The 116032-nt window shown below is 40.0% G+C and overlaps 5 protein-coding genes and 1 long non-coding RNA gene across 11 annotated transcripts; 2 read left to right on the plus strand and 4 right to left on the minus strand.

Annotated features, from left to right (window-relative positions):
• Positions 1-6654: 6654 nt before the first annotated feature.
• Positions 6655-34084, minus strand: RTF1 (RTF1 homolog, Paf1/RNA polymerase II complex component). The gene is made up of 18 exons (XM_040067246.2): positions 33893-34084; positions 31169-31279; positions 22744-22891; positions 21013-21217; positions 18809-18923; positions 17107-17218; positions 16144-16279; positions 15374-15551; positions 14393-14475; positions 13954-14041; positions 13762-13869; positions 13063-13140; positions 11728-11849; positions 11318-11375; positions 10663-10740; positions 9475-9570; positions 9085-9196; positions 6655-7462 (listed from the first exon to the last, which is right to left on the minus strand). The coding sequence occupies exons 1-18, from the start codon at positions 33968-33970 to the stop codon at positions 7356-7358; spliced, it is 2013 nt and encodes a 670-aa protein (XP_039923180.1). The 5' UTR covers positions 33971-34084; the 3' UTR covers positions 6655-7355.
• Positions 34085-34169: 85 nt separating this feature from the next.
• NDUFAF1 (NADH:ubiquinone oxidoreductase complex assembly factor 1) lies at positions 34170-41465 on the plus strand. Of its 3 annotated transcripts, none has more exons than XM_040067017.1 (5): positions 34170-34290; positions 35607-36225; positions 37956-38141; positions 39287-39361; positions 41021-41465. In XM_040067017.1, exons 2-5 carry the CDS (start codon positions 35722-35724, stop codon positions 41159-41161), a joined length of 906 nt encoding a protein of 301 aa, XP_039922951.1. In that variant the 5' UTR covers positions 34170-34290; positions 35607-35721; the 3' UTR covers positions 41162-41465. The 3 variants fall into 3 exon arrangements, with proteins under 3 accessions (XP_039922951.1, XP_039922952.1, XP_058276997.1); XM_040067018.2 differs by lacking the exon at positions 34170-34290 and adding an exon at positions 34529-34826; XM_058421014.1 differs by lacking the exon at positions 34170-34290 and having other exon boundaries at positions 34990-36225.
• A 940-nt stretch (positions 41466-42405) lies between these two features.
• On the minus strand, positions 42406-55343 carry NUSAP1 (nucleolar and spindle associated protein 1). 4 transcript variants are annotated; one of them, XM_040067014.2, is made up of 12 exons: positions 55141-55343; positions 53876-53941; positions 52624-52815; positions 51414-51588; positions 49663-49752; positions 48856-48956; positions 48075-48134; positions 47693-47880; positions 45501-45676; positions 44410-44520; positions 43751-43862; positions 42406-43276 (listed from the first exon to the last, which is right to left on the minus strand). In XM_040067014.2, the coding sequence occupies exons 1-12, from the start codon at positions 55231-55233 to the stop codon at positions 43189-43191; spliced, it is 1452 nt and encodes a 483-aa protein (XP_039922948.1). In that variant the 5' UTR covers positions 55234-55343; the 3' UTR covers positions 42406-43188. The 4 variants fall into 4 exon arrangements, with proteins under 4 accessions (XP_039922948.1, XP_039922947.1, XP_039922950.1 ...); XM_040067013.2 differs by having other exon boundaries at positions 45489-45676; positions 55141-55290; XM_040067016.2 differs by lacking the exon at positions 48075-48134 and having other exon boundaries at positions 55141-55290.
• A 129-nt stretch (positions 55344-55472) lies between these two features.
• Positions 55473-60412, plus strand: OIP5 (Opa interacting protein 5). Its single transcript, XM_040067022.2, has 5 exons — positions 55473-55917; positions 56046-56112; positions 57082-57204; positions 57733-57814; positions 59130-60412. Exons 1-5 carry the CDS (start codon positions 55578-55580, stop codon positions 59295-59297), a joined length of 780 nt encoding a protein of 259 aa, XP_039922956.1. The 5' UTR covers positions 55473-55577; the 3' UTR covers positions 59298-60412.
• A 2879-nt stretch (positions 60413-63291) lies between these two features.
• LOC120753976 (uncharacterized) lies at positions 63292-78607 on the minus strand. Its single transcript, XR_005701304.2, has 4 exons — positions 78525-78607; positions 73784-73819; positions 73000-73220; positions 63292-72243 (listed from the first exon to the last, which is right to left on the minus strand). It is a non-coding gene; the product is annotated as an uncharacterized LOC120753976 (long non-coding RNA).
• Positions 78608-81173: 2566 nt separating this feature from the next.
• CHP1 (calcineurin like EF-hand protein 1) lies at positions 81174-100730 on the minus strand. Its single transcript, XM_040067651.2, has 7 exons — positions 100516-100730; positions 94519-94591; positions 87532-87612; positions 86107-86234; positions 85147-85208; positions 84072-84194; positions 81174-82812 (listed from the first exon to the last, which is right to left on the minus strand). Exons 1-7 carry the CDS (start codon positions 100580-100582, stop codon positions 82759-82761), a joined length of 588 nt encoding a protein of 195 aa, XP_039923585.1. The 5' UTR covers positions 100583-100730; the 3' UTR covers positions 81174-82758.
• Positions 100731-116032: the final 15302 nt, after the last annotated feature.

Here is a 116032-nt window from a genome sequence, read left to right on the forward strand (position 1 = left end):
TGAAGGTTAACATGAGATTTAGGATATGAACCTGAGGCTTCCAGCAAAATTTTTTATTTATGGATTTCTTCCCTTTCACTTTTTTTGGGGATCATGGGTTTCTGTAGTGAGCTAGTCTAATTTCTCCAGAATGGTACTTAAAAACCATAGCTCTCATATTGCAGAATTATGTACATTTACTAAAACCAAACAAACGTGCAGAATCCACAATAATTTAGGCACATTCAATTAAGTCAGGGATGTTGCTTGCAAGCGTTTGCATGAGTAACCACTAATTAGTTACTTACATAAATTGAGTATGTATGAGTAACCAACTGACAAATTTCAAAACTTTAATGTTTCTTAAAAATAATTTTAGAAAATTACTTCCCACATGATGGTTTTCTGAAAAATGAATGAAAACAATGTGCTTAACTCAAACTTGGTGCCACACTTGGCAGAGGTGGAAGGCTAGCCATCAGAAAGCAACATATTGTGTCTTTCAGTTGCACAGTATTCCTCCTCAGGGACCAGAGGTTCCTAGTGTTTTCAGGCTATGACCACTCTTTTCCTACTCTTCTTATGGCTCAGTGTTTCTTCTGTTGCTAGGGGACTACAAATGAGTTGAAAGACAGAAGCTCAAAATGGCATCTAAAGGGTTTTAGCGAAGCAGAGAGTCTGCAGCTAGCTTTCAGGAATTAGACATCAACTGTTGTCACAATCAAACACACAAAGAAATTAAATCCAATCTTTTCTAAAGCTTGATATGAGGAAAAGAAAATAATCCCACAAAGAAAACCCATCCATAACTATTACTCTCAATACACTCCCTTGCTTCATACTGCTTAAGGGTATTGAGTCTCAAAGTATCCAGCTCACATTTTGACATCGAATGCCAGCACTTAAGAAAACAATCCTTTTCATTTCAAATAATTACTCTCGAGTGATTTTAAAAAGGTACTCTCTAGTACTGAAGACAGACTGCAAAGTTAATGACACAGAGTACATTCTACACCAAATATGTTCTATGCAACTTAATCACACTCAGGTAAACTATTTGCTCTACAGAAAATACTTTTAACAATCCACAGACTACTGGAATGCAGCATGCAGAATTTAGGAAGATGATTGTTAAATTCCAGGATTTTCCCAAAGAGTGAGTTGCTGCCCACACCAGCAGTGGGCAACATTAACAGAACTGCACTTTACATTTTGCACTCAATTAAAAGACAAAACTTAAGAAACTTATATGCACTGTATATTTAGAGAAGCCAGACCTTAAAGAAATCAATCACTGGCAAATAGCCAAGTCCTGCTTGGCAAGCTGGGTAACTCCTATCAGTTTTCTTAAAGCATCTTCATTATGCAACAGACAAGCTACAGCAAAGTAAACCCAGGCTTCACTTAGAATTTACTCTAAAGAGAGTCATAGTATAATTCAGATTGAAAGGAACCTCAGGAGGTTCCAAAGATTATCCTCCTACACCCAGCAGGATCAGATCCAAGGCCACATTGCTTCGGCTTTATCCAGCTGAAAACCTGCAGCCTGTTCACTGTCCTCATAAAAGGGTTCCACCACCTTTAAGAAAAACCTCTAGTTTCAAATTATACCATTGTCTCTAATCCTCCCAGGACTCACAACTGTAAAAAGTAGACCATTTTCCTGACAACCTCTCCACATTCATTGGAAGGCTGCTATTAGCACCTCCTGAAGTTGCATCTTCTGTTACACCAAAGATCTTGTTTACGGGCAAAGAGGAATCATAACATATATACAAGTAAAGCTAAGAATTTATTGTCAGCATATGGAAATCTTAGTCTATTAGACTGGTTGTAATTACTATAGGAAAAGAATAATAATTTATGTTGTATAGTTTTATACAGAAGTTGCAGTAATAGAGTTAAACTTGTAAGACACATTTCTCCATTTCTCTCTTTTTCAGGGGTTATTTTCACCCTTCTAATGTTACTCTGCATCTCAAAATCAACATCTCCAGACTGCTGGAAAGAATAACTTGAAGCTATCAGCATCTGAAATCCTTTGTTGGGAGGAATATGCTGCTGCTTTCTTCTTCCTCCCTCTAGGATCTACTTGGGGTTCTTTTTATGTTTGCTAACATGCTTTTATTGTCTTTATTTTTCCTTATTGGCCTTCAGATCCAAATATATGATATATGAGCCCTTCACATGTTAGATGTGATTTCTTTGCTCTGTTTCTCCTAAAATTTTGTCCAGTTCTTGTTCTGCCTTAAATAACCAAACCAAGCCAAACAAAAAAACCCAAAACCCACCCACCAACCAACCAACAATAAAATCAGAAAAATCTACCAAAAAACAAACCACACAAAAAAACCTCCACAGCCCAAACAAGGAACCCTCCACCCCCCATATTTGACTTCTGCTGAGTAACCACTCACCAATACAGGACTATGGGGTTTCCAGTTCCACATACGTACCCCATCATTACTCTGCACTCTTCTGTTCTATATGCTTTGTTTCCAGTTCTAAAGGCCTGCTATCATATAACATGCCTGCATTTTTCTCCACATCATTATTTTGGTCATAAATATCTCATTGCTCATAAAATGAGCGATGCTCATTTTACCTGCTTAATACTCTTACATATTTAAAGCTATGATTGCACCACCTAAAGGTAAACGAAGTAAAAGAAATTAACCACAGACACCTGGCCAATTATAGAATATGTTAAAGCAAAGCAAAGTAAAACAAGGATTCAGGCAGGCCAAAGAAAGTCCAGAAGGAGAAGGATGATATTCCTCTTCAGTCCCAAGGCCTTGCAGACTCAGTACTAAGCTTATGGCCTATTACTAACAACCATTATAGAATGGTAATGTATAACATTATATCGTAAACAACCATAATGTAAGTGCTCAGCATGATCTTCTTGGAAGAAGCTGAACAAGCCCTAATCCATGACTATCTTGGTGGCCTTTGACTAAATTTATTTCAGGTGGCTGAAATCTTCCTTGAACTGGGGAACCCAAAAATTATGCACAGTCTATGTGCAGTCTAATACAAAATACATCATCCTAAGTACTAGCAATACTCACCCTGCCTTCTGTTACTGGTAGGTAATTGCAATATATTAGCTATTTCTGAGAAGTTCCTACTTTAATTTACCTTCTTTAACTGCTCATACTCTTAGCTGGATACTACTTCTTCTCAGTAGAAAGAAGTATGCTACATAAAAACAGTCAAGTCTCCAAAGGCTGGAGTTACATGGGCAACACCTACCTGTTATGGCCTGACACAGTTGGGGCACAGGAGCCTTTAACAGATGTCAAGGCATAAAGAACCCCAAGGGAGTATTGAATGGCTGGCTTTCCAAAGAGCTGTAGAGATTTAAGATACTACCACTACAACTCTCCGTGTTTATCAGCCCCACAGTCCAACTAACCAAGGAGAAACCTAAGTTGGTGATGGGGTTTTGTTTGTTTGGGGTTTTTTACCCAGATAATTCCACGCACAATAGACTTAAGAAACTGCTCATTAGAGATTCCTTCAGCTATTGAGTGTGAGAGGTGATCTAAAGTCTGAAGCAATTGATGATGGTTGTAAGGCAAAACCAGTGAGTTTCAGATTAAAAAAAAAAAATTTAAAAAAATCACCTATTTAGTTGGCTACTTATGCATCTCCCTCTAAAAGACTAAGCTACAGTGCTCACATAAGCAAGCAAGACTGCATATGTATCAGTAGCTTAAGTATCTAATTTACAACTCACAAGTACAGCAAAGGAACACCTTGCTAAGCAAATCTCAGTTACAGCTCTCGACTCAAACTTCCAGACCAAGTCTCCCAGCCTGCTCAGTGTAATGTCTAGGGACAATTTTGTTTCAAAGACGGCCCTAGCAAGAACCCCATAGGTGTCCACAACCAGGGAGTCTCAGAAAGAACGTGTGTGTTCAGAAATCCTGCACTGTTCATCCTAAGCCATCATGTCTGAGCGCTGTATTACTCTGCATGTCGAAAAAGGGATGGGGAGGCAGTACTTGCAGGGGAGACAGACAAAACTGGAGAAAGTATGAAACTACTTATAGAACGTTAATTCAAGTCAGAAAGGAGCTCAGGGTGATCACCAATCCACACTCCTTCTCAAAGCTGGGTAAACTACATGTTTGGATCAGGTTACTTGTGTCTTAATCTAGCATTTTCTTGAAAACCTCCTAAATAGACAGAAAAATCTCTCAGGCAACCTACCACACTGTTTAACTGCCCTAAGGGTAATTTTTTTTTTAAATATTACACCTTGGCAGAACTTACCCTGTTTCAAATGATGCCTGTTGTGTCTCATCCACACACTGAGCACCCCTGAGAAGTCTTGCCTCACCTTACTCAGTAGCTTCTTTAAGTTCAGCTATACGTTTTAGCATTTATGATTACAAAAGTAGTCTGGATTTCTATAGGAAAAGCAAAGTCTGTGTTTCAAGCGAGGTGCAAGTGAACTGAGCTTCCAAGAGGCTCCATTTGAATCTAGTGATAAGGACCAACTCCAGATGTTAGAGAGTGATCCAGGAGTCAACAGCTGCTCTTGCAAAGAAAGAAATATTATTATATTTAATACTAATATTTCACAATATTAGTATTAAATATAATAGTCCAGATTGATAAATGAAGTGTCAGTTTCTGAAAAAATAAAATCCAGACAGAAAACCCTTTAGCACCTCAGATCAAGGGATAAACAATCAACCTTATTAAACCAACAAACCAAGTTTATTTATATAAGTCTGTACAATTGTGATGAACTATGCTAGGACACCAATGAAACAAAGTAAACAAATCGCTCCCTCTCTAACAAGTGGGAGGTGTAGTCACTCACCTTTACATGCACTTAAAGGAAAAAAGATTACAGCTTTCATACAATTATGTAACTATTCAAGAGTACTTTCTTCATGTATTATTCTCAATATAAGAGGTTTGCATAATTTACTGACGGTTGCCTTCGCGGAAAAACAGTCTTTTAGCAACACCCAGAGACTTTGAGAGGGTAAGTGGCAGCTTCGTAACTGCAGATAACTAGGACATAGTGCATCACTCAGATTGGCATCCCAAACTCACTGCATCTCCTGTGTTTCAGTTTTCTCTGCTAAAAGTTACTTGCAATACTGTATGGGTCTCATCCACATTTTGGCTGCGTCACAGATAGTCTTGTGTTACCGAATGTAGAAGTTAAATAAAACTAATACCTCAAGGCCAAGCATATTAAAAATACTGTATCTGAGTTAAGTTTACCTTTAGAGACCACTTGTCACTGCATCTCAGAGCTCTGAGGCATTTCTGTGGAAAAAATCAGTTCCTGAACTGTTTGATTTGGCAATTATTTCTGCAAACCCTTAGAGTGATTATTTTTAAATCTGTCTATTGCAACATAAGTTTAAGTTGTTTTTTTTAATCACAAACCACTTTAGCTGTTGGAAAAAACCAAATCATATCAAATGCATATCTACACAGTGAATCACGATGTTTCCTATGAAGTTATGATGGTAGATCCCAAAAATCCAATCTTAAAAAGTTAAAAGTATGTATATGTGACAGCCTACTGTAACTCCAGAGAAGCTGCTAAAATAGGCCATCAAATAAAGTAGTCTATGATTACATATTTCCAGAACAATCCACATTTCCTAGAACTATGGATTATTCAGTAAATAAGTATTGAAATATTTCTCCTTATTTGTTTACAAGGTAGGCTTCACACATTGATTTTCTTTTTATACACAGTTCGTAGAATCAATCTGCACACAATTACATGATGTTTTTTAAAGCTACTGTTAAAAAAAGGAAGAGAAAGTTAAATAAGAACTAGATTAAAGTTTCATTAAGAATCCAACAAGAAAGTATCAAACACAGGTTAAAAGATAACCAGTGTATGATTTCAGAAAAACAGTAATGCTCTGACACAAGAAGAGCATTGCATTTTCCCTCTTTAGAGTCCCTCAGAAACATTCCTATCCAATTCAGTGCTTAAGCTGTTATATGTACTGGCCTGAGTAGGAACACATGTGCTTGCATGCTTACCTGAACGAGGGCCCCTAACCTTTTAGACTTCTAATTCTTTTAATTTAGTTCTTAGTTTCATATATTCAGTTGTATCTTTTTTGGAAAAGTTTTTTGTTAAATGTCACTTTTATTTACATTTGATTTTTTTTTTCTCTTTTTTACACCTGAGTGATAATTTAGCTGTCAATTTGTGTCCAGTCAAGTATTCCATAAAGCCGTACAATTGTTGTGCTCGTGTTGCACTCCACTTGTACCAGTTTATACATGAAAAATGTCCATCACCTACCTCTCATGTTACCCTCTGACCTTTCTATTATGTCCTTCCCCTTCCACAGAATGGGATTTTTATAAAAATTTTTGTTTATTGATAGAAGCCCCATTTAAGTGGTTCAGAAAGCAAGAAACAAAGTGAGCTAGAGCCCAGGGAAGACCTCATTACTCAAAAATGTAATATTGAAAACTTGGAGAAGAAATTAAAACCCAACCAAATGAGCTTCCCAGGGTCACCCCATAAAAAGCTACTTCACCCAGCTACAACTGTAGAGTCTGGATGTGATACAGATGACAAATCCCACATTAAGAGCTGTGTACCTCTTTCTTATCAGTTATGTGTAATTAAAAAAGGGAACATGAAGTTAAATAGCTATATCAGCCAAGCCGTTTTAGTAAGAAGAATCACATTTAATGAGTTTCTTTCTTGCAATTTCAGATGCTCAAGTACAGCTGGTAGAAATTCAAAACAGCCGTAAAGAACTGTGACAGACGGATACAAATAGTACTGCAGCTTAAAAATGATAAAAAACACCTGAAAAAAAGTCACACGACCCTCCCAAAAAAATTTACACTTTGAACCTAGGCCAGTTTTTGAAGATTCCCTTCTCCAAAGCTAGGATGAAGGAGGAAGAAGAAGGAGAAAGTGCAGATGACCTTCCAGCCACAAAGGTCTTGCGCCAATGTTTATTCACTGTGCCTGTGGTGGTATGTAAGGGGAGATCACCAAGTGCTGATTCTGCGACTGCCAAGAGATTCCTATGGAAATCCAGACCTCAGGCTAATACTGAACACAGAGTGGACCAACGAGCTGCATCAACAAAATAAAAACAAAACTCAAACTAAAAGAAATGGGAAAACCCCAAATAGCACAGATCCACATTTGTGAGGAGAGCAGAGGAAAGGGCAAGAAGGGAGGTCTATACAGTAAATAGTTGAATGGTTTATGTTACAGATGACTGGCAGTTTTAAAGAGTCTCTTCCCAGCTCCAGTGCTGCTCCAACCCAGAAGGGAGAACTGAAAAGGGAGGAAGAAAAAGTAGGACATCATCATGGAGCATGCAGGATCAGAAGCAGCAGAGTGGGCATGCTCAAATAAGCCCCCGTCTCTTTTTGTAGTCCTCCAAGTTCAATGATCGCCGAGGGGCACCATCTTTTGCTGGAGGAGCCTTGGAGGTGATGGCCAGTGCCTTAGATTCTGTTGGGGACAAGAAAAGAGTAAGGACCAAACTACAGGCAAACTATAAATTTTTACTTCTTGTTTTTGCCGACAACTTCATCACAAAATCATGTTTGGCTTCTCTAGTATACATCAGGCTAGAACTTCAGTTAATAACACAGACAGTATCAGGGATGCAGCATTTGCAATTTTGACTCTGCGTGTTAATCCGGCTGTTAATCCAGAGACAGACAGTAAGCAGGAAAAGTCAAGTGTTCTCTCTATGTCTACAGCACACATTTTTATCAGTCTCCAGATTCTTCTGCTAAGCAAGAAGACTGCACAAAATAAGATGCCAAAATGGTATTCTGTCTAAGGAAAACTGTGTTTCTCATCCTTTTCTCTTCAGTGTCCTTCAGTGCCTAACCCTCACCTGCTTGCTAACTCACAAGTTCATAACTCTCACTAGCTGTTTCAGGAAGTCTCTTTTTCTTGAACTCCTGCCTCATTCTGTAGTCTCATATCAAGAGTTTCCATCAGGACATAGTTTGGAAAAACAACTTCTCCTGCTCTTGCTTCTTGACAAGGTCTGTTTTTGTGTGTTCTTACAGTACTTCCTAAATTATTGTCCTTCAAGAAACTGCAGATCTATTTCTTCAAGTAATGCAAGAAATACTAAACCTTGTGTGTCAAAATTGTACAGGTATACTTCTCCCGTGCTTCCCTCCCACTGGAAAACAACTTTATAGGACACAAGATAGACCCAAGTTGCACTAGGGAGGTTTAGACTGGATGTCTGGAGAAATTTCTTCACCAAGAGGGTTGTCAACCATTGGAACAGGCTGCTCAGGGAAGAGTCACCATCCTTGGAGGTATTTAAAAGATGTGTAGCTGTGGCACATGGTGACCTGGTTTAGTGGTGAACTTGTGAATGCTGAGTTAATGGTTGGACTTGATAAGGGTCTTTTTCAATCAAAATGATCCTATGATACTCAACTGTTCTCGTCACACATCTCCTGCTGTCAAAGTCTAAATAACAAAGAGGAAGAGCCAGCAAGTTTGTGTCATATCTTCACTCACTGGTCAGTGTTTTCGTTCCCCTAAAATTTAGCTTCAATACCATTTGCAATGCCTAAGTTAGGGAACAGCAACTTGGTAAAGCAGCAGGTTCAAAGTCAAGTAAAAATACCTTATCCCCACAGTATGTGCACAGAGGACAGAACAACACAGACACACATCTTATCTGTTGTCAAAAGTTATTAGACAAATTAACGAAGTAAGTATCAAGGTAGCTACCAAGACTTATTAAATACAACACCCTTCTTTTCTCCAAAGCGTATGCAAGTCACAGATAATACAAACTGGAAGAGTGTATCAAAACCCACTCATTACCCCCTTCTCTCCCTAAGCTTCAAATTAGAGATATGGGGATATACAGGCTTTTAGTCTTACACAATACAGTTGTTGTTCTTTTCTCAATGGATGTCACTGTCATACATCCCCTCCCCCTCAGTTCAAGATACTCTCCAAGATGGTAAACAGAGTCCTTACTCCCATTTTCATAAGCCCACCAATAACTTTGAAAAAATTATTCTGGAAAAAGTAAATTCTACCAAAATGGGCTGGACAATCACATCCGCAAACTCAGATGGAACACCTACCTGAACTGGGAACCTGAAGATCAATCTTTACATCAAAGTCATGTACTTTGAAAAGATCTTCTGAGAGGTCACTAGCTGATTTAGAGTTCACATCTTTATCTTTTCCTTGACCCTGAAATGAAAACTACCAGTAAGTCTCCAAATCTTATCTGGCCGTACAAACAAAGAGAAAATTTTCCCCTCTTCTGTCATAAACATACTTCCTGTAGCTTTCATATTGCTAGAGCCACTTAAATTTCCTTACCCAAGAAGCTATTGCTTTTTTATGATAAAGCTCTACAGGATACCCTTTTCTAGAATTCAAACATGCACACCTGCTAACCCACAAGTTTCACAGAATAAAAGGGCGACAGTGTGAGGAACATAACAGAGACCAAAATGGAAACTTACCTTACTCATGTCCTTTGGAGCATCTGGTAACACACCAGATCCATATTTTGCATTTAGCTGGGCAAGGATGGCAGCTTGGACAGCAGGATCTCTGGACTGCGAAGGCAAAATATTAGGGAAGAATAAAAATAAAAAATTACTACATTTAAATTTGCAAAAGCTAAAACTACATTTTGTTCAAACAGTGTTTATATCCATGAATCTAAAACCATAAGATACTGTATATCAGCGCACCCAACTTTCAGAATCTCAAAAGGCTACTGAAATCATCCTGACATTATCTGACAGTAACAAACTAACAATCATCTTCAGAAAGCTTTTATTTGAAAAAATCAGAAATACACTTCCTGGTTATATGGTTTGTTTCTGTGACTACTCTTAATGCTATTGTAATACCTATTTGGTTTCAGCTTACATTCTGGCTGAAACACTCTACACTAGAGAGAAGAAATCTTTAGGAGACTATTTTCTTTACCTAATAGCTCTTTAGTAAAGGTACTCAGATACGATTCTTTTCTAATAAAGAAGTATTTCAGAAATAATTTCATTCAAGCCCTGTGATAGAATTTCTTTTTTATTTCCTCGCTGGTTTGTGGAGACTGATGAGAGCAAACCTGAGCAGTTTTTTTTTTTACATACCTACACCAGAACCACATACTATCCCAGAACAGACCTCAACAAGGCCAGATTACTTAGAAGGAGAAGGTGATCACCTTGTTATTCCTCAGTTACAGATGGAGGGACTGCAGTAGAAAGTTTTGGCACAGTATCACATGGGAAGTTTGTTGTTGAACTACTTTATCAATCACAGGCCCAAAATGTTTGTTCCCCTATCACCTTTAACTAATGTTAAAGGAAAATTTCAGGTAATTAAAAGTGAAACTCACACCTAAAGCAAACTGTCTTCCCAGAGCTAACTAAATCTGAATAATTCAACACAGATGAACTCACAACAGAGGTCTCCATCATGGTTGCTGTTGCAGTACATTCCCACATCACTTATGTCCTTCACACTTTGCATTAAAAAAGAAGAGGGACCTGGATATCTCACTCCGCTGTATCTCACACTGGCATTCAGGGCATTAATAGCACATGGCACAGTTGGGAATTTTTGTTTCTACACTCTGCATTACATCGGTTTCTATTTTTCAGCAAATTGCCTCAACTGAACTTAAGTATTACACTCACATTAGACACTATTGTGGGCTTGCACTGCCGCCTAGTAAAGGGGTCCATTTGTTGGTTTTTCATGCTGTGACTTTCAGCCTGGAGAAGAAATAGCACATGGTTTTGCAGAGTCTGCTACTTGCACACTTTCAAATCCTCCCACATCCCCCCATCCATGCAATTACTCATCTGCTACATATGACACTGAGATTTGAGAAAAACCAGCAACATTACAGATTAGAAAGTTTTTAACATGCCCATGGTCCTGCACTTCACAGGACAGAACTGTCCTTATTGCATACAACAGAAAACAGGCACACAACTCTCAGGATAGTTAATGTTTAAGCGCCTGTTAACAAGCTAAACTTTTCCTTTATAAAAATGTAACTACAGAGAACTGAATATGTCTTTCACTGTTTTATTATCTGAAATCTCCTTTATGAGGAGCCTTATTTTTTCTTTCCCATATAAAATGCATTAAATCACTATTATAGTGACTAATTGGCTGATAACTCAATTGAGCAAAAGGATAAAGCAATGTGTTTTAAAATCATGTCATTTGCCTATATGAAAGATTTTACAGATAACTTAAAAAATTGGTAACTTTGCCATGCAATTAACCCTCTTTTCATAATTTCATCTCTACTTGTAGAAAAGTTAATTCAGCACTATTTACCACAAGAGCCTTCTCAGACTCAACGATATTCCACTCTCTATTTCTCTGGTTGATGTAACTGCAGAATGAAAAAAAGGATGGGGAAAGGAAAAGAAAGTGACTGTCATTTATCAGTCCTTACACAACAAAACACTTGAAAGCATTCTTGCAGCTTCATCCTGACCACAAATTAATCTTATTGCAACGCAACTGAGTTGAAGAGAGCTTACATTTTTGACAGTCTTAACTGCATGACAGATACAAGAAAGTGAAGATAGACAAGCACTAATAGAGCAATTACAATACACATTAACACACTGTACAGGAAAAAAAGAAACAAAATCCTGCAGTTAATTTGTTAATGCATTAGTTTCTCTTTTTAAAATATTGTTTGATACTATTTAAGAAAATTCTCAATATCTGCTTCTTACCTGATTGCAGAAATATTTTTTGTTCGTTGACGATCCAGGGCCTCTGCTCTCTCTTCAAGTTCATTAAGCTGATCTTGAATCTGCTTGGCCTTATCTTGGTCCCCCAAGTCCTCAGCCATAGCCTTCAACCAAACAGAAACTCATTAGGCACTATTCTCTACCCAGAGTTACTCAGAGAGACAACGGATACATCCATTAATCAATCAGCCAACCCTACTCTAGCAGGGAATGCTCTTCCCTGCGTGGAAAGAGTACAACAAAGAGCTACACTTGCCTTACAGCTCACAGCAAAACCGCATTTCTTATTCTGAAGAACTCTGAAAACTCTTACACTAAGGAGGATGTAGGAACACCAGTCCCAGCATGAGGAGGACAGGTCAGTTGGATAACTTAAGTTGCAAGTTTTATTAAAATTTAACATTCCCTTTTAACACATCAGGAAAAGACCCAAGTTGCCATTTACTTCAGGGAGCAGAGTCCCCCAAAGCACGACAACAGCCTTTTGTGCCACCTGGTGACAACAAAACGCAACTGCACTCCGTGTGATGGGAACCTAAAAATTTACATGCTCGTGTATAGCAAAAGAGTGACCACAAAAATACAGTTAAACCAAGGAACCAAGGAATGTATATTAATACAGACTCTTGGGTTTTACTGTATATGAAGCTTTAAAGTCTCGAGAAAGACAAATTTTGGTTCTATTCATGCAGTCCTATCTTCAGAGATACTTAAGACTGCTTGTTTTCTTCACTTCTTGGCTTTGGCTTTTATGCACTGTTAGGTATACTTGTTCCAGGAAGACTACAGGTAAAAACAGTTCATGGCAAGTAAATCTCTGGCCTCTTCTTTTTTTTCAATATAAATGACCAGCCATAAAGTGACAATTCGGTTAATGAATAAAAAATAATGTAACAACTTCTGTGCTTCCCATCTTAAAATAAGAAGAGAAAATCAACTTTCAAACATTATTATGAGGTACTGTAGTGGCTGGTACTCTAAAAAAAAAAACAAACCAAAAAAACCCCCAACAAAACTGACAAACCCCCATCCCCCCACCCCAAAAAAAAAGCTAAGAAAAAGGGAAAAGTTTCAACCAGTTTAAGACTTTAACGGACACAAAAAGAGACAACTTAAATTGTTGGTAAATTGCCCCTAAAAAAAAGAGTGCAATAGTTGACTGGGTTCTCAGTATTCCGACAATGAACCTTTAGAACCACCGTCCAGCTGCACAGTTGAAGTCAAGCTTACTGCCGACTACTGCCAAAATCCAGATGAGTTCCAGTTCTTCAAAATCAAAGACTACGTTAACCTTGCAGGCATCATCTCATCTCTCACCTTCTCCTTTAACAGTTGAGTTTTCTTCATGGCGTAATTTGGAGGTGCTTTTCTGAACCTTTCCTTCTCTTTCACAATCTGTAAGATGCAGAGGAAACTACATGAATATGCTATATGAAATCTTTATTTCAATACTTGGACATTAGAAGCAACAGATGAGTATCACCTAAGAAATTTATTTATTGCCACTGAATTTGTCATATGCTCTGATGATTCTGTTTTTTAGTTTGTGTCTCTGGTGATGAGTTACAGGCCCATTCTCCTCACTACTTGTGTCTTTGGTGATGAGTTACAGGCCCATTCTCCTCACTACTTGCAGAAACCTGATGCCAATCACCTTTGGTCAGCATCAAGCAAGTACAAAACTGCATAAACTGTGATAAATGCAACTACCATGAGGCTGTCAGTTTTTCGGAACTTGAGAACTAAGTTGGCATACTCAAGAGTACAGAGCTATGCAACACAAGTTCAAGAGGAGGTAACAGGGCACAAATGGTAAAGAAAAGCAGGAGTGAACACCAAACAACAGCAGGTTCACCAAGCTACTCTGTCCAGTTACAAAACTTCCTTTTGAGCCTTGTATTTTCTTCTTGGAAAGCAAATACCATGATCATTTGCTTTGTAATGGCTACTGCTCTACTGCATGAGTTCCTGTCACTTTTAAGCACTGACACAGCTTCATTACAATGCATCATTTACCTCTTCAATGTCCTGATCATTAAACTTGTAGTTGAGGGCTTCTTTGATGGACACTTCCTTCTTGTTTATCTCATCTAGTGTGGGTAGCTGCATCCCAGCAGAGAACATCTAAACACGAGACAAAGTTACTTTCCAATTAAAGTATGCTTGGCAGAAGGCTGCTAAGAAGAAACTAAAGTCTGGCAAACTTACTGCTTCCTTCCACTTCATAAATTCACTTTCAGTAAATTCCTGATTTGAGACAAACTCCAAGCGAAACACACGTGAATCACTGCCATGCCTGCAACAATAAAGTGTAAAACATCCCCTTGTGATGGTGTAAAGTGGTGACATTGGATCTATATATGTAAACTGGTTAAAGAAGCCCCAAACCAGACAACCACAGGCCAACACAATCATAACTCCCTGCGTGAAATTTTTGGGGTATTTTTAAAATTTCCGATATGCATAAGGAGTGAAATAAAAACCAAACCCAAAACCAAATAAACCCAACCCAAATATTCTGGCATTAAGTAGCATGACGAGACTCTGTCTGTTTCTCAGTTCTCACTTCCAAACTTCCCACAGAACATCATTTGCTATGAAAAGGACACTGATTTATGAACTAAGGAGGATTCCTTTAGTATCTTACCGCAACTGTAGTCCTTTGTTTGTCCGTGTCCCACCAAGTTGGTAAACCTTTGCAGTCTCTACCACACCAGTTATTTCAGCAACCTGTATCACAGAGTAAAATATATGAGAAGAAGGATGCAAGGGAGTTTTTTTTTCATGTTCCTGGAATGTATCTGGCATATTCAAGCCTTTTTACTGGAAACAGAAAACCTTAATCTAGCTAACAATTCTAACCAGATCAAGGAAAGCAAGACTCTTCAGTATACATTACCAGGTACTGAATGAGTTGCTTCATACATAATTTTTGAGTTAATAAATTATACCATCTGAATGCTTGATGCAGTTTTTGTATCTTCTCAGCTTTACTTTCCTGAGCAAATAGTGTACAATCTCCTACCTTTCCTATTTCCTTCTCAAATAATGTTGGTTTGGGTTAACATATATTCCAAATGAAATACACTATTTACTGCTCACATACTAAGCACAGCCCTTGTAGGGGCCTTTTTAATGCGATTTTAGACACTGTTACTGTATCCTGTGATTACAGCAAAGAAACAGAAAAACAAAACTGTGTTCTCAACCACAGTCTCTTCTGAAGGCACATTGGTGTACTAGAAACTTTGTACAAAAATAGCCAAGATCCCACAATAACTTGGGAACAGTCCTAGAAATAAGGAGTGAATCTTACTCATCCTTACTTGGTCTAAGCAGAATCTGGAACTCTAGTTTGCAATACAAATGATAAGACAACATGAACCAAAGCTGGGAGATCAGGCTTTATTAGTGCTCCCTCTCTCTCAGTAAATTTATCTTCTCCCCTAGGTGGTCACATAGATTTATTTATTCTTAAACCAATCTCCTCCACCTCTTTGGCAGCAATGGCATTCTCCGGTTATAATCTTTTTGTATCAGTCAGTCACTGGTACCTGAGACCTGATAATCTGCAAATATTTTATTACAGCACAAAACAAAGAAGCAAATCCCTCGGAGCTAAACTCACCCGATACACAGGTTTACTGTTGTGATTGCCAATGCCGATACGGACAAAGCAGCCAGTGACTGTCTTGGCAAAGAAGGGCATGTGACACCAGCGTTCCAGCTTGTGCCGCGACAACCGTACTCGGTTCAGCTCTTCAGGCAAGGACACTGGCTGGGACTTGGGAGGAATTTCTTCTTTCCTGATTTGGGAAAGGTGAGAGGGAAGAAAGAAAAAAGTAGAGACATAATCAAAACCCAAAAAGTAAGGCGCAGCATGGGCACTATTTAAATTACCTGTAAAAGGAATGATTGATCATGCACTAGTTGACTGTAGATGTGTGAATTTATCTTTCATGAGAAAGGCTTAACATGAAGCCTAGACTTATTAAACACTGCCCCTGCTACCAGAAAGCAGGAAGGCACACACTAAGACAGTTTATAGACTAATGCTTTAAGATAAGCCAGCACATGTATCTGCCCAGGTATGTGCCAGAGTTCTGCAGCTGCTGAACTGCAGGAGTAAACAAATCAGTAAACAACAGTGTAATTTGGACCAAATCCGACAGCAGGGAACTGAAGCTGCAAATCCACCCAAGGTAAACGAGTCCCAGGAACCATGATATAGCACCAAGGACTCAAATCTGAGCAATGCAATTGTGCCCAGAGGCAAAAACACTTTAGAGACACTGAACTGCCCCGAACAATCCTCTAAAACAGCATGTGCCTATCTAAAGTGGATCTCTATTTTTGAACACATTTACAAATAATCATAGCCCAGTGTTTACTACTTACTCTTCCTCTTCATCAGAGGATGACGATCTGGATGAGCGATCACTTTTCTCACTAGATTTATCATCCTCCTCCTCCTCTTCATCATCAGAGTATACTTCACTAGTTTTTAATGGCTGTTTTTTTGCAAGCAATTCAGCTGAGGGGAAGGACAGAGAACAAGGAAAAGCAAGCTATAAATATTTTATGAATGCTTCCCCATAAGAGCTGAACCTTAATTGCTTCAAAAAAAGTCCAAGAGGCAGACAGGTACTAATTTTACACTAGATACAGGTGACACATGTTCAAATCCACTAGTAAGCTGTGCACTTCATTGACTTCTCTCTTTGTATATACATGAAGTATTTAAAAACATCCTAAACCTCAGTTGTGCTTATTTTCATCCTCCCAGCTTGACTGCAGATAGTAATTCAAGATGGGTGTAACAACTGGATATACAAGAAAAAAACTATTATGATCAGACAAGTCGTTATTTTGCAAGGAAAAAGAAAACAACCTCAAGTTTGGAGAGGATCACAATAATATCCAGTAGAGTAAAAATAAATGTTGTGTCAAAAGTCAGTGGCAAGATGGACAGATGATGTGCTAGTGAAGAAATAAGCAAAGGTAGACAGGGTATCACAAGTACAGTAAGTAGGAGTCTGAATGATTCAGAGATGAAAAACCTGAATCTAAGTGACCAATTCAGACACATTAAAACTTAAACTTAGTAAATATTACTAAGAGCCATTCAGTGGATTGCAATGAAAGTTCTGTTTTTAGATGACTCCAGGGAGGGGTAGAGGTGAGGAATACTACATCAGTGGTTGCCAAATATCACCCTAGGTGGTCATGTTGGGCAAAGACCAAGGAACACATTCACTCCAAGGAGGAGGAATGTTGCATTAATTTGAAACAGGAAGTATCACTTTCAGAGAGTTGCAATAATGCCTCAAAAATGGTAGCAGTAGCAACATGCTTTCATACCTGTTCTGTTCTTCCTTTTCTCTCTTTCCGCTTTTAGTTCCTCCATTGCCTGGGATTTCTTGTCTAGCTTTTCATCCCGCTTTGATCTCCGCTCTTTGTTATGTGACATGACCTACAAACATGCACAGAAAATCCCTCAACACCATAAATCCATAAGTTGAAAAGCATGAAAACGAAGATTATTTGCAAACGTTGAAAATTTTTCAAATAGAAATTACTAATATACTCCTTTTTGAAATAATTTTTTTTCAGTTCATTTTTGTGGAGGCTAGAGAGGGAAACCAATCTAGAGCATATTTCTTTATTCTGCTTCATATCAAAAATAATGAACATATTTATAATTCAACATTTCTGCCACCAAGTCTTAGTCTCAAAATTCCTCCTAAAGTTAAAAAAGGACTAGAGAAATAAAAGAGAAGTAATTCAGCAAATAACACGTAATGAGGAAAAACTGGATGATTATTCTTCTCATTTGCTGGTTTTCAAAGCCAAATCAAAGCACTAATTTTCATTTAGTAGCAAAGAAAAAAGTTATGTTAAAAAATACTTAAAGCAGAAATAAAGTTGCTTGTAAAATCTGCAAGATGCATGCAAATCTTAAATGTTTTAAGTCTTCTTGTCTTTTCCATTTCTAACAGGTCTATCTCTATAGAGAAAGCAGCCTCTATAATAAGCATAAAAGACAGTCATTTGAGCTAAGTTGAAGTAATTTCTGCAGGGCACTATAAAAGAACTCTAAATAAGATCCTTTTACACATGCATATATGTATTTGCAAGTACACTTTGTATATTATGAGTGGACTATTAAAGTGTACACACACGTACATATAATGGAGTTGAGGGTGTAGGGGAATTAGGTTCATTCCATTCAACATGTGCCTAAGGGAAAACTCATCTCACCTAATTTGATTTTATGTGTTAAACATCTGTTTCACTAGAAAATAACATGGAATGAATTGTCAGCTGAAGATGCCCTCTTCCATTGCACAAAACCATAGGCAACAAAAAGGTTAAATAATCAACTGGTTTTTAGATGGCTGAAGTTAGGCAAGATGAATCCCATCCCACTCTGGAAGCCTTCCTGCCCTGACTCTATATTAATGGCAGGATCTTAACTGTTTGAATCACAGTTCAGTTACATAGGCCTGGGATCAAAAACCGGTGTTGTCCTCTTTTTACTGGAGATGGAAAAACTATAGAACTACTTCTGCTCCTCCTGACATTCAAGCTTTTCCTTGACATTCCTGCCAGAAGAAACTAAGCATTTTTTTCCACTGTATGTATATGCATGCAAAATAATTAATGACAGTTGAGCAGTTTTTGGTCTGCTCTCAAACTTTTTAAGAAGATCATGCACGGAATGTTTCAGACCGAATGACAAAAGTTTGGCTAAAGGAACTGTAAAAGGATGCTTTCCTCTTCTCGTGTGGGAGGGCTATCACAGCAACTCTCTAGACATAGCTGCAACTTCGTGTTTTTCATTAAAGGAGTACCAGTGCACCCCTCAATTGGCCAAAGATGTTAACTTTCTTAAATGAACTGGAAAAACTGAAGATCTTTTGAGCATATAAATTAACTGAATTCTCATCTGCTTACTACACTGTTTGACATTAAGGGAAAACATTTGGGGTAGAGAGGCCACATCCTATCTCATTTTGCCAAGGGAAATGGGTTTATTACCAAGAATAGTTTCATTTCCTACCTGGGACTCCTGGATCTGTGTGAGTTTTTTCTTCTCCTGCTCTTCCTCTTGCTTTTTCTTTTTCTCTTTCTTTTCTTTCTTTTTTGCCGTTTTTAGTTTTTTCTTGATTTCAAATCTATTAACAGTTATTGGAACAAAAATAATGTATCAAAGAGCGCTCTTCCCGAGAGCATAAGGGATTACTCAGATGCTGTCACAATTGCTACAAGACTGCAAGGAACACTTCAGCTGCTTGTCTCTTATGTTATCCTGTCCCTTATTCCCATCCCCTCCCTTAAGAAAATAAAGTGAAGAAAAGCTGAGTACACCAAGTGCAATCCTATAGAGAGCTAACCTAAAGGGTTGATGAGACCATGTAGAAATTACTATTCCACAGAAATACACCCTTACTTCATCTTCCTCTTTGCCAATGCAGTGATCATTGCATGCTGCCTCCAACTCTAAAATCATATGGCTATTTCACATCATTTGAACCTAAACAGCTGAAGATTTTTTTCTTTAAAGCCACTACCATGCTAACTTTTTCATGCTTAAACTTCACCTTTTTACTGGCACTGGTCTGTATAAGAATGACTGCAATGTTTCAGGGAGTCCTCCTTCAGCAGCTAAATTCTCAGACTCAGTTTCTGCAGAAGAATTTACACACTTCCATGTCTACCTTCATAAAATATATCACTCTGATGTCTTATTTTCAGCCACTGTATTCAGAAGAGTAGTAATTTCAATGGAACAGTCCCATGACTGAGATTCCACTGCACCATGGACTGGTCATTGCTTTAGTGAAGTGTGCATATGGACGTACATTAAAAAACAAAACAAACAAACAAACAACTTCCAGTAATTGAAATTCAAAATGTGTTATCCACATGCACATTATACAGTCCATTCTTCTTAAGTCCTTTACACCTGGATTTTGTAGACAACAAACTGAAGTGTTAGATGAGCTCACTGCCCTTTATGCTTAAACATGAAGCATAACACAAAAGACACAGGCATCATATCAAATGCAATGCCTGCCGTAATCCCAATGAATTCACAGCATAATGTACATACAAAGAGCTTTTTAAAGATTCAACTTATCATAAAGTTAAATGACTACTCCACCACCCCCTTAGTTCTACCTGCTAAGACTTTACACAGAACAGCACAAATCCATTTAAGATTAAATCAGTAACACAAGCATCAATTGTTTAGCTTGTTTGTGTCAAGTATTCTCCATCATTCATTCTAAACCAGAGACATTCAGTCACCATGGAATAAAGAGTAAAATTTGAAAGACAGGATGTCCTTCTACATGATCTAAATCCAAACTTACAATCATTCTGATCCCTTTGAGGAGAGCAGTAGAACACATAAGATTCTGAACATAGTGTGAAAATCAAGGCAGGCAGGCAGTGTTATGGCTTGGACAAACACAGTTTGGCAGTTGCTTGTATTGACATGATTTACTCAACAGATGTCAGTCCTCCAGGGAAATTTCTCAGCAAGTGAGAAAAGAGAAGGCACTAAAGAAGAAAGAAACTCAAGAAACCTTGCCCTGTATGTGCCAAATCCTTTTGATTAAGACATGTGGGAAGTAAAATAGCTTAACTACAAAGAAGCTGCCTGACTAGACAGTGTAACAGCTAGAGACAAACAACAATGCCACAGTACATAAGGTAGAAATCCACAAAATATGTCATTTCCATGAAAATGACATATCCAACACCACTCCTCATTATTTCAGTATCTTCTATTAGGGCCCAAGCCAGTTTCACACCCATATACAGGCAACCCTAACACTGATCTGTGCTTCACCATTGTTTTCTAAAAAATTCCAGAAACTCATATACACCTTATACTTTGTTTGCCTTTTTCCAAAGCATCCGCATATGACAGTTAATATAAAAAAGATGAAGAGAAAGCAGTCCTTCTGACTGTCTGGCATTTAACCTATGGAGCAGTAACATAACTACAAGGGTAGCTGACAGAACCATGCATATTCAACAGCTGAGAAACTTTTTGATACTCTCTTCTACAAGAATATGCAGAACTCCTACTGTGTCTTCTTAACTACTACAGGGACAGTTTACATATAAAAAATATACAATCAAGCTTAACTCACTTAACAGAGCTGAATGCTTGGACCTTAAATAAGAGAGCACAGTCAGCATATGCAGCCTTTTAAGAATTTGCTACCAAATATCAACAAATATAAACCTCACCTTCTCTTCAGCACTTCTCTCTTTTCTATCCGGTTAAACAGTTCCTGCTCTCTCTCCTTTTCCGTCATTTGTTCCAGTCGAGCTCGGTCTTCTTCATCTCCCATCAGGTCTTCTCCATAGCCATCATGGAACTCCTCATCTTCAGATGAAGAATCTGAATCTGAGCTAGATGAGGAGCTGTTGCTTTCTGAGTCAGAGACTTCTCCTAATTCAAAAATATAAGGAAGTGAAATTCAGCTGGGGCAAAGACCAAGCACTTAATTATAGCACATTAGCATGGGATAGCACCAATTAATTTTACACTTGTCTTCCACTATACTAAAATCATACATATAATGAAAATTAAGGCCAGGTTGAAATTACCATATGTAATAGGGAATATTACCATAAGTATGCTAAAAAAATTATAAAATGAGTGGTATTACATTTGAACACAAATTATAAGTAAAAATTCTTAGCAAAACAAACAAATTAAAAAAACCTTTTAGTAATGTGTCATGGTACTAAAGTTAGACTTTTTGCCTATATGCTGATGTTCCTGACAAGCTGCTCATACAGCCATGAATTTGTGTGCGCACAGCTCAAACACCATGATCAACCACCACAGACTTGCACATTAACCACCTCATTAGAGCAACCTGAAGGACCAAAATTCCTCAGGGGAAGACTGCAACACTATGAATTGCTACACCAGGAGATAAAGTTGAAACCAATACCCTGAGGGCTGGCAAGGGCTTGACTCTAGCCCCATTACTGTAACAAGCCCTACCAGCTACGCAGGGGTTTAGGGAACAGCTGACTCCCCAATAGTACTGGATAACACCACCTTTAAACTTGATCCAAGCGCTTTGATTATCTCACCTAATTGACTAAATTATATTAAATTACAAAAGCAGGCCATTAGGATTCCTTCTTTCACTTCCATTCTGGTATTAGTATATCTGGAAACTTAGAGCTTTGCAACCTCCAGCTTTGCAAGTTCACACTGTGAAAACCCTTGATTTGTAAGCACTGATGTATACAGGCACAGTCACTCCATGCCTTTGTCTGTATCTGTTGTTCTTGATATACTTAAAACTGTAAGCTCCTTCATATACTTTCTTAACTTCCTTTTTTAGTATCAATGGAAATCGTAAGTAAGCACCTGCAAACCTTCATGGGCATGATGAAAACAGAAGACAGGAAGTTTGCCCAGCATGGAAATATATTAAATATTCATGTAAAAATTCTGATAAAGTTATCGAATTATTTTTCTTCTTCTGTGTCAGTACAAATGTGCAAGAATTCCAATTCAGAGCAAATGCATGCGAGATAAGCTCCTATTTGCATTACAATCTCTATACACCTTTCCCTTTGTTATCACAAGAAGTTTGGGATGGGAAAATACGTCAAAGAGAATAAAAAATGCGACCCACGTGGGTAGATGGGACATGCTAGAAGGAAGCAAGGAATTTTCTAGGAGAAAGTCGAGCAATGAAACGTCATTCATTCCTCAGCTGAAACAGCATTTAGTTTGCATTTGTAATGGAGTGCTCACAGCAATGCTACACTGAATTACCTGCACTTCAAGCCACAGTAAATTTAAAAAGTTACCCTGACTGTGAGTTACACAATGAAAAAGTCTTTGAAGATGGTCTTCAACACCACCACCACGCAACACTGCTCTTCAGGGTGCACAACAGGTAAGTTCACTTGGAATCACACTAAATAAAAGCACGTGCATTATCTTACCCTCTTCAGGAGCCGAGCTCTCAGCCGAGCTGTCTTTATCTGAGCTGCCGGAAGAGGCAGCTTTGTTCATCTGTTTCTTCATGGCTCCTTTCTTCTCTGCCTTACCCGCTTTTCCCTTTTTTTTGTTTTTAGAACCTCCAACAGTCCACTGCAAGGAAAGAACCAAGAAAGGGATCATGAGACCCAAACAAGACTCTCTTCTCCCTTCTCCAGAAGACTGGAGTAAAATCAGCTGAGAAATAGCCCAACAATACCTGACAGCAAAAAAAAAAATATACAAGTGTAAAGAAGAAGAAAAAAAAAAGAGAAGCCAATAGGAAATTTATCAGATAAGTGAGAGTTTTTTACAAGGTTTTTAGGAGTAGAGTGTTGGTGGTTGGTTGAAGTTTTTTCTTTGGAAAAAAAAAAAAAAAACCCACCCAGTTATAACAGTTGGTAGGTCACTCCTTTTAAAAGATAATGAAGACTTCAAAGTTGGCAATATCTGCCAAGGGAGGAGGTATTGAAAATATTTTCCTAAGAAAATAATTTCAAACAATGTGTTCAATGTGTTCGTAAAGATTAGCTTCAGTTTACTATGAAACTGATGTTTTTCCAGACCTAGTTTAATCAGAAGCAGATTTTATATTTCATGAAGGATAGCAATTATATGACAGCCTTTTCAAAATCTTTGTTTTAGCAAAAGTACACGGTGTCTGTATTTCTATGCAACAAGGCAACAGTGCACTCATAGATGCAGGTGGTGGCACTAGCCCCTATGTACATGAAGTGGAATCAAATCAGAATCACAGAAGTTGGGGGAAAAAATAAAGAAAAAATACAGTATCAAGTCCTAATTTTAATTTTCAGTTAATATCATCTTTTCAGTTAACTTAGACCACAGTTTCCAAGTGCAGGACTTACATCTCTAGCCATACATAGATAGCCATTTTAAATCACAAAGTCCCAGAAGAATGGGAATAGTATTTACCTTACAGTGTGATTTCTCAATAGAATTTTTACATTGTTCCAACTACCTGGGTAAAGCCAGAAGGGAATAGAAGCAATAAGGATTGCCCATATATTACTTAAAAGCTTTACAGTATTTTGCACCTCATCGCCTCTCCTAGAAATTCTTCAGGCATGAGACCCTCTGGAATACAATAGGCTTTATATAGATATAGGTATAGATATAGATATAAATCCTCTAAATACCTGTATATTAGTCTCATCTTTCATGGATATCACCATCTGGTTGAGCATGCAGTGTTAAAAAACCAGTCATAATGCAAGTGAGTAAATACAGTTATGCATAACTGAGATCTTGCACTCAAAACTACCCTAAGTAGAAAAAAACCCCACTTTAGATTTGACCTCAGATGCACACAAACTTCAGGCTTCTTACCCCATCACCCTAGGAATCAAGTCTATCTCTGCAGGCAGTAATCATTCCATCAAATTTGATAAATTGTTCTGCCTTATAAGACACCATCCTCAGAACCCTGGTGTTCAATTACTCTAGATGAAACTCAAGCAAATAGTTATAAGCTACTACCTAATCCTACAATACCTGAGCTAATACCTTTGGAATTTCCCAAGTTTTGATTACTCTCACACCCAACCTTGTACTTTCCATATTACCAAAGGCTTCATCGTGTTCTTTAGGCACCATCAGAGTACTCATAAGTCTCTGTCAATGCACAAGTTGGTTTTGTTCTTTTTCCCCGAGGTAAAAATACAGTGGTGAGCCCTGCAATTCATACCCTATGCAGGTACCCCAGAGTCTGTCATGGTCCTTAGGACAGGTGAGAAACTGCACAGAAACCTTCTGATTTTATACCAGTCTGAGCTTGTACTGAAGTTTTTACTAGCCTCAGCATTAAAGTTTTACTTTCAGTGTTACAATATTGCTGTGTAATATTATTTCTGGTTACTATGCTCATATAAATCAGTTAAGAACAAGCTTGCACTCTGTCTAAATCTACCCAAATCTCAGCACTAAGAAATCATCTCCCAGCTGAACTGCAAAGTGCATTTTTCACTATTTGCTCCAATGCTCACCTACTGCCAGCACACCAGAGAAGACAACAGCAAGAGGAGTGAAACTCAGTGTTTAGTAATGATGCAGAGGTGCCTCCCTCTCAGAGTTCTGACACTTCTTTTCAGTGTTCTAACGCTGAATTATACCTCATGTCAGCAGGCTGCACAGCAAGGAAGCAGCACACAGAAAGCCACAGTACAGAACACAGCTATATCAAGACCTTGAGAGGTCATGCTGAGATGAAAGAAGCTAAAGATAAAAACAGCAGGACTTCAGTGAACAAAATGTGTAATAGCTGTACACACATGTGTTACGTAGCACCGTTTTCAGCTTTTAACTCACTAGTGGAATTGTGGAGAAAACCTGTGACCAGGAAGACAGGACTGAAAAGAAACCTACATGACAAACACTTGGAACAAGAGAAAAAAAACCCAACAAAAACAACAACAATAACAAAAAACACAAACAACAACAACAAAAAAAAAAGACCAAAAAAACCCACCCCAAACCAAAACGACCCCACAAACAAAAAAACCACACAACCAAAACAAAAAACCACCTAAACAAACCAATACAGGACAAGATAATTTAAAAATCTGGTCTCTAATCTAGGAAAGTGTGCTTTGGTTTCTATTTAACACTTCATCTCACTTTTGTTTATGCAAGTGACCTCTACATCCATCACCCAATTTCAGTGCTGTCACAAAGCCAAATTTTTAGCCAACTCAGGTGCTTCTTGGCTTATTCAGTTACCTCAGTCTCTCAAGAATGCCTGGTCATTCCCAGAGCAACTACAGGACAAGACAAGAGTTAAGGCAAATCTTGGACCACTAATTCCTCAAAACCAGGACACAGTGCTCTTAGGCTCATAAACTGGTCTGCATTTGGACACCGTTGCAGTTGTCTTTTGGACACTCAACAACCTATCTTGCACTGCTCAGAGAGAGCGGCCAACATGAATGTTCTCTTGCAACAGAGGAAGACACAACAGATTAGATGGTCTAGGAGGGAGAGGGAAGGCAATACTGGAAAGCCAAAGTCTTTGACTCCCTTCCTCATGCTCCAGCACACCAGCAGAAATCAAAAATGCAACATGTTCATATGCAATATCAAGTAAAAATGCACACAGTTATAGTAAGAAACATTTATTTGCTCTGTTTCCCTTAACTTCGAACAACAATCGCTTTCCAAAATCTAACCTCTGCTGCAGTTTCTCCAGGTCCCTTCTTCCATGCCGCAGTCAGGCAGCACCAGCCAATGCTTCTCACACACTTCCCATGACTGTAACGCCTCCTCGGAACAGCCCCTCTATTCACCACTGTCTCCTCGGCCACCATCTGGAACCCTCCATGGTTCCAGACACAGCAAGTTAATGAACCCATGCAGAAGTGTACTGCAACATGGCTTTCTGCTTATTGTTTAGTACCACCAAACAACAGAGCTTTATGGCTCTCTCACAAGAAGCAGCCAGAAGAGCCTTTTGAATTTTCCTCTCGCTGCCAAGGTTCACAGTGGTAATAGCTAGCATATTTCCTCCAAGAAACAGTTGGACATGATGATCCTAAAGGTCCCTGTCAACCTAAATGATTCTTTGATTCTAAGCAATCCAAATTAAGCTACAATAACCAGAATGGACATAGGGGGGAAAAAAAAAAGCCATCCCACCACATTAGAAATTACCTAGATTTGTAAGTCAGCTTCTAAAAAAGCAACTACACAAAGTGATTTAAGAAAATATTTTATAGCTCAACAAACTTGGAATATATTTCCACTAGGGAGATGAAATGAGATTGTGGAGAAAAAAAAAGAGAAAAAGAAGAAAAAAACCAAACCAAACCAAACCAAAACAAACAAACAAAAAAACCCCATACTTGAAGTGAGCTCAGAGTGCAGAATTGTTTCACTGCTCAGGTAGTTGCTGATTCCTTCTCTTCACACAGTACCTAAATGCATTACACACTGCGATTTTAATTTGCAAATAGGTCTTCGCCCAGCTTTTTTTTAACCCCCTATCAAGCCAGAGATGCACAAGTTGCCAGCCTGTCCTTGCCATATCCTTCCCTCCTGCCATATCCAATGGCTTTATAAGCCAATTGCGAACTACAAGCCACAACATCAAAGCAAAATGGGTTCCATACCAATGTGTTCCTTTCCAAGGCCATAAAAGCTTTAGCTGTCCTGTTGTCATTGCATTTAAGTGCACCAAGGTAGGTAACATCAGCTCAGCTTTACAAACTTTCACGCATTCATACAGGAAAAAAAAAAGGCAGTCCACCAGGCAAGTCAGGAAACTACAGTTTCAGCCTGTGTGAACTCAACAGCAGAAAGCACAGACTGAAAATAAGGCAGTATTTACTGCCTTCATGCTTTCTCAAAGCTTGAAAAACTACAGACAGCACTCCAAGAGCTTCAAGGAGGAAAAGGCCCTCTACCACTACTTTTACAAATAAAAAGCCCCTGTTATTGTTCCTGCTTTTCAGGATCTAGGCCTGTCATTTGAACACCTCACATACCTTCATGATGGCAACAATTCAGCAATCAGAAAACTTAAAGAACTATTTTAAACACAGAGAGGAAACTCTAGGTGTCAACACCAAAATGGAAAGGAAATAAGCAAATAAAGAAATACCTTTGGAAGCCACAGAAGAGGCTTTGCAAGGAACTGGCTGAGAGAAGGCTTCATGGGCCAGAATACCACCAGATACCTGATCTGCCCTTTTCATTCAAGTACTGCTCAAACAAGCTCACAGAAATCAAATCCCAAGAAGTTAACCCCATGCTAGTTTGCAGTTTAAAGAAGTTAGTTACAGACTAAATTTTATAGCAATTTTGTCCACAGTTTATTCACATTACTCCTTTGGACATGCCAGCCTTCATACAATTAGCTTGTGCTATTCAGATTTGCACTGGCACTTTATTTGGAGTGAAGAAAGTAATATCACCTGCCTTCCTTGAGAAAAGCTTTACTATTGCACCCATTAATAGCTGAAGGAAACTCTTCCTATCTCCAGGAAAAGCCAGAGCTACAAAGAACACAGTCTATAAGCTGTGTATAAGAAGATTAAAGCACGGCCTGTTTCACATTTCCTAAGCTTGAAAAAAATGTATGGCAAAGGCCTCACAGGACTGGAGAACCCTCTCATTCTTGAAGGTTTAATTAAGAAGTATTATAAAATAAAAGCACACAGGAAAAGACAACATTCAGTACTGTAATTTCTACAAACCCACAAAAGGACACCCCCAAACCAGAAAGAACATGTGCAGTAGTCCGCTCATCTGTGCTTTGCTGGAGTGCGCTAACTTGAAGCACAGTAAGGAGATACAAAGAGGCATAAAACCCTCTATGCCTTGAACTTGAAACCAATCTCCTCACTAGCTGCATGACTACTGCTCACCCCCTTCTCTGTCCCACAGCACTTGACAAGATCTTCAGCTACACAGTTCCCTAACAAATTAGCACATTTATAAAAAAAGGTATAAACAGATAATCCTCACTGAACTCCAGGATAGTACTAAGCATTCATTATATAAGCTTTCTAGTCCTGGAAGGATATTCTATCCTTACCCTGTAAATGTTAAAAGGCAGAATTGAACCCTTCCTTACATTAGAACAAATGTACTTTTCAAGAGAAGCAAACAGGAGCTCTCATAGCATTGTGGCTTTCTGTCTAATCAACATAATGTCAGTAAAGTTGTTGCAGAAGCCATCCACTCCTCCCACACCATAGAATGATTTATCTTACTGTAAGCAAAGAAGCCAGAATAAAAGGAAAAGTAAGAGCTCAGAATTAACCTACTGCAACTGAGGAACATCATCCACCTAATGCCCTCAATCAGTAACAAGAACACCTTGTGGACACACAAACCTCTTAGTATGGGAGCCCCAGCAGTAACCTGGCTAGCACCAAACTGGTTCCATGCAGAAAGCTACCAGTTTGACATGGTGAGCTCTTGAGCAGACATGGTCACATGCCAGATAAAGGAGCCATCTGTGTCCAGATTAGTACATCTTTTTGCAAAGGTAGCTCTTCTTATTACAAAGCCCTGCAGCCACTGCTATTTATCATCTCTCTGAACAAAAGTCTATAGTAGTTCAGTCAAGAATGTTCCACAGCCCCACCAGAAGACAATTCAGAGCATCCCTCCTATTTCATTCCCTACAACCCACTTTTAGTCCGGTGGCTCGGAATTTCATTCAGACCACAGAGGTCATTTAAGTGCTGCAGAACTCAGCATCTGGATGAGAAGTGCATTCTCACTGATACACATAAATACAACGTTAAAGACGTAGTGACATCCCTTGGGCACTATTGTATAAATGCAGCGTGATTTGTACCTGATGTTATCCAGTAATTCCAAAATGTTTTTCTCCCCCCTATGCCCCACAAGCTTTCCTCCCTCTAAAAGAAAGCAGCACGCTGCTTTATGTTGTGAAATAGAGATTTAGGCTTCTTTCCTGTACATGCAACATAGTGCCAATCTTGGAACATTTAGTGCTTTCCAGGAATCACAAAGGACATGCACACTGAAAATCCTCTGTGGAAACACATGGGTACGATTAGGCACATTTGCCCAGGGCAACAATTTCCATGCTTTTGCCTCAAGGTCTTCACCTTGCAGGAAGTCCAATAATACAATTTCAACTTTTAGACCCCCCTATCCCAACCCCCAAGGTTGAACAAACTTCAAACCAACCACAAGGATACTTATTAAAATCTGAGTTATTCAGCAGGACTAGTGTAGTCAAGCCCAGGGACGCACAGAACTGAATGACTGGCAGAAGCAGAACGGTTATAAACCAGGAGCTCATCCTGCTGTGACAAGCAGCAGTTCAGAATGCATATTTCAGGCACAGGAATAGAATCAAGTGTCCTAATTACCTCTTCTCTAAATCTTTTTCCTCTTGCTGCACGGAGGTCAGAAAGAACATAGTATCAATTTGAAACAATACACAGATAACAAAGAGTATCAAACCCACAGAGTGCAACAGTGGCACTTCTGATCTGCAAGGTCTGTGCTAATTTGTGAAGAGCTACTGTCACATTTGACATACAATGGAAAGGTAGACCTTACTTATTAACACATGTTAAAATTATGACAGCTTTCGGAGATAAACACAGAATGGAAGGCTTTATCATGCACATGCTCTCCACACCCAAGTCTACTTTTTCCAGACAAGCTGGTCTCCACATAACTTAGAATAAATAAACTGTGAGCCAGCAGATCCGAACACAAGCAGTGACAGACTTAGCAGTTACCCAATAAGGAACCTAATATATCTCGCCTGTTCACAATTTTGTCTGTGTTTATGCCTTAAATGTATATTAGAGATACAAGAAGCACTTTTTTTAAAAGAAAATGATTGATTTGGAACAGAGTTCCAAGTATATTTATTTCAAAAATGCGTCAGAGAAAATTCAACTGCACATTCTTCACACTTACTGGAACAACTCTGCTACACTAACAAATGCTTTATAGTTTATCACTGGCCTACCCTGTTAGCCTGCAAGTTGCCACACTGGATAATCCTTCCTGTTATTTCAGAAGAAAAAAAATACAAAAACCCACACAAAACATCTCCCTGACAAATTTTTAAGAACAGGTAGAATAAATGACTGCAATATAATTTGTGGAAAGCTTGCAAAATATATTTTTAAGCTTTCAAGAATTTTTTTTTCTTCAAATACCTGTATAACACTTGTCAGTGCCTGTTTTCATAAGTCTTTTTGAATTTTCTTTTCTAGATGCACAGACTTTTAATCTCTGGAACGCAGTACCAAGAAAAAATACTAAAAACAGAACCAGCAGATAAGCATTGCTATACAAGAAATTGACAAAGTAATAGCAAACTCTTTCTTGCCCCTTTCTTCAAAAATATCAATCAAAACACACCCTGCTGCATGTCCAAACGGCCAGACAGCTAATTCACAGCACAGCAGTAGCTAAATAGAACAGTTTTACTACCTGTAAAATAGTACCACCTGTCTTGACCCTTTTCTTAGGAAAGAAGCTCTACTCTAAGGCTGAAAACCTCTCTCCCTGAATTCAGATTCCAGCTTTAGCAGCTTCACTGATACTTCAATTGCAAGCACGACACAGGAAGAACACTAGTTTTAAGCAGGCAGCTCACCAGACCATATGAACATGGGATTAAACTGGCAGTCATCTTTTTTGCAGTCAGACTGTTTTGTATACAATTAGAATTCAAAACATATTAATTAAAAAGAAATTAAAAAATACATTCTCTAGCCCTAACAGGTCTCCCCATCAGTCTGCATCATTGAGCACCCGCCCCACTTTATGAAGTCAGCAGGCTAAATAAATTGTATGATAAATACACTTTCACTGCTGAGGTACAGTCAGACAAATAACCCACAGCAATCTCACTGATAACGATAAACTCACCTCATCATCACTGTCTGATGTCTCAGAGTCTGAAGATGCTGTAGGTTTGCTCACAGGTGGTTCCTTTTCTTCAGAGTCACTGCGCTTCCGTTTGGCCAATGACAGGAGCTCCTGGCATAAAAACACACACATTTATTTCAGAGTGTCATAATTAGTTTTAACAATCCAGGTCAGTGCACATGCAGGTTCTCTACAATATCTGAGCACATCTCAATAGCACGATTATTGCCACCTACTAAGGAATAAGTCTACTCATGTTTCACAAATATACATTTGCACACACAATTTTAATATTGGATGCTACAAAAGGATTTTGAAGATAACAAGCTATAAGAAGTTACTAATAGTGCCATTACTTTCTTGGGATAAGAAAAATTACAAAAGACAACATAAGACAAATTACTTTCAGAGTCACATCCAGATTTGGACTGGGTAATAACTCAAAACCACCCTAACCACACCATGAAGCAAAAGCCAAATACCAGTATATAGCAGCTGCTACTCCTAATTGACAGAGATGTTTGCAATTATACACTTTGAAGGGGAAATGCTTTAGGCATCACCTTTACATCATGATTGGCAGTATTTAGTCAGCCTGTTCAATTCCTTTTCACTTTTGGTAGATACCCTAGAATTCACTTAAAGCTTTGGGCAGATAGCAGGTATCAAGATCAAAATCTGCGAAACTTAGTAGAGCTGTTCTGCTCAAAAGGAAGCACTTTCACAGGCAACATGCATCCACACAAAAAACTACATGGCTCCTACATGGCTCTCAAATACTCCCAACATCTGCTGTTCAACCTGTTCAGGTGACACAAGCAGTAGTACAAAACAAACGTTTTTGAAGCTGTGTTACTGTCTTTGCAGTCCAAAACACAGGATCTATTCTCAGAAACATTGCTGTGGGGCTGATGAATCTTAGCTGTGTGTAGAAATACAGCCACACCAACTTCTGCAGTCTTGGGAAGTTGATGCTGGATTGGTTTCCATTAGTTTCACAACTGGAAGATTATCTCAACAAATTGATTACAATTTAGTATCCCAAATAAGACCATAAACACTGCAAAAACTAGTGGTCTGCCTACTCACCAACAAAAAAACCTTTTCATTAGTGATGGCATTTTACCAACTGTTTTCTAAAGAAGCCCTGCAACATCAACATAGCACATTTGTACAATTAACAGATCTCCTCTGGAAGCTCCTGAAGAAGCTTCAGTAGTGCTTCTCTTTGGGAAGCTCCTGAAGAGGACACTTTTAAGCCAAGGAATATTCCTTTTTTCTTTCTTCCTACACTTGCTCTCTGTTTTCCAAGATACTATATTTAAAAGGCTGCTAGCCCTTTGATTCAACAAGCCTAGATTGCCACAGGAAGTTGACAAACATTTAATCTACAGGGGTGAACTGGGTATTTAACATTTAAGTCAGTATTCTCATCTCAAAAGCATTGCTTCCCTGCTACCCGATCTTCATCTTTGCACATACATCTCCCTGCTGTTACAGTTGCTACAAACAGCCCAGGGGAGGGGGAAGCACCTACTACTCAGGTACAGCTGCAGGTGCCTGCTGCCAGTGAGGGATGGAGCAGATGCAGAACCACGTGGTTATTCCTACCACCATCACTCCGATTTTCTGACCGATGCTAGAGCTGGTCCAACTCCTATTTTCAAGCTGTAAAACTATCAAACTGATACAGAAGCAGCGAGATGTTGGCAGCCCAATGGACTCTGGAGGTTTGCAAGATCAACCACATCAGCTCCAGTGTATTTGTTTTAACAAAGCAGCTGATCTGATTCTTCTGAAGCCCTGATCTGCAGAAGTATTTTTAAGTGTTTGGGAAGGCTTTTTATTGCAACATAGCAACAGCTTCTATATTAAAAACTCTGAAGGTCCAACACGTAAATTACATCAGACAAGTCAGCTTCGACATATTCGATCCACCAAACTTCCCGGAGCAAGCATTGCCAATGCAAGCTGTAAAACACTTCACCTGTAATGTCTTTATTTACCACTGGAATCACACCATCAATACCCGCTACACCAAAAGGTGACTCTTTGAAAGCGGCCCGCTCCAAAGAGGGAGACACCCTCTTTGCAACCCTGACATGTTTGAACTCACACCAGACATGGTACTTAAAACCCCGGGACACACCGTTGACAAATAAATAAATACTACCCCTTCTTACATCTACAGGCTGGTTTCCCATCAACAGAGCTCCCCCAGCGCAGTCACCAAGATCGAGGGGGTCGTGTTAAACACGCATTAACACTCCGGGAGCCCGCCTGCCCCGACGGGAGGCAGGGACCTGACACGCTACTCTCCCGGCGTGCCAAAGTAGCACGGAAAAGTTGCCCAGCCCTTTGGGCCTCTTTCCCCGCTACTCGAGGTGAGAAGACCGCTGGCAGCCGGGCCTCCCTAACCCCTCCTCTGGGCCAGACCGCCCGGGAGCATCGCCCCGGAGCATCCACCGCCCCTCAGTCCCGCCGGCGCCGAGCACCGGGCCGCTGCAAAGAGCCCCCGCCAACGCGGGCCTCCTGCCAGGGGCGGGCGGGGACCCGCCGGAGGGGCGCGGGCTCTCCCCACGGCGGCCGCGGGGCCGCATCGGGCTGAGGAGGGCGAGAGCGGCGCGGGACCACCGGGCGGGAGCGAGGGAGGGATGGCGGCGCCGAGCCTCGCGCGGGCCGGCGATCCCAGGCCCCGCGTTCGGGCCGGGCCTGCCCGCGCACCTGGTCCAGGTTCTCCTCGCTGCCGCTGTCCTCGGTGTCGGAATCGATAAGGACGCGGCCTTTCCGCTTCTTCACCATGGCGGAGCCGGCGGTGCCCCCTCCCCGCCCCGGCGGCGGCGGCGGCGGCGCTCGCACGGCCCGGCCCGGCCTGACCCGCGCCGCCCGCCCGCCCGCCCGACACAAAGGGCACCGCGCATGCGCGGCGCGCGGGGCGGGGCGAGGGCGGGGCCGCCGCTGTCCCCTCGCGGAGCCGCGCGCTGTCCCCGCGGCCGCTGCCCCGGGAATCCGCGCTGCCGGGACATCGGCGGGCGCCGTCGCTGGCGCGGAACCGGAGCGGCGCGGTGAGGTGCTCGTTCCTTGGCCGGCCCGGGCGCGGCTGACCCGGCGGCGGCGGGAAGGTGAGGGGCGCGGGCGCCGGGGTCTGTCGGTGACGCAGCGGGGGCGGCGAGGCGGCCGCTCTGCGGGGACGGGGTTCGGTCGCCGCTCCCCCGTCCTGGCCTCGCCTCTGCCCGCCGGGCTCGGTGGTGCGGGCGGGATCCGGGCCCGGTGCCCAGGCCGCGGCGCGGTGCGGCACAAGGTGGCGGAAGCCGAGGCGTCGCAGCTGCCGGGCCGTGCATCGGGCGGGCGCTGCACCGGCCGGCTGCTGAAGCCTTTCCCGGGACAGAGACCGGGCTAAAGCAGGATGTACTCAAATTCTCCCTTCTCTCCTTGTACTCGGCTGAAGCAATGAGGAGACAGGGTTTTTTGGTCGCGAACTTGCCTCCCATCTTGTGAAGTGCACGATAGAGAAAAGTGTGAATTTCTTCAGTGTATCTTTAGACGTAACTTAGTCAGAGTGTGAGAATAACAGTAGTAAATTTTACAGTGAGTAAAGGAAGGTGAGTGACATATAGAGGATATGAGTGGGGTGCCTGGCTCCATTCTTAAAACTCAGGTAAGCTGAATGCATGTGACATCTTTTTTGGTTTTGTACTGTGGCATGAAAAACAAACCCCCTTCCCCAAACCCCTGTCTAATTTTACCAGTAAGAGAAAATAGCCTCTGTACAGGGCATTGAGCAGAGTTTTCCTGAAACCTTATTTAAAAAACAAAAACAAAACCAAAAAAACCCTATTGAATTGCAGTCTTTCACGTTAAACTTTTTGGTCTTTGCTAATGTCACTGTAATCCTAAAACAGGCATATTGAGGATGACTTGGAAGAAGAATGTGGTGTGGCTGCTGCAGGCCTTCATGTTTGAAAAGTCTTGGCAATCTGTGTCAGATGAGATTATCATTTTTTGTCTGTGTGGCAGCAGCATCTACCTGTTGTGAATTTGTGATTTTCATGAAGGGAATAAAACTTTTTAGTTATATAGATGTCATCTTTCAGAAACCTGCATGGGTTGTTTTTGCTGGTGTTATTCATAACACCTAAACTTATTTGTAGTTGATGGGAAGGAGAGAAATGGATTTTCTGTTCTATTTTCATTTTTATTTGAAGTAGTTTACTTGGATTTTCTTATTTGCATGGGGATTTCACACCGTGAGGAGAGGGAAAAAGCATGGTGTGGAAGCCAGTAAGCAAATTCGAGCTCTGAGGAAGTGTCATTCCTGATGGTTTTTTAAATTCTGTTTTCCAATGACTTGGATTTTTAGCTAATATCAGTTATAAAAGTTAATTTCACAAGCATCTCATATGTAATTTTTTGTTACCTTTTCTCTTTTTCATTGAAGTTGAAGATCAATTACAGTAACTACAGTGAGATAGCTCTGAATACTAGTTTTGCTGTTGAAATAACTTTGAATCCGGTAATTGCCTTACTGGACGTGAATTCTTCAAGTTACCGGTATGGCTCTGGCTGTGATGCTGCTGAATGGTGCTTCCTTCCACGGTGGATGCTGCAGGCACAAAGCTTTGCTCCCCTTACTCAGACCTCTCCTCAACAATTCAAACTTGTACAGCAGCTACAGGAGGCCAGGGGCAGAGCCTAAGAAAAAACTGTCTTGGCAGGATGCTGATTTCAGCTTTAAGAAGGGCATTGATTACCTAAAGACTCAGCTAAGCTTGCTGAAGAAGGAAACCCAAGACTACTTACGAGGACCCGAAGGCAATCCATTAAGTCAGCACGTGTTGGAGCAAACAAGGGTGTTGTGGCAGTTCAGGAGCCAAGATGATCTAGATAAATGGGTTATTTCCTCTGATGTGGAGATTGGAGGGAAAAGTGAAGTTTACATCAAATTGGGTAGGAATAACCAAGCTGCTCTGCTGTATGGAACCCTCAATACAGAAGTACCTCGTGATGGGGAGACAGCATACAGTGGATATTGCAGTATGAGATCCAGACCAGCAGTGGTAAGTACAGCTCTGTGTTTGCACAGAGCTACTGAATCTGAGGGTGTTTGTGGAATCCCAGTGACAGCAAGCGGCCTGCTCTTCAGTGCTGATCACTTTCAGGAGTACTGCATTTTCTCTCATAGATGTAATTGCTGTGCCTGCTTTGACCTGGAAGGGACTTAAACTTTTTCTTGGATTTTGTTTTCCTTTTTTAGAAAAGGAATAATACGTATTTGATCATTTACTTATGTATGACAGACAGATCTGTTTGCAGCATCCTTACAAATGAAGGATCTTGAATGAATCTTTATATCCAAAATTGATATTGACTAAAATAGACATCTTTCTCAATTTGAAGTTAATTGAATGTGTCATAAGTAAGAATTTTCTGGGCTTTAACTTGGACTATTCATTAGACTTGGTTAGGCTGAGTGAATGTATTTTCTCACGGGAACAGAAAACAATGCTTTGAAAATGTACTTTTTAAAGGTCTGCCTCCTACTGTACATCAGAAAAAGCAAGACACAAATCTTAGATAGCTCAGAATTGAGCAAAATAGAACCAGAAATGGGTGTGCTTATTATGGATACTGCTTGTTTCATCCCTTATTTCTAAGCACCTTTAAAAGCAAAGGAACATTTTCATGTACTGGATAAAATCCTGAAATATTTAATGTCTTCTGTTGTTTGTATCTTGGCGCAAGTACTCAGGTGAAATAATTTCTGGGCCAAAATCTTGGGGAGCAGAGAATACGAGGAAAATCAGTGGGAAATGAGAGACATATGAACACTGGTTAAAATGGTGACATTGGATCAGATGAGTGGAACAAGTGGAGTCTTGTCTGAGTTAAATTCTCAGGACTGCTACTGACTTGTGCAAATGTGACTCTCACTTCCTAATTCTGTGTTAGTGGAGTGTATCAGTCCATCTTTATTTAAGTAGAAAGGCTCAAAACTGTTAAAACCATAAAATCAAGAAGCTACAGGCCTTATTAATATATATTCGTAATCTACTTATTCTGTAGTTGATATAACTGTTGTAGCTGATAGGTAACCATAGTAGTGCTGTAAATTAAAGGGAAACATCTGAATTTTTGGTGCTAATTTTGACTTCTTGGCAATTCTGGCCAAGAATAACCCTGCCCCCTTGCCCCTCATTGCTCCAAGTGACCTTAGTATAGCACTCTGAAGACTTTTGGATATGCCATTATGCAAATGACAACATCAAGATTTTTCAGATCTTTGGGAAAGTGCAATAAAGAATTAGACATGCTTGCAATCTTATTATTTTACACAGTTAATGAAAAAAAAAAGTTGGAAAATGTTAAATGCTCCCAGTGTTCATTAGTCTCCAGTCTGGAAGTTATCAGAGGAGATAAATTATTTCACAGAATATTAAACTTAGTTAACTACATAAGTGCAGGTCTACCACTGTAGCATTTGTGTACTTGCCTAGTAAGGAATTCAGTCCTAGGAAGGAGGTCTGATTTCTGATAGTTACAAGATTGTGGCTTATAATGAAAGCCTGAGTCCTCAGAGCGGCAATATTGCAATTTGTGGTTTCTAATATAGTGCTGAAGGGAATTCAGTGAGCTCAGCAGCCAGGGTGATAGCTGTGTTCACTGTGTTACAGTAAATATTATCTGACATAATAACAGGGGCAGTGATCAAAGCAACAATGTTCTGTTTCTCATAATGAAAGTATCCCTCTATTAAGGAGGAATAATTCTATTTATCAATAATTTGTAGGGATCTTTTAACAGGAAGAAGTATTATGACTGGTCAAACTTCAACAGTCTGTATTTACGTGTCCGCGGTGATGGCAGGCCTTGGATGGTAAACGTTTATACAGACCCTTACTTCTCTCATCAAAAGGATGACCTCTACAGCTACTTCATGTTCACCCGAGGAGGCCCGTACTGGGAGGAAATAAAGGTGAGCTCATGAATCTTCCAGACTAATGAGAACTGTCTTGAGGTCCTGGCCAAAACATGGGAAGGGGAATTCTTTCAACATTCACAGTTTGTTGCTGTCCACTCGACATTTTCATTATACAATAGACATGTGCCTTTGGCTTGGGAGTTCCCAAAACTGGACTGGAGGAGGGCGCACTGTGTTAATTGTGTTAAAGAATTGATGCACCAAATGTTCCTCTGAATGCCTACTGTTGGCTCTTACTGGAGTAATAGCCTAGACACATCAATTGAAACTTAGCAGGAGTTGCCTGGAATATTCTCTGTGACAACCATTTTATCTGTAATACAAATGGCTTTTGTTCCATGCAAGAGGATTTGCTTAACTCGCAGCCTCTCTGGAGTCAGTCCGATTTAAGAGTTGGGGGTTTGTCATTTGTGACCCTTGACTCTGTGAAACAGAATATTTTTAACATGAGTTACAGCTCTTTTCTGCTGCAACTTTGGGACCTTTTGTCATTGTCTGATGAAGATAGGGAGGTTTGCACATCCTTATGCATTGGTGTTGAGTGCTCCATTGTAACATTGTCCAATCCTGTGGAACTGCCTGCTGTTTCATAGATGAGGAGCCAGGAAGATGGGAGTTGGAGTGTCAGTGCTGGTTTGGATGTTTTCCTCTCACCTTCACCAGCCACCAGCCAGCCCTGCTTTCTTACTCGCACTGCTTTCAAAGAAAATTTACGTTATCCTGAAGTGCTTTGCTAGAGGTACTGATGTCTGCACTGTGAAATCCACAGCCTGAGTACAGAGGAGCTGTCAGTATGCACCCATGCTCCACTTTGCAGTAATTCCTGGTTTATGTTTTCATGTTGTTGGAAGGAGATAATCTCGTTGTAAACAGCCACCCTCTGTGCTGCAGCCTTCCATTGTGATGTGCTGAGTGATGGCTACGGCCAGCACAGGGCAGGGCGGGCCTGCAGCTGGCGGTCAGTGGCCAGTTGAAAGGTTAACGTGGCCCATTTTCTTTGTGCCAGTTTTATGTACCCAGCCAATGCTAGTACCAGATATAGCAGTGTTACTTTACTAACACGTGTTATTTTCTTTTCTCCAAGTTTCTATTTTATATACTGGTGACACTGAAGTCTGATTTTGTTTTGTTTTATGTAGATTCCATTCTCCAAATTCTTTTTCTCCAGTAAGGGAAGAGTCCAGGATAACCAGCATCCTGTCTGGTTAGACAAGGCAAGTTTTCTGTAGGCTTTGTTTGAATTTTCATTTCAAAAGGCAGTATAAGGAACACGCAACTGCTCTGTAAGAAATTCATAATTTCCTTCCAGATTATATTAGCCTGATATAGATAACTTAAAAATTCTCTAATGTTTGTGAATTTGAAATGGAACAGCCTCTTCATGGTTCAAGGCACTTAATCTCATGTGTGGTAAGTGAAAACATAAAGTTGTACATGGAGCGTTTAAAAGTATTTACTAAAGGGACAGTTAAAGGGACAAAGTATTTGATCTAAGCATCTTCCACTGAAGTTTTGTTGATGGTTATTTTATGTGTAGCATGTGACAGTAAAAATTAAGCATTTGCAGTTTAATTTCACTAGCATGTTTTAAAGAAACCCAAAAGTCAGGGAAGCAGTGTGAAAGTAGTTTAAGAAATCTTAATAAAGTGTCTTGGTCACACACCGGATATTTGGAGTTGGAAGGGACCCACAGGGACCATCAAGTCCAACTCTTAAATGAATGACCCTCATGGTACTAATGTATGTTTCTCTCGGAACCTAGGAAAGCAGAAAATAATTGTTAAATAGGCATAAAAAAGGCAGGAGACAGTCAATGTATCTAGGGCTTGCAAAGGAATGGATTCTTCAGAGCGGAGAGTTTAGGTGACTCCTGTAGATTATCTAACAATGTGATTTGGAAAAAAGAGGCTTTAAAAACTCTCTGGGCTCCAAAAGCCAAGGGGCTGCTTGTAGAGCTTGCTGCTGGGGAAGGAATAGCATTAAAAGTGTTAGAATGATCCAGAGGAGTGTCAGTGCATTCATCGAGCTTTGTTCTGTTATTTATTTAGCATATATTTGCAATGTATATTTAGATTCAGTCCACATTTATTCACCTGACACATCCTAGGCATTATTTTCCCAAACTTACAGCAGCCCTTAAAATCATGGGCACTGCTCAGACCTGCACTTTCAGCAGGGCTTTGGGGCAGCTCAAGTTCATGAGATGGCCTGCATTGGTGACTCGAGCTGTTAATGATGGAGGTGTTTTGTAACCTGGGAGCTGAGGGAGCATTCCGGGAAGGCACATGCTAATAAAAAGCGTGCCTGAGCCACACAGATTTGTTCTTATATTTAAGAACATTATTCTAATTGGAAAACAGTGGCTAAGAACCTTGTCTTACTATTAAACTCAGTAATTAAGTTTCATGCCAGGTTAAAATTAAGTTCTAAAAGGTCTGGTTCGGTGTTTTCACAGAGTCGATGGTATATAAGTTTGTCTAGAATGATCCCTTCTTTCCTTAATTACATCTTTGTTTTTCTTATTCATGGAAGAATTGTGATTTTATGAAATTGTGAAAATTTAGAAACCCAGTTGTGATCAAAGTGGCTGTACACAAACCACAAAGGATAAAAGTAACTGTTCCTTTAGACTCAGGCCATTTTAAATCAAGGGTTTATTAACACAGTGGTAGAAAGGCAAATGTGAAGTCATTTCCACTGGGGTCTGTATTGAAAATGGGGTAGTAAAGAGTTGAAGCCTTAAAAAATGCTGCTGCATTTTGAACAAATACCATCTTAAAGATGGCTGAATGGAATGTAAAATACAGAAGTGGGAGATAGAACTGGGTTTGATTGTAATGTTATAAATACTGTTACACCCTCCCTGTCTTTAGGTTAGAACCCTTGGATTCACCATTGGAGATAAAGTAGATGGTCCATTCCAGCTGGAGATCGATTTTATTGGTCTGCTAAACGACAGAGCTCATAGAGAAGAGTTTGCCTATGAAACATATGACAAGAATACTCCAGTCTAAGTTGGGCTGGTGTCCTTGGGAAAGTTCTTCAGATATTTGGTTTATTTTTATAAAATACTTCTTAACATGTGGCCTTTAACAACATGAAGAGCCTGTGCAAACATTAAAGAGATAAGTGCATGAAGTGTGACACCACTGGCATCTTTGAACTCCCAAATACAGAAGAAGCCTGGAGAGACTGCACTTAGATGGACTGCAGCATAGCCTGAGAGCAGTTGTAATGTTCTTACAAAGTAATAACTCTTCCCTGGATAAGTTTTGGCCTTCTGTCCTGACCTTTACTGAAATAAAAGTATTTAATGAGTGTGTTGTTCTTTTTTTGTCCAACACTTTCATTTTCTACATTATGTAGTCTGTTGACACTTGTAAAAGACTCGTGTCTGCTAATTTTAAACTGAAAAAGGTATGAGAGCTAATACTCTGAGGACTGGTGCTAAAGTGTGACTCAGCTACTGAAATGTACAAAGAGCAGCACCAGAAGTGGAAAAGGCAGAAGTATTTCAACCTTTAGCTTTGGCTCCTCTAGATAGCTAAAAAAAGAAAAACTGTCACTGCCAAAATGGAAACAAGAGCTATGTAGCAGGCTTGACTTTTCCTTTAGAGCTGTTGAGGATAATCCTACAATGTTACAGAGCCAAGGCTGTTTGAAAGAAGTAATGCTCCTCCAAAGGAGGGGTGGGAGGAAAGCCCCAGCTCTGCTCCCTGAGGAGGCACGGCTTGGCTTACTTAGCACCTTTACAAGGCAGAGCAGATCCCACTTTTGCTGTGTGCAGTTAGCCTAACTCAGCTGTGTTGCAAGAATTCACAGCCTCAACTGGTGGCACAGAACCTTAATACCTCCCTTTTTCAGAGACATACAGTTTATTAAATTGAAGTAATCAAAGCACTGACCTCCTCCACAGTGACCTTGTTTAAGTATACTTTAGAAATATTAAATGTACCTGTATTTTATATGGAAAAGACCACAATGAAGCAAGCTAAACCAGGATCTTGTACTATCATTTTCCTTTTGCACAGAATTCAACAGTTTAATTGTAGAAGGATGAGGGTTATTGTTTCTAAAGATACCAGAGCAAACATCTTACATGGAGTGGGAGGCAGGTGAGGCACAGGAAAACACAGCAGTAAATACAAGTGTGAACAAAAGGAGTGCTACAGTGAGGAAGCAGTTATATGTAGTGTATTAAATAAGGCCAGTGATAAACAGGATCTATACAAAACATTTTCCCCATTAAATTTATTTTAAAAATTGCTTTTACAGCTGAGATTACAACTGCTAAATTACCTTCCTAGTTCTATCCTTAACAAATCCAGACAAGTTTTCTATGTATTTTTTTAATGCAAAAATAACAACTACTTTTAAAACCAAGGTATTGAATGTGCCTCAGCACTATTATAACCTCTTTTAAGCATCTTAGAGATGAAAAGCAAGAGAGGTTTTTTAGAAAGTTAAGTTTACAATTATGGTATGCCTTAGTTTTCCAGAGAGCATGCATATTTTTTCTTCTCTTTGAAATTCTATTTTATAAGGATGCAATTAGAAATGCTGAATAATTGCTGTAACTTAGAGAATTTAAGGATTGATCTGGAGAACAGGGCAAGCATGTATTTCCAACTCTGATCATTTTGAACACTGGAGCTTTTTGAAGCTTGCTATCCAAAACCTGCATTCTAGCATGCAACAAGTGCATTCTTATGCACAAGTCTATCCTAAGTTGCAAGGAGGCTTCTTGAGCATCTTTCTTCCACTTATATTTTCTTTTTTAACATCTTTTAGTCAAGTAAGTTAGTTAAATGAAAATATTATGAAGCAACAAGGGAGTTCTAAGCCCCTGAAAGTTTAGAAGTCTCATGTCAGTGGAGAAATTGATCACATAAACATTATGCTCAGGGCACATTACAAGGTCTCATTAATTGCTCTCTGGATTCCACTAGCTCATAGCAACCTGAACCATACACAGACAGCACAAGCCTTTACATGAGAAGAACAATATTTACAGTGATGTCTTTGATACTTCTTATTCATCCTAACATGCAGACAGGCCTCTACGTTTTCCAAGAGTGTGAGCCTTTTTCTTTTTTCTGTCTTGCTCAAGTATCTCACGCCTTTCTTCCCTGGAGGGGAAAAAAAACAGAGAGAGACCACATCAAGTTTTATTAGAGGTAGAGACACAAGCAACCAAAGGAATCTGAAGCTGACCACAGCTTAACACAAGTTTAATCAGTGTGCTGCCATTGTATTTGCCATAGGCAGATAGCAGTGACATTATGGACTGAACCAAAACATTCAGGCAAATACTTCTCTCAGACATACAAGTCTAACACTCAAGGTAACAGCTTGTCAATACTGACAGCTTCTTCCAAGATGAAGGTAAATCTCCAAACTCTTGAACTGTTACCTTTCATGGAAAAAGAGTCTTAAATTCAGAAGAGCCTTTCTGTTGGCCTTCCTGAAACTGAACAGTCATTGGAAGGAAAAATGTCTTTAATACAAAAGTATTCTTTCCCAAACTACATTCAAATCCTAAGAAGAATGAATCATATTATTTTAAGTAACACTATTCACAAAAAGATGAGTGGTGTACTAACCTTGTCTGGAGATGTGGCTGTTTGTAATCTTTCTTATGTGAACAGACATTGCTACCGCCAGACTTACTGAGAGTAGCATTTTCTTTAAATTCTCCCCACGGTTTTAGTCGTCCTACACATTAGGGGCAAAAAAAGAGACTAGTTCAATAGTTTAGTAATTGTGTGCTTAACTTCTTATGATGAATTTATCCTAGCTAGCCTGTTTCTTGCTGGTTGTCTTGAAGATTAAATGCCCCTTTAAGCTGCACTATCAGTTTCACCAGCCCATTCCCTACAAGTAGTTCTTCTGTAAGCAGTAACAGGTGACTGTACTTAGAGGTAACACTCACCATGCAAAGTTCAGCTTCTCACAAGAGATTAAAAAAAGCCATTGTGTAAGGAATATTTCCCATTTCCTGTACATACGTCTATTCAGTGGAATACAAGGATATTTATTCTTATGGGCTTTTGGTCATAAAATCTTAATCTTCAGTAGGGAGGCTCTTAAAGCATATTATGAAGAAATTTAACATCAAACTGTGTGAGAATCCAGAGAGAAAGGAAAAGAGACAGGAAAAGAAGCTGTAGATTTTGCCCCCAGTGTTTGGTATCAATGCAGCCCTGTAGGAGCAGCTGAGTGTAAGGGGTGTGACGACACAGACCGCACAGGGTCACAGTACCTTTGTGTGGCTGATACCGAAGTGGCCGAGAGAGACTTGCTTTGAGATCAAATGTCTTCTTTGCGCTTGTGGGTTCCGCAGATTGAGCTCCAAACTTGAAGGGGGTAAGAACTACAAAAGGCATCAAGATACCATGACTAGAAAAGCAAGAGTTACTGTACACAGAAAGTTTGAAAGTGCCAGTGAGACCCCACTGCAATTATGAAGATCAAAGAGCCGTTAAATGCCCCTGCTGCTACCCCTAAATACAGAATTGCACAAACACAGCTCACTTGAAATAGGGAGGGCAAGAGTTGTAGAGTACTTAGCCCTTTAGCTATGATTGTACTATGGAAGAGCACATACAATTCTGTGTGTTTTTCTAGTCCTTCAAAGCAAATTGTGTTTCTTGTATGCCTATTTGGGACCAAGTGGTTTTTCAAGTTAAACAAAGAAGCATTCTTTTGAAACAGGCCAGCTTCAAATCAGCAAGGAACTTTGCTTGCCCTTTAAAAACATCTGTATTATACAGCAGACCAGGAAGCTCTGGGTTCTTGACCTGTGCAAATATCCCTGCGATGCTAAGGGTGTCAATGGCTGGATAGCAGAGCTGTGCTGCCACAGAGATTGTTTGTAATCAGAAGACTTCTGTTTTTTCTTAATTTTAGTTCCTGAGTTGGTCAGGGTACTGAGGCTGAAAACAGGTTATCATAAAGCACAGCTAGAAGTCTGATGCATGCTAACCCCACAAGGAGAATGAGACCTCTGAGAAGGTGTCAGGAATTCCTCTCTGTGCAGATGAGGTGCTCCTGTATCTGCTATATGAATCTTTTGCTATGTAGTCCCTTAAGGTCTAGAAGATTTTCTATCCTCTTCTCTGTAGGTAGCTGTGTACTATATGTTTAAGTCATGGCACCTAAACATTTTAGTCGAACCACCGGAAAACAAAGGAAATAAAGAAACTACTGCAGTTTCTGAAGAACCAGTCATAAATTAAAGAATTAAATTAAAATCTGGGTCTACGTGACATTCAGTTGTTAAAAACTTGTATAGTAATTGAGTAGGACAAAAGTCTTGATCTGAAAGAGCCAAATATTCACCATCCACTTTACCCTTGGATGCAGTCAGATTATTATTTCTTGCATTTCCCCTACTGTTCTTCTGACTTATTAGTTTGCAGTTCTTCTGAGTGTCAGGTGTGCAGATCTCCTCCAAGTATGGAGACATTCTAGATGGAGTCTTGGCAAGAGAGCGCTTGTGCTCATTATCTTTTGTGGCTTCTGAGAACCTGAGAAGTTTTAGAAATATGAAGACAAATTTAGTCACCTACAAGGAATGTAAGCAATGTGCCAGAATATAGAAGGTTTTGCATTCTACTTCTATTACAGGTATAAAGATTTATTGTGTGAAAGATGTTCACAACTCATATGAAAACTACTAAAATACCTTGCTGGTATAACACTTCAAGTTTCAAGCCAGTGTCAATAGGAGTAAGTATTACTAGAAATTACAAAGAACTGACTTCCTTGATGTTTTGAAAAGCAAATATATTTGGATGCAATAAGCTAGAGATATATTCACCAACACTAATGGTTTACTTTAGATCTGGATTCTGTAGTAAAGCACTGCATATTTTGTTAGTTTTAAAATTCAAATTAAGAAAAACTGAAATACAACCAACAGAATGCCAGACTTCAAAGATCTACAAAAGGAAGATGAAAGTTTTGAAACACAAGTTACCAGCATACCAAGACACACACATTCCATATGTGTATATACACATTTTTAATGAATACCTATGATTACTTATATACGTGTACATGCATAAAATTCAAAATCTTGCAAAAAGGCAATAATAAGCTATAAGCTTGCAAGATTTAGAAAGGGAATAAATATTGAAGAAAGCTGTTTTGGTGGGCAAGCAAGTTTATTATGAAGTACAGCTTGCAAGGTCCACCACAGTGCAACTTCGGATGAATGGAATTTCAGAAGCAAATTTTGAAAGTAATGTTTTGGTTGATGTATTGCTAGGAATCATTTAGGGCTGCAGTGAAGACATCCAAGCTCATCCAAGAGGACACTACAGCCGGTGTATTTTTTACATTTGTTACCTATTGAAATCAAAAAGAGGACATTTAAAGTAAAAACAAAGCCATTAAGTTTGTAAACTTGATTTTGACCTTAGAACAGCAGACCTGTATTCCAAAGCCACTTAATTATATGTTACCAGACACCAATATGAGAAACTGCATTATCTGACTTAAAAACAACAATTCCACGTGCACTTTAGTCAGGGACAAAAAAAAGCCCCAGCAGCCATGATCTTGGCATGCAAAAGTTGAAAAGTGAAGGTCATCAGAGAAAGTAACAGCCAAGGCCTGCAAACAACCATGTATTGTTAGCAAAGGGAGAATGTCTAATCAGAACTTCAGTCACTGGAAAGTTTAGGAAACTGCTTGAAGTCAACACTAGTATAATACTTAGAAATCAACAAAGAAACAGTAGAAATAAAGGCTTTCACTAGAAATCCAGGGGAAAGGACATTTACCAAGAGGATACTGTAAGGACTGTCCCTTCAATTCCTTCTTTTAAAACGTTTCTTGACCTAGACTTTAGGAAAATTATTAAGAAGCGAGTAAAACATACTAATAACAGGAGTATTAACACCAATAGAGAAATAGATCACTGGAGGAATGATGACATACATATGGTGTTCTAAAAGGAAATGAGATGAGGTGTGATAGCACTGAGTACAAGTTCATTCATTTAGCAATTCCTCATGACTTCTGGGGTCAGCTTGGTTCCCACGTGTTTATAGTAGGCAATCACAAGAGGACCCCTGCTGTAACACTGAAGGGGAGGGGAAGCAGAGGACAAGAGGAAGAAAGTACCTAAAAACCATTGCAAGACTCACCTAGAATACAGAAGTGAGTTTTGATTAAAAAAATTTACATAAAAATCAATTCAGATAAACAGAACCTATTAGGTTGCCTAGCAAAATAGAAAACCTAACAGAGTAACAGAAGAAAAATGATTTGTTTTATTTTGCATTATTTGGCTTTAGCAAAATGAAAGCCAGGAATTGAGATTCTTCTAACAGAGATAAAAATGAAGAATAAAGACAGTAACAGCACAGTGAGGCTTAAACCACCCACAAAGCCAGGCTGAAAGTTAGTAATCAGAATTAGTCTTGCAGAGTTCATACTTGGAAGAGAAACAATGTAGTAAAATCACAGTCAGAGTTGATTATTTCATGTGTATCTTATCAAATGGCTTGCTGGTAGCTTCGGTTTGCTCTTTTTACCTGACATTCATTTTGGATGTTGAAAGTACAGAAGGATGAAACGAAGATTTCTGGGATAAAATACTCCGATTAGCAGCATTCAGAGAATTGCGTGGTGAGCGCCGGAGGTTACTAGGAGTGCAGGTGTTGGAGAATCTGCCTCTTTCTGGATTTGGGCTGAATAAAAATCTTTTGCCACTGGCTTGTTTCTAGGGAAAACCAAATTTTGAGTTACCAGACTCTGCTGAAAATCTGTCTACAAAGCAGCCAAGAGGAAGGGAAAATAAACAGTGAACCAGAAGCATATGGCCTCTTCTGTTTTCTCTCTTTTTTCCCCCTCTTTAAAAGCATATTTTAAATGTAAATATGTTTGTTATTATTCAATTGACCTGACAACACATACCTTAGAATATGGAGTGTCTTTTTCTGATGCTCTTAAGGAATTTGATTTTCTGGTCAGCACCTGCCAATAGTAATTTGTCTGAAGTATACACTGATACAATATATGTCATTAAAAAAATAAATGTGGTGTGCAGGAGTTTTATTCATTGTTACTGTTTGATATGGACCGGGCAGTGCTAAAGTATGAATGATTCTATGGCCACAGACATATTCATTCATACATTGCTGTCACTTTTTTAGGCTCTACTGCACTTTGTGAGAGGCCTGTTAGCAGCTTTCACCCATGTGAGAGTGAAATACAAGAACTGAGAACAACACATATTGCATGTATTTTTAAGGAGAATCACATGCTACCATGGGATGATAGTTCAGGCACAAAAGAGAAATTCAATATTTAATTCCTGCTCTTCGAAAAATAACCTACCCCCTTGGTTAAATTTTGCAACAATTCAAACAGTTGTGAACAAAAGTTCCAGTAGATCTTTCAGAAAGATAATTGTGACAATGATTTTTACTCAAAAATGACAAGCTAGTGGTTGGTTTCTACAGCTGTACACTGTCAACGTGTAAAAATTTATATAGATAGACAAGTTATATACAAATAACTATATATAACTTATTATTTATGCCTACAGTTAAATTTCATTGGTTATAACATTCCACTGCATGTTCACATGACCAGCTACTTACTGATCAAAAGAGACCTGGTAAGACAGTTACAGAAAGGCCCTGGAAATAAATGAATATTCCAACAATGGGCGTCTTCCTGTGTTATCTCTTACCTTGACTGCACTGCAATTTTCATTCAGTTTTTTTTTCCTCTCAATGTAGTCAGCAATAGATTCCATTTTCTTGAATTGAGCCTCATGCAACTTTTTAAAGTCTAAGAAATTCCAAAAATAAGAAGTTTCACAGATCTGATATGGTTCTAAGGAAGTTAAGTACTGAACAGGAGGATTTTGTGACACCTATTGGTATGGCCTCCAAGAAGTCAATGCATCCCTCTAATTAAAGGCTGTAGACACAGCTGACCAAACAGGACTAAAAGAGTCAATTTCACCAGCTCCATGGCCCTTTACCTCATAATCTGGAGGATCACAGAAGCATAGTTTGGGTTGGGAGGGGCCTTTAAAGATCATCTAACCCAACCCCCAAATTCTGCAGTTAAAGAAAACAAATACCTCTACATCTGTGATGATTTAATGCATTTTAAGAAGTGCTGAACATGAGCTAATGTATCATAGCACAACACAACCATAGTATTTATAAAGTGAAAACTAAACAAGCAGGAATAATAGCATGTATGTGTTCCTATCTTTGAAAATCATTAATGCAAATACTGCACCAAAAAGTAACCAAAATGTTCCATAAACCAGTTTTTTAATATACATGCCAGTCATTTACTACTATGAATTTACAAGCTGGAATATGTACCTTGAAATGTAACATTTGGGATTTTTTTGTTTGTTTGTTTTTTTAAAGAGAGGATATTCTTTTATTTGAGCAGGAATAGAAATTAGAGTTGTAAAAAACTAAGTCAAGTCTCCCTTTGCAACATATCTCTTTCTAAAGATGGTAGGTTATCTTACTTGGTGTGGTAGCTGTCATTCCTGTTCTTGCAGACCTAGAAGCACGGCCTACACGCAAAGGGATCTTCTCTCCTGCAGGATGAGCATTACCTGATACAATAAGATTAGACAAAACCATTACAATCCCTGGAGGATGATTTAAAGTAATCACAGTAGTTTTAAATATTGTTCCAATGTTTGTTTCAAAACACACTGTATTGCTTCAAAGTGGGTTTAGCTTTTGAGAAATCAAACCAGCTGGAATAGGTACATTCTAAGTCTCTCGGAAGTGTTTTAACTGGTTTGTCAATGATAATATATCTTGACAAACCACAAGACCAGCATGAATCTTAGAAGTATTATTAGGTTAGTATCTTATGATAGTAAAATATTTATCAGAGAAAGTTTACAAGAGAACTGTGCATGTGATAAACAAAAGCTTTAAATTCACAGGCCTTGATTTGTGTTTTTTAAATGTTGATCCTAAAGAAGAAATACCTTTTGACCAACCTTTCTGCCACTGCCTTATTTACATATAGAGTCCAAGTTATTGTTGTCATCGCTGCTCTCAGGTACAGTAATAAGCTCATGTTCACATTTTACTGATTAATTTTCTTAAGAAAAAAAAATCAGGTAAAGATTCTACATCAAGTTCAGCATTTGCATATCAACAGCAAACATTTGCATTTCTGGTCATTCACATCCTCTCAAAAGTAAACTTAGATGACCTCAATATATTGAAAGAAATTCTTATTAGAAACAAATAATGGCATGAAGTTAAAAATAATTGTTGAAAAATCAATTAATCAATATTAGATGCAGACACTTGTTATTACAGCTATGAGCTGGAAGAGATGAGCACTGTTCCAACAGTCAGGATGAGTGCTGCCTCAACACAAGCATGCCCCACATACCCTCTATTGCTTTTGTTTTTAAAAACAACCTTCATAGAAAAACCCACATGTTTGAGTTAGTTCAAAATTATTGGTGGTCTTGGCTTTGTAAATTGGCCTTGTAAATTCTATGGAACAACAAGAATATCCATATAAACTTACAGACTACATACACTGAGCCTAACAGAGCAAATGGAGGTGTGTATCTTGCTTGACAGACCTCCAACATCAAAAATTATCAGATTGGATAGACAAACTCATTCCTTCTTGTCAGCTGAATACACAAAGCAGTGGGGGATAAATTAATTCATATTTTCAGTGGCATCATGTTTGAAGGACTGAGAATGCCACCAGATGAAAAAGTGATCCAGTGGAATACATTCCGATACTCTTAGGTAGGTCAAACAAATGATAAAGGTCTCTGAGTTCTTTCCTGCTAATTTTACTCCTGGAAAGGAAAAGATAGAGCTGTTTACCAGAAAAAGATAAATTAAGCATGAGGAAGAAAGTTCCGCTGTTTCTTGCCACCTCTTAGAGGCCAAATAACATCTCAAGGGTATTCCAAAAGACACTGAACCTTTTGGAAGTGTGAAACTCAAATACACTCAGATCTCTGAGAACTTCTTCACTTAAAAAAAAAAAAAGAGTTCTGAAGTCAAGGTCAGCAAAATTCCCACACTGCAGAATTTGTGGATTTGTGTTACAATATGGTAAACAAGTAACACAAACTCAAACCAGACCAATTTTATTCTGGTATCCCCAAAACAAGGTACTGATCAACAGCCATGCCACAAAAATCTTTGAAGACTAAATAAAATTATCTTTTGGTTATTCTAAGTAGCACAAGTTAAAGTTGTTTTTATCCAATTTTCTACTTACGTTGTTCTCCCCTGCCTTTAGGAGAAGTCTTCTCTGTTTGTTTCTTCTGTCCAGTACCCATCGCCGGATTCTCAATAGCTCTCTCTTCAGTTATTTGGTTTTTGTTTTGTAATACCTTCTGCCCCTTTTTGTGCTCACCCCGAGGGACTTCATTTTCTTTCATTTCAGAATGCACCTGCAATTTCAACATACTTTGTTTAACCAGTTTGTTCCAACTGGATATAAAGAAAGGTTGTTGTTCTGAGAACAGTGAGTCAGTGGAACAGATTGCCCAGAGAGGTGCACAGCCTTCATCCTCAAGGGTTTTCAATATCAGATTGGATAAAGCCTAAAGCACTGTGCTCTAACCTCACAGCTGATTCTGCTTTGATTGGGAGATCGAGCAAGAGATTTTTCTGAAGTCCAAACTGAATTAACCCATGAAGTACTTACCCTGTCACTTCACAAACTTAGATATATTAGAAAGCTTTGACCTCTCACATTTTAGTATAAAATTGCCTTCATTGATAAAAGTTAATTATTTGCATGCACGAAAAAAACTCACTGGGGATGTTACTTTCTACGGCTGTATTTTTGTATACTGTACAACTCTCTAACACTAAAAGACTAACACTTCCTCATTTTCTCATTTCCCTCCTCTACCTCAGTAAAAGCCTTTCAGACAGTTCTTAGTTTACCTACTCCTTGTAACTCAAAAAAAAAAAAAAATCCACCTCTATCTCACCTTGAAACTTTCTCTTCCTCAGTCACACAACGATCACAATTAAAAAAAATATGAGGTTTAGGCAATTGTGCAATTTCTGGTGTTTTTTTTTTTTTTTCAAAAAAGCGAGAACAGCCTTATTTTAGATAATTTCTGAAACTAGCCTAAGATTCAGAATACTACAATGAACTAGTAAAAGCAGTCTTACATTCAGATAAAGGGTTTGGAATTGTATATTTCTTAGAGGATTTTGTTTTCTTGAAGCAATGACTAGCAAGTAATGTCTGTTTATTACGGCACAGCGCATAGATAGACAAAACTCAGTGCTACAAAAGACCAGTACCAGAATGCTTGCATCTGAACTTTTATACATGTCTATACACACACAAGCACATATATAAACATATACCATCTATAAATGGTGATTGAAAAGAAATCAAGTGTGCCTAAATTATGCTCAGAGGAAGGGAGGACAATCAGCACACAAAAGCATGCAAGGCAAATCACCTGATTCTCATCAGAAAGCACTGGGTTTTCTTCAACGGTATTAGTTTCCTCATGGGAGTTCCTCTTTTTTCTGGTTATTTTCTTATCTTTATCGCGTCTTTTTGTAATAAAACACACTGAATCAGACATAATTTCCTCCTGATCGCTCAGTTCATCCAATTTGATGGAAGCAGATGCACTCTTTACAGGACCCTGCAGCAGAAAAATACTATAACTGGAAGATATCTCACAAAAATATAAATTAAATACTCCAGAAAGAGTTTCAATTTTATTATTGAAAAAAGTATTTTACACAGAGCATAAACAGTAGCATACCACGTAGCAGCACAGTAACCAAGAAACTGGCACTATCTAGCACTATTCCCTAAGCATAGAAGCTAATTGTTTGGAGACTTTAAATACAATTCCTATTATATTTCATTTTATTAAGATTATAAAAGCCTAATATTTTATATTTGAAACCGAACTTGCATGATTACCATGACCCTCCCATGTTTGTACATTTGTGTAATACTCTTCACCAATAAAATCAGGGCTCCTATCCTGCTCATGAAAATTTTAACAAAACTAACACGGTTTACACCAGTTCCTCAAACCTTTAAAGAAGATTTTTAAGGGATGCACTTAAAGGGGGAAGTACTTTAGAAAAAGCAGAGGAAAAAATTTCTTTAATCAAAAATTTCAAAAACATTGCCACACTCAACAAAATAATTCAGGTTACAGAAAACTTCTGAAAAAGTTAAGAAAGCAATACACTAAAACACAAACAAAGGAAGTAGCACGACTGTATTGCTTTCATTACAGTGGAAGTAAATTGTACTAGATGCAAAACACTTTCCAATTAGTATCTAGTCCCCCTCATTTAGGCATGCAAAATGGATAAAATATTTTTATACTTGGTACTGAATAGTGCCTGGAGCCAAACAAGCAAGAATTAAGATTTGTTCAGTGGAAATTAAATGTTATTTTTTGCATAGAATAGTTTTGTACTGATGCTGAAAAATACATTATTAATTTTGGCAGCTGAAAGGAAATCAGCTTTCAGCCATAGCAGCTGCTTCAAAACTAACGTTAGCATATCTACTTCTGTCAGTACATAAGTACTTTAAACTAAGGATACTAAGAAGAAAAAGGTATTTCTATTACAGTTCCCATCATGGTCAAAAACACCCTTCAGCACATGCCCTGCTCTATGGGCTACAAATTAAGGTTTACATTTCTTAAAAGCAACGGCTGATTTATTATCTGTTACCGTATTTTCACTTTCTTCTTTTGTCCCTTCAAAGTGCTGCTTCAAAGATTCCAACAATTTGTCTGCCTGAAGAGAAATCAAAACAACACGTGAACCAAACAGGCCATTAAGTCATTGAAGAACCGCATAAGCCCAACCCACAACGGATAAATCCAATCCTATAAACTGATCCAACAAGCAAGCAAAACACTTCCTCAATCCAACAGAATAAGGCATACCTAGGATGTCGTTCGAGTCAGTCAATTAGAGAAAGTGCCTAAGGCCACAGATAAATATGCCAGCATATTCTCCACAGAGGCACAAAGGCAAATTTCGCTAACTAGATTTCTCCTGATCTATCTTTCAGGAAGTTAACTGTTCAAGGAATGAGACAAACTGTTTTTAGCCCCACAGCGCAGCTGAACTTGAATTAAAATTGTAGCAAATTCTTGCAATTGCTACTGCCTTGCCAATGCTACACGCAAAGCACTCTTTTCATCCCTGGCACACATTCAGCAGAAACGGTAATAAAGTAACAATGAAAACACGCCTTTGTAATTCAGCTATGCGAGACTCTTAAACACCTAAGTGGAATGGTCTGCATAAAACCAGAAATACCCCAAAACTAACATCCCCAGAACAACTCTTAGTCCTGTGAGGACAGGGAGCTGCCTTGCCCACCCAAGCAGTGGATCTTTCTTTTACGGCTTTATGACTTCTGTCACTGCAGGCAGCACCTGCCAGGAGGGCCAGGCCTTGTCTCTCATGCACCTGCAGCTCCGGGGCGTCCTTAAACTTCTCGCCCTTAACCGCGACCACCAAACGCGCCCTCTCCTCCCTTAAGGTACTGTGTTGTCACTGTTCCTCCCACTTCGAGTCGTAAAAAAAAAAATAAACAAAAATTCCCACGGCCAACAAGCAACCACAACTACCCCCACTGGGAGCAAACAGGGCGGGGACACCGGCGTGGGGGAACAGCCAGGCCAGCAGGGCGGGGAGGGGAGGGGGCAGCCCCCCCTTCTCGATGCCGGGGGGACGCCGGAGCCCGGCTCTCCCCCTCCCCAGCTGATTGTCCGCATCCCGGACGGGAGCCAGCTCCCGGGGCGCCCCAGCTAGAAGCCACCACCGCACCGCTCGGGCGGTGCCGCTGCCAACGTCGCTCCAGACCCGGAGGGGGAGCCCCGAGAGGCTAGAGACCAGTTCCCTCGGCTCACGGCCGGGCACGGGGGCACCCCAGAGCCCGGAGCTTCGTGGGCAGCGCTCCCTCACAGTCGTCCCCGCCTCACCCGAAGGTTGGCCCTCAGTCCGGCAGCCTTAGCGATGCGCTGGAGCTCGGAGTATTTCAGCGCCTCCAGGTGTTGCAGCGAAGCGAGCGCCATGACGGCAGCTCCGACCGACCAACCGACACCGCTCGCTCCGCCCCCGCCGTTCGAACTAGCCCGCCGCGCCAGCCCATTGGCTGGGCCAGAGAAGGGGGCGTACCCCAAAGGGGCGAGGCGCGGGAGCGGCCAATGGCCACTCGGCCCGCCGGCCGCGCTTATTTTCAAGCGCGATGAAGCGTTCCCGGTAGAGAAAGGCGCGCGCGGAGCGGCCCGCTATCCAATAGCCGCGGGCGGCGAGAATCGACGCGCCAAGTGGCCAATGGTAACGCAGACCTGCGAACCGCGCTCCAATCCCGAGGTTCGGGGGGCGGGGCCCGACCCCGAGCCCTCGGCGGGAGGACATGGCGTTTCGGCGGCAGCTGCGACAGCTGTTCCAGGGCGGGCAGCCCACCGGGACAATCGTGGTGGAGCGGGCCTCTGCCCCCGCCGCTACTGCCTCGATGTCGCTGTCGGCGCCCCTGCCTCCGCCGTCGCCGCCGTCCTCTCCGTCGTCGCCGTCGTCGTTGTCGTGGTTGTCTTCCGTGCCGCCGGCCGCGGTGCCAGCGTCGCCGCCGCGGCGGCAGGGTCCGCTGCCGGAAGAGTGCGCCGTGTTCCACTGCCGCGGCTGCTGGACGGTGCTGGGGGACTCGCTGCAGCTGTGCGGGCAGGAGCCGCCGGGGCTCAGCGTCCTCATCTGCTTCAGTCAGTGCCTCATCGGGCCGGCGGGCGCTGAGGACGCGCCGCTGCCCCGTGCGGGCCTCGGCGGCGGCCGGGCTGGGATTGGTCCGGGGACTCTCGGCTGCAGCGCGTCTCTCTCTCTTTCTCCTTAGAAGTCACCAGCGATGTGATCTGGGAGAACTCGCTGTTGGTCGGCCTCGAGGGAGACCTCCTGGGATGGTGCGTAGCTCCCGTATTCCTGCGTGGGGCGGTAAATCGTGCGGGGAAAGCCGGGCTCCGATAAGGCCGGGAGCTCCTCTGGCTTGTGCGCGGGGGGTTCTGAGGGGCTTGGCAAACTCCCAAGTGACTTCTGTACCTGTTTCACACTTCGGATGGAGAAAGTTTTTGTAGGTACGTTGTTTTCACTTGAAATCAAAAGTTTTGCCGCTCTTACCGCCGTAGGTGGAGAGAAACATTCGAGCAATGCAGTAGAAGACAGCTTAATTTGTAGGTGTCTTTCTTCCCTCCCCTAAAAGGTCTCTTACTTAAAACATCTCTGGGTTTTGTTTGTTTTGGTGGGTTTTTGCTTGGTTTGTTTTTTTGGGGGAGGGGTGGCTTTTGGTTGGTTGGTTGGTTGTTCTTAAAACTGAAAATAAGAAACTTGTGCTGCCCTATTCATGAACCTAAAGTTAGCAAACTTTGGTAACTTAGTCTATTGGGCAGAATGTAAAATGTCATCTAGGGGCTTGCAGAACCAGTAGCTTGTTTAAAGGCTGTTTTACAAACTATCAGGACTGGAAACTTTTTCAATATAGGACTTACTCTTTTTTTTTACTTTTTTCCTTGCCCCCTCTCTGCATGGGGCAATAATCTGTTTTATTAGGAAGAACTTTCATGTGGCACATGCATTGTTTTATAATTTAAATAATGTTTAAATAGAATAGTCTAAACCACTCTGCAATAATAAGGTGTGCATTTTCTTCCTTAACAGCAACTTCACTTATTAGAGAGGTTACTTCTTTCACAACATACCAAATTTTTTATGGTCAGGTTATTTTTGTACATATGGGTTTTTTTTGAGGAGAAGGCATTATTATGCCTTGGATTTTGCCCCAGTAGAATTGAAGGTTTGATGCCCTCTAACAAAATGCAGCATCCGTGGTTTCAAAAGCTTCTGTTTAAGAACACTTTCCCCTTTCTCCATTTTAGTGCTTATTATTTATTATACTGCCGGTCATGTGGCTTGGCCTTGGGCTTCATTCTTTATTCTTCTGGCAGTGACCTGGCATATCTCCGAGGCTTGTTCTGTTTCTTCAAGGACAGCATCATGTGGTGAGTACACTATATTCTTATGGTCAGTGACTTCACAGGTAGTTGTAAGTTATTGTACAACCAGCCTACAGCTAACAAAAGCGGTTGGACTTTCGTCTGGGCACATTGGTGTGGGATTTTAATATCCTTGATGTCTAAATTCATCAGTGTTGATGTGAATCCCTTTGATTTGCCTTGCATCTCCTGAGTGTCCTCGTGTAAATTAAGTCTTCAAATTTAGTTGTGTGCAATACTGAAATCTCTTCAGTTCCAGATTCATTTATCTAACATAAGGTATCAAAGTGGTTCCATGATAAGTTGAGGACTTGGCTATAGAAATTGTAAATTACTTACGGCTGCTGATGAGAGGATCTTGATTCCAAAATAAAACCATTGTCATGTTTTGAATATTTTCATAATTATTACTTTTGGCAACAACCTTGTATCTACTTTAAAATAATCTTAAATCATCCATCTAAATAATGCAACTATAGGTTTTTTAACCAATTTTCTTGTGATTTTTTTTCCCTTCACCCTTTTGTTTTCCAGTTACCTCTTAAAAAACCAAATGGTTATAGAAGCTTCTAAGGTCAATTTTCCAGCTGTAACCTTAAAGGAACACATAGAAAAAGTAAGATTTCCACAATAATGGAAAATACTTTTAAAATGCTAATAATTTTGGACATTAATTCGAAAACATTGATACAATTGGGGGTTTTAAAGTGCCTAAGGTTGAGAAAATGCTGCCTTATATGATAATAACTGATAATGCCTGAGAGGTGGAACATTTTCTAAGACCTCTAAACTGCAGAACATACCCCGTTCTGGCTAAATTTTGGTAAAAGTTTGTTACCCTTTTATCTCTATACCTTGCAAAGAAAAAAAAAACCAAAAATAATTTATACAGACTTGCCTAAGTATTATGACTTGTGTTGTCATTGTTGAAGAATTTTAAAATAGAATTTTTTGATTTGAAAGGGATTTTTAAAGAGTTACATTTTTACGTCTGTGTAAGTTCGAAACAGCATGGCAGTATTTGTAGTTTCAGAGACAACTCTAGGACCTCCCTCCGGTCTTCAAACTGGACATTCTTATCTGTAACCTGACTAGTTATGTTAGTTAATTGCCTGTGCCTTAGCTCAAATAAAGTTATTGTGTGTAGGAGACAGCTAGTATATTCAGTATTTATGTGATTATTTGTTCCTTACTTTTTGGTGCGGGGGGCTTGAGTTTAGATTTTAGTTTCTCTTGTAATGGGCCATTGACATTTCGTAAGATTTGTTCTTTTCCAAGTCATCTTCCAGTTTCTGTAGGATCAGATTGTTTTTACAGGTCATGTGAGGCTAAGATGCAAAAATCTTATCCAGGTAAAACTTCTGAAGTCAAGACATGATTTACTAAAAATACATGAATTGAAGTAAAAATATGATAGCACTTCATTGCAAACACGAATTATGTGACTGTAGAGAGTTTGTCTGTTGTCTAGAACAAGCTCAAGCATTTGTCCTTTGGTTTTTGATACATGATGTCCACATGTACTCCTAAGCTAATGATGAAAAAGTTTGTCCACATACTGTCAAAGAAAACTTTGTATGAAAACTTAAGTAGGAAAGATCAGATTCATCATAGTAAAACTGCAGCAGCTCCATCTCCTTAAGTAGTTATTTCTGTTATGTCCCTGGAAGGGCTGATACTGGCACACATTCATCCATCTCCAGTTTGCAGTGCAGCCCTCTGATCTGGGTGCTGGTTTTATCAGTACTAAACAGGCAACATAGAGATCAAGCCCTCTGTAATTTCGTAGAATCAAAGAATCATTTCTCCTTTCCCATCTTGAAAGTAAGTTGCTCTTTAGCCACGTAAAGTGGGGTGCAGGTCATTCAAAGATCAAGCGTTAAGGACTTTTTTTGCTAATTTTGACACTCTTCATTTCTCTTTTTTCCTAGGTGAAAAAAAGGGTTGTGGACTTCAATGATCACTTAGAATTAGTGATAAGGAAGCTGGAGAAACTGGAACAAAATAATTATGTAACAGAATGGCAAAACTCTTCAACATATCCACATGACCTACTATTACCTGCATACCTAGAATATGCAAGAGTTAATGCCAACTAATATCCATTTTCAAGAACTGCTGGAGTTGTTTTTGCATCTCTGCTGAGTTTGGCCATTACAAAGAAATAATGTACCAGACCAGGTCTGAGTGTTGATCTGTCACTTTGTCTGTGTGTGTAAAGATGATGAAATGCATCTCAGGGGAACACCTGAAAATCTGACATCTTGAAGTTGTGCTTGGAGAATGAATAGCTCACCCATGCAGCATGTCATTCTCTGAGGCTATATTAACTGTGGCTTTGGTTTTCCTAATGACTACATGGGGAAAACCATCCTTTGAAATAGTGAAGTCAGGTTTCTGGAGCTATGCAAAACATACTTAACAAGGTGATGATAATTCAAGAGCCACCATTACAAACTGAGCATTCTTAGAGATCTAAAGCTCTTGTCCTACTTTTAATACAGACATAGCGTTAATGGCAGCTTTGGTTTTAGTGGCAGCTAGTTTTTGGTGAAGTGGCTCATTAGCTGATATGTGAGCCACTGCTAAATGGACTCCTGAATAGTTTTGAGATTTGCTTGTGTGTGTTGCCTGCAAAGCAGCAGACAAGCACATCACAGATGCTGCAGTGTTCCTAGTGTATGAGTCTAGATGGCACCATGGAGGCACAAAATTTTGGATTTCAGGTAAAAGACAACCCACGTGCCTGCGAAGTCTGCTGCAGTGCAGCCCCAGAACCAGGACTGAGTCAAATTCTGCCAGCTAAGCCTGAGAGCAACTGCCTCGAACAGATCTGAGCATTTCTTTCTGGAACATCAACAGTCTTCTGCGCAATTGTGGAAGCACTGCTTTCCTGAAGTTATGATTTGCCTGTTGGTTTAGCATGGATGGTAAAAACCAATTAGTGACTGTTTTTTCAAGACGGATGGCCGGATTGGCCAATTAAATATAGGGACACACCTCTGGGTCACGCAAGAATAAAATCAGCCCGGGAAGGCTCTCTTCCTTCTAGGCCGGTCCCAAGTTAACATCGTGGGTAGCAGAGGAGGGTCCGGCTCAGGCCCTGCTGCCCTTGGGCGACTGGGCCGGGCCGGGCCAGGCCTCCGGGAGCCGCTGCCAGCACGGGGAGCGGCCCGGGCCGGCTGAGGTCCCCCCCCTTTTCCCTCCGGCTGAGGTCCCCCCCCTTTTTCCCCCGGCTGAGCCCCCTTTCCCCCGGCTGAGCCCCTTTCCCCCGGCTGCCGGCGGGGGAGAGCGGAGGCTGCAGCTCGGCAGCGCTGGCCGCGTGCCCGCGGTGGAGGGGGCCAAGCCATGGCCAGGCCCGGTGGCAGGTGGCAGCAGGGAGGGGAGCTGCAGCCTCTGATAGCAGCTCTGAGCTGGGCCACCCTGGATGAGACCGAGGGGTGGGGCAGGACGCATCCGCCAGGCAGGCCGCTCCGAGATCTTTCAGCCTGAGCTCTCTTCCCCATTCCCGCGGCTTCTGAAAATCCTAGAGGCTGCTGCCCGGCAGGGATAGGGTAAACGTCTGCAGGCCCGGGCAGGAATATTAACTCTTTCCTGGCACAGACTGAGACTTTTTTTAAACTCTAATCCTTCTCAGAGAGAGAGGAAAGTCCAGACTGGAGATATGTAAAGGGACAATATGAAGATATCAAAGTCAGTAAAGGGAGAGTGACCCCTTAAGTGGAAGAGATTGCAAGTTGCCTTGGTCCTAGGTGGGAAAATCTATGAGTTGTGGTAACAGACTGTAATGTGAATATGCTAGAGTATTCCTTTAAATTGTGGACAAATATGAATTGGGGAGGTGATTATTTAGATTTGTGGATTTTTGAGCAATGGTATTTGTGATTTATTGAGTAAATATTGAATTAGAAACTGATCTGGTGATCCCATGAGATGTTTGAACAGAGGAATGAGAAGCAGCCCTCTGCACGTGTGAAGAGGTGAGAAAATATCTCTGCTCCTTAAGATGAAGGATTCGTTGCCTTTGAAGTTGTACATCCCTAAAAGGTGACACCCCGATATGTGTGAGTCCATGGCCCCCATGCAGTCACGGGAAAGGCTTCGTGATATGGGAGGTCCACAAGCGGGCTGCTTTTGTGAGAAGTGGAAACCACAAGCAGATTATGTCTCCTGTGGAAAGTTACCAGAACAAATCAGGAGAGACTTCTCTCTCTCAAAAGACTGAATGAAAGACTATTTTATAGACTATTTATACTGACCTAGAGTTCTAAGTTTTGCCTCTTTGCATTGTTTGTGGGAAAGTTAACGGTTTGTAAGGGGAAGGAAAAGTGTTTTAAAAGTTTCATCTTAGTCTTAATTTCTCTTTTTGGTGTGTGTTAATAAAACTATTTTTTTATCTTTAAGCTTGGGCCTGCTTTGCTTCCCCTAATCCTATCTCACAGACAGAGGGAGAAAGGAAAGACCGCTACACTAAATTTGGCAAACAGAAACAAGTAAATGTGAAACCGCTACATAATTTCGTGTTTCTGCCTGGTTTCGAACAAACCTAACACACTGTTGCCTTCAATTGGCTAGTTAAGATGTTTCATAAAAAATACCTTCTCATGGCTCATTGGCATTTCTCTCTGTTGAAAACTGCTTCTGCTTATTTCCAAACATTTAGAAAATAATATTACAGAAAAGAAAGCACTTCTTACCCTTTGTTACTGGGACAGAATACCCCCGATTCTTGTTTGTAGGAAGACTGAGGGACCTTTTTCTCTCCCTTTTGCTGCCTAAAGGGATAATGTTTTTCCCTAAAGGGACAATGAACTTTATGGAAAGTTTAGTAGTTGTCTGTAGTAGTCTAGAGAGGATTCTGTTTATCAGCTTAATCCCAGTGATGCAAATTGCCTTCTCCTTACATATATATGTCCAGCAGGTTGCAGACCTCGTTGCTGCTGCTGCCAGTTCTGTATTTTGTTTTATTTGTAAAATGAGTCATAATGGGCTTGGAGCAGAGGGGACAAAACTCACTGTAAGGCACCTCAGAGGTTTTAGGTGAGCAGCTGGTACTTAGGCTACTACTAATGCTGCTTTCTGTTTGGGAGTTCTGTATGGTCTCAGTTCGTTGTGGTAAGCAAAACCACAGAGTATCAACAGTCGTTCTGCAAGGAGAGGAGGGATTCTCACAAATTCTAATACCACCTTTGTAGTACTTCCTCAGTGCTTCTGTTATTGAATGAGTCTAAGAAATATGACTGATAATGGGACTATTTGCTTTTGCCTTTTCATTCCAGTTTCTGCATTGAGACAGTTTCTTGACATTTTATGTCGGTACTATGAATAACGCTAAATTGTTTTGCTTTATTAGTGTTGATCCCTAAAAGAAAAAGAAAGCTGTCAGTTACATTTTTGTATTATATGTGAAGTTGTGAAGAAGGAACTTCTTAAATAAAAGCTGAAATTCAGAAATTCATGTTGTGGAAATCATTGCCAATGTTATGTGAGTCCTAGGCCTACTTCTTTTCCTTTGATTAATTTTGCAGAAAGAAAAACATTATCTTGCTTGGGTCCTCATTTGTTATGAAGCATTAAAGTTGATTCTTCAAATCACATTACTTAGCATGAATTTAAATAAATAGTAAGTATGTGCTGAAGAACAGCTGGCTAATTTTTAAACTGCATCCCTGTAATCCTTGAAACTGGGAGGACCTCTGCGAATCACAGAAGAAATTTTTCAGAATTGCAGTCACCAAAACAATAAACAATACATAAAACTGTCTTCTGAGGGACCTTGTTACTTTTGGGCAATCAATACAAGAAACTGAGGGGTTTTGCTACCCTCTTAAACGACCCTTGAAGCTCTTAACTGATAAGTTATGCATTTTAGAATGAGTGGAATAACAGTTTTTGTTTAGCTGCTAAGTCAGAAGCTCTTGTGCCTGAAGTCTGCTGGGACAGCTGGCCCCAAAGGAGATATCCAGCATATATGAATTCAGCTTGAGCTGTTAAGTTTTGACAAAGCTACAGCAAGTACACCTCAGAAGTGGAGTGGAATGTACAGTAATTTGGGTAATACATCTTCTGAACAGATGACACATCCAGTTTTAGTGCATTCTCAGCCTGTGCTGCTTTATTGCTAAAAAATTTTGTATACAGGTGCAGAGTTTCCAGGTTCATTTTTAAACAGTTCCTCTTTACAGTGTCAAAAGAATAAAATCTTATCTTGAAATCCTCAAAGATGCATAGATATAAAAGCAAGCTGCCTTTTGAAAAAAATCAGAATTTGCAGGGAGACATTCTTTCACTGTTACCATGTAAAACGTGTGCAATGGGAGTACATAGTTCATAGTCACACCAATAATTTCCTCTACTAATCCATGCAAGAATGCTATCAGAAGTTCAGTATAAGTATTCTTTAGCCTATTAAGTGTTAAGGTAATTTTTAGGAATTTTATACCTAATACTTCTCCTTTGCTGTTATATTTTTCAAAAGGAAAATAACATCACTGACATCCTGAAGTAGCTTATCCCCCAGGTTATACTGAAGGGAAATAACAAAGGATACAATGGCTTACTCATTACAAAAAAAAAAAAAAAATTAACAGACTTTAAAACCATGCATAGTGTTCTAAAGAAGTAAAAATGACCATGGTTAATCACTGGGCTAAATTTGTCTTGGAAATTTTCTTGTTTCTTGAAGAAGTTGGCTCAAAGACTTTGATTCAGTCTAACTTGTGATACCATGGAATAGTTATCTTCTCTTAGAATATCCCTATCTTCATTTGGCAATCCTTACATACCTAAAAAGAGCATTCATGGGTAAAACCACAATTCCCATTCTAAACCCAAAACACAGTGCTTTATGAATGGTTGGCTATGAAATACGAACAAGAATTAACTTGACACACCTTTTCTTCCTCCAAGACACTTCTTTCTACTTAAGAGAGAGGACTGGGCCTCTGTACATGGAGAAGTCTTCTGCACAAGTTAAGCCCACTTACAAAATTAAGCTAAGCTACAAGTATGGAATTCTGCAGTAACAAGCCAGTATTTAACATGTTTAATTACAAGTTTAAACTTGGAAAAGTATTAGTGATGTAGGCTATGCCCCACATTCTCTTATTTTCAAACTGCCAGCAGAAATTGACTGCATTATCCACTAAGAGACTTGAATTACAGAGAACACACTAGAGTTTACAGAAAGATGGCACCCAAATTCCCTTTTAATCAGTAATGGAAATAAAGAAAAAAGACAATTGCAACCTCTGTTGCAGAAGATAGACCTTCAGTAAACAAATCTCATTTTCTGTTTTTAAAAATCTCTTTAAAGAACTTAAAAAATATACAAGATTATCAGTATTTTCAGGTTCATTCCTGCGGATGCCTTTATTGCTGGCTGGTACCAGTATGCTTCAGTACAGCTGCCTATGTGGCTAGTGACCTGAAAATACTGTCTATTAAAAAGCTATTCAACACCTGAAAAATATGTACTGTGCTTATTAATTTCAGTCTTCTCCAAATAATTTCTCTCACATTCAAGCTTATTACCTACTGTCTGGCAAATACTACACTCAATTTGAGTCTGTGGTTTGCGTTACTTGTTTGTTGGCTTGGGTTTGGGGGTGATTTTTTGGGGGGTTTGGTTTTTTTTCTTTCCCACCAGTCGCTCCCCATGCACCGTGTAAGAAACTCTGCACCCTTTTCCTTGCTACAGCTGCAGCAGGTGAGAAACCTCATCTCGCCTCTAAACATGCTTAGTTCATGCCCTGCTTTTTACATGCTCAGGACAGTGATATGAACCAGACAAGAGGTTATAAAGGCGAGTTCTGCTGATCCTGGTTCCTGATTTACAGTTTTGGTGCCATGCTTCTGTCCCTATCTATACATTCTGCCTCTTCTCTACAGAGGCAGCACATTCTCTAAAACAAAAAAAAAAAAAAAAAAACACCCCGAAATTTGAGAATCAAAGCAGGAAGTTCAAGCTATTGGTATATTAATTCCTATTGCTTCATTATGTATAAATGCATATCTCAATTTACTGGTAATAACTACATTACACTAGACATTTTGAATCATGCATAATTAGAATACTAGCTCTAAGATCTGGTTTGTGGGCCTGTGCTGCTTTCCTTCAGTTTCTCCATGCAGTTCTTCATGCCTAAGGCATTACAAACTACCTGCCTTTTATTTGACCTGCAAACACACTCATTTGGAGGGGAAGTGGAGAGAAGCAGACAGGATTTACATAGGACACACTGAACAGAAAGTTACCTTCTATCTTTTAACTTTAGCTGGAGTAAAGTCTTGGGAATCTGTCTGTATTATAACCCAGTACAAAGGCTCAGAGACAGAAACACACTCTGCTGACATCATGAACACTGACACTTTCTCTAAAACACAGGAGGAAGTGTAGAGACTGAAAGGGAACAGACATCAGAATCCATGGTTAGTGTTCTGCACTGTTGAACAAGACATCCTGGTTTGATTGTTGGCTTTTGTGTGCCAGTCAAAGTGCTACAGGGGCAAAATGCTGGGTCGTTCTGTGAAAGAAATCCAGTGGAATCTAACTTGAACTGTCATTCTGCAGCTCTGTACCTGACCAGCGAGCAGGATTATTCGTTTTGGAGGAAGACCAGTCAGTTTCCTAAGGATGCAAGAAGCAGTAATTTCTAAGATTCATTATACATCAAAAGTTATTTTATCCTCAATACTGTTTTCCTTTTCTGCCCCCCAAAAACCAGACTGCCAGCTCTTGACAGTGTAATCCTCGTGTAAAGTGTCAGTATCCTCAAGCTCAGTACAATTTCTCCTCACTTACTATCAAGAAGTCTTTGCAAGACTTTCTTTTTTCTCCTAAATTTGACAATTACCCTCAGTTTCAGAAGGTACAATTCCCAACATAAGTACTGGCTAGACTTTCTGCAGCAGCACTACAGGATATACAAACAGAACATATTTGTAACATCTGGGTTTAGTACTGCTCAAGGAGGCATGTCCATACTGGTCATTTTACCTTTTATATACCACACCCAAGTATGGTAGCACCTAACACTTCCGCTTAGGCTTAGAAGCTGTTAAATCAAAGAGGTTTGAAGCAAAAGTCATGCCACAGTACAAGAGCTGAAAGGCAAAGGGATTCCTTTTGTTGCTGTGAATAGTAATTCCTAGTCTAGCAGCCCACAGAATTCAGATCATTATTAAAAGCCTGAACTGGGAAGTATATGTAGATAGTTTGCCTGGCTACATCAGTCTTTATTTCCTCCCCCCTTTTCTGAGTGGATATACCCCTGAAGAATTCTGTTCAGCCACCAAGTTTGTACTTCTGAAGCATGAACGTGACTTTGTTTTCATCATAATTTCATTATTATGTAAATGTACTTGCTGACCACAGACCACGGTAGATTCATAATTTCTCTAATGCACTCAGAGAGCAATCAAATGAAAGTCCCCTATGGCCAGCTTCCAATCCTATCAAAAATTCAATACTTGGAATTTAAGCTGATTACACTCTTTCAGACCAATTAGCTTTTCATAAGCATATTACATATTAACCAACACTTAATTTAGACATTCTAATGCTTATCCCGTTACTTTATACTGTAAAAATGCTCACAGCCCTCACAGTTCCATTATCAATTTATGAAGAGCCAAAGTGCTTCACCCCCATGCTTTAAAAACACAAGAAGCTTCCATTAAGCTGGAAGTCAGAGTCAGCTTTCCAGAAGAAATGCAGCCAGATTGATCTTAACCTCTGATCAAGTAATTCTGTTCAGAATACATTACTATCTCTTGGGCCATACTGTGTCTATAGACAAGGTATCTACACTGAAAAGTGTCAACTACAAACAGTTTAGAACTCCTGTGGCTCTTTTATGCAACCCTTTGATAGCAAATAATTTGTTTGCTGCAGATCTACAGGTGTGGATCAATAACCCTTTGTGTTACCAGAGGCTTCACAGCACTTTCCTCCGCAAAACTTCAGTCATCAACAGAAATCAATTTTGGTCTGAAACAGTATTTAGCAAAGCTGAAATTATTTTCTGCTATAACATCTTTAGAATTCTACAGTCGTGCTTGGCATATACAAATGTTTTGCGTGTCAAGTGCTTTCTAATGTTTTAATTTTTTTTTTTTTTTTTTAACTTAAAGACTATCTCAGATTGGTCTTTATAAACAAAGAAAATAGAAAGTACTTCCCCACCACAAAAGCTTCTAACTTTAGAATCAGGCTCTCATCACAGTACAGTATTTGGAAAAGTTTCGTTTCTCAGAGAAACAGAGCAAGTGCTAGACTACAAAAGAAGAAAAAAATTACGGGAAACTTCAGCTATCGTTTCAAAGAGAACTGTCTGCCCTTCCCCCAGCACTCACTGACAGTGCTTCAGACATGTGGCAAAGCTTATTTTTCTTTTTTTAATATATATATCAAGTTCATTAACTTAGTATTCAAGTGCCAAATTCCCTCCAATGAGGAACATAAGAAGAATTCACCCTTCTTCTCAGGAAGACTCTTCACACAACTCCCCGCAGCACAGAGCGCCACAAACTTATTTGGTTATTACCCACTTACTCTACTGTACAGTCTTGCTAATGCAAGTTATTTACTATCACATGCAAAACGGTTATTGCTACTAAAGTTCTATTTTCTTATTAAATCATCTTATGGCTTTGTTTGCATCAGGGATTCTTCCCCCTACATACTGTGCTATTTTGCATTCCAGTTTCAGAGGTATTTTTCAACTGATTCTCCCAAGCACTAAACTACTTTATTCAATGGTACAGCTACGTCCATTTAGAATTGAACCTGACTCTTAGCACAGGTCCCCCAGAGCTCTGCTGTAAATGGCCCACGTGTCCCAATTTTCTCAGAAATTTATTAGATGCAGAGGGTTGTTTGGTTGGTTTTGATGGGTTGTTCTTTGTGTTTTTTTTCCCTGCTACATACATTAACTCTGCCTGGATTACTGTCATTGCACAGAAGTACATGCTTCTTGATTAATTACTTTAAAGATATATCGTACCAAAATTACAAAACCAAGCTACCCATTCCCTCCCTCCCCCTACTGGCCATTTACAGGCAGATCTCAGGAAAAAAAGATGCAGTATCCTCTCTAAGCTGAAAGAGAGAAATGCGTGAAGAGCAGCACTGGCATCAAATAAAAGACTAATTCCTAGGAAATCAGAGGATGCCATCCACAGAGCAATGCACATCTCGAGAATCATACCAGTCTCCTATTTGACCAGTCCAAGCTGCCCACTGAGTGCTAAATCAATTTCACTTCCCCTGTCTAAACTTCTCTTCTGAAAAAAACAGAGGGAGACAGAAATCATTAAAACTGAGCTTAGAGCTGGAAAGCAAAACTGGAAGTTACCTAAAATACAAGATATTGAACTCTCAATAATACAGGGGTGGGGAATCTCTGATCCATTGGCTAGAGACAGCCTGCTGCACAGAGACAGCCTGCAACATAGTTTTCCAACAGCCTTTGACCTTATTGTATTCTCTCTTAATAAGATGTATGTAAATGCAGGATCCACTAAAGTTATTTTAAGATTCAACAGGACTTCAGCCAAAAAAGGTTCCCCATTCCTGCAATAATGGATAAAAGTCTTCCACGCATAATTAGCACATCACATTTTGCAACTATTAACTTATTACACAATGAAGATAATGTTTTGCTAGCTATAATAATCATATAGTCAGATCTGAAACAAATAAAAGATTACTTAATAGACTTTGTAAATGATCTGAAGGTAAGAGATGTGTACAGAATGCACACAAACTCCTTAGCACATTCATACTTTTCTGAATATATCATAGGATGGGTAATAAATGGTTCAAAAAAATTGAAAATGGAGGAAAACACCAATGAAGATTAGAAAGCAAAGAATCACACTGATAGAGATGAGAATTATGGATGCTTGCATACTCTTAGCTTACTACTGCAGTTGGACAGACAGACAAATATCAAAAAGTCAACTACGATTCCATGAAGCCCATTAAGTGAATGAGTTCCATTTCTAAGGATAGCATTGCCATTGTCAAAGGGAGGATACTGCATGTTTAGACCATGTTTGTGACATTTCTATTGTATCCTTTCTAGTGTTAATTACATTATCATTACTGTTTACTAATAAATTTGTCACTCGGAAATTGTAAAAATCTACTAGGCTCATGCACTGATCCTAACATGGCACTACAGTTTGCTACAAAGCACTAATGCTTATGGAACTATACACATCTCAAAATGGAAGACATTGGTGATTTTGTTGTTTTCAAACAACTTGTAACATCATTTTGTCCACAAGTATTAAAATATATATATGTATATATATATATATATGAGCTATTGCACATGCCCCTTGTTTTTGTAATCTTTCACATGGGAAGATTTCCAACCAACACAAAGAAAAAGCAGAGCAAGAAAAAGTGAGTCAGATGAAGCAGCATTTCCAAACACAGCAGCTCTTTAAAGGTGCTGGCCAGGAAGGTACAACAATGGGGATCTTCTGGGCATGCACTACTGGAGGGTTATTTCTGTGAAAGTCACAGATCCTTAACCTAATAAAATCCCGACATTCTAAAATTAAACTTGAAAACTAATGCTGCTACACTGTCATGAACATGAGTCAAGAAAAAAAAAAAATCAGTAATTCTACCTTTTTTTACAATGCTGGGTTACAAAATATTGAGGTTAAGGAGCTTAGATTATCAGCTCTTTAGTCAGACAAATTGGCAATTTTTGTACATGTCCACAAAAAACAAAAATACCTTCCTGTCCCCCAAGTATTTTGTCATCAAGCTATGCAAGAAACGACTGCTATCTCTAACATCAGAGGGGTAAGTATGGGCAGAAGGAAGAAAAGAAAATTCCCAGATCTAAAATCAGACATTTCTTATACCACATACTTCCCAATCACTGTAATCCTATGATATTGACAGTATTTTCCATCGCTTAGAGATGGATCCTGCTTCTACAGACATCTCAACTAAATCCTATTGACTTCAACGTAAGGAGGCTCTAAAAGGAACTGTGCTTTTCTAGTTGCCTCCAATGCCAGAAAGTTCAGACCATATTCAGCAAAGAAATCTTAAGTCAGGCCAAGCTGGCAGTTGCCTCATCAAGCTCAATGTTAGCTCTTAGCACACAGCTCACCGCAATGTTACACACACATTTTAGAGCACCTCTCCGCTCATTAAAGTTGGTGTTACTTTGATATGCAGCATCCAGCCCACCACTCTTAAGTTTATGTGTCTGCTCTTTGCTTCATGGAAACAGAAAATGGGTAAAGGTGTCATTAAATCCTTTTGTTACAAAACAAGTCTAAACACAGACATTACTTGGAGGATTAGGATCAACATCAACTCTTGTCCTCAACGTGCTATGGAACTTGGTCCCATAAAATGTCACCACATTTTTGATACTAGAATGCTGCCCTGGCAATCTATCACAAAGATTTGAGAAGGATTTCAATTGTTTGCAATTTTCAGCCATTTTCAGGCTGTCTGGCTCTCTCCAGCAGTTTTCTAAAAGGAAAAACAGAAAAAACCAAGAAATCTAGAACACCTCCCCAACCACTTAGTATCTCCCGTATTTTAAGCTAGCAAGTCACATTTCCTAAATCACAAGCTTGGAATAAGGTGCACTAAGAAGAGTTTCAGATTTGAGGTGGAATATAATACATATCCCAGTTCTGGTAGTTTTTTGTCAAAAATCTTACTTGTTATAGATAATCCACAGCAGGGAGCACATAAACAATATATGCTCTCATCTCAGAATGACAGAAAACATCCTATATAATCGTGAATTATGGAGACAAAGAATGTCGTGTAAACATAAGAACAACCAGACTGTGCCTTAGTTTGGGAGGGAATAAGAAGAGCCAGAAAAAGGACTGTACTACTTATTTCTGCTCTCAACTCACCCCTCTCACGTGGCTAACATTCCATTCCCTCGGGCCTATTTCTACCTAGATGGAAACATGCAGGTCCTCTCAGTTCTCAGTCATGAAAGAATCAAAAAGCAAGATTCCATCAGCAGCAGGAAAAGCTGAAATTGTGTCGAGGAAGCCAGGTGGATGAACTGCAACTTTACAACTCTGGTCTCTTCCATCCCATGAGAAGTTAATTTCTATATTAAAGAAAGATGTTCCGCCCATCTCTTTTATTGTAGAATGATCTTGTTCCTTTTGATGCTAAGGATTCATTAAAAGCCTGAGGAAGAGAACGATTTAATGCAAACCTAGTCATTATTCTGTTACCCCAGTGGCCTTCAAAGCTTCCTTTTTCTTTGCTAAAAATGAAATTATGCAGAGTAATTTCTTCTTCAGGTGAAAGCTCTTCATATCCTGCACTTACATAGGTTCACACATGCAAATATACATTTTGATCACAGACTGGGATACACGGTATAGACAAGGTGATTCTCTATTTGTTCTTGTGCATTAGCTGCTTAAGTGAGTTGACACCTATCTACAAAGTCAAGCCTGGGACCTGGACTAAAAAATACCTGTATGAGATGCCCCTAGTTGTTTGGTAAGTTTCTTCTTCATTTCAGAACAGAAAATGTTCTGGTTTTCCTGCTGCAACTTTTCATACGTATCAGGTCAGTCTGACACAGCAATGCATGCAGACACTTTATCTGCTAGGAATTCCAATTTGACACGGCAAAGTACTTAATCCTCCTAATATTAAGAAGGAAATATCAGTGAAAAACACCAGCTTCCACTTGCAACTGCCTACCAAGTATTTTTCATTTTAAAATAGAATGCAGAAAACTGAATGAAGAGCTGGCACAGAAGACATTTTTTCAGGAAAATAAATGCTGATTTCTGTTACTCTGCTTTTGAGTTTTGATAAAACAGTGGGCTACTTCTGTGGGAGAAGTCATCTGGTGAATCAAATGTTTGGTGAGATGATTCAAACAGAACCGGAGAGATCTTTGTTCGTTCAGCTCCATGGAAATGAAGGACGGGTTTTGCTTGCTAGAAGAGAAATATCCACATTTTACAGCCTTTGAGCAAGTAAGAGGACCACCTTCCTAAATGTCAGGAGAGGATCTGGAATTCCAAATCAAAAAAACAGAGAAGGTAATTTAGGAATTAGAATAAAATACATTCAACATTAAAATGCCCACCAGTTCACTACTTTAAAAGCCTGACTAATGGATAAAATTACCTGGTTTCACAAACTGTAATAATCCCTTGGTCTGTAAGATTTTATATCTAACTATAGATGTCCATAAGCTGGCTAAGGAAAGACTTCAGAAATGCTGAACTATACACTTACTCAGAAGACATGCAGCTAAAAATATAGCGCTGTTAATTAGCTGTGGGGCTTCAGCCGTGTCTCCAAGACAGAGCATGACAACGACGAGCTAGCAGCAGAGTGCACACGGCAGAGAGTGTACGTGCTCTGCTCTAGCAGGTCACAGTCCAAAGAGATGTCATAAACTAACACCCAACCAATCACAAAACTGGCAGTGATGGAGAGGAAAACAGCACTTATGACAGATCACATACATTAGGTTCTCACTTTTACTTATTTCTCCCCGCTTATCCACAGCACAGACAAATATCAGTAATTCATCTTTTTGCAATCTCCTGGCCTTCCATCAGTGATACTCAGCTGGTATTACCTAGCCACAGCAGCTGTTAAGACATGATATTTTTGCATTAAGTTGGAAGCTAATATGGGTGCACTCCTGCATAGCTATTGTCAGAAGTGTTTATCACCATTCTCTTGCGCTAAAATAAGAGTTGCAAAAAAAACCCTCTTCCTCTCTTTTCCCTGTCTGTATTTCTTATTTTAATTACCTTAGCCACTCTGTTGATCAAGTCCAGAAACAGTCTTCCAGTGCCAATTTCCAGCTCCTATGTTAGAAGCAGTGAGCAGACCATGAAAATGGAAATATAGTACATATCACTAGCGACATCTCTCGAGTCACTCAGATATTTCAGCTGATCATTGGGTTGACCGGATCGACACTCAGACTGTTGGGAAAGTCCCATTCTTATGAAGATGTGGAAAAACAGACCTGGAGAGTTGCAATAAAACATGCCAAAGGTTTGTGACAGAGCTAAAAACATAATATAGCCCTTTGCTGCACACCTTAACTACCAGAATATATTTATTTCATGCACTGGGGAAAAAAATCAAAACTACAAAAGTTTACTGTAATCTTAGAAATTTTGAATGTATCTTTTCCCCCTATTTGATAATTTACATTTAGTTAGTTATCATTCTTTCAATCCTATCATTTAACAAGTAACACTTTTAAGACAACTATTCCAAGTTAATACAATGACACAATTTGTCTTAACAGAAGAAATGACATCACAGGACAGGGATCTTATAACTTTCAAAGCATTTATTCTTGTTAGAATATATAATAGTCAAATCAATGTTTCTTTAAGGTGAAGCCCAAGCTGAAAGCTGGCACTGTGGCAACATTCCAGTTCTCTGAAAGCACACTACAAAAAATTAAAATCTCATTGACATATTTCTTTGGTCAGGGAGAAGGGAACTAAATCAGCCAACAAGCTTGACAAGTTTAGTACCTTATATTTAGTACCTAAATAACCTTACAATTGTACTCACCATTGTTTTTGATCATTCCACATCCTCTTCAATGAGCTTAGAAAGAGAGATGAATAAACAAAATTAAATTTGCATCTACGAAGCAACTCAGATCATACATGACTACCTGCACAAGACAAAAAGGATTAGCTGTACCTTCCATGAACCAGGTAACATTTTTAGACTTCCTACATAAAACATGCTGATGTTATTTTTCAAATTATCAGATATAACCCCTCCTTTAGTTTAAATCAAGAGAATTGGACCCAAGCATGGAAGAGCCAGGACACACAAACTTTAAATAAGAGCAGGCACACATTTCAGTTTCATGGGAACTGAGATGGACACATATTCAGGCTCCAGTAAGGCGCAAAACTCTTTCTTGTTAATAACAAACAACTGTAGTGAGGATGCTGAGCTGACAACCTAACTGGAAGAATAATGGATTGCTATAAGCAGAACCATCTCATCACACAGAACCTAAATTATTCAAAATTCCTCAGCAAAGTATTATTAGCTTCCACACTCCTGCACAACACAGAACTTCTACAAGCACCACGCACCTGGAACTTCAGAAAATCCCTAATCACCAGACAATCCCTATTTCAGGATAGTTACTCCGTTTCCATGTTGTCAGTTCTGACCCTTCCTACTCAAATTTTCTCTGAAGAACCAGCCAAGCACTTTATGAGAGTGAGACACTAGGGAACCAACTGCAAATGCTTCAGAAAAGAATTGTGAAGAACTTGAAAAGGAACAGTTACCAGGATTGGTAATAATCCCAAATTGCCTTGTCATAATAGAAACCACATAATAGAAACCAATCCAGTCTTTGGAAAGCTGGGTCTTCTTTCACTAAGACTTTGAATTAAACTAAAGTAAGTCTTATTAAAAAAAGAAAGCAGCTGGTGACATTTAATGCAACTCAAGCAAAGAAATAGTTCATCTAACACTGAAATCCAGTTAGCTTTAACCTACTTCTTTTAACAAGTTCACTGACTTTGAATGCCCCAGTTTTTAACTACTCTGCTTGATACACTCTCTAGCTGACTTTCATCAATTATGTGAGCACAGAGTTCACAGGAGTCCAACAGAATTTGCAAATGCAACTGGATGAACATCAAGGTTATTGAAAATGAGCAGGCACTGAGACGGTGTCACTGATGGTGACACTATCAACACTTCAGATAAAAACCAGTGGACATTACAAAGAAAAAAAACCAAGCTATTGTTCTTGTTTCATACCTTCCTGAACATATAATCAACTGATGTGGAGCAATAAATAACAGTGAAAGCTCAACACTGCCTACGTGACTCCTTCTTCGTTAAAAATTCAGCAAGTATTATTTTCATTAAATCTTCACCTGTTGCCCATTCATTATTTTTTTTTGCTCTACCATTAACTAAAGATTAGTTTCCATGAACTTTAAATCTCATATTCAGTTAGGCGCCTGTATCCAAGAAGTTTGCTAGCTTCAGGAATTCCAAAGACATAAAGAGATGAAGAAATAGCTCATAAATAATTTTACCAGCAAAACTGTTGTATTTGTTTTCTCATATATATTAACATACTGTACTACCAATCCATCGGTAGGGAAATCCTCCACCCCCCGCCCAAAAGTCAGAGTTTTGACATAATCAACACACTGGAATTGGAGACTATACTGCTATGACAGTATACAGCTATACAACCAACTTTCACTCCATCCCTCATGCTGTTTTAAGGTACCACTGAAAAACTGAGATCCATCAGATCTGGTTTTCCAAAATACTATCTTTGCCTCTTACATGGACACAAATGTTCCAGATGAGAACTAAAAGGACTCAGAAGATGACTCCTCTTCTCTTGCCTAGAGCCTGAGAAGTATGAGGAAGTGAAGAAGGAAAGATCTGGAAACAGGTTTATATAAAAAGACCAAAACACAAAAAATTGGAAGTATAGTGGAGACCCATGGAGATAGGGAAAGCAAAATTAGCCCTTACACATCACAAGTCCACTAAGGTTTTTCCTACAGCTTAAAGACTGCCAAATTTGACCTGGAAAGAGGACAATGACAAATGCTTAAATTATAAACACAAATACAATGGAAAGCAGCTTACAGTCCTGCAAAACAATTAGCTGCCTTCATGCTCTTCTCGCTTTCTAGGCAACTTTGAATCTGCACCTAAATCCAAGCTACTAGGCAAAGGTGAGAACTTGTAAAAGAAAGTTTAAGACTGGTGTGACGAGAAGGAATGGGAGTGCCTGAGCGTGGAGGCACCAAACATAACCCTGAGCAGGAACTGGGCACTAAGGGGCTTATGTCAGCAGCACCCAGGTTAGCAGGTCACATGGCCCCGCCACTGCAGAAGACACCCAGATCTGGAGACGACACCGATAACTACAGTCAGGACAATGTAGAGACACAGGCCAACGTCCCCTCCAAAGGAGTACATCTGAAGCCCAGAATGGTTGCCAGCCTTGGAAGAAGCCAGGAGACACTAAGGACCTGTCAGCTCAGGTCCCCTTGTCAACACAGAATGCCTGACTGCTGGATCCCTAGCATGCTGCTACGGTGCTTGGCTGCTGTAGAAAAATCTCAGGCACCACACACTCTCCACCTTAATTTTTTGTTTCACTCTACATTTTTAAATAAAACCCTTTTCCTCTTTTACCAGGTTTCCAATGCACATCTACTTCATTGTTGGTACAATATTGTAACTGTACTTCCTACCACAGCAGAGAAAACAAGGAAGACTGCTTTAAGACACACTGTAGGAATGTCTCCTAGGAATACTGTTCAGGCAAAGACACAACCCTTCTCCCACATTCTAGTTTAGAAAAATCCTCTTCGTTTTTTTTAATACCCTGAAGACTGTGCAGGTTTTACATCTTGCCCTCACATACACTCTGGCATGCCAGGACTGGTTTCAAACGCTGATCCCATTTTAGTTTTTAAGAATGAATGTGGGAGGTGTTCAAGTGATACTCCAGACGCTTCATGAACTTGGTCAGGACTTTATAGCCCATGACTTTTGACACCCCTGAATAAGAGGTGACCACCATGAGATACACAGCCTGTTCATGCAGATTTTCACACTGCAGACTCACAGCACTGTGGGCAAGATTGTAAAGCAATGCATACTTTTTTGACATATACCAGAGCAACAGGAAATTCTGATATTATTTTTTAAGATACTACTTCTCACAGCTCTTGTGCATTGAAAACAATTAAGAATAAATATTAATCCACATGAATTTCTGACTGCTAAAGTAGTGTACAACTTCACACAAAAGCAAGCTGATTGCTTACTATTCTTCTAATGATAATATAAAAGAGAATTATCTTTGTATGTACTATGCCAAAGACAAATCCCCTGGCATATTTTAAAAGTTCATACACAGAATGTTTAAGTAGGAATATTCATCAGTAGCAGCATACCATATCTTAATGTTATGTTGCTCCTAAACTGCTACTACACAAAAATAAGAAAAATGTTCCTTAGGAAATTTTTCTCCTAAGTAGCTACTGCTTTCAGTACTAATTATAACAGACATACTTATATTTCTTTTGAGTTATTTCACTGGTTACAAAAAGCAACTTCATTATTAGGTGATGGGTGCTAACACACCATGTCTCCACAAAATGAAAAGCTGGGCTTCTACCACTATTTAACCACTCCTTCTTTGTGGTTTCTTTCTTTCTTCTTTTTTTCTAACTTTTTTCTTTTACCTGACATACAGACTGAAAATGCAGTCACAATTCAATGACGAACTCGAGGTTTTAAGAACTGTTATCAAATATAGAACACAAGGAATCTCATGCTAGTGACAATAATTCTTTTGCTTTCACTAAGAAGTGTTGATTTCCCCCTACTTCTTTTTTTTTTTTTCCTTCAAATTTAAACTAAGTACCAATCTCTAGCACAAAATACCATGGACAATTTTGAAGAATTCAGGGCACACCTGGCCTGCATGGTATTAACTTGAAAAGAAGAGACAGCGGGTTTAGCAATAGTTACACGTTTCATGGTGTGTTAAATTCTTTTTACCTTACTATCAACGATCACATGAATTTATAAGGCTAAACCAAACTCCACTATAATCGGCCCACTTCCCATAGAACTTGTTTTGAAAGGTAGATTTTTCTACCTTCTGGTTTTGTCAAACAACTAGGAAGCCATCCCCTTTGCGCATTCCCGTGTCAGCACTATAGACATCATAAAAGGATATAACCATTCAAATTAGCAGAATTCATCCAGCCCGCAGATCGCATGAATAAGAACGGTAACAGCAGCGTAGCTGTATTCAGCGCCGTGCCTGTAGCCAGACATGCGAAGCCTCATTTCAGATGATACATTTTGGTCTCCCTTCCCCACGTCGCCGTCCCCAGCCGGCTGCGGGGTACCGCCGTGCACGGAACAGCCTCATCCGCTCGGCCATCTGCTGTAGCCAGGCGCCGGAGCTGCAGGACGCCCTCGTCCCCAGCGCCGAAGTTGCTCGGACTTTTCAGGGCGGCGGAGGGTCGGACTGGCCCGGCTCCGGTCCGTCCCCACAGGGACACCGGCCCGCTCCTCGCTCGGGGCCGGCGCGGCGAGGGCAGCCAGCCGCTCCCACTGCTCCGGCCCGGCGCCGCGGGAACGAGCCCGAGCCCGAGCCCGGGCCCAGCCCAACCACCGGGCGGGACGGGGAGGCGAGTGCGCGGGCGCCCGGTCCCAGCTCAGTCGGGGATCCGGCACCAGTCTCCGGGCTGGACGCGGCAGCTGCTCCCGCCGCACTCACCTGAGCGCGGCCGAGGCCGCGGGGCCCGGTCCGGCCCCTCCGCCTCCTCCGCCCCTCACTCCGCCATCTTCCCCTCCTTCCCCCGGCCTCCCGGCGGGGGCTCTCCGCGCCCGGGCCCGCCCACTCGGCGGCGAGCCTATTGGGTACCGTGCCCGTGCATCAGCCCTCCGGTTTTGGCGGTGATTGGCCGGCGGCGCAGTCCATTACAGGGCGACTCTCCCTGATTGGCCCCGGGGAGGGCGCAGGGAAGGGATTGGCTCGGGCAGCGCGAGCGGGACTGGCCCGGGGCGAGTCCTCCGGTGACCTCCACGGGGATTTAAAGGGGCCGCTCCGCAAGGGCCGCCGGGCTGGAACTGCCGCCCCGCACCGCCCGGTCGGGGAGGGAACGGGTCCCGGGCTGGCGGCCCTACGGCACCTGCCGAGCTCACCGAGCATCGCATTGCCACGAAAGGCGGCCTTCAGTCGTTCTGTCTTCAGTCATCCGCAAAAATAGTTTCTATTTTTTTTTAGCAGCGGTAATTTTGCGCTTCAATCTGACGGGTGGATGCATTTAAGAGTGTGAAGAGGAGTACGTACCCATTCAGAAAACTCTTGAGAAACACCCCCGTCTCACCGTGATTCATCTCAGATTACTACAAGATTTCACTCGAAATCCTAACACGTGTGTTAAAACATTTAATACAACGCTCTTCTGCCGCGCCACTTTTTAGACCAGACTGGAATGAAACGCTTTTGCTAACGTCAATATATACCCACATTCTCTTTACAACCAAAGCTGCAGTTTCCGGTTTTTATGTCCCATTGTAAAGTTACAAAAACTAACATAATTTTTATTCCCGCTCTTCATGAGTCAAATCCTGTGTTTGGATTTTTTTTTTTTCCCCCAGAGTTGTTGCCAAGCTAAGGGGCCTATAGGTTTCAGTACTGGTTAGATATCAAACCTAGTTCTGCCTTCTGCAGTCTTCACAATACTCTGGTAACCAGTTGCAACCACATATTTCTGCAGTCAAGCCTCCAGCCAGTCTCAACACAAACTCATGGCTGCAGGTTTGAAAATAGACTATCCCTCAGACTGAAGAATGGTTCACAAGAATTTAAAAATCCTATCTGCGAAAAATGCATATTATATGGCTCTACGCAAGATATTTATGATATGTATTATGTTGTATTGATTAGAAATGTTGTATTAATATTTTGATAGTATGGTAAATGTAGTTTTGTAGTTAAAATGTAGTTTTTATATACCAACCACAGGAAAACGTAAATCTTTCAGAGAAAAAGAATTTATGACTTCCTTATCAGAAGAGACCGACTTTTCCTGCCTTGCTCAGACCCAAAAAAACACCACAGAGATTAGGGGAAAAAAAGTGACACTAACCAGAAAGAATTCTTTGTTTGAATGGAATTTATGTATCATGTATGAAATGTATGAATATTCAACAGGCTATTGCTTTTAAGAGATAATCCTCTGTTAACCAGGGTCCTTCTTCAGAGCTTTTTGCTCAGGAAGGCACCCAGACATCTGTAACTTTGTTTTTATTGTCTCATATTGTCCTAACCCTAATTGTTCAATATTTTATTACTCTAATTCTATTTTTATAACAATTTTTATTACTATTAAACTTTTAAAATTTGGAAACAAGTGATTAGCATTTTTCACACTATCCCTTATACAAAGATGAAATAATAAGTAGCTCTGCCTCCGAGCTGACAACACTTTCACCTTCAAGATGACCTATTCTCAAGACAAAATACTTCTCTAAGGTATGCTAAAAATACCACTTTTGTGGAAATCTTCTTGTATCTGTACAGCTTTGTTTTGAACAATTTTAAATTTAACAAATTTAAGATCTCAGGTCTCTAAAACTCCTCTTACTGTTCGGCACCTTTAAAAAATATGTTATCTATATAGTTTTCAGAATATTGAGTAAGATAGTTATTTACATGTGTTTTATTCTGCTAATGGCAGATAGCTGAGAATCTTCCTTTTATTGTAGGAAGGTTGGTTGTTCTTTGATTGATTGTCTTTTGGGGGTTTTTGTGCAGTACATCTGTTAGACCATTTGTGTTCACCTTCAAGCACTTTAGCAAAAATATCTGACAACGGAGGTGGGAGCTTGTAGGAACAAATGTCACAAACGAGCCCTGCGTGTCCTCTTCTGGAGCTCATGTTTTGCATTGGTTTCTGCCAGCAGAATGAAGGATTGTCAATACCCTGAAACAAGCTCAGTTATAAGAAACTGAGCTGTAAGGCCTGCTAGCACCACTCTTACTGGTATTTAGCTTTTCCAGTAATTAAAGGCTAGTTGGTTGCCATACAGGAAGAGCTAGGGGATTGTTTGGTTTTAGTTTTTGTTTATACAGTGGAAGGTTTATTTATGGACTGATAAATACAATATCCAGTCTCACTGGGACAATAAGGCACAACTGTAGGATATAACTGTAGTATCAGAAGACAACAACACCCACTTCTAAACAAATCACAAAAGCTTACAAGCATTTTTTACCTCTCCTTAGCACTGTTACGTTCCTATTTTATATGAAACAGTTATAAAAGTATAGTATTTCTTTCTCATATGGGGTAGAGGTTTTTAATTCACATTTTTTTCTGGAACTGTGCTGCACTCTGCAAAATTATAAAGTGCAACATTTTACTTTTGAATTCCTTTATTTAAAACAAATCAAAAATCCTTCAGAGACTTGTGTGTTATCCTTCAACAAAAGTGATGATTAAAGGAACTGAGAAAAAAGGAAATGCACATTTGACAGTAGTTTTGAGACTGGTAAGTATTTATAGAAACGTTAACACATGACAGAGAAGCAGTTATAACACTGATTCTTCAATAAAGAAGCTCCCAGGGGTTTTTGGCTTTATTGGAAGGATCTCCCAGATTGTGGAATGCTCCAGCTGAACTACACAAGATCATCTGTCAATCTAGCCACAGAAAATTGTTACTACTGAACCTTCACAGATTCTAATCTCTTGAATTTATCAGCATTACATTAATAGTATTAATCATCTTACACTTGCAAATAGATTTGAACAGAAATACATTCTAAAATATCTGGGATAATATGATCTTTCCCAAATTGTATTCTTATGCCAGAGCTTTCTTAAATACAGCTACCACCCTCAACACAAATACAACAGACCAGCACTTTCATACTGGAAAATATAAATAATTACTCATTATGCAGGCCACTATAATTGGGAAAAAACCCATATGAAATCAGTTTCATGATTTCATGTTTCATGACACTATTACCAGGTGGCAGTTACAGAACTACAAATTCAGATTTTGGCATGACTGGTTTTCTTCCATTTTGTACAGTGGTAAACAAATTTACACTTTCAGAAGCAAAACCACCTTGGGTGAGGTGGTTTTGGATGATCCTACACAAAAACAATCTGGAGAGGACACTTCATGGTCCGCTGGCTGTCAAGCCTGCAAGCTATGCAAAGGAAAGAAACAAGTTTCTGCCTCTGCTACTAGAACAGTTCAAGTGACATAGTGCAGATTTCCTACTCCTTTTAAGAACACCACAGCCTGTCCCCAACATAGATTCTACTATTGTACCTGTGATTTCATTCCACAAAGAACAAAACCTACTCACAGTACTTTAAAGTACTCTTAGCTATCATCATGCATTTGTTCTAGTTGTACAATGAAGCCATAGAAATCAAGAAGTTCTCAAGCAAAAGGCAGATTTAGAAGCACTGAAGAAAAAAATCTGCAAGTAAATAGCCAAATTGGAAAGGGGCAAAATATTTTTTTTAAAAAAAGGCAGCTGTAATGTGGCAAGTGAATATTATCAGTGCACCTAGTATTTGAGTAGATGCTTATCTCCAGAATGTTTCAGAGGGCACTTCTGTGGCATGTTCCTGTTTTTCCATTCTCAGATTCAGAGCTCAGAAGAATCAGTTCGTAGGTTAAACAGTAGTGTATAAGGAGAGACATTTTTACTGAAACAGTAGAGCAGAAGGAGACAAGAGAAAGGGCAAAAAACCCAGGATGGACAACATTAAAAAAATCTCCTTTTCCAAGTTGCATGGCAGCCATTTCCCTTTGTTCCAGTTGCACAGGGAATGTTCACACTGGTAGAACAAATCAGGGAGGGGTTGGAGATGTACTGTATATGCACCAGTAGCAATGCTCTGGGTTATGGTGCTAAGGAGAAAATGAAGTTCTATTCATTACATAGTTGGAGTAGAAAGGAATAGGCTCTCCATCCATCAGTGAAGGAATCGAATGCTCATTTTCTGCTCTACATCCACCTTCTCCAAAACCTGCAATAAAATTGAGAAACAGCTACTTAAGTTACTGTACATCTCTCCTAGAAGGTTTCTTATTCTAGTATTGAGGAAATGGGCAGGAACACGGGATGTCTTCAATTCAGCATGCCAGTTCATCTAGAGACCGCTGTTTCTGATTGTGGGCTAAGGTCTGTCCAAGGGAAGGAACTTAAGTCATCAAAGCCACAAGAAGGCTGTTGATCAAAGTGTAACTAATGTGGTTTCAGTCTGCCAACAGCACAGAAAGGCCTGGATTTCCAAAACTAGATTGTGTGGTAATGCCCAGCCAGGAAACAGATGGGAGAATGGCATAGAGAAAGGGACCTGAACAACCACTGAAGAGCAAAAATCCAGACCAGAGCACCACTAATGTAGATCTTTGTAGAACTGGGGTGGCATGTTCATTCACTAAATTGCTATTAGCATGGAGGCACGAAGCATCGCTCTGCTCTGAACTGTTTCAGGCAGTAGACATCAGTGCTTGAAGATGAGAGTAACTTATGTTTGAAGAGACATCCAGAAGTCTTTTAGTCCAATCCCTCAATTCCTACTTAAAGCAGCACCTGCTAATCAGGTTGCTCAGGGCCTTGTCCTGGTTAAGCTTTAAATATCTCCAAGGAAGGAATTTCTACATCCTTCAGAAGCTATGACCATCCTCTTAGTAAAAAGTTTTCCTTAAACCAAACCACAATATCCCATGTTAGAACTTTTCGTCTAGTCTATAGCATTCCATTAGGTAGCTGAAATTGTTCTGCTACAGGACAACCTTCTCCACTATCTAACAGCTCCCTACTATTACCTGTTTTGGACTATCAAAACATGTAATTCAAAGTACCAGAGCTAGGAACTTAAATACCAGTATTAGCTGTGTTGCTAACAGATGAAATCTACGAGTGAAAGCTGATCAGTGCTATTATAGCAGAAGAATTCATCTGTTCTAACTGTGCTAGTCAGGCTACTAGTGTAGAAAGAAGTAGTTGCAAAACAAAAAGTGAAAATTCTTCAGTATATTCAGGACTGTAGCTTTATGTGAGAGTATAAAGAAATATGTGGAGTAATTATTAGCACCCTGACAGTATTAAAAAAAAACCCAAAACACGACTAATAAAGAGATGAAAAAGCTAGCAGAAGGCTTTGCCCAAATGCAGGCACAACTATTTCAATTATATCCTCTCTGTTGCCATTTGCATTTGTCTGAATGACTTGCTCATTACTGAGCCGTTTCATTTAGTCATTAAAAAGAGTTTACAAACCTTTACAAATTCTGCAAAGGAGATGGCGCTATCTCCATCTTGATCAGCTTCCTGGATTGTCCTGTCAGCAATGCTGCCCAGCTGTTCATCAGAAATATTTACACCAACCATCATCCGTAATACCTATAGCATACAAAATAACCATCACTGACATAGGAACACAAGTATTCTTGGTGCTTTCTTTCTGTGTGTACTGTCAAAATAACACCACACAAGATTTTCATTGAATTAATTTCTAGCCAGACTTCTGTTGTCATTTGTACATTAAGTCTTTCAGGAAATAAAGGTATCTTTTGCAGCCATCATTGACAAAGAATCCTGCTTTTTCACTAGGCAGCAGGAAGAGGCAGAAACAAGAGAAAACTTTTGGAACTAGGAATGAGTAGTTTTGTCCAGTGCTTCTACTTTTTGCCCGAGAAAACATACCAGCATTTGATTAAATATCTGCTGTTTGAGATATTTGCCTACAGGAAATCTTGAAAGTACACGGTCCAGTGACAACTGCCATTACCTCCACATTCAGTAAAGCATTTTCTGAGCAGATCCAAGAGGGCGGTTCCAGTGAAAAACAAACCTTTTCCTTACATCAGGAACCACAAATTGCCATGTGTGCTTCCCAGGATTAGCAGCATGTAATTACTCCTAGCACAAGCCTAGTTTCATACATATGCAGCACTGATGAACTTTGATTACCTTTGCTGCAATTTCAAGAAGTTTTATTCTATAGAGAGGACGCACAGAGGACCACACAAACAACCTAATCCACCTCAGTGACTGTCCTTTGGAAATCCTTTTAGAAGCACCTTTGAAAGTTGTAGAAGGCAGTTCTTACGGGGCCTAGTGTATTTATTTGTAGTTGAATATTTAGGTGTCACTTCCAACAGGATCTGCCTAGCCTACCAAATAAGAATCAAGTCCCATACCATATAAAGCTTTAAGGCAGAGGTAAGCAAAGACACCACAGTATTCCAGCAGTTCTTCTGAATAAACTGGTGCAACTTCCCTCTTCTAAGTGGGTATGAAGTCACAGAGAACATCATGATTCAGTCATTCAAAGCAGCCCTGTGCTATTTACCTGGAGAAGCTCATCCCTGGAAATCTTGTCATCTTTATCTAGATCGTATAATCGAAAAGCAACTACAGGGAGGAAAGAAAGAAAGAAAGTTGAATTCAAGCGCCATTATCTTTCTTCATAACAACAGATTTATATAAAGGAAAAAACAACAAAACTAAGTATTTGTAAATTATTTTAAGAGAATTAGCTTAGAATTTTAATTCACCATAAAACTAATGCTCAGTTCCATAAAGTGTTATTACCACACACAGGAACAGCATTATTGCTAATAGTGGAAAAATTTTATGTTCACAAGCACTCTGTTTGCAGGATATTTCCTCAAAACCCCAAGTCATGGAAGAATAATTATCACTAAGATACATACAATCCTTTAATTTCAGAGCCAACCATTTTTACATTACCATTCATTCTCTTTGATTATAATTCTGGATGAGATGTGACAGAAATTTTAAGTACTCTTAGGACTCTTGCCAATTTTGATTAGCAAGAAAGAGCATTCTGCTCATATACTGTAGGCAGACATCCAAATATTTAAGAAAGTACTCAGCTGAAGGTGGGGGAAAACCACTATATTATATGGAAGAATTAGAGAAATAAGCAGAAAAACTCATTCATGCATGGGATGTGGCCTCTAAATCTGAAATAATTTTGAATACAAACCATTCTGAAACACTTCTGTTATGAGACATTTTGCAAAGTATATATATATTACTCAAGAGTCAGCCAATTCCACCAAATTCAACTGTAACAATGGCTCAATTATTAACATTCTGAACAGATAAGCTTCCAAGTAATTTTTTTTTTAAAATCAGGCATTAGAAGAGATCATTCTGCAGGAAACAACTGTGCAGAAGATCCCAAGCCTCTTTCCTTCATTCCTAAGGAGGAAAAAAACCTCCAACCCAACCAAAAAGAACATGGAAAAATAATTAATTCTATAGGAAGGTTCACATTTCTTACAGTGGAGCTTGTTACTTCTGCTGTTCAGTGGTTCTGGTCCATTCTGGTCTTTGCTCTTTTCATTATCTTCTATGGGTCGGAAGTGGGCTAGCGTCCTCATGAATCCACGGAAATTCACCTGGTCCTCTCTGCATAAGCATTTCAGCAGGTCAGTTTTTGGCATACCTTATACAGGCTCTTCATTTCAGTGAAGAAGACTATTAATACAGGCTCTTCATTTCAGTGAAGAAGGCTATTAATAGCTGAAGCATCAAAACCATGTGAACTCTTCCCACCTCCCCAGGGTTTGGCTGCCTATGCTGTTGCAAGCTGGGATCGTGCTGTTATGAAGTATGATGTGTAAAAAAGAGAAGCTGTGAGAAGACTTACTAAGGGCTACCCTTTCCTTACCTGCAAAGTGCGCTTAAGCTGGAGCCCTCACCCTTAATCCATGCCTGAGCTATGCTGTTGCTGTGCTCCAATGTAGCATTGTATCTTGCTGACCTGGACGCTGATTCCCTGGATTGACTTGATACTAGTTTCAGCACTGTCAAGCACTGGACTGTTGGTTGACCTGACAACAGTCACTGGACACGCTCTGTTTTTTGTGTTCAGGTGTGTGTGTACCCTTCTTCAGCAAGTACATCACCCTTTCCAGCTTTGCTGTCACGCTCGGCTCCTGCCTGTGGGGCTGTCATTGCTCACTGCTCTCTGACAGAGGTCTCTTCTCTAGTTTCTGTAGGAACCAGCCATGTAAATACTTCCCAGAATGCCTGCTTTCTATTCAGTAAACCCTGCCTGGTTTTAGCTGATATTATGACTTGATTAGACAATTTGAACTCCACCAATCAGTAACGACAATTGCAAAAGCAGAAGCAGATTCCACAGACCAATCCAGAGAGGTATAATGAAGAGAGACAATACTGAAAATTTGATCATCTCTTTGGATTTGTGTTATAAGTGTCATAATCTATGTCTTAAATGTAATAAAACCCTAAAATCGACCAACCAAAAAAGCCAATCTAGTAACAGTGGTACACTTACTATATCAGATACAATAAGACCGAATTAGTTAATTGTAATGCTCCTTTACACAGAACAGTGTTGATATAAGTTTGCTTTAAGAACCAAAGTCCATACATAGCCTGTAATTTCTTCAAAAGTGTTCAGTAATTTAAGAAGAAGAATGGAAAACTGTGACAAAAGCCTGGGTTTGTCAATAAATAAAGCACGAAAAAACTTTGTAAATCATGAAGTATTTCTCATTAGAGAATTAAAATATGCTGAGGAAACTACATACCCACACACTGCAGGGCAAGTCTGAAGTGGTTAGTTATTAGTAAATTCAAATTCTGTGCTTTAATTATCAGCATTTCACTCCTATGAAAACTTCTGACAGACTACAAATTTTGTGCCTGCTCACAAATTCAGTTTGTTGAAACTCACCCTTCTGGAAAGAAGGCATTGATAATTCTGTCTCCAAGTGGATTGATGGCAAGCTCTGGAATCCGCTGGAAGTCTTCACGGCTAAGTAAAGCAAGAACACAACAAGTCAGCATAAAGTTCAAGTCAAAGAAATCGAAAATGCAACTTTTTAAAATCATGTTTTCTTTATGACTAATGGCACAAAATAAAACAAAAGACAATGCCAAACTCATATGGCCTTACAAACTAGCAATGCTCATTTATCATGTAACATCATTTGTGCTTACTGTAATGATGCCAACTAGTTTGCAACGCAAGAAAAGGGGAGCTTCTGAAGTTGCTTTGAAAGAAATTATGGCTCCAAGATTAAAATATTGATTGGGTTTTTTTAATAATTATTTGGTACTTAATCATATGAATTGTCACGGCTTTTCCAGACTGCCTCATTTCAGATTCTGGAAGAATACCATACTTCTCCATGCATACTACAAGTCATTAGCATGTTCTGATAGATTTTGTTTGTTTATGCAACAAATCCATATCTTATAATAAATGCCAAATTTCAGATTATTTTAGCTTCAACCAAGCAGTACTCCTATTTTAAACTGGCAAATTTACACTTTTACAGGCACCTGTACACCAGATATAATTTCACCAGTACAGGCAAATACTCACTGCTCTTGCCAACCATTCTCTTTTCTGGTCATGATTATATGTACACAGCACAATATAAACACCGCTATGCTTACATTGTTATTCTTCTGATCTGAAAGACATGATGAGTTGTACTGCATACACACTTTAGAACAGTATGATAGGAACACAGGCTTCATTCTCCTATTAGAATTGCACTAGTATTTTCTCTTCTCTTCCAACCTAACAGACTGTCAGGAAAATGGGTAATCTTGGTGTGACCAAGGCAGACACACCAGATGTGTCTTAGTGAGCAGGTTTGTTTGGTTTGTTGTTCCTTACAACTGAACACAGCAATTTATCAGTTACTACAAGATGTACTTCATAATCATCTAGATTTTAAATTGCAAACAGCAAGGAGGTTAAGGTGTAAAAAATCGCCACCCTATTCTGTCTGGATCCATAACTTGACATTTCCTGCCCAAGCTCCAGAAATACTGGCAGCTCCCTTTGACTCAAATGCAGTCTTGCTGGTTTTGAAGTTGGGGTCAAAGTCTCAAACTTGGTTACTGAATGTTTGCAACTTTTCAAAACTATGCTCACTAACTAAACAGGCAACAAGGTCTGACTCATGACATCATTAAAGCAAAAAAATGGTTTATGAAAGTAAACACAAATAAAATTTGAGATTATTTAAATATAAAAGCTTCTTACAATGTTGTGATATTAAAGACAGGGTAAAAAAGAAGTTGGCTGACTTTATCACCAGTCTAGCTTGGGAAAGGCAGAGAAGTAAGATGTTCTAGTTTTAAATGTATTCTAAAGCACTTTTTGCACCCAGTCACCACCACAGCACTGTTAAGACTCCTAATTTACAGTGCATCTGTTACAACACGGTTAAACTGTCTGACCTTCTGACAGAGCAACCTGACCATATTTTTAAGTTATCCCAGCAAACTTCTGCTCTGACCAGGTCCGTGTTACTTTAACAGGCAAAGTTAACATCTGTTTAGCATGATCAACTTGTTACCAGACCCTTCAGAACTGCCGCATTTTAAGCTATTGCTGAAGGGCAAAGCATGCATTAGTGATTTAAGCAGGAGATGCAGTGATGTGGAAAGCCTATGTCCTAATAACAATATTTTAAAAGCAGAACTTCAGTGTCAATACTAACTTTATAACCTAAAAGCAGCAGCTGCCCTCTCCTCCATGTAGAGCAAAATCCTAATGCTCCAGTATTTTTTTACTTGCATATCTCAACTTTTTAGTATTCAGCCTCAGTAGACATGTGGCATTTCAGCCTCCAGTGATTCTGTTTTCTAACAGGAGATTAACAATTAACCACAAATAACTCCCTGGTTTCAAATCTACTTGTCCTGTCATTATCAGGATTGCAGTAGAGCACTTTTGCTTATTAAGAGCACATTACTGAGTGAGTGTTATAACTGAAATAGCTGCAACAGCCATAAAAGCAAATGAACGTGGGGTAAGTTATTTTCTACTTTATAAAGCTAAGCTTTCCTGCAGTCATTATGGACCAACCTCACCTGGCTGAAGCTGGCGCTTACACAAAATTTAATACCCTCTACTTCTTTTTTGTTCATGGGCAACAAGGCTCTTCTAAGGTATCTTTCCATGAACTAGGCTCTTATGAAATCTTTGCTTAAATGCAACAGGCAAAGCCACCTTTACCTGCATGTGAACATTATGCAGGCCAAGCATTTAATACATATGCCAGTGTATTCACAGTTAGATGCAATTTGCAGCAAAGAATTTTTAGATTCTAAGCAAGACAAGTATTCCTAAGCACGGGTATTCCCTCCAAAGCACAGAACAGATACCTACTGTAAAGGTGGTTCAGCCTTATCCCAAAGGCTGCAAGAAGCCTACAAGACCCCTTTTTTCCTTCCATTTCTGGTTGTTCATTCTTCTGTTACTTCTAGATGGTAGCAAAACACTGTTCCCTCACCAGGGATGAGGAGGGGTATCTAGAGTTGAGGGAAAGTAAAATAATGGAAAGGGAAAAACCCCACATACATGTGCATCAGAAGTGGTAGAGGAAAGGAAAGATGCTCAGAGGATACAGGTAACAAAAAATTACTTGAAGAAGGAAAATAATTAAAAGCAGTAAGGTGTATCATGCAAGTTGGTCAAAAAGATTTGAGGTTACTAATGAAGAGGTTCCATTGCTCCCTTCCCTTGCTAACATCAGCTTTGTCATTCAGCTAACCTTTTGGTGGCCTAATGTATCCCCCATAAAAAACTCCCTACCTTCCTCCTCTCCAATTAGCTTTCTGTTGAATGCACATCTTGAGGAAGTTAAAAAACTTCAAAAAAATCTAAGAACACCACAGATGACAATGAGGTGCTGGAAGCCTGGAGAAGTTTTGGGGAAAGAATATCAATATCCCTACTCCCCCACCTTTCAGGATTGTGTCATCCATCTCATCTGACTCCATTCTTGCAGACGGTCTACACAAATGTTAAAAGTTGCTTAACTATCACAGCCCTAATTGGTTCATAAACATAAGGCCAAGAAGTATGCAAAAAGGTGATAATTAGATGAGCAATAAGGAAGGAAAGAAAAAAGGCAGCATTCATAAAGTGTGGTTGAAGATGCAAGTATAGACTATTCTTGTACCCTGTCTTTTCCAATCCAAACCCATATCCTTCCTGTCTTTTCTATTTTAGATAAAGCTAAAAATGCTTTGCATTTTCTTGAGAAAAAGTAAAGACTTCCACATTCAGAGAGCTAGCTTTTATGTTTTGCAATCTTGTAGTATCTGTTTGAACTAATAAGAACGAGCCTGACATATTTCCAGACCCAGATGGTTCAGTCAGCTGACAAAGACTGACAGATGGCCTGGCTGGCTCATGTTACTCTTCTCTCAGGATCAGAGGTTTTCTGAAGTTCTCCAGCAGACACGTGTGAACAGCTTCCATACACATCAGACATGAACAGCTCAGTGTGTCTATTCTCTGTAGCTACCAGCTTTCAGAACCTTTTCCCTTGCTTCCTTCTTGCATGCTATACCAATTACTGTACAGTAAAAGCTACTTCTCAAGTGCTTAACCTGTCTCCTCCAGCGCCCAAGAATCTGCTTTTAAGTGGGAGGTTCCATACAAGTTACATGCAAAGACAGCAGTTTAAATAAGTACCTCTTTTTATAGCTCTCTGCATGTCTGTTTGCAGTTACTTACTAGTAGATAAACTTTGGAACAAAGGTATTCTTGCGTGGTGTACACTACAGTACCACCCAACAGGGATACTCACTAAGCAATCACATATTTACCCTGTTCATGCTATACTATTTCCTCATATTGGAAATCAGCACGTAAGGAAACGTGCACACTGTTTTCCTCCTGAGCTGTAGTTAGGATGTAGACAGAACAAGAATGTTCCAGATTTCACAATTCAGATGTAGCTAGGGACAACCAAGGGTATCAATCTTTTGTTTTGGCAGCTCAGCATGTCACAATATTGAAACCAAAGGTGACAGAAGAATTTTCAAGAACGGTTTTGTCCTGTCTTTTCCAACATGGTTTTGTTCAGATGGTGGAAGTCTGAGGGAACTTACTCATTTTGTTTAGAAAAAGTGAATCTAAGGAAAAATATAAATTTTTTCTACACTTTTACAGAAAGGTGAAGGTAAACCTGACATTTTTACCTTTACAGGTAAAAATGGCTGTAGTCACTTAGAGAATAAATATGTGAGAGGAAAAAAAGGAAGCAAAAAACAAAAGCTTTTTGAAGACCAAGTTTTGTCTTTATCAATAACCTTCTCTAATATTTTATTTATGTAACTCTTTAAAAACAAAGTGCCTTGAAATTGCACATAGGTACACTGGATAGAAACATCTGACTATGAAAGATTTCTGCTTTTGATTATAGTTCCAGAACTACCAGGATTAATCATCATCTACCAGATCTATACAAAGTGCTCTTTACTTTGCCCTTCTTCAGAAGGGTGGTACACATTTAAAGATTTATTTCATGCCATAAAGAACTGCTTAGCATTTATTTTCCTCATCACAGTCACATGAGTGATTTTGTCATATTTGATTTGTAAGTCAAAGGTGTAAGTCATCCTTATGGAAACAATCAATCTTGCTCACAGGAAACAAACAGAAGACATACCCTCTAAACTGTCTGGTGGTAATAAGCAAGTGATAACTTCTTCCTACTTGTCTTAAAGCAGCAAGTTCTCTTTCATTTGTATTTCAGAAACCAACATCTATGACCTCCCAAGCTGTAGTTCTTGTTCTCTCCTCAATCTTTATTCGTCAGGAAGTAGCTTTCCATTTCTTAAAATTAACAGTGTCTGCATTTTGTGGGCTTAGAACAGAACAGGATAAGTTTAAAAAGCTGAAAGCCACTGTTAAGTGAGACATGTTTGAGAGTGGGCTGTGCTTAGGGGCCAAGACTGCAAACTAAGGGATCATAATACGCACAGTTGCTGGGATTTGCCAAACAACCTCCACTTCCTTTCCTAAGTACCACATGATTATCAACAATGGAAGTCTACCTCCTCCTGATGCATAATACTGTGAAACTGAGCATTGTGCAACAGACATTCATAGCATATTTAATCAATTACTGCTCTTACATAAACCGAGTACAATCACTTTGACGTTTATACAAACCTTATGGATTTAGTAAGTGAATTTAGTGTTGGAGGAAAACACTGAAGAGTTGAGAAAGAACACATCCTGGGTTCAAATTGTGCTAGACTAATCCAGTAGCCACCACCTTTATTCATCAATGACTATTAAACTCACATATAAAGTTTGTAAAGGCTGTTAATGTTCTTTTCCAAACAATTTTAAACATTAACCTTATCCACTATCTAATCAGTTGATCTCTACATCAGAATTGCCAATGCTACAATTTATATAATGCCTTGGGTTCAGTGTCAGAGTGGGCTTCTGGAAGTTCCTGCATATCCCATCCCAAGACAATTTTTTACACACACAATCCATTTAGTCATCCCTTCAGCTACTCAAGTCTAGAAGTTTACAGTACAGCCACAGTCCAAATCACTGGAGTCAATCAGCTTCAAAACCTACACAAGGCAAAAGGGGAGGAAGAGTATTTTTAACCCAAAATAATCACTCTGTAGTCCTGTTTACCATACAACTCCACATCCAATTACTTAAATGCTGCGAAATCATCAATTTGTGGCACCAGAAGGAACTGCGCATTTCCTTCAGGAAAGGAAACTGCAGTAAGCCCAAAGTACTGCCAAAGACCATATATCTTACAACTTGCCACCTTGATCTTTTAAGAGGTGATTTCAGCATTAGTTAGGTTGGTTTATAGGTAGGCCTATAGCTTTTCTGGATATATAATGCATCCCACAGTCATATTTTACAAGATTACATACAAAACCTCAGGTGATGCCTGAATCACTGAATTTGACTGGGATAGAGCTGCTATGAAAGCAATTAACCCCAGATATCATGTTATGCTACAACAATGTTCCTTTGCCCTTCCTACTCTCTCTTGCATTCTTCTCCAGCCTTCCTGTGCACTGTGGCTACATGGTGAATGGGAAACAAAATCCATGAGAGTAGGGAAGGCTACAGATGACAGCAGGCAGAGATATATTTTAACACGCCATCATCTCACCAGAGTTTACCTTTTGGTTGAGAATACTCTTTCCAGCAGACTTGGTCCGTCAAAATGAAAAATATTTTGCAGATAAAGTTAAAGACTCATCTTTATTTAATTGACTAAGCTGTAAGAAACCAGTTTACTATAGTTTTCAAACTGTAGATATGAAACAAACACTAAATATCTTAGAATGTCCTGCACTACCACTTTAAAGAATAGAATAGTTCTTTAGTCACAGTGACTTGGTTCCAGCTCTTTTTTCATTTTTGAGCATACTAATAGACATGGGTATTCAACAAGAGCAAAGTTAAGTGTAGTAAATGGAGCACAGATCCAAGTAGTGTTTAAAGACACTGGATATCAGAAACAAGTAAGTACAGATCTTTTTTCCTACGGAACCCAGGATAAAGATGACACAGCAGAACCATTCTCATAATAAATAGCAGAAGCAACATAAAAAGAAAGGTAAGAAATAACAATCTAAAAGTGTTGTTTCACAATCTGGAACATTTTTATAAGACTTTGAATACCAAATCTGAACTTTCTCCCATTAACTGCTACAAACCTTCAACACTACAGTAAAGACAGCTGGCTCTTAGAGCACCTCAGTTCAACAATTAAACCTTTCATGTAGACAGTAGGTATGAAAGAACTTCTTACAACAGCCTCAGTGGTTTACCAATGAGAAAAACACACTGACAGCCTGCAAGAGCAAGCCACCAGTACCGATGTGCCAATGCAAGTACAGCTGAATTACCCACCTAAGAGTGCCATTTTCTCCTTTGTCCAGGCTGGTGAAGCGACTGTACAGGCGGGTGATTTGACTGTGGGAGACTGAAGAAAAAAGAAAGAAGATGACAAATTAGCATGTCAATGATTCCTCATAGGAGCAGACCTCATTACACTGAACTGCACTGTTGCCAGAAGCTGTGTTCAAAAAAGAGTTCACACAGAACCAGTTACATTGAAAGTACATGACAAAGAGTATTTAGGGACTTCTTGAGCTATAAATCACAGCTTAATATGCAGGAATACACAAAATAGCTCATTCTTCAAAAATCTGTCTAACTCTGTCTTTTACCCATTTCTACTTTTGATCTTTAACAATTTTTGGTTATCTGAGTCAGTAAATGTTAATTAAAAAGAATAAATATTTGATTCACCGTTCCACTTTATTTCCTTGAATTCCTTTATGGCTAGAAATAATCTGGAAAAGATTACACTGATGACGTCTATATCACTCATGACACTAAAGACTCCTGCTATAGTATCTTTCCTTCTCTTTTGCTTATCTCTACTCCCATTGTCTTTTTTCCAGCTAAAGATGGAAAGAGAACTCAGTTTCTCCACATCTGGAAAGTGGTCAGAGAGGCTTTAATTTTTATTTTACTTTTCTTCTTTTACAGTACTGCTGAAATCTGAACATACTGCGGTTCACAGAGCAAGAGAATAGCCTGACTTGGAAGGGACTCAAAAGAACCACTGGAGTCCAACTCCTGGCCTTGCACAGCACCATCCCAAAGAATCACACCGTGTGCCTGAGAGCATTGTCCAAACATTATGTGAACTGTGTCAGGCTGGTGCCTGGGAGCCTGCTCCAGTGCCCATTCATTCTCTGGGTGAAGAACCTTGTCCTAATATCCCACCTAAACCTCCCCTGTCACAGCTTCATGCTTTTCTCTCAGGTCCTATCACTGGTCACCAGAAAGCAGATATGAGGAAGGCTTTGTTCCAGAACTTGGAGCCAAAGACTGATATATTATTAAACGTAGTAGTATTTTTTAGGTCTTGCATCAAACCAGCAATACTTCGGTGCCCAGCCCTCTGTTAAGATCTCTCTGCCCTCGAGGAAGTCAACAGCTCCTCCCAAATTAGTGCCACTGGCAAACTTACTTAGTATGCCTTGGAGTCCTTCTTCCAAGTTGTTTACAAAGATGTTAATGAGAACGGGCCCTGAAATGGAGCCCTGAAGAATTCTATTAATGACTGGGCACCAGCCTGATGTTACCCCATTCACTGTAACCCTTTGCGCCCAACCCAGGAGCCAGTTGCTCACAAAATTAATTTCCAGGCTTCTAGGACATGGAATTAACAATTAAAAAGCCTGTTTCTAAAGAAATTTGAGAAGGAATTGGGATACAAAGCAAGCAGAAAGTTATCGCGGACTTTAAATCTGCAGTTTGAAACACAAATTACAAAGGCAATATTAAATTCAGCATAACTGTGTCAATATTGCCAAGCTACTAGACAACCCAAGATATTAGACAAACTAGATCTTTAGTCTGTGATATGAATGGGATAAACCTATATAGAATAGCAATTCCTTTAGCACTGAAAGAACGCTTGTCCTGGTTTCAGCTGGGACAGAGTTCATTTTCTTCTTAGTAACTGGTACAGTGATGTGGTTTGGGGATTTCACAGGAGAATAACGATGACAACACACTGTTGTTTTGGCTGTTGCTAAGTCGTGCTTACCCTAAGCCAAGGGCTTCTCAGCTTCCCAGGCTCTGCCAGTGAGGAGGTGCACAAACAGCTGAGAGGGAGCACAGCCAGAGCAGCTGATCCGACCTGGCCAAGGGGATCTTCTGTACCACACAACATCAGGTCTGGTGTATACTGAGGGAATTGGCCAGGAGGGGCCAATCGCTGTTTGGGGCCAGGCTGGGCATTGGTCAACAGGGGGAGAGCAGTTGTACTGCGCTTCACTTGTCTTTCTTGGCTTTTATTTCTCTATCCCCTTTTCATTACAATTAGCATTATCTTTGTTATCAATAACTTTTTTATTTTATTATATTTTACTTTATTTCGATTATTAAACTGTTCTTATCTCAATTCATGGGTTTCACCTCCCTTCTCCCCCAGCTTCTCCCCCCACCATAACAGGGACTAAGCAAGTGTGGTACTTGGTTGTCAGCTGAGGTTAAAGCACAACAAGGCCCCACAGGAGATCTTGGCTTTTCAGTCTCTTCTGATGAAGTTAATAAATACATGAAATAAGGCTGAATTGAATGTTAATGTTTACTCAGTAAAGGTGCGATTGTCTACAATGTTAAACTAGGACTTAATGTAATTTTCAGATTTAGTAATTTAAAAAGCCTTCACCAGGACATGCACAATACTTCTCTTACTTGCTCAAACTTATTTGGGAAGAGGTTGCATAGCAGTTGTTTGATCTGGGACAAGTGAGGCAAATTTTCCAGGTTTGTTCTTTATTCCTTGAGGCTTTTTGTTTAGGTTCAACAGTTCCCTCCTTTAGCATGACCTGCCAGGAACTGGGTTTTCACAGACACTGCCCCCCCCCAGCCTTATTGTCTCCTCAGAAACTTTCATTCTTTGCATAGGATTGGGCAATTTGCTCAGTTTCACCCAAGGCACTTTCCCTACAATAAGACTGGGCAGCTTGCTCACTTCCAAGTTAAGCAACACACACAGAGAAAACAAGCACCAGTACTCTAAAGACTTCAAATTTCTGCATTTCTGATCTAATGTTTTAGATAACATAACAACAACTGATGGTGAAGAAAAGAAGGCTGGAGTTAGATCTCCTATGAGGAGCCCCATACTCCCACTCCCCCCTGTAAACAAAGAAGGTGATGAGAATTCTACTCAGCTACCATTTCCAAACTGATGTCAGCATCTCCATTTCTGGAACATCCCTGTAACAGCTAGTATGTGAGAAATAGTATGTAGCCCTTGACAGGAGAAGTGATATATTCATTAACGTCATACTAGACAAAAAACATATCACAGCTCTGTGAAAAAGGAGAATGATTCAGGTTCACCACTGTGTTCTGTCGTAATTTCCTTTTGGCTCTCATCCCTCACAAAAGCTGTGTCACTGGTCATTTTTCAGTGCATTTGCAAACAAACAGAAAGATTCTCCTGAATACCATAGGAGAATCACGATCTACAGTTTATGACTGCTTCTTGAAAATCCAAGGTTAAGGCTTTAAAACTAGCTGAAACACCATTTTATCCATACTGCTACCCCACCAGGATTCTTCTAAAAATTTATGGTCAAGACCTCTAAATTAGGAGTTGCTCCCTCTATTTTACTTAAGTTTTTAGCAATTAGACACTCTTGTCTACAACAGTAGCATAAATTCATGTAATTATATACTGAGAAAAATATATAAATATCCATCAGAAAAATCTATTATCATCTGCTACCATGGAAACATTTCTTTCTCCTAAATTTAGGTATGAGCATTAGTTTATTATTAATCCTTAGGTAGAGTGCTTCAAAGCATGGAAACAAAGGGTGTGAACCAAATAGTTTGAATACTGTTACATTCCAACTGCTTTCCAAAAGCTTGCAACAGAATGCAGACAAGCAACATCTTGTGCCTCTCATCATTTTTTTTACAGCTGTTACTGAAATGTCAAAGCAATGAGGATGACTTCAAGGTGTTTTCAAGCTCAAATTTCAAAATGTTTCTATGAAAAGCAAACAATTTCCAGACAACATCATGTGAGATTTAGGACTGTCAACTTCTGACTTCACACCTGCTGCTGAGAATCTGATGCATTACCTTTGCAGATGTCTCTGAACTGATGGTACAAAGTGCTTTTCACTACCACAAAAGAATATTCTGCTAAAGAATATTAACATAGTTTCTCACTCATGTCAGTATCGTTAGCTATTCAGTTTTGTGCTACATGAAATTGAGCAGAAGTTATATAATTCCACAGTTGAATTCAATCAAACTGGTTAACTATTCTACTCAATTCTTCACACCTACCCCAGATGAACTGTAGAAAACCCATTTCACAGTAAACAGGCCAAAAAAGAATCCTTGGGAGCACTTATCAGACCACCAGCTCAAGATGGACTTGTAATGCTGCCATATTTTTTCATGTCTACAAAGTCCCTTTCTCAAACTCTTCAGGAGCTGAAGTACCATCAACACCAGGTTTCCAATAGACCACAGCAGTCTATTAAGTAACACTACCTTAGCATTCTGCCTGTGAACTTTGATCCAGATAACCAGTGTTTGGGTTTTTTTCCCCACCTTGTATAAATATTTTCACCTATATGAAGTGTACAGTAGCACTGACAGCTTGGTGGAATTTTCCATCTACGTAGAGAAGTATAAAAAGCAGAGAAAAATCAGATTCCTAAACTGCAGTTACAGACTGGGGAGAAGAAGAAAATGATTGATAAAGCCAATGAAACACACTGTGATGACTTATAAGCAAGCATGAGTCAGAGATTAGCAATGGTTGATTAACAAAGTGGTATTACTTGACTAGATAAAACACGGGAAAATGAACATACCTCAGGTCACAAAGCTGAAACCCACCAGTCATAACTTTTATCTGATGATACAAGAAAAACATTTAGAGGCTAACTAGAGTCAAGTGGATTTATTGCTTAGGATGCCTATATAGTCATCTTAATAGTATTTATTTAACTATCATGTAAGTTAACTTTCAGGAATAAAACACCACAGAGACTAAATCAAGTAGCCGCATGAGGAAAAATGTAAAACATTCTGGAAAAATATTCCAGAATTGGGGTTTGGTTTTTGAAGCACCTTTTTAAATGAGAAGAGCCTACCTTTACTCTATGATCTTTTTGATTAAAAAGAAAAAAGCCACAGAAAGTTACTGCTGGATAAGCAGACTTTGCCATTCCTACTTGTTTATCACAGCCTTCCTGTAGAAGGTTTTCATGACAGATGGAAAAAGGATCATGAAAACTATGTGAACTCACTCACTCTGCCACTACACTAGCACCACAATCTTCTTTCATTTCTTTTCTGTAGCCACTTATTTTCCTGACACAAATAAACTATCACTTAAGAAGAATATATGATACCATTTATATGGGAAAGAAAACTGCAGAAAGCATTTTCAAGTAGCAAGAACAGATCAGGAAGCATATTCAGAAGAAAAACTGTCAGCTGGGCACAGAATTTTGACCTGAGAAGTTTCCTGGAGAAACAAACAGCAAAGCAATACCTATGATGTTATGACCTCTGCTCCCCAGCTAGTTCAGAGGGCATCCTCCATTTGTTATCATTTAGTATTTACTAGAACTCTCAAGCAACCATTCTATCGGGCAAATTAACAACACTGGAGTTTCACCTTCTCTAAGGTAATTTATGTTTATGGAGAACAACTCGATCGAATATCGTAGGTTAAAGTATCTAAATATTAGCGTCCAGCTTAAATAATGCTCTCCCAGTTGCTGACTAGTACAGGAGTTTTCACTTCTTTTTAGTTAGTAACACTCACATCTCAGATTACTTCCTTTATGGTTTCAATGCCACTCAGCACTCATTCTGAATACCCTTACGGCAACTTTAGCACTGTCCCCTGAAACAAACAGCACTTGGGGGAAAAAATTACTACACAACACCTTTTCTTTGGATTAAAAACTGAGGGAAACTCCAGCACCAGACATCGAGACAGACAACTCTTCAAAACCCAAGCAGTTACCTCTGACCGAACACAATACGGCACACACCAAGAGCACCGCTTCCCTTCTATCCTACTGGGATCGCGCCGCTGCTGCCAGCAGCGGCGGGGGGGAACCGAGAAGCGCTTCCCGGGTTTCCGCGGGCCTGCCAGACACGTCCGGCCGCGGGGGCTGCGGGTGGCGGGGACCGGGCACTGTCCCGACGCGAACGCCGCGGCCGCGCCGGGCAGGGCCCCCCCGGCCCGAGGGACTGCGGGCGGCCCCGCTCCGGCCGCCGATCCCGCGGCGCTGCCCGCCCCGCCCCGCCCCGCCGCACTCAGGCCCCTGCACTCACAGCCCGTTTCCTTCTTGATCTCCTCGATCTCCTCGTCCCGCAGCAGAGTGGACGCCCGGGAACCCATCGCCGCCGCTGGGCCCGAGGGGAAGGGAAGGGAGGGGCGGGGGGAAGAGTTACGCAGCCGAACAGCAGCGACGGCGGCGCCACAGCCGCCCCCGGCACAGGCCCGACCGCGGCCGCGCCGCTGCTCTGAGGCGGAAGGCGAGCGCGCACCGACTGCCGCGGCCCCGCCCGCCGCCTCCGCCCGCCGCCTCCGCCCGCCCCGGCCCGGCCCCGCCCCGCCCCGCCCGCCCCTCACACGCCCACGGGCCCTGCGCGCACGCGTGTGGAGAGCGCCTGTGCGCAGCGGGAGAGCGGCCGGCCAAAGTAACTGCGTCGTTGTTTCTCTCCCGAGTTCGCGGCGGCGCCCGGTGCTGCGGTCTTGCTTTGTTTAACAAATCGCGGAATCGTAGAACGGGTGAGGTTGGAAGGGTCCGCAGTGGGTCAGCTGGTCCAACCTCCCTGCTCAGGCAGGGTCATCCTACAGCACATGGCACAGGGTCCCGTCCAGATGATTCTTTAATATCTCCAGTGAGGATAACTCCACAGCCTCTCTAGGCAACGTGTTCCAGTGCATGGTCACGCACACAATAAAGAAGTTTCTCCTCATGTTCAGTTGGAACTTCCAGTGCATCCATTTCTGCCCACTGCCTCTTGTCCTGTTGCTCAGCACCACTGAGGAGAGCCTGGCTCCATCCTCTGACGTCTTCCTTCCAGACACTGATAGACATTGAAGAAGTCCACACACAATCATCTCATTTCGAGGCTGAGCAGGCCCAGCTCCCTCAGCCTTTCCTTATAAGAGAGATGCTCCAGTTGACCATTCATCCTTGTTGCACTCCACTGGTTACCCCAGGATCTCCACATCTCTCTTGCACTGAGGAACCAAGAACTGAACACACCACTTCTGATGCAGCCACGCCAAGGCTGAGCAGAGGAGTGGAATCAACCCCCTCGATCTGCTGGCTGTGCTCTTCCTAGTGCGCCCCAGGACACCACTGGCCTTCTTGGCCACAGGGGCACTGCTGGCTCATGGACAACTTGTTGTCCACCAGAGCCCCCAGGTCTTTCTCTGCAGAGCTGCTCTCCGGCAAGTCAGTGGCAATGATAAGCTTTTACCCCAAAGAGTGGAACCTGGTCTATATTTTTTTGCTTTCCTTCATGTCAGTGAAGAACTTAGAAACTGGCAGAAGTACTCCAGGATTAAGGATAATTTTTGGTCATGGAATAGTTTAATGGTGAGGCTTTGCTTACTGTATTTTGGGGCATGGGGGGTCAGGCCCACTTATAGTTCAGCATTTAAAGTCCTTTTTTGGATCATGTCTGAATTATTAAGTTTCTTTTTTTTCCTCCTAAAATTAGTAGAAACTAGAATGGTGTATAAATCGCACAGCTTTTGTTCCATAATAATGGAACAAAACAACAACAACTCCTCACTTTGGGAAGGTCTTGGGACGGCATCGCATTGAAGATTACTGGTTAAATAACAGTTGTTAATGTCCAATGAGACTGCTAATGAAAGTAATTACTCCAAAGATAATCAGTTGATATAAGAATGCCCCCTGTTTCCATCCTGAAGGCAAGTTCATTGTATATGTTGTTGTACATGTGCAAGACTTTCCATTATGGACTGAGCTGGGAAGTTAAAATGCTTAAAGTTCACATTAACTTGGTCTTATTTTTATTCACACAGGCAAAAGCTTCTCTATTAAGTGATCTGTTTATCTGAGCCTCCTTCTCTAATGGCATAAATATGGGATTGTTTAAGAAGAACATTTCTAATGTATGAAGGTCCTCTGCATTTCTGTTGGCATCTGCTTTGCTTTGGTGATAGAAGCAAAGTTCCTAGGAGCAACTAGCTAGAATGCATCTACTGGACTTACAAGGTGATTAACTTACTCCATTCTGCCTTTTTTTATGTACTTGCTTTATTCTATATGTAATAGTCTGTGAATTAATTAGTTGTAGTTCAATACTGACTTCATTTCTGATGGGATGCTTAAGTCATTGGAGGTAAGTGTTACTAACTAAAAAAAAAGTGAAAAGTCCTGTGCTAGTCTTTAACAAATAGAATATAAATTGTTTCTGTCATTGAATTAACCAGATTCAGGAAGGGAACAGCAACACTTTCTGAGTATATTGAAATGTTTCCTTCCTTTCACAGGAGGAGAAGGAATGGAATGTACTTGCTAAGAGAACCAGAACTTATATTGAAAATCAGTATAATTCTATTTTTCAAACTCAGTTGTGCCAAGTTTGTTTTCTTCAGCTCAGAAGAGATGAACAAGGTGGTGGGTATAAGGCTTCTTCCAAGGTAAAAGGTTCCTCCAAAGTATTGTTTACAATTCCTCTCTCTCACATTTTTCTCTCCCCACCCCTTTTTTTTTTTTTTTTTTTTGGTTTGGTTTGGGTTGGGTTGGGTTTGTTTGGTTTGGGTTGGTTTGGTTTGGTTTGGTTGTTTGGTGGGTTGGGTTGGTGTTGGGTGGTTGGTTGGTTTTGGTTTTGTTTTTTGTGTCTTGTTTCCCAGTGGTATTCCTAGGTAGAAGAAATTCCTTGGTTTATTTCCTTGTCAGCTTGTGGTTTCAGGGAGAATTTCCTATGAGCATTTCACCTGTAGTGGAACTGTTCCAGAATGTTACACAGATATGTTAGAGTTACATAGATGCTCTCAAAACATTTGTAAGTGTGCCTTCGGAAAGCTAGTAAAAATATATTTCAAACTCCTGCAGCCCCATGCTCTTAGATGGCTTTGCTTTGAGTCTTTATACAAGACCACATTTGAATAGATTATTCTTCTCTGTGGTCCTGTGATGTTACCATTTTTTATGATTTTAATAACTTCTATTTGACTACAGTAAAGTTTCAGTGATGCAACTGATTGGTTTTTTCCTATTGGTGAGCTTGTATAATTGACCTCCAATTACAGTACCTAACTAATGGATCAAATATTATTGATTCAGGGTAAAGACTTAGAGATATTTAATTTGCATTGTTCTTGGGTTCTGGTCAGGTACTTCATTCTTTGTACCTTCCACTTCAGTTTACCTTAAGACTGTTGCTGATCTTTGCAGTGAATATCTGTTCAGGTTCTGTTTTCACCTTATATTTTCAGAATAAATGTGAAGTTTTATCTGAGATAAGGGCTTTTTTGTGGAAAATAAGCTTATTGGTGGGTAGCTTCAGGATCTTCTGTAACAACCATGCACACTGAATTAAGGAGTTACTTCTTACCCAGTTCATTTTCTGAACAGAGAAAGAGGGTATTGCATGAAATATTTCTCTTTCACATTTCACCAGCGTGGATATTTTAATAATGTTTTGACTTCTGTGTTAGGTTTGGTTGTCTTGCTTGCTTAGATGCACTTTAAGCTGTTGAAGTGAACAAACAAGCAGACAGAACCAAGCAGACTGTGGCCCATGGAGTTCTCCCTGTGTTTCCTTAGAGAGCCATCTCAGGGCCTCAGATAGCTCAAAATATTCCCTCTGAGGTAATGTGGATATTAGCCAAGCAATGTACTTAGTCTTTGTCAGACAACATTTTTCCCAGAGATTATTATCTCTTGGTTTGTCTGTATCAGAACAGGATGTATTCTGAGAGAACAATGGTAACAGAAAGGTAGGTACAGAGCTTGTTATCTGCAGACATCGGAAGGAAACCGACCTGCTTTCCAAAATGTTTATCCTGTAGCTCTTACCAACTGTAAAAGTGGCTGAGCAGCACAACCGATCTTTTGGAGAAATCAAAGTGCATCAGCCAGTGAGCATTCCTCTTGGTGACTGTTTTAATCTTTTACTTGTTCCTGAAATGTACATGGCATGATAGGTAACTCAAAGCTCAGTAAGACTATTGCCCTTTGGATTTGTGCTGGCTGGCAGGTGCTGATCTGGTTCTGTGGCTCCTGCTCTGACACATTCACAGGTATATACCTACACAGGCACAGACCCAAAATCAGCTCATTCTGTTCTCAGAGAATGGTGACAAGAATGCGAGGCCTGTATGGGCTAAAGAAAAGTTAGTTCCATTTACATGGGTAGTAAAATAGCAGTTGCATTTACCTGGGAGAGAAAATATAAGCACAGAATGGTTTGCATGGGAAGGGACCTTAAAGCTCATCCAGTTGTGAAAAACGCCAATCACTTGTTTTAAAATTTTGAAAGTTTAATAGTAAATAAAATGGTTATAAAAATAGAATTAGAGTAAAAAATTGAACAATTAGGTTTAGGACAATATGAGACAATAAAAACAAAGTTACAGACGTCTGGGTGCCTTCCCGAGCAAAAAGCTCCGAAGAAGGACCCCCGTTAACAAAGGATTATCTCTAAAAAGCAATAGCCTGTTGAATATTCATACATTTCATACATGATACATAAATTCCATTCAAACAAAGAATTGTCTCTGGTTAGTGTCACTTTTTTCCTTTAATCTCTATGGTGTCTTCAGGGCTGAGCAAGGCAGGAGAAGTTGGTCTCTTCTGATAAGGAAGTAGTAAATTCTTTTTCTCTGGAAGATTTACGTTTTCCTGTGGTTGGTATATACAAACTACATTTTAACTACAAAACTACATTTACCATACTATCAAAATATTAATACAACATTACTAATCAATACAACATTAGACATACAGTAAATATCTTGCGTAGAGCCATATAATATGCACTTTTCACACAGTTGTAGAGGCAGCTTGCATTAGACCAGGTCACTCAGAGCCCCACCCAGTCCAGCTTTAAACAATTCCAGGGATAGGACATCCACATGTCCTTTTATACAAAATATATACTCTGGTCATTTTACAATATGTTTGTATATTCTCCACAGCTGAGATGCTAAGAGTCTCAGCTATTTCACTCTCCATTCACTTTTATATTTAACAATTCAAATACCAGAGCATGGGATTTTAAAAAATGAGCAAGGGTTCATGTGATCTGTTTGTTAGTTTTGTCTTTGCAACAATCTTTTCCTTTCCCTCCTCAAGCCGAGAAATTAGGGTGCCCTCTGGTTTTAGCCACGTAGTATTTTAAGCTGAAAACTTTTTGTTTCATTGTGCACTGTAATGACAGAAAGTGGTGCTGCAGTTCAGTTTTAAACAGCTGGGTGTTTTGTCAAATAACAGAGCTGGGGTCATGATCTAGACTGCAGGAATTTAAATCAGACAGTTCATGCTTCAAGTCATGCACGGCTGGCGCTGTGTCTCAGACTGTCTCTTCACCAGTACAGGGTCCTTCAGTGTCTTGGATACACAGGTAACCTTCAAAGGTATTCTGGCTGGCAACAAAAAATTAACCAAGAGAAACTTCAGGACATTCTCTCAAAGAAGGTCAGCCTTACTAGAATGTGACAGCTGTTGAACCATGTAAATGTTGTGGCTTTGTTCTAGCTAGAAAGAAACTGCAGGCAAGGCTGATAGAATCTTGTGTAGACCCATTTTAAAAGGTAGTTGCTACCCAATAATACCAGCAGGTTTGATGTGCTTTTTTTTTTTTAAAGATGTATTAGCTGTTCTTGATCAAACTTGGAACAACCTGAGGCTACTGTGACTTAAGCAGGAGCCAGGTCAGCTTGTGCATAATGTTTTTTGTTCTTTCTGTCCCTTGCACAAGTGTAGAAACAGATTCAAGTGCAGGCATCCAGCACTGGGGAGCATGTGCTGGTAAAAGCAGAGGTGAAAATCAGGGAACAGGCCAAATTATTGCAAAAATCTGATTTTGCTGGTGCTGGCCCTGGTTGTGTGGTGGTGAATATGTGACAAACAGGAGAATTAAGAGCGTTTTAAAGGGAAGAAAATAACACAATAGCTATGATCCTTGATAATGGACATAGATATGTTAAAGATAGTTATGTATGACTTGTGCTTGCATATATAGTAACTTTTCATGTCATAGATATAACTGACTGTAACTCTTCAAAGCCCTAACCTGGACTATGTAGTAAGCTTTTTATGGCACAGGTTTCTCTCAGTTACTTTCTAATCTTAGTTTGGCCTTTTGCCCTTAAAAAATATGTTATTTCATTACAGATCAAATATCAGTCAGTGTTAAGTCTTGACTGTATGAAAAAGGTGAAGCTGAAAATTCCCTCCAGCACTCCCAAAGGTACTGGCTAGAACATGTAACAGAAACTGTGGAAATAATTAACCAGAACTACCCACACTAGGATCCAAGGTACACAGAATAGCACTCATTGTTCTGTTGTCTTGGTATGAGCCACTGTGCCTGCTTTCCTTGCACCGATAGTTCTCTAGGCTTGGAGATTCAATTACTCTGATTCCTTGGCCTCAATCCTACTTCTAAGGGAAGTAAGCAACTGACATAGTCGGATTTCAGGTACCCTGTAGTGTATCTGATATTGCGGAATTAAGCTGTCTTGTCTTCTGCTCTGTATTTTTGGAAAAATAACTGGGAGGTACTTCTGAGCAACTTCTCACCGATGCTTTTTGTGAAGCACTTCCTGGAGACAGCTTCTTAGTGTTGTTAAAATGGGAACAGGCCAGGTGCAAAAGTGAGACTGCATAAAAAATGAAGCAAAGGAATTAAGAACTCTGGTTTACATGGCATCCTGCCTGCATAATTTGAAAAATATAATCCCTGGTTTTGGGCAGTGGCTGCATCAGTTTATTCTTTACAATATGTAAACTAATATAATTAACACACCATTTAGAGTGTGGCGGTGTTCTGATGTTCACCTGTTCCTCAGTGATGTTCTTATAATACTTAAAAATCACCTGTTGAAGTAACTTTTAATAAAGTTTGTGGAAGTTTAATACTGCCATTTTAAATTTGACTTCCTTGGAGGCAGGGGTTGTGCACCTGTTGGGCTCCAGCAGCCTAAAGAGCTGCATAGTGAGCAGGCAACTGCCTGTTGTCAGTGCTTACATCTCTAGCCTTGCTGTCTGGGCATCCTCATGCTCTGAACCTCCTGCCTGTTATAAAATGTGGGTTGCATATCTATGTACTACCAAAATAAATACTACAATTCTTCCTAAACGTGTGTGCTGAAAAAAAATACAGAAAATTTGACAGCTTGAGAGAAACTTTCCATAAGACAGAAGTCCATGAGTCTATGAGTTGTTTAACCATAAAATGTACAAGTGAAGAGCTTGTTGCTATCTGATTCCACAGATCAATGCAAACAAGTAAAAAGGATGAAACCAGGAAGAGAAACAAGCAAACACTATGCCATGCTGGAGGCTGTTGCCGGCTTTCCTTCTGGCTCTATGTGCTGTCAAAGATGAGTCATACTGGCAAAATCAGTTTATAGGCAAATGGTTTATGACAACTTACCTATTCTTTCATCATGTTTTCCTTATCTTACATCATTATTTTAGGTTTTGGATAAAAGGTAAAACTAAGTATCTTGGGAAAAGTATCACTGTATGTTTACTCTCTTCTGATATTAAGAGTGCTGGACAAGAAGGAGCCATAGACAAATAGAACATAAAACTTACATAAGTAATTCTTAAAACCTAATCTACCCTTTTACATAATAGCTTTAAGGAGTCATATTGCTAGCTTGGCAACTGCATGTGGTCAGAATGGTGATTAATTTGCTTGTAGCATACTTTACTTCTAATATGCAACCCCACTGTCAAACCTCCACATTCTTTGCCTTGGATTAATGGACTTTGGTCATGGCATATTGATCCCTTCCATCACAGGTTGCTGATGCTCTGCAACTGTTCTGCAGTTTTCAGTGACAACTCATGGCTTCCTTCTGCACCATGTCTGCACATTACAGGTGAGGATACCTGCCAGTGGGATGCCATCATGAAGTGCAGACAGCAGGTGACTTCAGTGAGTGATTCAACGAGGCACCTTTTGAAGACTCAGTCGTGAGCTGTCCTTTGCCCATCTTGAGATGTTTCTGTGAGGTGCTTTTTTAAGAGCAAGGCAGTAAGCAGTGATTAAATTGCTGTGGTTGAGGACATTTTGTTACACTGCCTTGAGAGACTGGTGCAAGCATTAGCTGGCATCAGTGCTTATGCTGGTATTTCCTAATAGTTCATTTGAAATTCAGGTTTTGTAGAACCACGAAGATTGTACAATACAGGCTATATATAACTTGGGTGGGAAAATGTTCTGGATATCTTAATATTTTTGACTAATTCTGAAACCTAGTTTCAACAGAGCAAATTGCTTAAAATGAATCCTGAGTCAAATGGGGAAAAGGGGAACTTTTATTGACAGCACTATTAGAATGAAATGTGCAGTTCAGAAGCCAAATTATCATTTTCTATTTTCCTTAGTTTTGTTAATCTTTCAGATGGGAACAAGCAAGTGAAGACTTGATGGATTAAGAATGTCTAAGATTTGGGGAACATAAGCTTGATAAAATAGACTATTTCCTATGGAAGGGACCTACAACAAGCATGTAATCCAACTGTCTGGCCAGTTCATGGCTGGCCAAGTTAAAGCCTGGTATTAGGGACATTGTCCAAATGCCTCTTAAATACTGTGAGGCTTGAGACACTGACCACCTCTCCAGGAAGTTTGTTCCAGTGTTTGACCACCCTGTCAGCCAAGAAATGCTTCCTAATATCCAGATTAAACTTTCCCTGGTGCAGCTTTGAACCATTCCCATGTGTCCTGTCACTGGACACCAGGGAGAAGAGCTCAGCACATTCTTCTCCATTGACCAGCTGGTGATGCTGCGTTTGATGCATCCCAAGATGCCAGGGCACACTGCTGACTCCCACTGAGCCTGCTGGCAATCAGATCTCTGTCTGCAGGGCTGCTTTGCAGCAACTCTCCCAATATATACATGTCCGATATTATTCCATCCTAGATGCAGAATCTGGTATTTCAACTAGGAAAATTTCATCCCTTTAGTTGTAGCCCAATGCTTCAATCTATGTAGATCCCTCTCCAAAGCCTCTTGTCCCTCAAGAGTCAGCAACACCTCCCAGTTTGGTACCATCAGCAAACTTGCTAATGGTGCATTCAACTCCTGCATCCATATTGTTAATAAATATACTGAACAGAGCAGGCTCTGGAATTGAACCACAAGGAATACCAATGGTATCCCTCAACTGGTGCCAGTTGTCAGCTAGATAGATGTAGCTCCATTCACTAGAACCCTTTGAGCTCTATTCTTCAGCCAGTTTTTCACCCAGAGCACCATGAACCTGCTTATCCTATGGTTGGGCAACTCTTCCAGAAGGATGCTCTGAGGGACAGTATCAAAAACCTTACTAAAATCCAGAAAGAATGTGACCAGCAGGACCAGGGCATTGATTGTCCCCCTGTACTCAGCACTGGTGATGTCAAGCCCTGAATCCAGTTTTGGGGCCCTCACTACAAGAACATTGAGGTGCTGCAGCATGTTCAGAGAAAGGCAATGAAGCTGGTGAAGGATCTGGAGCACAAGTCCTGTGAGGAGTGGCTGAGGGAGCTGGTGTTGTTTAGTGTGAAGAAAAGGAAGCTCAGAGGGGACTTTATTGCTCTCTACAAGTACCTGAGAGGAGGTTGCAGTGAGGTGGGGATTGGTCTCTTTCCTCTGGTAGCAAGCAACAGGGCAAGAGGAAATGGCCTCAGGTTGTGCCAGGGGAGGATTAGATTGGATATGAGGAAAAGCTGTTTCACTGAAAGGGTGGGCAGACATTGGAACAGGCTGTCTGGGAACGTGGTGTAGTCCCCATCCCTAAAGGTAAAGATGTGTGGATGTGGCACTTAGGGACATGGTTTAGTGGTGGACTTGGCAGTGATGGCTTAACAGTTAGCCTTGATGATCTTTGATTTTTTTTCCAAGATGAATGATTCTATGATTCTATCATTTTGCTGGGATTTTTAATCACATGACCTTGCTTTTTTGTGCTGGGGATGGGTTGAGGTGGGGTAGGAAGAATTCCAAAGAGGCTATTAGATAAGGATATTAGATACTTAATGAGACTCACTATATAGACAAGAGTTTTTACCAAATAGGAACAATTTCTTTCCTAGAAGTGCATTTTTTTCTCCCTTCATGCTGGTCTTTTAGCTTCCTCAGTAAATACAAGTGGGTTTGTGTTGCCTGTTCATAGACTTAAAATCCTTTTCAAAAGCCTGGACTGAATGTTATTTGATATTGCTATAAAAGCTACTAAGTGAAACCTGTAATTTGAACGCAGCTTTATTTTTGTGTAAGTTTTAGAATTCCAATAGTGTCTCTCAAAATTTCTGTTTTGAGAATTCTGCATGGCAAACCTAAGCAAAATGATAACATGCCTTCCTTAGTACCGGACCAAATCACCCTATTTATTGCCCTGAAGACTCAAAGTGGAAAATGACCATGTAATGTGCATGCAATAAGTATACCAGTGCAAACCACTCAGTTGTGCAGTTTTGCCCAGGGTATCATGGTCATGCTGTTTAAATGGGGCTTATTTTCATGTTCTTCTGGTTTCAGTTGTGGTTGCTGATGATGTTACTATCCCTAGCTGCTTCCCCAGCTCCCTTCATGGGAGGTGCTTCTTTTGCCTTTAGGTCTTTTATCTCAGCTCTTAGGAATCCAACCTAGTTTCAGAGATAGATGAGAGAGAATCGAGCATTAAATGCTGGAATAGGTGTGTCTTGGTTTTTGGTTTGTGCTTTTGCTGGTTGGGTTTTTTTTGTTTGGTTTGTTTGTTTGTTTGTTTGTTTGTTGGAGGTTTTCTTTAGGAAGCAATCCCTCCTTCCAAACTTCTCCTTCTCTAACCAACACAGGCTTGTACACAGATGGCTTTAGACACTGAAAGCATTCAGTTGCACTGAAAATAAAGATCAACATCAGGAAATACGTTGTAAACTGCAGAAGTCTGTGATGAAGATCTTTCTTAATTTTTTTTTTGACTTAAATAACTGGCTTGGGACAGAGTAAATTTTCTTCTTGGCAACAGGTTCAGTGCTGTGGTTTTTGGATTCAGTATGAGAATCGTGTTGACAACACACTGATGATTTGGTTGTTGCTCAGTAGTGCTTTCCCTAAGCTGAGGGCTTTTCAATTTTCCATGCTCTGCCATGAGGAGCTGCACAAAAAGGTGGGAGTATGGCCTGGAAAGGTGATCCAAACTGGCCAAAGGGATATTCCATACCATAGAACACCATGTCCAGTATTAGACTGAAGGAGTTACCTGGAAGGGAGTTGGTTGCTGCTCAATGATGGCACATTGCGCATCACTTTTTATATTGGAATTTATTTCTCTCTCTCCCCTCCTCTTGTCATTACTATATTATTAGCTGGTGGGTTTTTTTGTTTTGTTTTGTTTTTTTCAATTATTAAACTATTCTTATATCAACCCACAAGGTTTACCTTTTCTATCCAGATCTCCTCCTTACCATGATGGGGGTTGAGGGGAGTGACTGTACAGCTGCATGGTATTTAATTTGTGGCTGGGATTAAACCACAATGATAACTGGTTTCATCCACACTGGGATCACACAAGAGAATCCTGATATATGGCTCTTGAGACTCTTCCTAGCTTCTCTGCTTAAAGCATTTGTTCTGAAAGTTATGTACCTTGTGCTTCTCCACTCATCTCTAATGGATAACTTGATGTCTGATCTAACAGCTTATTTAAATGTTTATTGGACTGGGTCTGGAGATCACCTTGTGAGCACAAAGATAAGTATGTCTTTGATTATTTCTCTGGTTAGTGATTAAATCTAAGGCTCTAATGGATAAACTCTGGAGGACCCAGTTACAGAAGCATCCTTTTCTGCAGCTGTAAACCCTGCTTTATGATACATACCTTGTTTCCTGTGTGCAGCAGCAGAAGTGCTGTATCTACCTAGCTCCATTCCCTGTTAGTTCAGGAGCAGAACCCACTCCAATTTGCCTAGTGGATGGTGAGTTGCAGGTCTTAAAGCATGAGCACAGTCACCTGCACCTTCTGTTCACTCTCCTCAGAGACTGAGAACCATTGGGCTCAACAGGGGCTGTGTATGTGTGTGAGGATATGAAGAGCGACAGGCAGGTGTAAAGTGCTGGTACCTGGAGCTGGCAGAGTTGCTTTGTTTTGATAAAAGTGTTTGGTCCCCACATCTTGTTCTATTTTTCTCCTTATCTATCAACTTTACCGCTGAGCTGGTTTGTGTATATACTGTCTGCTTCTGAGTAATGTTTGTTTACCAAAGATTTTTATTTCTATAAAAGCATGACTGAGTTATCTGATCATCCTCATTTATTCTCACAATTGTTATCTTGCAACAAAAGTGAAAAATCTAATAAAGTAACATTTTTCATTTTTTCTTACATAGAACCAGTAGTAGTGTATGCTCAGGTGGCTTGGAGTGGCCAGATGGTGTACACTTCTGTAATTTGCTTGTTAATTTTTAAAGCAGAAGGTGGAGGAAATGAGATTTTTGGTGAAAGAGCTTAACTTATTGCACTACTGGAAAGAACAGGTCCATGCAAACCAAAAAAGCAGTGGTATTGGTGTGGTCTTTTTCTGTCTGCTCAATGAAATAATCTTGTGAGGGCTTGCACTAACTGTGTAAGATTGGGTGAACAGTGAACAGTGTGTGGTCAAACATCCTCATTCATCAGAAGGAGACCAAAATAACATGATTAAATCCTTTTAGTGCCTCATTTTTACAGTTGTAAATGTCTTGAAGTATTGATTAAGAAAGGAGAATGCAGCTCTATTTTCATGAAAAAATTGCATTTTTTCTTTGCCCCAGTTTAGTAAAGCACTGAAGCACAGACTTGAATCCTTTGGGAATTACTTAAGGGCTCAGAGCCATAAATCCCATTATTGAGGATTTAGGAGTAGATTAGATAACCACAAGAGGTCATAGTTGCTTCAAAGATATAAGAGAGGAGGTCATATTTGAAAATCTTTTCTCTTTAGAGGAAAGCTGCCAAAAAAGAAGGTTGTTCCTAGTTCATAGAAGAAAACTGAGCTTGACATGTGAATTTCCAATGTGAAATGCCTGTGAAAGTAGGCATGACACAAGAGAAAAGAACAGTTTGTTAAAGGTAAGAGAGTACAAATTCTGCTTTGTATTGGGCTACTTGTAGAATTTTTAAAGTGGTTCTCAGTTTGCTGAAGACAATCCTTTTGTAAATCCATCTATTTCATAAGATTAGCCACGGAATTAATTTGATCCTGGGTATTTCAAATGGTATTTTGAAGATCAGTTTGATATCTCATCTGGTTGTCATACTTCCTGCATTCTAAAGCAGTTGCCTTCTAAAGCAACTGCTTTAGAAATCTAGTATGGGTAGTAAAAGTAGCCATTTTCACGGCCATTTCACTGTTAATAATTTTCTGTTGTTTCTATATCTTTTGAGTAGATCACACGAATGAAAGTTTCTTATACTTTATTTGAAATCTGCTTGCAATACATATTTAAACTCCAAATGTGGAGTGGCAAAATACCAGAATCACTTTCTCATGAAATGTACAGCTCCTGCTTGAGTCAGATCATCCTTGTGGTCTTCAACATATTCAGGAGTGCTTGATTTCAGACTTGTGCATGATTACATGTACCTGTGTCTGATTTACTAGCAACAGTGAAGTATTGCCAGTGGTTCACAGCAGCCAAAAGAGATAATGCAACATTCTTGTTGATGTAGTACTGGCAGAATAGGACGAAGAAGAAAATAGAGGGAAAAAAAAAACAAAAAAAGAAAAGGAAATAAAAAGAAAAGCATCTCGTTGACCCTGATGTTTTCAGAAAGAGGATGCTCCCTGACTTTTTACCCACAAACCAGATGCAAAGCAGTGACCTCTGATCCTCGGTGCTTCATTATCGAAACTCTCAGCTTCCCTCTTCCGTGTCTTTCAGAAACTGATAATCTTCCTCACTGCTGAGGGGGAGGAGCAAACACAAGTTTCCCACCCTGGAAGTCTTGGCAATTCCTGCGTTTTCAGGGTAATTGTCTGCCAGCAGTAATTGTTCTTCTTGTGGATGCAGACACTGGAGGAAATACGTTTCTGTTTCTCTGCAGATCTGTCACTAAAAAAGAGCTAGTAAAGGAGCTACATGTGCTACATTTTTAACCTTCCTTGTGGATTCATATTGATGGTTGTTAGGTACTTGGAAATGCAGATGTTCTCGTGTTTAGGGCTTAAATTCAAAGAAGCAGACCCCTGGGAACCCATCGGCATACAGAAGGAAATATTTTCCTAGAAGTGCAGAGTCCTCTTGTTTAAGAGGTGCCAGTTCACATGCAGAGCTCTGGTGCCACAGAACCATGTACCACACCCATGTGCAGCACAGTTGATATCCCCAGTGCACTCATGGTAAAGCTGCAGTAGATAAGGCGCTGTGCTGCATGTGATAGCAGGATTGTTGTGTTCCATTGGCTAATTACAGAAGGAGCTCGTCCCTGGTTCTAACAAAACTATAGTATGCTTTTTCATATGTATTGATTTGATTTCTTTTCTGTTTCTTTTTCCTTATTAGCCCACTTACATGGAGCTGCCGGAGGAGCTATGTCAGCTGGCAAACATGCAGAAACTGAGAAGGGAGAAAGCAATAGAAGACTACTGAATGAATGAGGATGGTCTTTTGATAAAACCAGCCATGGAATTTAATCGAGAGAAATAATCCACAGAAGGATAGAAACTACAGAGATGATGGGGATTGCTTTACCACACACACACACACAAAAAAGGCAGGATCTCAAACCCCATCCTTCAACAATCATGGATGTACTTTATCAAAGCTGAGCTTGAAAATCAAATTCATGTGATAAAATCTGTGGGAGGACCTTAAACTGACCTCAGGCAGACTGTATGAATTTAATTTCTCACATAGGTGATTTGATGAGCTTAGATTGGGTGTTTGGAGACATCCAGGTGAAAAAAGGGGCTACTCGCCTCGCAGAGGTGTCAAACTTTACGATGCTCTGACTTTACGATGACAGGTGATTCAACATTCCATTGTTGAATGGAACTAATGATGGTCTGTCTTTTGGAGGAAATTCCTGCTGTGTCTGACTGTTCTTCTCTAGGTCTGTTTTTGATCTCCATTTATTCCAAGAGCTATTTTTGATTTTAAAAGAGTGACTTATTTTTCTTGCATTGTTAACAGACCACTTTCTTAAATTGCATTGGTTCTTTTGTTACCTGTTGCAGGTATGTAAAATTCTCATTAGAGCAGCTTCCTGATGGAAGTTGCAGACCACCACCACCATTGTTTGCCAGTGCTGCCACATCCAACTCATGTAGGTAAGGCTGCAACACCACTGTGCCCTGTGTAAAAAGCAGTTTAGAACGCGTAGAGCAGGCCCTCCACAAGCAAAGTAAGGTATTAAGGCAAAATACCACAGGACAAAATTAATGTAGCCTCAGTCTAAAACAAGTTTTCTGACATATTGGTGAACACTTATGAATGTAGAATAGGGAAGAATGGAAAAGGTCAAGGGTCACTGTGCCAACCAGATTGCAGTCGAAGAACAATCTGGGCATCAGGCTGCAAAGGCGGGAATGACACTAGCTTGGAAGGGATGTGACATCTGCATGTCAGTACATGCCACTACCTGTTTGAGTTGGTTTTCCTCAGATGTAAATTGGTA

This window comes from Hirundo rustica, chromosome 6 (assembly GCF_015227805.2).
Source record: "Hirundo rustica isolate bHirRus1 chromosome 6, bHirRus1.pri.v3, whole genome shotgun sequence".
Classification (NCBI taxonomy): domain Eukaryota; kingdom Metazoa; phylum Chordata; class Aves; order Passeriformes; family Hirundinidae; genus Hirundo; species Hirundo rustica.

Coding starts and splice junctions, on each gene's coding strand:
- RTF1 (XM_040067246.2), bottom strand. CDS start 33,970: ATGGTGAAGAAGCGGAAAGGCCGCGTCCTTATCGATTCCGACACCGAG. Junction 17,219..18,808: donor CACAGATCCAGGAGTCCCAG/GTAGGAAATGAA, acceptor GCATGTTTGTAG/GTCATGTCACATAACAAAGA. Junction 15,552..16,143: donor TCCTCTGATGAAGAGGAAGA/GTAAGTAGTAAA, acceptor TTCCCAAATCAG/GAAAGAAGAAATTCCTCCCA.
- NDUFAF1 (XM_040067017.1), top strand. CDS start 35,722: ATGGCTCTGGCTGTGATGCTGCTGAATGGTGCTTCCTTCCACGGTGGA. Junction 36,226..37,955: donor TGAGATCCAGACCAGCAGTG/GTAAGTACAGCT, acceptor AATAATTTGTAG/GGATCTTTTAACAGGAAGAA. Junction 39,362..41,020: donor ATCCTGTCTGGTTAGACAAG/GCAAGTTTTCTG, acceptor CCCTGTCTTTAG/GTTAGAACCCTTGGATTCAC.
- NUSAP1 (XM_040067013.2), bottom strand. CDS start 55,233: ATGGCGCTCGCTTCGCTGCAACACCTGGAGGCGCTGAAATACTCCGAG. Junction 48,135..48,855: donor AAAATTGCAGTGCAGTCAAG/GTAAGAGATAAC, acceptor TACTATTGGCAG/GTGCTGACCAGAAAATCAAA. Junction 44,521..45,488: donor ATCCAAGGGTAAAGTGGATG/GTGAATATTTGG, acceptor TGCCTTTTGTAG/TTCTTACCCCCTTCAAGTTT.
- OIP5 (XM_040067022.2), top strand. CDS start 55,578: ATGGCGTTTCGGCGGCAGCTGCGACAGCTGTTCCAGGGCGGGCAGCCC. Junction 56,113..57,081: donor GAGGGAGACCTCCTGGGATG/GTGCGTAGCTCC, acceptor TCTCCATTTTAG/TGCTTATTATTTATTATACT. Junction 57,205..57,732: donor TTCAAGGACAGCATCATGTG/GTGAGTACACTA, acceptor TTTGTTTTCCAG/TTACCTCTTAAAAAACCAAA.
- CHP1 (XM_040067651.2), bottom strand. CDS start 100,582: ATGGGTTCCCGGGCGTCCACTCTGCTGCGGGACGAGGAGATCGAGGAG. Junction 84,195..85,146: donor CCAGGGATGAGCTTCTCCAG/GTAAATAGCACA, acceptor TGTATGCTATAG/GTATTACGGATGATGGTTGG. Junction 82,813..84,071: donor CCTTTGCAGAATTTGTAAAG/GTTTGTAAACTC, acceptor ATTTTATTGCAG/GTTTTGGAGAAGGTGGATGT.